Here is a 143658-nt window from a genome sequence, read left to right as displayed (position 1 = left end):
AATCTCATTTCACAGGTTTAAGGTCACCGCGAGTAAGTTAGTTTCCTGGTACAGGTGAATGGCACTCCAAACGCTCTCGGCCTCCAAATATCATATGATGTCGCTTACATATGGAATCTAAAAAAAGAGTAAAAATGAACTTATTTGCAAAACAGAAGTAGAGTCACAGATGTAGAAAACAAACGTATGGTCACCAAGGGGATAAGGCGGGGGCACGGGTAAATCGGGAGCTTGGTATAGTATATACACCACTATATATAAAATAGATAACTAATAAGGACCTGCTGTATAGCACAGGGAACTCTACTCAACACTCTGTAATGGCCTATACGGGAAAATAATCTAAAAAAGAGTGGTTATGTGTATATGTATAACTGGTTCACTTTGCTGTACAGCAGAAACGAACACAACATTGTAAATCAACTACACTCCAGTAAAGATTTTCTTAATTAAAATAAAGTTTAAAAATAAATAAAATCATAAAAAAAGAGAAAGAAAACAAAACGAAAACCTCTCAGCCTCACCTTAGCACGCAGTAAGAGCTTCGTCCGTCTCAAGCGCCCATGCAGGGCCTGGCTGGATCACTCGGTGGGCACAGCCAGGTAGGCCCACGCAGCACAGAGGTGGAGCTTCCACCGCTCACGAGAGCCAGTGGTGTGCCTCCGTCCCCATTCCCGTTCAGTGACATCACGTTGGCAGCTGGAAATCAGCTATGAAGCACCCACACCAAAAACACGAGCAAATGATACAAATCAGGGCTTTGCCCCACCCCAGAGAGCCCGTTGTTAAACATTTACCAGCACACCACTGTGTACCTCTACAGGGATTAGGACATGACACCCCACTTCTCTCCCACGGCCTCCTGCCCCTTCACAACCTGGGTTTTGATGACCCAAAGCCCAGTGGGAGGCGCAGAAATGCTCTACGGTTGCCAGCAAGCCAGGGTACCAAGTGCCCACCTGGGCTTAGAGCATCTCTGTGCAGCGGGGCAGGTGACGCTTTCTCTCCCCCTGGCATCTGCGTCTCCTGACCAGCTCCTGTTCCTGGTCAGGCAGCTGAGGCAGTGGGGTAAGGACCCACGCCCAGCTTTTCCTTTGCTGCCAGAATACAAAGAGCTCTTTGTGGGGAGAGGAAGGCCCCGCCTCTCAAGTACGTCTTCTGGTGGAGTCACTGCCCAGAAAGTCTCTCAAGCTGGGCTCTGAAGGCTGAGAAGGAAGCTGGACCGGGGGCACGTGACCCACCGTCCCAGTGGGGCCAGGATGTGGGCTTCCCCAGGATAGAGGGACATTCCATGCTAAAACCCACGATGGTCCCAGGCGGCCCTGGGAGGTGGGTCCCCCTCGGGGCATCTCTGAGCGCTATTCTCTGCGAGGCTCAGAACAGCCTTGGGTGGGGTCTGGAGAGGCAGATCTGCTGGAAGACAGATGTCTGTTTGGAAAGGCCTCCTCCTCCTCTCACAGTGGGCTGGAAAGAATAGGAACAGCAGAGGCGAAACCAGAAGTTCCCAGGAGAAATCCGATGCTTCCGTCCACAGGCATGAAGGAGGGGTCTGGAGTTCCCTCTTTGATCCAGTTAGGAACTCAATTACCTAACCTCTGGGACTTTGGGGGGCTCGAGCCCCCAGGCCCTGGGAGAGGCCTGTGGAAATGCAGGCCGGCCTCCTCCCTCCTGACTGCCAGGCCGGCGCAGGCTCATCGCTATTCCAGGCCTGCGAGGCCTCGCTCCACGTTTCCCGGTCACCAGACACATGCTCTTCCGGGTTCTCCTTTCCAGCTCGGCCGGCAGTTCCTGACTCACATCCAGATGGGGGGAAGCAGGCTGGGGTGTCAGCCTCGGGACACGAGAGGAGCAGGCCCACCCTGACCCCAACGGCCACCCCGGCCTGAGATTCCTTCCTCAGGGCACACAGGCCCTTTTTCGATGAGAGGTTGGGGTAGATGATCAACTTGCCACTTTCACAGAAGGAACGACCAGGATAGTGACGGGGGAACTGCCCTGCCTCCTCAGGCTTGAACTTGACCTAGGATGGAGCCGTTCTACACGACCGCCCTGTTTTCCTGCCTCTGCAGGGAGGTGGGGAGTCAGGCGGCCCCAGGGCTGCTGGTTTAATGGTGGTTCTGGGGGTCACTCCTCACTCTTGAGGGACTCTGCCCAGGCAGTGGGGACTCAGGAACAGGCTAACCTCAAACTCCCAATCCCTCCCTCCCCTACATCCCCTCCCCCTTGGCACACATCTGTTTTCCTACGTCCATGAGTCTGTTTCTGTTTTGTAAATAAGTTCATTTATATCATTTTATTTTAGATTCCACATATAAGTGATATCATATATTTTTCTTTCTCTTTCTGACTTACTTCACTTAGTACAATAATCTCTAGGTCCATCCATGTTGCTGCAAATGGCATTATTTCGTTCCTTTTTATGGCTGAGTAATATTCCATTGTATATATGTACCACATCTTTATCCATGCATCTGTCGATGGACATTTAGGTTGCTTCCATGTCTTGGCTATTGTGATAAAGGACACATTTAAATTACCTTTTCTAAATACCCAACCATGTGGTCCATGGCCATCAAAAGGAGGACTCTTTCCAATTGACTGAGTCTTGGTTCTTTCTGTGCTAGGAAAACACCCAGCTATTAGCTTGAACTGAATCAGTGAAAGAAGGCCGATTCCCGTCCTTAAAGTCTTATTTCTACTCTAGTGGTTTCCCACCATGTTAAGAAATGTACGATTCTAATTTCTTCATTCACAGAGGCCTCGAGAAGTTTAGATACTCAGCGGCAGACTGGTAGACCAGAGCTGGGCAAGGAACGGGATGTGAGCTACTCCCATGGACATCTGTTCTGCTTTACCTTATGTGACCCTGAAAGCGAGTGTGTGACCTAACTAACAGTATTCCCATTTCAGAACTGAGGCAAACGCAGAAAGGTTAAGAAACTATCTGAGAAAGGAACACTCAGGAAGGGATAGAGACGTGCCTTGAACGGGGTTTGTCTGATTTCTCTGGCCCAGATACTGAGGCTGTTAGAGGGAAATTCTCCTTCATCTTAATCACAGGAGGGCCACCATTCAATGGCAGAGAGAAGTATTTGAGATTGACTATCTATTCAAAGTGTGTGTGCGTGTGTGTGTGTGTGTGTGTGTGTGTGTGTGTAATTATTGCTCCCACGGTGAGATGAGGCCACTGGTTAGAATCAGTGCCTAAGCCAAAGAGACCTATTTTCCCTTCTCACTTCTTTGTGTCCTTTCTTTGTTTTCCTCCTATCTCTGATGGAAAGTTCTAGAGCCTCACTGTCCAAAACAGTAGCCATCAGCCACATGTGGGTACTGAGCCCTTGAGACATGGCTCATCGAGATGTAAAACACACACCAGATTTCAAGGACTTCGTATGAAAAAAGGAATACAAGCTTCCTCATTAATAATTTCTCTGTTGATGTTATTGAAGTGATCATAGTCTGGATATATTGGGGTTAAATAAATTGGATTAAAATTTATGTTACATGTTTCTTTTTATCTTTTTCGTGGGGCTACTAGAGAATTTTTAAGTTGTGTATGTGTTTGATTTCTATTGGAGAGCACTGGTGTCTGCAGCCCTGCATTTGTAAATCCTGGGATAAAAGATGGATGACTTGTTAAAACTCTCTTCAGCCGGAGAAAATGCTTTCATCCTATTAATACCCACACCGAAACAAAGTGAAGTTGGTTCGGGATAAGCACGGCTTGGGCCTCTGCCTCCCTGGCCCACTGGGATGTGCCCAGAGCACTGGCTGGGGCAGCTCACGTCTTGTCCAGCTGCACCCAGAGCTCTTGATGCTTTAGAATGTCTCTGCCTAAAACAGCACTGTCGTTTCTTCCTGAGCAAAGTGCTTCGTCATTCCTCTCTGGGAGGAAGGTAGGGGGTGAAACCATGACCCAGAAAAATGACCTGATCTCACCAAGGTTGTTACGGAAGGTCACGACCAAGCCAAGCAGAGCATGCGGTCTACTTCGGAGTTTACCACCCTGAGCAGCCTGGAGATGCTTTTCCGGTTGATGATCTTAACTGCAGGAGAGCAGGTTCAATGCCCAGGCTTATGGGGTAAGGGATTACGGTGTCTCAGGGCCCCCACCCCTCCCCTGCTCGTAGCATTCAGCAGTCTCCGGACTCAATGACTTTTTTTTCTCTTCTCGGAGATGGAAAGTGCTGTAGTATTCCCCTTTGATGATTTAAAAGTGTTATGTGCCTTTTCCTCTTTCCTTTTTACATCCAGCCCTCTCCTTTCTCTGGGCTGCTTTTACACCCGTTTCCATGGTAACCACCTCTATTGTATCCCTGACTGTGAAGAGAAATCTCACAGATGTTGGTAGGGATCCAACACCTTCCAGGAGCTATTTTGACTCCCTGTCTCCTTATCTCCCCGCACTAATTTTCTTGCCTTTCTTCTCCTGACAGCTGCCCCTTCCTCCACGTACCCACAAGCCCTTGGGGATTTCTCCCCTTCTCCATGTGAGCCTGGGGGTTAGCTGGGAGAAGGCTGGTGCTGGAAGAGGATGCAGAAATCTATAGGTCTTATTATAAATCTTAATTCTTCCCACGGCTTCGACACAACATGCTAAACATAAAAGCTCTGGGGGGGGGGGGGGGTGGGAATCAAAGGCACCGAGGCCTGAGAGCAGTGGGGTTAGGCTCTTCAGTCGCTGCTGGACAAGCATCCCTACCTGCAGGCCAGCAGAATACACAGAGGCCGCCTTGACCATCTTTAATACAAACCCCACCCTGCTCTCTCCCCAGTCCCCACTCCCCTCTACCCCAGCCTCATGAAACCTTATGACTGTATCTGTGCACTTGAATGTCTTCATTCTGTGCATTTCCCTCAGAGGGACCAGCCCCCTTTCCTTATTGGTTTGGAGGGCAGGGCAGACGTGTAAATACAACACACATACACACACACACATATCAGGGCTTTGAAGACCCCCCAACGACTGAATCACCCACCTCCCTCCCAGGGCCAGGCTCAGCTGGCCATCTGGGAAAGCAAGGAGAAGGGTCTCCCTCAGTGACCTCCCAAAATTGTTTGAAGATTCTTTACCCATCATTCTTCCTTGGAACTGGACATTACTCTTTTGATTACACAAGCCTGACAGCCTGATCATAATAAACATGTAACTGAAGAGAACCTATTCCTTTCCACCGGCATTATTTATTCACCTAAGGCAAAGGCTGAGCTATATTTAGCATCTGATGTCAGTGGGTTGTTTGGATTCTTGGAAATTGGCAGGAAGCCACCTCTCACATGATATATGAAATCACTGATAAATGCTTCTTTTCACCAAAAGAAAAACAGCTTAATAGATGCGGCCCTTTTCTGCTCTCCCCACCCCTCCCTCCGTCTCTCCTCCACCATCCTCCCGCCTGCCCGCCTTTGCCTCGTCTGGGATTTGTCTTTCTGTGGCACAGCTCAGCGGAGCCTGTGAAGTGGAAATGAGTTGCTCAATATCACAGATCAAAATGAGGCTGTTGGGATGCTCAGGACGGTTTTTTCCTCTCCTAGATCCTGGAAGGCTGCCAAAGCGCCAGTGAATCAGACACACACGCACAAAAAGGCAAATCTACACAGCCGTGGCTTTAGGGGGCCCAGTATTTATGGCGGAGTACTAGCTCTGGGTTGCCGTTTCACAGGCGAAGATGGGAAATAGATAGTGATTCAGGATTGCCATTAAGTGTGGAAACAGCGCCAGTACAGATTGTGTGTAATAAAGCAAATGCAGGCAGAAGCTGTAAGAAGCTGTAGATTTGCCACCCTAGATCAGCCTTGGGCCCCATCAAGTTCAAGCTCTTGATTTGTGTGCTGGTTAATACCTGGTACTGGGAACAGATCTTTCTGCTTTCCCTCTCTCTTTTCCACCAGGCACTGGATCTATCACACAAAGCTCGTGGAGGGGTTGGGCGGGGCTGTGCATGTGTAATGAAATTAATTCTCTCCCTCCTACGGAGATCAGTTTATATGGCCCAAAGCACAAGATTTAATTACCCTTATCTTAGCTCCTGTAAGAACCAACATCACTGTTGATCGTGGATTCACCCAGCCCCTTTCACCATCAGCTATAATATGTAACTCAAAACCCCCAGCCGAAGCCAGGTGGATAGTCTAGCTGGCCATCAGAAACAGGGAAGCAGCAGCTCCAAGGGTGGTTTATTTACATTTCTTTGTCCTGAGCTCCATCCATTGATCCCCTGTTCTGATGCTGGAAGGTACTATGAAGACAAGAGAAGGGCTTGTTTTCAGCCCTCTGACATCTTGGGTCCCTTCATCAAGTTCCCCTCCATCCTATGCTCTGTCAAGCAATCCTGGCTGGGTGAGACTGACCATGGGTGTGTGAGGGACTGGGAGAGTTTCAAAAACCCCACTGCCTGCAACTGGCCTTTCTCCCACACCCACGCATGCATGCAACACTCATCTTCATCCTGGGTGGGAGAGAAAAACAAGAAGGAAAGAGGAGGGTGTGTGAGCAAGTGAAATCTGTGCTCTTTGTGTCGCTGCCTTAACATCTTACAAGGCAGAGGAATCGATAGATGGAGGGATGAATAGACAGATAAACAGATGAGCAGATGAACGGATAGACCCACACGTCAGTTCACCAATCAGTAAGGAAGCCCTCAAAATGAACACCAGCTGTAGGTCGAAGTTGTTTTCCATTCAGTCCTCAAACTAGCATGCATTGGGGGCTCCAAAATAGGAACTGCAGGTGAGTGAAAGTCTGTGTTTTCATTGCAATTATTTTTTGATTCTTAAAATGAGGGATGTGGGACCTAGATGACCTATCACCTCCCTTCTAGATTCTGAAATGTTAAAGTTCTGTAATTTGTGATTCTGTGACTTTATGAGTCAGCCAGGGTGAATTAACTCTTTTCCAGAGAGGTAGCCGGCTTCCTCTCCCCCGAGGTGAGGTGAATGAGCTCTGTCCCAGACACAGATGCTCCAGGAACACTCCCTACAGGGACGACTGCCACTCCTCTGGGTCCTGAAGGAACTAGTAAAAACCCTTACTCAGGATGCACATTTGCTCTCCCTGAGAACACTGCTCACTTGGGCTCCTTCTATGGCCATGTCGTGTTTATAATGACCAAGATGATTTCCGTTTTATGCAAGGAACCATTCTTTTGGCCCAAGCTGCTTGAGAAGCTGGCTACAGTTTCTCTCAGCCCCAGATCTCACATAGAATAGCACCATGGCCTCTAGCAGAGTGACACACAAGAGCAGCAGTAACCCACTCACCCGTCTCTGTTCACAGGCCAGGGTTTTCCCAGCACTGCACTGCAGCCACGGTCTGTGTTGTCCAAGTACCTTGGATGGAGATTGGTAAGACCCGATGCAAGTCAAGACAAAGAGAGTCTGAGAAACTTTAAAGGTTTGGTTATACTCACAGTTCCTGGGGGAGAACGTAATGCACTATGCAGGGCCACATGGGGAAGCACCAGGTCCATCAAGAGGCAGAGGGAGCTGGGGGGGGACCTGTGGGCAAAAATTTTTATGTGGTTTCCATGGGGAAGGATGGAAGAGTCAGGGCAACCAAGCTGAGATTTAGCTGGCTGCGTGCAAGTGGGAACTCATGAAATTCGTGTTCACTGGGACTGTTAGAGTGTATAGTTTAAAGCCATCTGAGGACCCCTAATGTTTATGGGTATATTAGTCACTGTGCTCCAGAGAAACAGAACCAGTAGTGTGTGTGTGTGTGTGTGTGTGTGTGTGTGTGTGTGTGTGTGTGTGTGTGTGTGTACAGAGAGAGAGAAAGGAAGAGAGAGGGAGATTGATTTAAGGAATTGGTTCATGTGATTTTGGAGCTTGGCACGTCCAAAATCTGCAGGGTGGGCCAACAGGCTGGAGACCCATAGAAGAGTCAGTGCTGCCATTCAAGTCCACAGGCCATCTGCTGGCACAATTCCCTCTTCCTGGGGGGCCATCCATCTTTCGTTCTATTCTTTGACCGACTGATGAGACCCACCCATGTTAAGAGGGGTGATCTGCTTTACTCAAAGTCTAATTATTTAAATGTTAAGCTCATCCAAAAACACCCTCACAGAAACATCTAGAATAATGTGTGACTAAATATCTGGGCACTGTGGTCCAGCCAAGTTGACAGACAGAATTGGCCATCACAATGAGAGTCACAGTTTGCTCGGGGGTATCTAATAGACCCTTAGCTGGCTGTTAAAGCATCACTTTACAGAAATGTAAAGTATTTAAAGGTAATAGACAGTCATTGACTCCATAGAGGCAGGATCTCTGAGGCATCCTCACCTCCCCAAACCTTCACCCATGTAATGTCACAAGCACCTCGGGAAAGCACCTCATAGCTTACAAAACACATTCGCTCCCATCCCCTCCTTGATTCTCACAGTGGCCCACAAGGGTAGTGTTTCTGTCTCCGTATCAGAGACCAGAGAACGTGAGTGGAGAGATGAGGTGACCTGACCCACCCAGGTCGGACAACTCACAAGTGGAGAAAGCCAGGCTAGCTTGCAGCTTCTGGTTCCAGATGACAGGACCTGGCTTTCAGTAGCAACTTCTACATGCCAGACCCCACTCTGGATACTTCCCTGCAATAATTTGCTCAATGTTCGGCACAACTCAGTGGTAGAGCCATCACTCTTGGCCCAGGCAGGGAGGCTGAGGCCCGCTCACTACATCTCGTGGGGTGGGCCGGGGTCTGAAGCCAGGCTGGGGTCCGTGATCCTCATCACCCCCTCCCACCTCTCCCCCATCCAGGGCTAGTGCTACTCTATCCTCCTGGCTCCCCATCCAATGCAATGCTGCACACCCCACCTCCAGGCTATCCCTGGAGACTACTAATAATGATCTTGTCAGGCAGAGTAACTGAAAGCTATAAGACAAGGTTGCATAAAGATTTGGGAAGGGAAACACAGAGAAACCCCCAAAGTGGAACAAGCTATCAAAAGGATCACTTCACGAGCATCACTTCTCAAAACGTCATATCTAGGATTGGTCCTGGGTGCTCTAGCTCATCAGGAGGTGCCCTGGGGCCTTGCTTCTCTCTGCAGCTTTCATCTTGTCTCACAGCAGGACCCCCTTTGCTCTGTCCCCACATTACTTACTGGCTCCTGGTCCTGCCTTCCCCGTGACCTGCCACATGTGGGCAAACACATTCCTTGGATAAACCTTTACTGGTGCCAGGAACCGTGCTGAGGGCCAAGAGTTGAGGGACAAGGAGGAACATGGGTCCTGCCCTCAAGGCACTCACAGCCCAATGGAAGAGGCAGACCTGCCAACAGGCAGTACCAGCCCAATGGCAGTGCAGCCAGCCCAGCTGCCACATCAGACCAGGGCGAGGTGTCACCAGCTCTGTCCATGGGATGCCGACAGCTCTGTCCGGAGGGGAGGGTTGACCTGGAGCTGAACAGAAAAGTCCACTGATGGATGAACGAGAGAAGGGAAACCAGGCAGAGGGAACAGCATGTGCAAAGGCCCAGAGGCTGGAGAGGTTCAGTTCTGCTCAGCTGGCGTATATACCTTATGGTGCCACAGCCAGGAAGGCACAAAAGGTGGGTGGGAATGATTGTCAGAAGCCTAGTGTCCCACCAAGAACGAGCTGGGATTGTTCCCCTTGAAATAGCCTGCCTGGGCCTTGTGTAGTCCCACTGGTACTTCTGAAGCTTTCTGAGCCATGTGTGAAGGGCTCTGATATACTCTGGGTAGTTACTGAGGCCTGGGAAGGAGCCTCAGGGTGTGCAGAGAGGGTTAGATATTGGTTCCTGACCTCAAGGCGCATATAGGCTGGGTGAGGAGCAAGAAACATGAAACATTACAGGCCAAGGACAGGAAGAATAATTAAACGTCAGGCAGTGTGGCCTCCATCGTGAGTGTGGTGAGAGGTGATGAAGAAACGGGAGAGATGCTTTCACGGTTAGATTATAAATCAGGAAAAGCCATCGCTTCCTGCTGTCCACTGACCTCTCCAGGAGCCTCTGTCCTTTTGCTTAGAGGATTCTCCAAACACAGCCTCACCAGCTCTCATCAACACAGGGACATCTTTCCCTTTTGACCTGTACCTGTCAGCTTTCCCTTATCCAAGCTGAATTTTACATCCTCAGCTGGACCTCATCTGAGCCTCACTGTGTTTAGGTCTGGGTTTCAGATCCTCTTACTTTGCAGGTTTGCATAAAACCACCCCAACTCCCCCAGTGAATGCAGGCTGGAGCATAAAGATATTCTAATACATGCTTGAATAGTGGAGATTTCCACGTGAGGCTTCTGTTACAAGCGGCCTTATTTCTGCCAGAGCTGACCATCTATTATGGAGTCCTCTGAAGGCACTTGTTTGTGGCTGGTAGAGAGTTCCTTGGCCTGCTGCTCAGCTTCTCTAGGGCTGTGGGTTCAAAGCGAAGCAGTGACTTTGCGTGTATCTATTACAGAGACATTAACCACATGCATGGCCCACCTTCTCCCTTACACTGCACAGCCAGGGTGATTGAAACACGACGTTTTAAACCCAAAAGCAAATTACAGCAAGGAATCGGTGTGAAATTACTATCCTCTGCTCGGAGTTCCTTTTTAAAAGTCAGGCAGCAGAGCCCAGGATAAAAGTTGGCCTGTCAGACAAGCCCATTCAAGCTTGCAATTCCGCTGTCATTTGCCCGACGGGCTTGTGATAAAGAGCAGGGATGAAAAAATCTGCCAAAAATAGTGCCGCTGAGAAACCGACAACCAGGCAAGCTCAGGAGCCAGCCCTGCCCGGGCTCTGCCCTCCCACAGGACGGTGGCACCAAGGACTTGCTCTTACAGGGATGCCGTGTGACCTCCGATTGCAGCACCAAGGAGATGTGGAGGGGAAGGGTTGCAAAGAGCTCCCGCTGTGAATCCCCGAAGAATGGGAGGGGAGAACAAAGTTTACATTGAAAATCTCGACTTTCCAAACAGCATGTTGAGACAGACCCACAGCAGACAGGTTTGCTGCAGGCCTGAGACTTGCCTGGGGCAGCTGCAGCCTGGAGATTCATCTAGAAAGAATATAACGCTGAGCTTCCTTCTATTTGTACTTTTTCTGGGCCTCCAATTCCCAGAGTGGTACCCTAGGAGCCTGAAAGAAAGAGATGCTCCCTGTGTAGCTGGGAGCACGGGGCGGGATGGGGGGGGGGGGGACGCAGGCAAACTGGTCAGCTGGTAAATTCTGGAAAGCCCACGACTACGTGGTAGCAGGCGCTCTGGATCACTGGGAAGGCACAGACCCTGCTCAGCCTGGGATCTGTCGGGGAGGTAGCAGGCTGACTTCCGGGCTCTGTGCCCCTGTTCTCGGGGGTGAGACAGGAGGACACCTCACCTGCCAGGAGACTAACTTTAACGCCTTTGGAGGTAAGAGGTCATGCCCACATACAGAATAAGGTTTTGCTGTTTCAGCTAATGTTTATTGTGCCTCTGGGAGTGAGGTGCTTCCTTGGAACTCCCTAACTGCCCTGACAGGTAGGTCTCTTAGCTCTAGTTTACATGTGAGACCGTGAGACTAGCGTGGCCCAGTTCACACTGCTATGAAATGGCTGGTCCAGGAGTCAGATCCAAGTCTTTGGGACCCACGACCACTGGCTTTCATCAGAGACATCCACCCAGCCTGCTTCAGAGGTGGGAGCTCCCGCACAAATGGGGACGATCGCATGGTCCACCTTCATCTCCAAGACATAGCATCTCCTGACAGACACTTTGTCCCCATCTTCTCATCTTGATGTCCCATCACCCACTTGCCATGCAGAACCACCAACCAGATTTTAAAGGAGCTGCAAATATCTGACAACCAGAAAATTTGATTTGTGTTTGGTTTTTAAAGACCCCCAGAGGAAACAACCACAGGAGCTGTGAAGAGTCCAAAGTGGTCATCGTTTCCCAGGAAGGAGCCCTCTAGGAGCCACAGTTTCAGGACAATCTATTGTCTAATAGGCCCCAAAGAACAACAGTCATCATCACCATTATCAATGCCATCATACTCCGTACTAAATACCAGTGGTCCTGGAGGGACCTGGAGGGTGGTCCTGATCCCTGGCTCGTTAGAGAGTTCACGGATGCCCGGCTGTCCCCACTCCTGCTGTCTGTCCTGTGTGTCACTCGCAACTGCCTCTTGCAAGCAGAGCCTTCCCTGGGGAAGTTTTTCTTTGGCATCCTTAAACAGCTGTCACACTGTCCCAGTTGTTTTTCAAGAAGGAAGTCCCCAGGGTTTCGAGGCAGACTTGAACTTGACGCTGCTGTGTTGATTTGTTTCCTTGCATCCCCCTCTGGGAAACGGGTGCCAAACCCTGGGTGCCCATGGGTGGATCCTGGCAGCCTCTCAGCCTCTCAACAGCTCATCACCTGTTGTTTTCTACCCAGATTATGCGTTTGGACATGTAAGGATTTCAGCGGTTCCTGCAAAGGCAGACTTCTCTGGGGGAACCTGAGATCTCTTCTGCGCAGACCAGCTTTACACCCCACGGGTCAGTCTGTCAGCAAAGTGTTTAAAGGGGGGCACATAAGTAAGACATGAGGTAGGGTAGGTGAGGGAGGCCATCATTCAGCACTTGATCTTGAACTTTGTATTTGCCAAGGGCTTGTAAGTCATTTCCGTTAGCCATTACTCCTGAATGCCCTTAGGAGGTAGGTAGAAACCGGTGTCCTCTTTTTTATTATTATTAATTTTTATTGGAGTGTAGTTGCTTTACAATGTTGTGTGAGTTTCTGCTGTACGGCAAGGTGAATCAGCTATACATATACATATATCTCCTCTTTTTTGGATTTCCTTCCCATTTAGGTCTCCACAGAGCACTAAGTACAGTTCCCTGTGCTATACAGCAGGTTCTCATTAGTTATCTATTTTATACATAGTATCAATAGCGTATATATGTCAATCCCAATCTCCCAATTCATCCCACCCACCTTTTCCCCTTGGTGTCCATACGTTTGTTCTCTACATCTGTGTCTCTATTTCAGCTTTGCAAGTAAAGTTCATCTGTGTCATTTTTCCAGAGTCCACATATAAGCGTTATTATACGATACTTGTTTTTCTCTTTCTGACTTACTTCACTCTATATGACAGTCTCTAGGTCCACACCTTTTGAGAATAAGGACATGGGGAGAGAAGTATCCCCAGGGACACATCCATGGAGTGAGAAGGGTCAGAGGCCTTGGTGGGGAAGTGTTCCCCTTAGCCTCCATCCCTCGCCCCATGTGTATCCAATAAGCCATGGGGAACGAGGTGTCTGGAGCGTGGCTTTCATCCAGGAAGCATCCAACACGTTCACTTGCTGGGAGCCAGGTTGAGGTCTTGGTCACGGTCACGTGGCATATGAGGGGCAGCCTCAGAGGGGTAAGTGCCGTGCAGTGAATCACAGAAGGGTGAGCAACTCCTCCGCACGGAGAAAGCAGCCTCTCATTCCCCAGTCGCTCCTGAGCCAGCTTGGAAGCAGGATGTATTTTTAAACACAAGCCTTGTACAGAAAATGTTCCCTCGTGTGTCCCCATAGCCTACTAATGGGGCACCTGCTGGCAACCAATACCGCAGCCCGTGCTCAGGGCTGTGTTCTTAATTTTTGTTTCTATTCTTGTCCCCTGGCATACGATAAGGGTTGCTGTCCCCGGAGACCACAGGCGACTGACGAAAAAGGTTGCAGTCGCTTCTTGCCTGTTCTCAATGTCGAGACTCTCTTTGTTCAGGCATTGGGCCTGTGGGTCTCTATTTACCAAGTGGGTAACTTTTTTTTTTTTTATTCTTCAGGCAGATTCCGTGAAACTGCCCGATGCTTCCCAGAAGGCTGGAGTCCCCCTGTGTCACCCTGGGCTGAGAAGGGGCTGAAGTCAGAAAGCCAGCTGCCCCTCCATTGCCTGAGAAAGCAGCCTCTGTGCTCCTGCGCGATGCACAGCAAGATCAAGTGCCTCCTTTCCAAATGAAAATTAGCCATTTTGGGTCAACTTTGCTTCTTCTTATTGCTCTGATTAGGATTTCTTTCCTTAGCAAGAGAAAAGAAAGTCACCTTACGAGTTCTAATTAGAGTGACTCTTCTACTTATTCAGGATATCCTCCTGAACTGTCCTGGTGTGTCCCTGAGTATTATTATTGTTGCTGGCATTGTTGTTGTTTTAAAGGAGCCATTTCTAATCAGAGGCTGGAGTAGATGCCCTTTGTCTCTGGGCCCTGTGGTCCCGGCCCTCACCAGCGGACCCGTGCCTGCACTGCTGTGTTTATTTGAGTTATGTAATACAAACAGCTTCAAGGAGATGGGCTCCTCCACTTCTGTTTTCAGACTCTGACTTCACTTGCCCTCTGCAGAGCTTGGCGCTTGGGTGGCTTCCTCCAGCCTTTTCTGTTTTGCTGCTCGAGAACAAAACAGCCTGCCCTTGACCCTTCCCTAGGACCAGCCCCTTCCTCCCCAGACCCGACACTGAAATGGGCCGCCGCCGATGCTGACTGCGTCCTCAAAGGCTCAGCCTCAGCCAGGGGTGGAAGGGGGATCTAAACTGAGCAGAGATGAAGCGGTCGTGGGTGAGGCTTTCTCTGTAGCTTCTTCACTGAGGCCCGGTTCCCCCACATCAGCAGTTTCCCTAGAACATCTGAAACAGAATTCCACTTAGCGTGTGGATTCATACCCGACTTTTCAGGAACACAGCTGATGTGTAAAACACGTGTGACTGTAGTTACAAGGAAGGTTCAAAAGGTATTGCAGACATCAGCTCCGCAGTATTTTACTATTCGCATCCCTTTAATCAAATATGTGCAAAATGTTTCATTGCTCATTAGACCAGGCTCATGGTTTAGTCCCGCAAGTGACTCCACGCAGGGGAGAAACGCTGCAGTCTCCTCGCTGAGTTTGGCTTGGCCCAATGGCACGCAAGGCACAGCTGGATTACAATACATTTTTAGTAACAGGTTTCCTAAAACAACTCTCCAAGGGTTGAGTCACTGATTCCTTTATTTATACAGTTGTCTTCATGCTGATAACCAACATTTGCAGTTGTTAACTCTCAAATTTCTTACGGCAAGTTTCCACCTCCATCTATAAAATTTCATTTTGCAATATTCCGTCTTTCTCTCCAATCACCCCCTAACACTCACGCTTGCCATCTGTCTATCGGGGGTCGCCAGCCTTGGGATGAGAAGGTTGCCCTTTTCATCTTTTCAGAACTGTGAGTTTGGGAGGCAGGACTGAAAGGTGGAAGGCAGAGAGGTTGGGAGAGCGAATGCCCAGGGTGTGGATGTAGGGAGGAGGGGGCCCAATGGCCAGAAGGGCCTGGAGTAGAGCAAGAAGAGCCAGGCACACGTCCCTCCCCACTGGATTTACAGGAAGGAAAGAAAGAAAAGAAAAGAGAGGCGAGGAGAGGAGAGGAGGGAGGGAGGGGAAGGAAGGAAGGAAGGGAGAGAAGAGGAAGATAGAAAGCAAGAAAGCAAGAAAAAGAAAGGAAGGAAGGAAAGAAGGAAGAAAAGAGAAAGAAAGAAAAAGAAAGAAAGGAAGGAAGGAAAGAAGGAAGGAAGGAAGGAAGGAAGAGAAAGGAAGAAAGAAAGAAAGAAAGAAAGAAAGAAAGAAAGAAAGAAAGAAAGAAAGAAAGAAGGAAAAAGAAAGAAAGAAAGAGAGAGAGAGAGAAAGAAAGGAAGGAAGGAAAGAAGAAAGAAAGAGAAAGGGAAAGGAAAAGAAAGAAAGAGAAAGGGAAAGAAAGAAGGAGGGAAGGAAAAGAAGAGAAATTATAGCAATGGACGGGGCTGGGGGATAGAACCCGAGATTTCTGCATTACGAAATCCTTCCCGTTCTACCCATTGAAGCCCAGCCAGGGCCTCTGACAAAGCCACACAGCATCCTCTTGTCTCTTCAAGCCTTTCAGAATTTCTCTGCATTTTTCCAGCAGCGCGAGCAGCAGCTGCCAACACTGGCCCAGCCTCTCACTTGCCAACTCACAACCCTAGCCGCCCGTCTCCCTCTGCATTTCTCTCCTTCAAGGTCAGATCCCAGTGCACCTCGACTTTGCAGGGCTCTCCCGCGCGGTGAGAGCTGCAGCCTGCAGAGTCCCCGAGGCGGGGGTGAGGGTGAAGGGGTGGGGCTGTGGAGGAAATCTGCTGGGGCCTCCACTTTCTCACACATGTTTCAGCTGTGCAGGGGTGTGATGGTAAACAGCATCTGGGCCGTTGCCAGAGCCCGGCCTCTCCACCCCGAGTCCCGTTCCCATCACCCTAGGGGTTCCAGTAATAGGGCGTAAAGCAAACAAAGAAAAACAGTAATCTGGTGTTCCAATTGCATTTTGTGTTTTTAGAAAATGTTAATGATAGGTTATTTGATTACCCTGGGTTTGGCTCTGCCCGCTCTGTATGAAGCACATCTGGTATTTAGTAACAATATAAGTAGCAGGAGTGTTTTTGGCGCTTGAAAATAAGCTTATCCAATGTTGCCATGCAGTTTGGAAACGCATCAGAAAGGCCAGCCAAACTTGTGGAGATACAAGACTTTTTCTGTAGGCCGGGCAGCTGGCCAGGACAGCTAAAAAATGTGAGTTGGCCAAGAACTGCTGCCACGCAAACACTTCTGGAAATTTCTGTGCTTGGGCCTGCCAAATCCATTATGCACAACGTGAATTACAGGCGTTTCTCTCTCTCCAAGCAGTTGCTTTTTGAGCTTAATTCTCCTATGCACTTACGAAACGTATACACACAACCAAAATGAGAAAAACACCGCCACCCCACCCCCCAAATCCACTACCATTAAAAAAAAAAATTCTCTTTCCATTGGAGCTGCCAAGCTCACAACTTTTCCTGAATTAGGAGAAATAGCCTCAAACTTCGGTTTGAATTACATTCAATCTAACACGTGGGAGGCAACTAGGCTTCCTGGAAATTCGAGAAAGGAAGGATGTCTCATATCATGGAGACAGCCTAATATCTAGGTAGGAAAAACAGTGCAACAAGAGAACTTGGAAGGGGAAAAACATATACACCCTCCATGCGGCATGGCCAGTAATTGGGATTCGGGCCTTACTTGGGATTTGAATCAGACTGCGAAGCAAACCTGTGAGCCGAATATGTTTCTTCTATGTGGAGGTTGCGGCCCTGCCTGGAGGTGTCTGGGTCCGCCTTGCGGTCCTGCAGGCCTGTCAATCATCCGAGCAGGATTTGTGGGCGGAGGGTGGGCCCAGGAGGGCAGGCCGCGGCGGGCCGGGGGGAAAGCAAACAGGAGAGAAACAGCCAGCCCTGCAAGTCAGATCCTGGGTCTGCCAGGGCTTCCCTCCCTTCCAGGGCTTAAGAAGGTTTGCATCATTTCTATTCCGATTCCAAATTGAGACTTGCCTCTTTCTTGTGATTCAGAGGCACTAGATTACTCAGACTCTGCCCAGGATTGTTTTTAAGGGCCTGGAACTCCGCTCCTATTCTCCAGAAGCCCTGGGATGACATTATTCATAGGACACAGATAATAGCTACTATGAGATAATCATATTAGCACATAATGAGACAGAAAGTACAGCTAAATCCTGCCGGTTCCCACTGGGTCCCATGCTTTCTTGACACACAGCCGTTTTCATGAGAACTGTAAGGTCGCTGGAGGTCTTTTTTGTCTTAGATAATGGTGTTGATTTCAATAAGTCACTACATTAGTCGGTGCCTCGGTTTCCCTCTCTGTGTCTGCTGTGGCCATTCTCCCAGGGCAGGGGAAAGGTCGTGAGATTTGGTGTCAGTCTCCGCCTTGGATTCCTGTCCCTTTGTGACCTTCTTCAAGCGGCAAGCTCGGCAGTCTCGTGAGTCTCAGTCTAGCATCCTCGCTTGTAAAATGGGGCCAGTACAGTCTTCCCCCCAGCCCAGTGGCGAAGGGCCAGATGTGACAACAGTTACACAATTCCTTTGCAAACTGTAGAGCAATATACAAATGTGGGTTGTTAATAGTACCTTTCAAGTCCTAATTGTAGAAATCCGATCACTTAAATGACCGGGAACGTGATATAGAGAGTGTGCGCGGGGCGGGGGCGGGGGCCGGTTCCGAGCAGTCCCCACGCATGCGCAATGGAATCTGGGGCTTTGTAGGGTTGGGGAATGAGAAGTGGTGCTCGCTTTCTGCAGCTGATATAGGGCGACCTTTCTCAGTATAACTCTTCATTAAAGTGTGTCTCCTGCTTCCTCTCCCTCTCCTTCCCTCTCCCTCCCGTCCTCTCTCTTTTCTTTCTTTCAGAAATCAATTGGTAGCAATCACTCTTAATGTGCCTTTGGACTAGATTGACCTAAGATTGAAGGTGAGGTTGCCGGTACTAATTAGATTTCCTTTCCCATCGTGAACTGTATCCCAGAACCATAGTTCACACGAAGCAGTTAAACAGGTTTGGGCATTTGGAAGAAAAGAAAAAAAAAAAAAAAAAAAAAAAGCTGGGGTCCCAAGAAAGCACTCTTGGCCTCATTTCTATTTGGTTCACATTGTCTGTCCTGTTCTTGCTTAAATTTGAATTACAGGACACATTTTTCTCAGTTTCCTTTTCTCATGTTCCTGGATCTTTGTTGTAGAATTGTAGGAAACACAGAGTCAGGGGAGTCAGCCAGAAAGGATCTCTCCCTTCCCCGGGAAGGCCTGGGGCCCTGTCTCAGACACCACGTGTGCACGGCGCCTGCCTTCCCACGGCCTCCCACCTCCTCTCCCCCGTGAGGGTTGCTGTTTTCTTCGAGATGGCCAACACTGGGGGATTCTAAATTCTGATTAGCTCGAGGGCTTTTTCCTTTCTCCTCCCTGCTCCGAGGGAAGCCAGGCCCTGCCTGGTGCCTGTGCTCTGGAACTGCCCAGGAAAGATCCAGAGCTTGTGAATCAGAGTGAGTCCAGCCACAACGGAAGCATGGACAGAAAGGAGCACAGAAGGCCCCTGTTCGGCCACTGCAGAGGGAGAGGATGGAGGCTGGGGCAGGGGGAGGGGAGAGAGACCCGGCCACGCCAGCCACTGCCACCCCAGGCAAGGACAGTGACAATATGCTCGCGCAGCACAAGGGCAGCTTTGCCTGCCCAGCACTCCAGAGGCGGAGTACTGTCTCCCTGTTCAAACCAGCAGGCGCCAATGTTAGTGAGGTCACCAGGATGAGCAGGGAATTTTCTGGAATCAGGATAAGACTGAAGCATTGCCCCGACATTGTAACACCCATCCAGTCACTCCTGTCATTTGCCTTTTAGGTTCACCTCTGTGAATCACAGTCATAAATATTCATGGAGCATCCTTCCTCTCTCCGCACCTCAATGTGAACTATCTTCATTCTTGAGGAGGGAGCCCTATCACCTTTGAGGTGCCCTCCTGCTGTGAGGTAGGCGCATAACTATCCCTAATTTTCAACTGAGGGGACCAAAGCTTGGGTGGGTGAAGTGGCCTGGACAAGCTCACAAATTATAGTAAGCAGGGGTCTGTTTGGGGCATCCTGTAAAGTCACCGTGCGACCACCACCCGGGGCTTTGCACTGTTCACGTCTCACCCCTGTCCTGTTCATTAATATTATTTTTGCATTGGATGTCGAAATGAGCTGCCTACAGGGGTGCACACGGAAATGCATATTCTTGGTTCCTCTTACCTGTAAGCTGAGCTGCGTGCTGTGTTATGTCACTGGCCTTGTCCCTGCAGGTGTATGGTGACCCCTCAGAGCAGGCCTGAGACGCTCTCCACCTGGTCAGGCTTCCTCTCACTCCCCCATCTCATTCCACTCACTAGGCATCATCACCACCGCAAAAAGCCCACACTTCTACTAATCAAGTTAATGTTGGGTTGGCCAAAAGTTCATTAGGTGTTATGGAAAAACCCCAGACGGACTTTTGGCCAACCCAGTATTAGAAAGGATCACTAAAATTTAACTTTTCAGGTCAAATCCTTGGATAAATGTTGAACAGACAAATCATTCCATCTGACTTTTTAAAATTTTGTTTTACATTTTTTTTTTTAGTTGGAGTATAGTTGCTTTACAATATTGTGTTAGTTTATGCTGTACAGCAAAGTGAATTAGCTATATGTATATATATATCCCCTCTTTTTTGGATTTCCTTCTCATTTAGGTCACCACAGAGCATTGAGTAGAGTTCCCTGTGCTATACAGCAGGTTCTCATTAGTTGTCTATTTTATACATAGTATCAATAGTGTATATATGTCAATCCCAATCTCCCAACTTATCCCACCAACCCCCTTCCCCCTTAGTATCCATATGTTTGTTCTCTACGTCTGTGTCTCTATTTCTGTTTTGTAAGTAAGATCATCTATACCAATTGTTTCAGATTCCACTTATATGCGTTAATATATGATATTCATTTTTCTCTTTCTAACTTACTTCACTCTGTATGACAGTCTCTAGGTCCATCCATGTCTCTACAAATGACCCAATTTTGTTCCTTTTTATGGCTGAGTAATATTGCATTGTATATATGTGCCACATCTTCTTTATCCATTCCACTCTTGGTGGGCATTTAGGTTGCTTCCATGTCCTGGCTATTGTAAATAGCATGGCAATGAACATTGGGGTGCGTGTGTCTTTTTGAATTATGGTTTTCTCTGTTAAATTTATTTTTTTACTTGAAGTATAGTTGACTTAGTGTTGTGTTAATTTCTGCTGTAGAGCAAAGTGACTCAGTTATACACATATATACATTCTTTTTTATATTCTCTTCCTGTTCTATATTGAATATAGTTCCCTGCACTATAGAATAGGACCTTGTTGTTTATCTATTCTATATATGATAGTTTGCATCTACTAACTCCAGACTCCCGATCCACCCCTCCCCCATCCACCTCTGTCTTGGCAGCCACAGGTCTGTTCTCTATGCCATCTGACACTTTTAAAGTGAAGACTGTTTCCCAGAGTTGATGCCATGTTCACATATTCAATATTTGCTGAGTACCTACTATGTGCTTACTATATTCCTACTAATCCAGGCCCTGCTGTAGGCATTGCCCCTGCAGGCTTACAGGGTGAATAGGTACCTCTTGAAATCCTAGTGGTCCAGAGAAATCTTTTTCTGTGATTTGGCATGGAACCCAATTCTTTCTCTCCATGGTGACAGCTCAGGCTGTGAGAGAAATTTAAAATGCCTTCTTGGAATAGTTATCTGATGTTTCTAAATGTGATTGCTAATGGTACTAATGGGACCTTCCTATAAGCAGGTGGTTGAGCTGCTGTGTGTGTGTGTGACACAAGGACAGACAGAGGGAGAAGGTATAGCGGTCACTATTTTTCTAAATGGTGACTCGTTTTATTACAGTGGTATAATTATTAGCGTTACGTATCACCTCTACATCTTATTTATGTAATACTCCAAGGAGTTAAAAAAAATTTTTTTTTACAAATTTTAGGTTTTACAAATACTAAATTCTGATGAGCAGTATCCTCTTCCTAGATCATAAGTGTATTCATCTTTTATTGCTGTGTAACAAATTACCACAAATTTAGCAGCTTAAGGCCACATGCATTTATGATCTCACAGCTGCCAAAGTTAGCTGTGCCCTCCGCCCAGGGTCTCAGGAGCCTACCATCAGCGTGTCACCTGGACCTGGGGTCCCATCTAGGTTCAGGATCCTCAGCCAAGTTCACAGGGCAGAATTCACTTCCGTGAAGCTGTAGCTCTCCTGGTAGCTTACTTCTTCAAGGCCAGCCAGGGAGCAAGAGAATATGCTGCTTGGAGTCTCTGACCTCTAGACCTTCTTTTAAAGGGCTCGTCTGATTAGGTCAGACCCACCCACGATAATCTCTCTTTCGATTAACTTACAGCAACTGATTAGAGATCTTAATTACATCTGCAAAATCCCTTCACCTCTGCCCCACAACCTAATGAAATCACAGGAATGATATCCTATCACCTTTGCTGGAGCCTATTGGCTAGAAGCAAATTAAGGCCCTGCTCACCCTCAAGAGGGAGAGATTGATTATACAAGAGCAAGGGACCTTGGAGGTCATCTCACAATCTGCATTCAACAATAAGCTACTTGAGAATAGGGAGGTTGTCTTATATGTTTTCATCTGTCAGTACACTTAGCAAAGCAATAGGCACACAATGGAAAAGTAATTCATGGACACTGAACATTTAGTGATTGGCAATGTATTAATATTTTTAAGACACAAAGTTTCTTCCAGAGCACACTCTAAAAAAGGTCTTTCCCCCCCACCATAGGTCTTCATGTTTGGGATGGAGGGAAGCTTGAATAGTTCACAATCCAAAGAGTCTGTGGCTAAAAGGAAGGAAAAACGAGCTGGGAAAGCTAGGTTCCATTCCAGCTCCTCCTCTAAAAGCTGTGTGAGCTCTCCCCACCTGGAAAGTGGGGGAAATCGTACCTGCCTTCCCTGGCAGGGTTGCTGAATGGGCAAAATGACAATGGGCTGAGAGGGCTTTGAAAGAACAAACCGTGGGTACAAAGGTTTTATTGTCCTGACACAGAGTGTTAAGGAGCTGGTGATTAATAACACGCTGCTATCTCAGAAGGTAGACCTGTGATCACATAACCAAGAGTATGTTTTTTTCAGTGATAAGCAGAGAGGCACTCTGAAGAGATAGCCCAAGCGTCTCCCATGAACTGGGGGATGCCCTTTCTGGGCACACGTTAGAAAGAAGCCATTCTGAACTTCCTTCAAAGTTTTACCCTGAAGTTGAGCTCTAGATCAATATTCTCTTCTGGGGACTTCCCTGGCAGTCCAGTGGTTAAGACGCCACACTTCCAATGCAGGGGTCACGGGTTCGATTCCCTGGTGGTGGAACTAAGATCCCACGTGCCACACAGTGCAGCCAAAAAATAAATAAGAAATTTAAAAAGTAACCTCTTCTGCATGGATGGACCTAGAGATGATAATACTAAGTAAGTCAGACAGAGAACGACAAATATCCTATGATATCACTTATATGTGGAATCTAAAATACAACACAAAACAAAACAAAACGGATACAAATGAACTTATCTACAAAACAGAAACAAACTCACAGGCACAGAAAACAAACTTAAGGTTAGCAAAGGGAAAAGGTGGGGGGGAGAGGTAAATTAGGAGGTTGGGATTAACACTGACACACTACTATATATAAAAGAATCAATAAGGACCTACTATAGCACAGGGAACTCTACTCAATATTCTGTAATTATATGGGAAAAAGAATCTGAAAAATAAAGGATATATGTATATGTATAACTGAAACACTTTGCTGTACGCCTGAAACTAGCACATCATTGTAAATCAACTACACTCCAATATAAAATAAAAATTAAATTAAGAAAAAATTTCCTCTGCAGCAGCCACAGCCGACTTCCATCGTCCCCTGGTTCCCTGCGTGTCTGTACCAGGCACACTAATGAAGGAAGATAGATATTGGGGAGTCTGGGGCCAGCCCAAATGGTGCAGCTGCACAGAATCAACGCTGATACAGTCCAGGCTGGGGAGACAGCTTTGCAGAGCAAGGGCCCGCTGAGCAGGCTTCCCTCCTGCAAGGGAAGAGTCGGCTGCTAATGTGTTAAGATCCGATTAATGTAGGAAATAAACATGTAATAAATAATAACAGTGTAATAATCCTGGTTGTCATTGCAATGGTTCTGTTGAAAATATGAGATCTAGAGGATGGGTTTCTTAGGCTAATCTTGCCCTTATTTAAAAGAAACTGACAGATGTACTTTATAAAACTGAAGATAATTTTAAAAGAGTTGAAGAAAACCAACTCGTTTTCCCGGTTTAACCACTGCCTTGTCCTTTTGACTGAGAAAAGAAAGCACTTTGTTTTTGTTTTTTAAGAACTGGTATTTGGAGTCTACTTTCCTCGTCTCCCATCCCCCCGCCGAGTTTCCCCAAGTCAAGCGCTACAGACACACAAGATAACGCCTGGATTCTAAACTCTCCAGGGAGCTACATGACTTAACCTCCATCCAGGCTATGGTCATATACATGGAAAAGCAAACAAGCATTTTTAATGACCTGGAAGCCAGTTCAGTTTGATTTGCACACCTCAGAGCGTTCAGTTAATGGAAATGTCCCAACAGCTTTATGTCGGTGTAATGTTGCTGACACATCAGAAGGAATCTGAGAGAACCCAGGCTGTTACTTCTCCTGTGCTCTTGTATCAAGTTGAACACCCATTCTAGGACATGAAGCAATTAGAGTAAACCTCTTTACTTTCGAGTCACGCACTTCAGATATTTTTGTATCCGAGATGCTTAGTTCACAACTCCTACATGACACAAGGCCATATCTGAACATGACAAAGTGAGAAACAGGAAGCAAAATCTCTTGGAATAACTGACTGGTCTGGACTCTGGACTCACAATTTTCAAATGAGGAGATCTTGTCTTTTCAAGCCATGTTGACAAACTGATACTATATTTTTAGCCTGCCTTGAATGGAAAACATGAAAGATATGTGAACAATATATTTCCAAATATGTCACATATTTATAAAACATAGTAAATGCATGACAGATTGAGTAGGATATGTGGAAAAAATAACAGCTGTGGTACACCCGATTTCTTAGCAAATTCATACACAACAAATGACATTCGTATCCCATGTTTTGTAAAAATCTATTTTTTAAGCATTTTAGAAAAGGATGTAGGGAATGAAAACAAAAGTTTGCCAGGGGAAAATCACAAGACGGATGTGAATTTAAGTGACATGTCATATAAGGATCATGTGTAAAACTAGCTCTGAGGAGGTTATCCATTTCCGTCAGCATGCCATCTTTTGATGGAAATGAAATGAAGCATTACAAGTGATCTGCATTTTAAGGTGAGCTACAATGTCACATATGAAGGAAAGCAGTTTCAGAATATAAAATAATTTGTGAGCCACTGTTGTTAACATTTACTCGCATGGAGTAGAATTGATGTCAGAGAGCACAGTTTGTGGCACCAAAGACAAGACTGGGTTCTGGATTGAGACGAGTCTGACCAGGGACACTGGGGTTTGAATAAAGGGGCAAAGGGACCCATGGTATGTTCTAAGGCATGGAGTGAGCATGAGAAGCAGTGTTTTTAGGGGGGTAGTTTTAGCAGCTGTGAGTACAATGGTGGCAAAGCAACCTCTAAGGGTAATAGTATGAATTCTTTATATTGATAATATGGATACTTGTGATTTACAAATGAGTTTTCTCATTTTCAAATCCATAATCTTATCTGAGCTGTGTAACAAACTGCGAGGCATGCAGGAAAGGTTTTCCTCCACATTTTCCTCCCAAAGAAACCAAGAGTTTGTGACTTCAGGGTCACGGTTAGAAACAGGGGGAGCCGGTCCTAACAACAAGGATATTTGTTCATTTAGGATCATATATGGGAGAGCTGGAGTTACAGATATATATATTCTTTCCTCCCTCTTCTTCCTTTTGTTTTTTCCAGATTTTCTACAATGAACACATATTATTTTATAATGGTAAACTGAGATTAAATGTTAGCGTTTTTAATATGAATATTTAAATCTCCACTCTCATGCCTTCCAGTCTACTCTCTTTTCTCAGCTCCCCAACTTGAGGACTTTCCTGTGCCACCCATGACTGACCCCTCCCTGCAGGCAGGAAGAATTAGACTCAAAGAATGCACTTGCTCAATTCCTAGCCTGAGCTGCTCTAAGTCCATGTAGAACAGACTGGGCTGTGAGTCTGGAGAACTAAATTTGCATCCTATTTTCTACAATGCTAGGAAGTTCCCTCCTATCTGTGTGCCCTAGTTTCCTGCTCTGTATCCTTTCTGCCAGATAGGAAGTGTTTCAAGATTCTGAAGCAAACATTGCCTTATCAAAGAAAGGTGATACTAAAATTACATTCTCATGGGAGACTGTTGCAGTGTTGAAATACTGCAGTTAAGTCTTCTCCTCAGCCTTGGCCTCAATGAAGGCGACTCTGGGTAGCAGGAGGGTGGGGAGGGCAGAGTGGGCGGGCATGGGAAAGGATGGAGAGTGCGGTGTATCAGTTGCGTTGAAATTGACCTCATCAGCAGGCATCCCGAACTTCCTCTGGTCCTTCCCTTGTGAGCAGTGCTTTAAAGGGACATTCCTGACTAATGGACATGCCACAGAAACTCATGCAAGGGGACCGTCTGATCTAGTGTCACAGATAATAATAGACCGGGTCACTTCATTGACCTTGGGCAAGCAACTTAGCCTCTCAATTTCCCACTTTCTCTACCTGTAAATAAATGATCTCACTAGGAGGTGAAGGATAATTGAGATCCAATTTCTGAAGGATTTTTAACTCCTTAGAATGCATCAGTTTTAACCTTGGAGGAGCTTTTGGACCCTTTTGAGAATTTAACGAAAGGTGGGAGCCTTCCTCCCAGAAAAATATGTATATATGCATCAACTTTTCATATAAATTTATGTGGTTTATAAACTCCCCGAAGCTTAAACTTCCTTTAGGTTGGGAAAGCAAACTCCCCTACCTTAGAAGGAGTGTTTTAAACATGTGAAAGATGAATAATGTGTCATTTTTATCATGTCACTGCCACCCTTGTGAACTTTATTTATTCCTGCATCTAATGTGCTGTGTCTTCATCATTATTTGCAACTCAAATTATTATTAAAAATAACTCTATCTCCACTAGTGTTCATCCTTCCCTCTCACCCCCCCACCCTGGTTTTTTATTATTATTATTATTGACACACTGAAAGTCTTGGAACCAAGGATGTTTTTCCTGTTGGTCTTCTGGGTAAGACCACATCGGTTCCTTCCATCTAAGTATAACCTACAAAAGAAAGAAGAATATGCATAATTGAAGTGGGTTTTTAAAGTGGGTTCTTCTTTTTCACTCTTGGACAGTTAAAATTGCCATGGCTGCGAGAGAGAAAATGCAAAGTGGCCCCTTAGCTCATTATAGAGGACACTTGACATAAGCATTCAGTCCAAGACTGATTAAAATTTGCATAATTCCTCTTCTTATTTATTCTAAAATAATTGAAAAGCAGTGGTCTTGAAGATAGAAGTTTCTCAAAAGCAGTATTTTCCGCAGAGGTTTAAAAGAAATCAGCCCATTTACTCAAAAATGAAAAAAATCATTATTTTCACATTCCCACCTTAATGTCTTCTGTTTTCTTCCATCTTCATTTAGCTCAGCTGGGAATTAGGCCTATTCCTTAGTTATGCTTTAAAAAAAAAACAAAAAACCTAGTATTATGAAATAGTAGTATCTTTTGTTGACAACTGGCCTTATTCCACAGAAAGGCACCTGAGTGGGTTTAGGTGCGTCTCAGGTTTGTATTGGACCATCCTTTCTTTTCCTTCCCCGTTTTTGGCAAAATGTATAGGTTTTGAGCACACCAGAATCTGGAGTTCTCTCTCTGTGTGTGTATACATATGTTTTCCTTTACTATCTTCTGTAAAAGGAGCTTGCTATTGATTGCAGCTGACTGAGCCGCTTAAGCTGACATCCAAGCAACGCTAACCCAGATAGCGACTCGCATTACATCAGCCATCCGGCGAGGGAGCCTGGCCGCGGGCCAGCCTGTGAAAACGGAACGCGTTTGCGTCACGGTTCCCTTGGTAATGCTTCTTGGAGCCTTGTCAGCTGTCCCCTGAGGTTGTTTCCTTAATATGTCAACAGACATTCCTGAATCTTTCATGCTGAATAGCTCTTTTCCTTTTCCAAAAACACTTAGGTGACCAAGCAGCTGGTGTCTCCTGTGGCTGGGATCTTTCAAGATGTAATTTCTTTCATGAAATAGGTGTTTTGTTCCCTTCCAAACATTCGAGGGGATTGAAGGTTTCGACTTCTGCTTCTCCACGTTAGAGGACCTGTTTTTGAAGAAACAGGGCGGCCAGTCTAGTGCAGAGAGCTGCTTCTCTGCTTTTCTCATCCTTGGGAGAAGCTCTTATTCCCTCACCCGCGTATCCAGACCCTCCAATTATCCTGTTACCTCGTGGCACTTCATAGAGCAAAATGGCTGCTTGAAAGACCCGGCTGGAATTTGCCCCCATTTATGATTTGCTCTCTGATCTTGCTTTAGGAAAGTCAGCGAGACAGAAGAATGCGTGGGCAGTGACCTTGAGCATGCCCTGCTCACCGATAAGAAAGATTTGTCAACCGTCGCCCACGTGGTATCTATTTCCTCATTTTCCCCATATCTTTATTTGCGGGTAACTTGATCTCCACTTTCATCTTGGAATATTTTACTTTGAAGATTACCAAAGCCCAGTGGGTGAAGGGAGCCTCACGCTAACATCCCTTCCTCCTCTCTCTGCAAGAGTCAACAGAGCTCCTTAAGTTCAGTTATTTCCCGCTGCACGATAGCCCTCCGGATTGTTAGGCAGGGGCGATAGCGGTTAATCAAAGTCAACAGTTGGAACATTGTCAATTTGGAGAGAAGTCATTTGGTTGGTTGGGGTGGGGAGTGTTATTAAATTCACTTAATCATGAGTGACGATGATGGAGTATCTGGGGGAAAAGCCACTTCCGCCTGTGTGAGCATCGGTCCCCACTGTGGAGGGGCGCCTTTCATCACCAGCTCCTGGCGGTCGCAGGTCTTGTCCTTTGGAAACGCGCTACGAGCCCTGAGAGTTTTGTGGGCCCGGAATCAGCCTCTGGGCTGGGGCTGCTGGGACCGCTGCTTCCTCCCCTGGCAGCCGATGGAACAATCCCCCTTCTGTTCTGCAATCCTTGCGTCCTTGGTGCCTGGCCTCCTGGGAAGGCTGCCATCATCCTCACTGAAGAAGCTCCCCTCTGGTTCACCGGAGGAGAATGGAAATGGGCTGCCCAGAAGGGGAGAGATTTAGAATCACTGGGTCTTAGCATTGAAAGGAATTTGTAGAGACTTAGCGAAACCCAAGCTCCTCATTCATTTTAAGAATGAGACATCCAGAGAAGCTGAATGAGTTTGCTGGTGTGGCCAAGCTGGTGTCAGGCCTGGGAGAAGAACCAGTCTCTCTGTCCCGGCCAGTGCCCTTCTCAGTACAGCTGCCTGCAGTCCTCCAGGGGCAGGGCCCGGGGGACAGACCCTGGTCTTCTTTGCCGTGTTCAGTGCCCTGTCCAGTGGAGTGTGAAGCTTGAGGACCATTGAGGCTGTGGGCAGCATGGATGTGAGCAGTAAGGATGGAGTTCAACTCCAGGGAGGTCACCTGGGCACATCTCTCTTCTCCTTGCTTCACTGGGTACCCACAGGAGAGCTTTCCTGTTTGCACTCCCCCTGGACTAACTGGGACCTGCCAGACCGCACTTGTCCCCTGGCAGGACTAGCGAGGCAGCAAGAGAAACCCAGCGGTCACTGCAGGGCCAGAGGCAGAGAACCTGGATGGTGCTGAGACAGTCTTGAACTAGACTGTTGCTCCCTTTCCCTTGGGAGCCAAAGGGGAAAATAACAAGACACATACAAGGCAGTGGAAAGGGGCGTGTTAACCCACACCCAGGACTTGTACATCCAGAGTCAGTTTTCTCATCCTTCACGTCTTCCCTTTCCACATGTCCCTTGGAGATGAGATGGTGCTTAGCTAGCTGAGCTTGTTGACTACGATTCAGAACAAGGACTTTGGGGTCCCAGCTCCCCGAGTTTCAATCCAGGCTCTGCCACACAAGGGCATGTGATCTTGGGCAGGATTTTGTCACCTGTAAGCCTCAGTTTCTGCCTCTGGAAAATGGACACAATACCAGTTAGTTTAAGGAATGTCTTAAGCATTAAATAAGAAGTCTGCAGCGTGTTTGGCCAAGTGCTTGGCAGGAAACTGATCGATACACCTCAGTGGCTGTTGCTATCATCACTTAGAGAACTTCCAGAAAGAATTCACAAGGCATTTTATAAGCAGAAACCTTTTCGGCTAGCAGGTGGGAATGCCTTGGTCATCAGTGTCTGGGCTTGGTGAACAGAAGAGGCAGCTGCAGACAAGGAGACCAGCCGGTGGAAACAACACCGGTGACCTACACCTTAATGGGCTGTGTATTAGCATAAATCCCCTATGGAGGGTGGAGCCAGCCTGTCCTTTCCAGGGAGCCCCAAATTCTGCTTTCAATGGCCTACAGCCCTAGCTTGGGGCATCCGGCTCTACCAGGCACTCCAATCATGGACACGGCTGCAGGGAAAAAGAGAGAAAAGAAGGACCAGAGTCAGAAGGGAGCACGTTCTCATGGCTGGCTGCAGTCCAGAGAGGGCATGACTGCTCTCTGAGGAGAAGAGAACCTTGTGTTTTTCACTATCACCTTATTCGAGGTGAAAACACATTCTTAGGACTAAAGGACTTGTCTCAGGTTGAAGAGTGAGTAACTGTTGAGCGTTAGGCCTGGACTTGCCTCTCCTTCCTCAAACATTCCTCCTGCACACTTACGGGCACACACGCGTGCGCGCACACACACTCATGGACACACACACGTGCACACAGGGTGAGTGACCGATGGGCAGGATGTAGGCCAGGGGGACCCAGCTTTTGCCCTGACTCTGTTAAGTCTGTGCTCTGCTGCCTGCAGCTCCCGCGGGGCCTTTAGTGTCTGCAGAGGTGCCTGCGGAGGTGAGGTCTGAACCCACCACACCGAGGATCAGCTACACCGACCCCGTATCCAGAGCTTTCGGTTCCCCTAGAAGGGACTGAGGCTGAGACACTGGGCACAGGAAAAACTGTAATGTCCCTTTTTTGGTTCCCCAATGTCTCTCTGGCCATCATGACCACGGAGAAGGGGCTGATGGGAAAATCAGGCTTCTTCCCTCCAGCCCTGGCATGAGTCATTTGGCAAATAGCTTCATGTGGAAATTACAAACCTCTCAGGTCACCTATGGAAACCCTGGTCTTCGGAAACCACAGCGAGGTTTCTGTTTGTTTTTGTTTTGTTTTTGCTGTTCTCACTTCCGCAGCAGGAGGGATACGGGGGACTCACAAACCACACACGAGCTACACACATCCATTCCACGTGCAGATAGAGACGCTTCGTTCAGCCTGGGGGGCCCTTTTTCTGGATGTCCCTTTTTCTATCTGCCGTCACATCTTCTCTGTGGTGTTGCCTCGGGGGTCTCTGTTGTACTAACTTGGCCGGACCACTCCCAGGCTGAGCTGGGCTGCACCCCTGCATTTCCTGTGGGGCCAAGGGAAAGCCTTTACTTGGGGCAGGTTTTGAGGGGGATTTTCTTTGTGTCCCCTACAGATTTTAGGAGTTGCCTTCGGGGATGAATTCATTACAAGAAAAACCACAAAGCTTTTCACACCTATGGTATCTATGCTCTTTTCGTGGTTAGTCTATTGAAATTTTATTCTTGGAAACAAGAAAGTAGCTCACAATTTTTTAAATAGCCAGCTTCTAGCCTAGTGTACCTGCAAGTATGAATTCAGTCACTCAGGAAGTATTTTTCAGAAATGTATACTATCCAGGCGCTGCTGAGTTTACTGAGCATATAGCTTTGAACAACATAGATATTTCTTATCTTCAGGAAGCTTACATCCTAGTAATGACTCAAGAAACTTCATAGACAGGCTACAAACCAAAACTAGAAGTAAGGTCAATACATGAAGCCTCACTTGAACTTGATGGCCTACATTTATTCATATATTTTTAAATACTGTTATCAAGTCATTTATGTAGTGATCTGAGTTTGCGGATTGAGGCTGCATTCTCTCCAGCAACCTCAGGCTCATCTCCCAAGTTTACTGATTCTTGCTGTACACAGAGGTCCACCAGGCAGCCTGCAAACAGGGGCTGTGTCACAGCAAATCTAGGACACTGTGAATTCTCCTGTGGTGATTACAAGGGCTTGACTATAGGGCTGGAAAGGGACCACCCAACCTATGGAAAAAAATGCATTTTACTGAAGGTTTATCTTGGAAAAGGACTAATGAGTAGATATCATTTAAATGGTTGGGTTTTCTTTAGAGACGTAGAAACAACCATTTAAATAAACTGCTGATTTTGTACATCTGCCCTTTGCTGATTTGAATTGGCAGCTCGTCCAGTTATTCATGTATGGGATGCCAGGCACTGTGCTCTGTGGTGGAAACACAAAGTTTAATGAGACATGGCCCCTGCCCTCCTGGAGCTTACAATCTTGTAAGAAAAGCAGACAGGGAGACAATCAAGGAGCTGGGGTAGATGCTGTATTTGAGGTGAGGGTGGTGATGGGGTCCACCCAACAAGAGCAAGGCACTGGAAGGGTCTTCAAAAGAGGACACATGAACTGTGTCTTCAATACGAGTTAAAAGATACTTAAGCCTCTCATGAGATCCAACACCTTTTCTCCATCCTTTTTTTTGTGTGTGTGTGGGTTTTTTGGCCAGAGAGCAGGCGGGGTCTTAGTCCCCCTACCAGGGATTGAACCTGTGCTCCCTGCAGTAGAAGCGCAGAGTCTTAACCACTGGACTGTCAGGGAAGCCCCTCTTCATCCTTTTCTCTCTGACATTTGTCCATTGTGGCTGTAAGGAACTTGGCTGCATTATCCATCCACCAATAAACAACTCCATCAGCCCTTCGATGGAGTAAGCTGCTTAGTATTCTATTTTGTGCAATCAGAGATGAAATTCCAAATTCACTGGCACTGAAGATGAAACAGCTAATTATATACAGTAATTGCATTTAAAAATCCATGCCTTTGAATGACTGATGAAATCTTCTCTTTTAAATGCTCCTGAAACTCAGTACACCCAGCAACCAACTGCGGAGAAGGGGCAGTAAGTGTTTAGTCTTGTATTGTGGGCCCGGCGTCATGGTCTTTCACCCACGTGCTTTCCTTGAAATCAGCTTGTGCATTTAAAAGAATACTCTTGTAAGTATTTTGTAAGGAAGAAGTAAAATTATTTCTGTTTGCAGATGACATGGTATTATATACAGAGAACCTTAAAGACTCTGCCAAAAATTGTTAGAAATAATAAACGAATTCAGTAAAGTTGCAGGATACGAAATCAATATACAAATATCAGTTCCATTTCTCTACAATAACAACAATCTCTCAGAAAAAGAAATTAAGGAAACAAATCCGTTGACAATAACATCAAAAAAGATAAAATACATAGGAATACACTTAACCAAGGAAGTGAAAGATCTGTACACTGAAAACTATAACCTTGATGACAGAAATTGAGGAAGAAACAAATAAATGCATTGGAAGAACTGATATTGTTTAAATGTTCATGCTACCCAAGCAACCTACAGATTCCGTGCAATCCCTATCAAAATTCCAATGGCATTTTTCACAGAACTAGAACAAACCATCTTAAATTTTGTATGGAACCACAAAAGACCCTGAAAAGCCAAAGCAATCTTGAGAAAAAAAGAGCAGAGCTGGAGGCACCCCACTTCCTGATTTCAAACTATAGTTGACCCTTGAACAACGCACAAGGGTTAGGGGTGCCAGCTCCTCACACAGTCCCAAATCTGCATAGAAATTTACAGTCAGCCCTCCTCCTCAGTTCAACATCCTCGGATTCTACCAACTGGGGATCAGATTGTGTAGTACTGCAATATGTATCTATTTTTAAAATCTGTGTATAAGTGGACCCATGCAATTCACACCTGTGTTGTTCAAGGGTTACCTGTATATTACAAAGCTACAGTAATCAAAACAGTATTGTATTGGCATTAAAGACAGACCCATAGATCAATGGAACAGAATAGACAGCCCAGAAATAAACACATGCACATATGGTCAATTCATCTTTTTTTTTTTTTGTCTGTGTTGGGCCTTCATTGCTGACTGCAGGCTTTCTCTAGTTGTGGAGAGTGGGGGCTACTCTTTTGTTGTGGTGCATGGGCTCCTCACTGCCATGGCTTCTCTTGTTGCAGAGCACCGGCTCTAGATGCATGGACTTCAGTAGTTGTGGCACATGGGCTCAACTCTTTTGTTGTGGTGCACGGGCTTAGTTGCTCCACGGCATGTGGGATCTTCCTGGAGCAGGAATCGAACCCATGTCCCTGCATTGGCAGGCAGATTCTTAACCACTGTGCCACCTAGAAAGTCCTATGGTTAATTAATTTTTGAGAAAAGCGCCAAGAATATACAATAGGGGAAAAGATAGCCTGTTCAGTAAATGCTGCTATAAAACTAGATATCCTCATGCAAAAGAATGACATTGGACTCCTATCTTACACCATACACAAGCATCAACCCAAGATGGATTAAAGACCTAAATATAAGACTTGAAACCATAAAACTTCTAGAATAAAATATAGACAGAAAGCTGGTTAACATCAGTCTTAGGTATGATTTTTTTGATTTGACACCAAAAGTAAAGGCAACAAAAGCAAAAATGAACAAGTGGGATTATATCAAACTAAAAAGCTTCCGCACAGCAAAAGAAATCATCAACAAAATGAAAAGGCACCTGCGGGGTGGGGGAAAATATTTGCAAACCATATATCCAATAAAGAGTTAATATCCAAAATATACATGGAACTCACACAACTCAATAGCAAAAAACCGAATAACGGAATTTTAAAAACGGGAAAAGGACCCGATTAGACATTTTGCTATAGAAGATATTCACATGGCCAACAGGTACATGAAAAAATGCTCCAATCACTAATCATCAGGGAAATGCAAATCAAAACCTCAATGAAACATCACTTCACACCTGTTAAGATATCTATTATCAAAAAGACAGGTGATAACAGATGCTGGTGAGAATGTGGAGTAAAGGGAGCCCTCCTTCACTGTTGATGTGGTACAGCTGTCATTGAAAACAGTATGGAGATTTCTCAGGAAATTCTAAAAAAAAAAACTACCATCGGATCCAGCAATGGCACTTCTGAATATGTACCCAAAGGAAACAAAATCATTTCAAAGAGATAGCTGTACACCCATTTTCATTGCAGTGTTATTCACAATAGCCAAGTTATGTAAACAACCTAAGTGTCCTTCGATGGATGAATGGATCAAGAAAATGTGGTCTACACACACACCATGGAATCTTATTCAGCCTTAAAAGAGAAGGAAATCCTACAATTTGCTAAGTGAAATAAGCCAGACAGAGACAGATACCGCGTAAAATCACTTGTATGTGGCATCTAAAGGAAAAAGGAAAAAACAAAAACAAAACCAGAAACAAAATGCTGACTGCATAGAAACAGAGAGTGGAATGATGCTTGCCAGGACTCGGCGGGGAGGGAAATGGGGAGAGGATAGCAAAAAGGGCACAGCCTTTCAATTATAAGATGAATAAGGTCTGAGGATCTAACATATAGTATGGTGACTGTAGTTGATAATACTGTATTGTATAATAGAAACGTGCTAAGAGAGAACAATTTAAGTGCTATCACCAAAAAAAAAAAGAAAAGTAAATGTGTGAAGTGATGGGTGTATTAATTAACTCAATTGTGGAATCCTTTCAAATCATCCTGTGGTACACTTTATTTTTTTTATTTTTTACTGTTTTAAAATTTATTTTATTGAAGTATAGTTGATTTATGGTACACTTTAAATACATTACAATTTTATTTATCAGTATACCTCAATAAAGCTGAAAAACAATCCCACTTTTGTAACCTTCTGTCTCTGCCTCCCAGATGTCCATCTGATTGAATTCAATTAGAAAAAGATGTGTATGGGTGGGGTATGCATACGCATCTTTCAGGAAAGAAAATTAGTGAGGAAGAGGAAAGAAAAAACTAAAATATTAGAAATAGTAAGATAGGGACTTCGCTGGCAGTCTAGTGGTTAAGACTCCTCGCTTCCAATGCAGGAGTTGTGGGTTCGATCCCTGGTCAGGGAACTAAGATCCCACATGCCACGCAGCGTGGCCAAAAAGCCCAAAAGGAAATAGTAAGATAGTCTATATCTATAGTTAAGATGACATGTAATACGTAATGGGCATAGATTACAGTAAGATGACACGAATTGATAATAACTGTCTAATTATGTAATAACATGCTAGCCCATTTTTGTTAATATTTTAAGTGTCTTATGGAATAGTGGTTTAGAATTTACACAGCTATAATTTATAGTGTTTTCAGTCTTTTAAATATATATTTAAGATTCTGGGATGTTCTTATCCATAATTTTTGTCATTGGTTATTAAAATGGATTCAGTTATATATTAGAATATATTCATAGAATCCGTTCTTCTTATAAATACCTGGGGAGGGGAAGGAATGCAGGATGTCCCCAGGGCGGGTGCTTCTGCTGGGGACCTTGACTCAGGATGTGGCGGTGTGTTTGGAGGCCATTCAGTTTAGTTTTCTCCCAACTTGATGGCTAGTGGAGGCTTTTGGAATTGTTTCAGTTGGATGGAAAACGGAGGAAGTTATGTCAGATGAATCATTTCCCTGTGTGTTGCTTTACAGAATCACTTCCCCTGAATAATTAATAAAAGATTGACAGGAAGAATGTCCCTGGAATAACTAGCAAGCAGTTTCAGAAGGGGAACTTTTATTTTTCTCAGTCAAACTGAGCGCTTAGTTTTTGCCATTTCAGGATTTTTGACAGAGATGGAGGCAGCCTTAGAGCATCTGCAGAGCTGCTCCTAGTTAGAACAGCGAGTGTGGATTCTTGGAGCAGCACCCCATCATCTTACCATAAAGACCCCTGGAACTCAGCCATGACCTTGGGAAGAGCCCTGCCTGACTCTCAAGGCGCCTCTCCAGAATCGCCTGTTCCACACGCTGGTTTCAGCATTTTGTGGCTCTGACTTGCATCTTCAGAACGAGATAAAGTTTCCAGTTTCTAGGCAAGTAAGTCAGGCAGTGCAAAGTCAAGTGGCATAAGGATTTTTTTTGCTGTTTTTACTTAAGATGATACAAAAAGTTTGCAGGGACTAAACCAGGAATCCTAAGTCTCGTTTGGTCAAAAAACACTCAGGCGCTCACACTACATTGAATTGCCCAGAACCCTACAAACACATGCGGAGACAAGAAACACGTTTGCTTTCTGGGTCAAAATGCTGCTCTACTGCAGCCTCTCTGTTTCCTTATTTTTGCTTTTCCACTAATTTTGTCCCCTCTCACCATTATACTTCCATATCTGTTTTACTTGAGCAAAATAATGTTTGCTGAGTCAACTGTCATCTGACATCCTTTGCAACTTTATTAATAATCTTGATGGGGACCTCCCTGGTGGTCCAGTGGTTAAGACTCTGTGCTTCCACCACAGAGGGCACGGTTCAATCCCTGGTCAGGGAGTTAAGATCCTATATGCCCCGGGGCAAGGCAAAAAATAATAATGATAATCTTGATAATATTATTAATATGAAAAATATAACTCAGGACTAATTAAGTGGATGACCTTCCGCAAGTCATTTAAATGCTTTGAATTTCAGTTTCTGCAACTGAAAAAGGAGGGGATTGAGTTAGAATATTTCTAGTTCTTTCAGTGTCTACACACTAAGGGCCCAGGTGGGCTTGGGGCAGGACTGTTCACAGTTTGATGAGGTGGTAACCAAGGGCTCCCTGGGTATCTCTCCAGAGCCTCTGCCTCTCCAGCCCCTTGCCTCCTTCCTCTCCTCTCTGCCTGGAAACAATGTGTCTTGCCGCCTATGAGGAGGGAGGAGAACAGGATGGGGGATGCTTTGGGACACGTGGAGTGTCTCATTTTTCCCGGGCCACCAGGTGAGAGATGTGGGCTTTTCAGCTCTGGACCACCCCAGGTGATCTGGCCCCATGCCTGCTTCAGGCAGACTGCTTCTCCTAACCTGGGACACCTCCCCCCACCCCCCACGTGCAACAGCCTTGCAGTGTTCATCAACTTTTTTCAACGTTGTTGGAAAATTTGCTATTTTGAGTCCATGGATCTGTAGTTGAGTGTTTCCCAATTTACATGGTTAATTGCACGTACAGTTGATCGTTCTTTCTCATCTCTGTCGCGATTTTCTTTTTGCCTCTGGGAAATAAGGGGCCCAGCCTCCTCCTGCCAAGCCTCTGTGGGCTGGGGTCCTGGGGAGATGCTGCATGTTTGCCCTCTGAGAGGACAGCATATAGCTCCCAGGCAGGAGCCGAGATGACTATTTCAGATGAAACCTGAGTGCCTTAGCCAAACCCCGTCACCCCATAGCTGCTCACTTACAACACAGTGCTAATAGGGGACCCACCTTTCTAGGGGGTGTGGGTACCGTTGAACTGATTGTCTGTAGCGGGACATGAGTGCTAAGTATTATTACAGGAATAGGAGGAGAGCCTGAATTAGCGTTTTTAAGCCCTAGGGATACTTGAAAAGCAGAGACTCTCAGAGGTGCTGGTAATGGCTGCCTGAGAGCTGGGAAACTAGCTTCTGCACCATCCTCAAGCCACCAGCATTTAACTCATCACTGTGCAGAGTAATCTGATGACATCAGTTCTGAAAGGGGGCTGGGGATCTGGAAGGAGTACTAATTAAAAAAAAAAAGTCCTTTTCTATGTGTTCATTTAATCAACAAATTTATGAGTGTCAGGATGGGCTCCTAGCAGGGGGTCGGGCCCCCTGCGTCTCAGCAGACAGCCTGGGGGAAGGGAGGGACGATTGCGAGGGTGGGGGTTACTCCCGAGCTGACAGGCAGCAGCAGATAGATGGGCACACATGCCTGGGATTCTCAGAGCCCTGGCACAGGGTCTGGCACCCTGTAGAGCCCCCCCAGAATGTTTGTGGAATACATGGATGAGTGAATAAAGCAGTCAGAAAGTCCCAATGGGATGGTCGGGGGATAAATGCAGTTAAGTTAGAGGTGGCAAAGCCCGGGAGAAATCACCGTATACCGGGGTTGTGTGCACCTCAGTCGGACAGCACGGTGGTGGCAAAAGTCCCAGTACAGACTTGGGTTGTTCATGAATATCCAGGGGACAGAAGGACAGGGAGACAGAAGCCAGGCCCTGGGAAATGAACTCACCCAAGGAGCTCCTCTGAGCAGCGGTGCTGGACCGTCTGGGCACCTGGGCGCCGGCCAAGGGAACTGGTTCACTCTCTCATACACACAGCATGCCACACCCTGGAGCCCCTGGCTTCTCTCCTTAGGCAGCTTCTCTCCCAGCTTCCCCAGCAGTAGATTTTCTGACTCATCCTTCCATTTCTATCCTTGCTGTATGTGTTATAAATATTTTTTCATTTAATCCTTAGAGCCATGATTTTGGCGTTGGCCCAGGTTTTTAGATGAGGAACCTAGGCTCAGAGAGGTTAAGTAGCTAGCCTGAAGTCACACAGCCAGCAAAGGTGAGAGCTAGGAGATGGACCCAGATCTGTCTGACTTCACAGCCTGGATTTGTTCTTCTCACCAAGGCATTTCACAGACTCAGAGAATCTCCCAGTTGGGAGGGGTCTGGGAGGTGATGTAGGTAAATACCCTGAATAATGCAGGAATCCTTTTCCAGCATTCTCCATAAGTTGCTTATGCTCTTGCATAGGGAAATAGCAGAGACAAAAAGAAAGAGGGTTGGGAAGGAGGGAAGAAGGGAGAAATGAAAAAAAAGAGGGAGGGAGAGAGGAAACAAAAGTTCAGCTTCAATGAACATATGTAGAATTTTGCAGACAAGAAAATCTGGCAAGAAGCTATTTTAATTTCAGCATGCTTGAATATCTTGTATTTTAGGTTTAGTATTGTTCTTTTTTTTTAACTGAAGTATAATTGATTTACAATGTTGTGTTAGTGTCTGGTGAACAGCTAAGTGATTCAGTTATACATACATGTTCTTTTTCAGATTCTTTTTCATTATGGTTTATTACAGGATACTGAATATAGTTCCCTGTGCTATACAGTAGGACCTTGTTTTTTATGTATTTTATATATAGTATTATGCATCTGCTAGTCCCAAACTCCTATTTTATCCCTCTCCCACCCCTTCTCCCCTTTGGTAAACATAGTCTGTTTTCTACATCTGTAAGTCTGTTTTTGTTTCCTGTATAAATTCATTTGTATCATATTTTAGATTCCATATATAAGTGATATCACATACGGTGTTTGTTTTTCCCTGTCTTATTTCACTTAGCATGGTCCATGCTGCTGCAAATGGCATTATTTCATTCTTTCTTAAGGCCAAGTAATATTCCATTGTATATATGTACCACATCTTCTTTATCCATTCATCTGTCAGTGGACATTTAGGTTGCTTCCATGTCTTGGCTATTATAAATCGTGCTGCTATGAACATAGGGGAGTATGTACCTTTTCAAATTATTTTTTTCTCCAGATAGGCCTAAGAGTGGGATTGCTGGATTGTACTGTAATTCTATTTTTAGTTTTTTAAGGAACCTCCATACTGTTCACTATAGTGGTTGTACCAATTTACATTCCCACCAACAGTGCAGGAGGGTTCCCTTTTCTCCACAGCCTCTCCAGCATTTGTTATTTGTAGACTTTTTAATGATGGCCATTCTGACCGGTGTGAGGTGATACCTCACTGTAGTTTTGATTTGCACTTCTCTAATAATTAATGCTATTGAGCATCTTTTCATGTGTAGCATTGTCCTTATATGGGGTTACATTTGGGGATGGGCCCGATTGCCTTCTCAGGTTGAAAGTCTCCGAAGCCCTCTTTCCTCTACGATGTGCTCTTTTCTTTCCAGGCAAGACTTTGCCTCCTCTTGTTAAAGGTCCTAATTTGCTGTCCTCATAACAAAGCTCCTCCATCACATCTCCCAGCTTGACCCAAAGTCAGTATCAGCCCAGGGTGGGCATCCACCTGGCTTGCCCAGGCTTCCTAAGTGAGACTAAACCTGAGCGATGGTAGAAAACAGGCTGCAGGTGCCCCTAGCTGGCTTAGGAAAGGGTTGGTGGATCCAGGACTTCAGGAAGACAGAAACCCCAACAGCCTGGAGTTGAAACAGGGTGCAGAGGGGTGATTTGGTTACTTCCTGAGGTTATTTGGGGCTCTCAGACCTAGAGGAATAGCAACTCCGTCTAAATCTTCTGGTTTCTAGAAATCAGGGCTTTTGTCCTGTTCACCGTGAGCCTCTCTGGAGGTCCAGGCGGGTGGAGGGGAGCAGCCTGCAGGCAGCACTGCTGTCCCCCACAGAGTTGACAAGACGGTGGCAGTGGCTCCTAATGCCTGGAGGTGTCCTAAACAGTAGAGGGAATCTGAGCCCACTAAGGCCGGCCTCCTGCCCTCGTGTTGCTTAGAATCTAGACTCGGGTCCAATCAGAAGACAGTTTAGGGCTAAGGTATATGAAAATAAGTGTAAGGGTAACAGAGATGAAAAAAGGAAGAAACTTGTGTGGGTGCAGGTAGTTGGAGGGAGCTTCTGGAAAGGGGAGATGTACATGAGGACTTGAACCTGGAACGGATTTGGGTAGAGAGCGGGAAGGCGGGAAGGATGTCGGGAAGGATTGGGGAAGTGATGAGGGAGTGAGAGGAAGAAAGATGCAAGAGAATGCTCTTTACCTCTGCCCCAGCTCTCAAAGCAATTTTATATGTTGTCGCCTGCAATTTTCATCACAATTCATCCCTAACCAACATGTTTAGGGAGACAAACTCCCTGGGCACAGCTGGTTGGAGTGAGGATGAGGGTCATCTCACCTCAAGTGGGCCATTAAGTCCCTTCCATTGGACTTTGGGTTTGGAAACCAAGCGTGGCTCAGATGAGTTACTTTCTGGTGGCTGAAGCTGTAAGAGGTCAAGTTTAGAAGACTGGAAAAGTGGAGGCTGCTGGTCTGAAGGGAGGGAGAGAGAGAGAGAGGGAGGAAGAAGCAGGTGTGCATGGGTGGGGGGAGGGGCAGGGATGATGGATGGAGAAGAGCTGGTCAGTGGTCACACCTGAGACCGAGCTACCTTCGCATACTTGGGTTCTGCAAGACGTCCCATGATTCTTACACCAAAATCCCATTTTTACTTAGTCCTGTTGAGTTTCGTTCATTTCAATAAAAACTTTCCTAACTGAACACTCCTACACTGTTGGTGGGAACGGAAATTGGTGCAGCCACTATGTGAAACAATATGGAGTTTCCTCAAAAACCTAAAAATTGAACTACCGTATGATCCAGCAATCCTACTCCTGGGCAAATATCCGGAAAAAACTACAATTTGAAGAGATAAGCCCTTATGCCTCAAGTACTGAAGCCTGCATGCCAAGAGCCCGTGCTCCACAAGAGAGGCCACCACAACGAGAAGCCCACGCACCACAGTGAAGAGTAGCCCCCACTCACCACAACTAGAGAAAACCCGCACACAGCAACAAAGACCCAATGCAGCCAATAAACAAATAAGTAAATAAATAAATTTATATGAAAAGATGCATGCACCCCTATGTTCATAGTAGCATTATTTACAATAGCCAAGTCATGGAAGCAACCTAATTGTCCATCAACAGATGAATGGATAAACACAACGTAATTCATATGTACAACGGAAGACTACTCAGCCATAATAAAGAATGAAATCATGCCATTTGCAGCAATACGGATGGACCTAGAGATTATCATACTCAGTGAAGTCAGTCAGAGAAAGACAAATGTGATGTGATATCACTTACATGTGGAATCTAAAATACAGCACAAATGAACTCATCTATGAAAAGAAACAAATGCACAGACATAGAGAACAGACTTGTGGTTGCCAAGGGGGTGGGGGGCAGAGGGGGGAATGGACTGAGAGTTTGGGATTAGCAGATGCAAACTATTATATATAGGTTTGATAAACGACAAAGTCCTACTGTATAGCACAGGGAACTATATTCAATATCCTGTAATTAACCATAATGGAAAAGAATATAAAAAAGAATATATATATATATGTAAAAGTGAGTCACTGCTGTACAGCAGAAATTAATACAACACTGTAAATCAACTATACTTTAATAAAATAAATTTTTTAAAAACCTTTCCTAACTGACATACATATGTATCCCATTTAATTACCACAATAGCCCTGCAAGGTTAGTCTTATTATTCCCCTTACTTGGACCACTTAGGTCTTAGGAAAGGATGAGGCTCAGAGAGAAATCTGCCTCAAATCATCAGCTAGTAAGTCACTGAAACTTGACTCAAGTTCAGATCTGATTTCAAACGGCAGGGTCTTCAACAGCTCCCCCACAGCACCCCCCACATAGGTTTGCTGGGGCCGGCGTAACAAAGCCCCTCACCTGGGTGACTCACACAACAGGAACCCATTGTCTCTTGGCTCTGGAAATTCAAAGTCTGAGGTCAAGGTCAGACAGGGCCTGTAGAGAGTTCTTCCTGTCTCATGTAGCTTCTGGCGAATCCAGCAGTCGTCACCTTGTAGCTGTGGCACTTTATCTCTCTCTCTCCGTCACCACGTGGCCTTCAGCCCGTGGTGTCTGTCTTGGTGGGTGTTTCTTCTCCCCTTACAAGGACACCAGTCACATCGGATCAAGGACACACCTGCAACATCGTGACCTCATCTTACCTCCATCACATCTGCACGGACCTTATTTCCAAAGAAGGTCACATTCACAGGTACTGGGGGTCAGGATCTCAACATATCTTTTGGGGGGACACAACTCCATGAACTCCTCCAGAGAATGAATGTAACTGATGTGGGAACCAGGACCAGGAGATGTGGTGATGTACCCAGGCTGCCCAGCCCTCCAGCGGGGACGGAGCTCTCTCTCTTTCTCACGTTATGAATGAATTGAGTAAAGCTATCTTGTAGGCATAGGAGAAAGCACACAGATAATAATGTAATTTGGGAGGGATTGGTGAAAACCTGATATTTACATCTTTGACGCATTTGCTAAAATAGAGCATGAAGCAGTGAAAAGGTCAATGGGGGCCGGGGTGAGGGAAAAAGAGGAGCCGGCCATCCAATCCCTGCAGCCCATCTCTGCTGTTGTTCATTTATTCCATTATCAAACACGTTCACGTGTGCAGTCTGCACAATGAAGGGTCAGTCACCTGGTAAGTTTCCGATGAGTGGTCTCCATTGTAAGAGTGTGTTTGTGTGTCCAGGTGCCCGCTTGACATTTTTTAATCCTGTCTTCTGTCATATGACTTTGGATAGTCCTGAAAGATAACTTTGGTTTCCAGTCTTTCAAGAACCAAGAGTTTGGCCTGTTTCTTTTGAATCATTAGCTGTCATTTTTTCAGGTGAACATCCTTTGGGAAGAACCAGAATTAGCTAAGCAAGGGAAGGAAAAATATATAGGAAAAAGGTAACTAATTATACAAAATGTAATGTGATAATTCAGCTCACCTCTGGAAATTCCCAGCAAGCAATTATCTTCAAAATATACTTCCCAGGGACTTCCTTGGCTAGCAGTCCAGTGGTTAAGACTCCCAGCTCCAAAAGCAGGGGGCACGGGTTTGATCCCCGGACAGGGAACTAGGATCCTGCATGCTGCATGCTGTGGCCAAAAAAAAAAAAAAAAGCATATATATATATATATACACTTCGTATTCTAATCAAAAAGCCTTGGTTAAATCTCCATCACCTTCAAATTCTCCAATGTCACTTTAGTCTCAAGAAAACAGCAGGACAACCAGGAAATGGCAGAGGAAAGTCCATGGGAGCACAGACTGTTAAGTCAGCTGGATGTAGGAGACCTATATTTGTAGAGGACACAATCTAGGGACCCCCAGAAAGAGAAGGTGTGTGTTGCTGTAACTGTCTGGATTGAGCATGGATCTTCAGTAATGAGTCACTTAAAACATCTTCCCAGTTCCCCAGTTTTCTCTCCCTTTACATTTATAACACGTATGCCCTCCAGAGAATGAAGGTCACCCGCCCTCAGCCCAGGGCTGCATTGCCCCCTTGCGGACCCCAGACCCCCTTCCCGCTACACCCGGCCCGTTCAAAGCTCCCACCTTCCACTCTGACAGATGGTTACGCAAGAGCTAAGTTCAGTCACGGTTGGTACTTTAGCATGTTACACTTTCAGACGTGATGAAACAGTAATTAATGTAGATTATTTTCTCTTGGTATTTTGAAGGCATTAAGTATGTCGAGTCTGTGAGCACGTTTGGCATTCACCACACATTGAATGGGCATGTTAGCAGGGCATCAGCCTGCCCATCTGAGCTCTGATTCCTGGACCCATTTCTCCTCTCTCTCCTTAGTCCTAGGTTTGCCTCAGGACCCAGCAAGACCACCTCCTCTTCCCTCTGAACTTTCCTCAACCTGTCACAGCCTCTAAAAGAGGCCCCTCTGAAGTCCTCATGCTGCCTCCTGTTTGGCCCTCTTATTGCTCTCAATACTACAGGGGTGCTTGCCAGGGGACCCCACAGAGCTAGCGTGCCTCACCGGCTCCCCTGCACCAGGAGGTTTGTTCAGAGATGCCGACAACAGATACCAACCCCAATGATGTGTCGGGAAGGGTCGGCCCTTACCCCCCTTCACTGAATCAAGGTGCACCATCATTGACCACCCGTCCTGGCTGGTCCCTGTCCTCAGCTTACACACAGACACACCGCAAGCCCGCGCATATGGCCGCGAGAATGGAAAGAGTGATTTAAAACCCTGAAAGGGGACAAACATTTTAAAAAGCTGAGTTTTCAGCACTTCCCATAAGTAAGCTGCCCCTTGAACGTTCAAAATACGGATCTTCCTTGACTAACAATGGGGTCACGTCCCTATAAATCCATCAGAAATTGAAAATACTGTAAGTAGAGGATGTATTTACACACCTAACCCACCAAACATCATGGCTTAACCCAGCCCACCCTAGAGGTGCCTGGAACACTTACGTTAGCCTGGAGTTGCGCAAAATCATCTAACACGAGGCCTATTTCATGATCAAGTGTTGAATAGCTCATGCAGTTTACTGAATACTGCACTCAGAGTGAAAACCAGAATGGTCGTCTGGGGACAGAATGGTTGTAAGTGTGTCAGTGGTGAACCCGTGTGATGGCGGGGCTGACCCAGAGCTGTGGCTCGCTGCCTGGCCTCGCCAGAGACGGTGGAGGATTATGTAACAAAACAAACTGCTAGCCTGGGGAGAGATCGCAGTTCAAAACTGAAGGACGGTTTCTACTGAACGCATATCACTTTTGAACCATCACGAAGTCCAAAATTTAAGTCAAACCATCACAAGTAAAGAACTGTTTCCTCCACTCTTAGTCCTAGGACCGCATATGTATTTAGACATCCACCATTCAGGGAAAGGGGAAAAATAAGAAAACCGCAGCCCATTTTTTTAGAGATGTACCTCATTACAGTGCACAGATGTCATGCTTACACACGTGAACCTCTCTCTAAATATAAGATAATTTATATTAAAATAAGTTATCTTGCAATGCATGATATATATCTTACATAATATATCATGTTTTATTTCATTTATATATCTTATATGTAATTAAAATATACCTATAATATATAGAAGTATATTGTACGTGTTTTTATATATATTATGATATATTTAATATTTTAGAGAGTATTTTTCTCATTTATTCCTTTTCCTCGGCCTCATGGATATTCCGGCCACCACTGCCAGCCAGCAAGGGAAGAGAGCCATTTCTGTTTTCCATGGTAATTTGAACTTGAATTCTTGCAAGCTCTTTGAATGGTCTTTGAACCTGGTTTCTTCAGAATTCCTCTAAGTCCCTCAATTAAACTGGATAATTTCAAACTGGTGGCACAGAGGGTCTTAAGGATTTAAAACAAAACAGGACATTCCCTACTTGGCCATGACATTTGAAGGACATCTTCTTGACCTTCCCTCGCTGGCCTGGGGCAGGAGCAGGGTGAGCTAATACAGGCCCTGCCCAGAGACAGCCCATCTTTGGGGTCTGCACAGATGTCCTGGCCCAGTGGCCTGCCTTACACGGGTGCTTTCAGGAGTTGCTCGTTAGTGGATATAAAGTCCTACAGAAACCCAAATTGTTTCTGAAAATGGGAAACAATAAGACATTTCTCAAAAGGGCCTCAGTCCCTCTAGTATTTTCCAGGAATTCCAACTCAAGCAGCTTTACACAGTCATTATCAGTTAATTACCAAGATAAATCTCACCAGTAACTTCCATAACTTTGTTTGCAAATGAACATGCACACCTCCTAAATCATTCCCTCCTTTTCTTTCTCTCTCCCTGGGTGGAGTGGAGAGAAACTCCGCCGCAGCTGTGATTTGCAGAGGCTCCCGGTCTGCCGGTGTCACCCCAGGCCGGCCTGTACCTGGGACATGGCACTGCTGAGGCGATGGAATTGTACCTGGTTCCCGCTCAGACCCATAAATCCCTCCTGGCAGCACCGGGGCAGGCACATGGCAGAAACCTGGCTCCATCTGCTTGAAAGGTTCACAAACCACAGTGAACTTTTTAGTGATCTCAGGCCAAGTTTCCAGTATGTAATGAAAACTGAAACCCGGTTTTGGGTTTCCTTACCAAATTCACACAGAACTAGTCATGACGAGGGACGAACTGTGAGGTGGCGAGGACAAGCAGCGCAGAGGCACAGCTGGGACACACAGCATTCAGGCCTGTTTCTAGCTTGGCCACTGCGTGGCTGTGTGGCCTGTGGCCGGTCACCTACCCTCATTCCATGTAGGGAACTGTCTCCAGTATTGAGATGGGGCTTTTTACCTGAACGTATCTTTCTGGTGTGGGAAGGTGTTTTAAGAAAGCAACATTCCTCTGAATCTCTTTTCATTACACCACACACGCTTGAGAATATTATAGCCACCCCATCCCATGTATGTATGTATATATATATACACACAATAAATATATATTTAAATTTTTTAATAAAATGGAAACAAAATCTATTACACTTATTTAGGCCCTCTGTCTGCATTCTGAAGTCTTGCTCTTATTTCTTTCTAGGCTTCAGCTTTTGATTTCAGGCACATTTATCTTTGCAACTTATGGAGAATGCTGGAAAAGGGATTCCTGCACTATTTCAAGGGTTTATCTCAATGACCTTCCAGATACCTCCCAACTCAAGAGGTTCTGTGAGTGTATGAAATGCCTTGGTGAAGGAGAACAAACCCAGACTTTGAAGTCAGACAGACCTGGGTCCATCTCCTAGCTCTCACATATACTGGCTGTGTGACTTTTGGCAAGCTACTTGACCTCTCTGAGCCTAGGTTTCTCATCTGAAAACCTGGGCCAATTCCAACTACTAAATTGTTGTCTGGAAGATTAAATAATAAAGTACTTTTAATGTAACAGAGTGCCTGGCAAACAGTAGGTGCCAAGGTCTGCTTTTCTTATTCACACAAGCCTCTGATTGGGTCAAAAATGTAGGTCACATTTGAATATTGCTTTTGTCTTCTCTTCCAGGGCGCTACTTCAGAAAGAGAAAAAAAGAAGGAAATAAACAGTGACTCGCAGAGGCCCTTCTGAAAGCATCACCCATCTATTGAAATGTTCTTTCCATTCAAAAACTAAGTTATTAATTATTCATTGCCATTGGAACAGAAAATAAAACAGGCCTCACTGCTTATGACCCAGAACTTGACCACTGTTTGATTCCCATCATTTCTGGTATCTATGTAATGTATCCCAAATGTGAGATTTGCAGCATCGAGAGTCAAGCAAACTTTAGACTGAATGACTGTCCGTAATATTTAGTAAATGCCCTGGAATGACTGTTGACTTTCATTTCCACTCCAGGCAGTGCATTTCTGGGGGATTATTTCACTGCATGGGTGGCCCAAGTCCCTTGGCCTTCAGCCCTATGGCTCATTCCACGGCTCTGGGCAAGCAATAACCACCCAAAAATGCAAGTCTTTCTTCCGTGGCCCGGTGGCATGAGTAACACCATTAACTCTTCAGGGCTGAGGTTTGGGATGACGTCAAAATCTTCCACCCCACTGTGTCAGCTGTCAGAATACCAGAGTATCAACGACTTGGCACGATTTGCTTCCACGCCAGCAATGTGGTCGCCTGCCCTAATAAAAAATCCCTGGCATATTTTTTCCCAGCGATTCTATTTCAGCAGGATTGTGGGTTTCAAAATGGAAGCGAAGCACTCCCTACGTCTAGTTCCAGGGAGAACAAATGCGCAGGAAAGGCTCTGAAACTCTACAGCAAGGGGAAATGCTGCTGACGTGTCCCCGGGAGGGACAGGACAGGAAGAGCACAGCTGTGCCATGTGCTGTTTCACATGCTCCTCTATAGATGAGCTTTCTAAAGTGTAAAAACGTTGCAGGGCACTCCGTAGGAGGAGACACAGAAACACATTTCCTCTGGGCCGGGGGCCAGCGCTGGGGCGGCCCTGGGGCGGCGCACGTGCACTGTGGGTGCCGCTCGCCATCTGGTGGCCAGAGGCTGACACCGCGGGCACCATCCGGGCTTTTATCCCATTGATCGGCAGAATTTCATAGGACTATATTGTGGGCTTTTAATTTCTGTCGAGAGGTCATCATTGGGGATCCCAAAGGAAGACACTAAGAGCCAGCTGTTCTAAATTCCGTTCTTTATTCTACAACGGGATGCTCGAGGCCTCAGGTTCTCCTGAAGGTAACTGGTCCCTTGTTTAGGACGGCACCAGAAGCGTTCAGCTCTGGGCCATCCAGCCTTTCTGTTCTCTTTTCCACATCATGATGGCACAAGCCTGGGCACAAGAGTCTCCCTCTTGCCCCTGCCTGGGACACAGTTAGGTTCTCTTCTCCAGCCTTCAGAATCCTACACTTGCCAAGGCTCGCTTCATGGCATCTTTACATTCTCAGAATATCTGCCTCATTTTTTGCACACCCTAGTGTTTCCGCAGTGTGTTCCAAGAATGCTTTTGGCCATCTGTATGTCTTCTTTGGAGAAATGTCTATTTAGAGCCTTAAAAAACTAAAAATAGAGTTGCTATATGATCCGGCAATCCCACTCCTGGGCACATATCCAGCGAAAACCATAATTCAGAAAGTTACATGGACCCCAGTGTTAATTGCAGCACTATTTACAATAGCCAAGACATGGAAGCAACCTAAATGTCCATCAATAGATGAGTGGTTAAGAAGATGTGGTACATGTATACAGTAGAATACTACTAAGCCATAAAGAAGAATGAAATAATGCCATTTGTAGCAACATGGATGGACTAGAGATTTGTCATACTAAATGAATTCAGAGAGAGAAAGATATATATCATATGATATCACTTATATGTGGAATCTCATAAAAAATGATAGACATGAGGTCTTATTTATAAAACAAAACAAAAGAACTGTATCTTTAAAAAAAAAAAAGGCACTCCAAGTTTGAGAAACTCTGGGTTATACCAAATTAAAACAGGTATTATTATAGGACATCTCAAGAGCTTTGACATACTGACATTGTAGGGGATATTTAAGAAGGAACTAAGGTTCCTTATAGTTTCTAAACTTGACATTGAAATTTTTCCCCCATCTGCACCTTCAACTGCATCTTGAAGATAATGATTTTAGATAAAGCAAATTTAGTGAGAAATTGATCTATCCTACTCCTTTGACCCATGATCAGATAGCCGTATCCTAACAGTGAAAGACGTCTGTGGTAATCTCTTTCAGCTGCCATACAAAGTGTTGCACACTGGGTGGCTTAAACAGCAGACATTTTTTTTCTTGCAATTTCTCCTGAGGCTTCTCTCCTCGGCTTGTAGATGGCCATCTTCTTCCTGCACTTTCACATGGTCTTCCCTCTGTATGTGTCCATGTCCTAATATCCTTTTCTTATAGGGACACCAGCCATATTGGACTAGGGCCCACCCTAAAGACCTCATTTTAATTACCTCTTTAAAGACTCTGTCTCCAAATACAGTCCCATTCTAAGGCACTGGGGACGGGGCGGGGCGGGGAGGGGGGGTTAGGACTTCAACACATGAGAACACAATTCAACTCATAAGACCATCTTATTTTTGTATCTGTTAGGGAAAATTTGTGAGCACAGTCTTCTTTAGAGCGGAGTCAGTAAACTACAGCCAGGGGGCTGGATATGGCCTGTCACCTGGGTTTATAAATAAAGTTTTATTGGCACAAGACAACACTCATTCCTTCATGGATCACCTGTGGTGACTTTCTTGTTTAACAGTAGAGTTGAGTAGTCGTAACGAAAACCACATGGCTTGCAAAACCTAAGATATTTACTCTCTGGCCCTTTATAGAAAAAGTGTGCCACCTACTTGAGCCCACCCCTCAGGGTTATCTAATTCTGACTCTATGGGGACTCTGCACCTTTTGTTGCCTCTGAGCTATTTTACAGCTTATTAGGTTGTAGAAAATGGAGAGCAACACAAAATGATGCTGGCCCTGGACACGAGGAAGCCAGCTTGGTCTCCGTGTGCTCATTCCTTTCAACCTTCCTCATCGACAGATGTGCCTGTTCTTTGGATTCTCTTTTGAACTCGTTGTGACTTCTCAACAGTTCCCTCACTGATCATGACTTAAAATCTGTAACACGTGTTCATTCTATACTTGGAGAAGAGCCCTAATTTTCCCTTTTATAACATTTTCCTTTAATGTATCAATGTTACTATTCTTGGGTGTGATCATAGCATTGGGATTATAAAGAACAATGTTTTTGTATTTGAAAGATACACACTGAAGCATTTAGGGTGGAGTGTCATGCCTACACTTTACTTTCAAATGGTTTGGCGTGTGTGTGTGCGTGCGCACGTGTGTGTACATTCTCACACATGTCACACATATCTATCTATATATACACAAACATGAAGAGAGAAAGAAAGAGAAAGCATATGTAGTAAAATATAAACAACCAGTGAATCTAGGTGAAAGTCATATGATGTCCTTGAATGGTGTACCACTCATTCAACTTTTCCATAGGTTTGACAATTTTCAAAATGAAAAAAAAAAGTTGGAGGGATAAATTTATGTCATGTTCCCAGCTAAGCGTGTAGCCAGCCCATGTCCTATGCTTCTGGATGTTTCTCAGCATTTCAGAGAGTGGCCGATTACAGACACTTGTTAGCCATCTGGCTCTTGGCAGTTGATCCCACAAATAAGAAGAAGTAAATGGAACATTGATGTCTCTATTGTCATATGACTCCATTTTTTTAAAACTTTTTTTTTAATTTTTTTTTTTTTTTTTGGCTGCATTGGGTCTTTGTTGCTGCACACAGGCTTTCTCTAGTGTGGAGAGCAGGGGCTACTGTTCATTGTAGTGCACAGGTTTCTCGTGGTGGCTTGTCTTGTGGAGCACAAGCTCTAGGCACGTGGACTTCAGTAGTTGCGGTGCACGGGCTCAGTAGTTGTGGCTCACGGGCTCTAGAGCACAGGTTCAGTGCACAGGTTCGGTAGTTGTGGCACACAGGCTTTGTTGCTCTGCAGCATGTGGGGTCTTCCCGGACCACGGTTCGAACCCATGTGCCCTGCATTGGCAAGCAGATTCCTAACCACTGTGCCACCAGGGAAGCCCTCCATTTTTTTTTTTAAGAGTTCTTAATGATACCATGTGAACAGCACAAGGTAGAATTTTTATAACTAGATTTCTCATATTCCCAAAGAGTACTTTTAAAAGAAACGAATCTTTTAAAATGAACCCAGGATCGGAGGACCACCTAGAGTATGTTCATGTTCAAACTTGGGGTACTGCTTGGGGGGGGTGAGCATTGAGGTTTGTGTCTCTCAACTATTGTACAATTAATGCACCCCCTCCTCCCCCAGCTTGACATCACGATCTTAATATGGTTAGGGACCCCATGAATTGCAGTTGTCTGGTGCTTGAGTTGGGACTGTAAGATTTCGAGCTATTAGCATCCTTCAAGGTATGACGGCAGGGTAGCAAAACAACCTGAATGCTCAAACGCTGTGTCATTTAGTGTGAAGGTTTAGGATTGAAATTTTCTGCCTGAGGGAAGCAGAAAAAATGAGTTTTTACAGAATGCTACTGTTGCTAAATCTAAAAGGCACACTAAAAATAGCTAAAGGGACTGAGCTGCCCAGAGGCTTCTTGAGTTGCCCGGTGGGAGTTCCTGCTTCGAGAATCTGTCCTTCAAAGCTGCTGCTCCAAATAGCCCTGAGAGCTGGTGTGCGCTGGGCACTCTCCTAGGCTGCCTTTCATCCGGTCACAAGGAAGTGGGAGCCCGAGTGGACGGAGATGCTCCCTATTTGAAGGAAACCCTGGAGGAAGAGACTTTCTGCCTCTGACAGAGGCTGATGGTTCCTGAGAGAGAGGAGGTCGCCGTGTGGGCAGACACCAGGCCATTCTGAAACCAACCAAGAGCACGTGGGCTTTGGCCATGACTCATATAGACTCTAAGGAAAAATGCCTTTTTTCTGTCCCCATTGATAGGACATTCGTTAAGACCCTGACTTTTTTCTTACCTGGGCTAGTGCCATAGCCTCTGATCTGAGCCCTCTGTCTCCAGTTGTGCCCACTCCAATTCATTCTACTTATGGACTCCAAAATCATTTTTCTGTAGCCCGATTCAGTTCAGGTTGTTCTATTTTTAATTTCATTTGACTTTTAACAAATCAAACAGCCGATTAACCAAGCAGGGAAAAAAAAAAAAAAAAAACCCGAAATCCTTCAGTGGTTCACTACCTTTTATTGAATTAACCTAATACCCTTAACCAGCCCTGTCTTTCTAACTATATCAGCCACCTCTTCTTTATCTACTCCACCAAAATCTTCAGAGAGAGAGGATGCATTGTCCTGTCTACGTTGGGATGGTGGGGACAGTGTCATCTTCATTTTTCTAAACCCCTTTAGTGTTTAGTGTAGTGTCATGCTTGAAAAGGGGGTTTAAGAAATAGCTTTTGGGGTATACACTCAAAAGAATTGAAAGCAGGGACTCAAAAAACATGTTACAAATGAACCTATTTACAAAACAGAAATAGAGTCACAAATGAGGAAAACAAACTTATGGTTACCAAGGGGGAAAGGGGGGGGGAGGAGGGATAAATTGGGAGATTGGGATTGACATATACACACTACTATATATAAAATAGATAACTACTAAGGATCTACTGTATAGCACAGGGAACTCTACTCAATACTCTGTAATGACCTATATGGGAAAAGAATCTAAAAACGAGTGGATATATGTATATGTATAACTGATTCTCTCCGCTGTACACCTGAAACTACCACAACACTGTAAATCAACTATATGCCAATAAAATTAATTTAAAAAAAAGAAAGCAGGGACTCAAAGAGACATTTGTACACCCGTGTTCATCGCAGCACTATTCACAATAGCCAAGGGGTGGAAGCAACCCAAGTGTCCATCAATGGATGAATGGATACACAGGGTGTGTTATACCCATACAAAGGAATATTATTCAGCCTTAAGGAGGAAGGAAATTCTGACACATGTTGTAGTATGGATGAAGCTGGAGGACACTGTGCAAAGTGAAATAAGCCAATCAGAAAAGGACAAACATTGTATGATTGTCACATTCATGGAGACAGACATGGAATGCTCGTTCCCAGGGGTGGGGGAGGGGGAGTTATTGTTTAATGGGGGCAGTTTCGGTTCTGCAAGATGGTTGCACAACAGTGTGAACACACTTAATGCCACTGAACTGTACACTTAAAAGGGACGGAGATGGTGAGTTTTATGTGTGTTTTACTCCCATTTTAAAAAAGAAAGAAACAGGCCTGGGATGTTGAATTAAGGAGTTTGTGGATGATTTCTGCTGTACGTTTGCAGTCCTGCTCTTTCAACATAATGGTTAGACTTTTAAAACATGCAGATCACATCCTTCCGCATCCCCTTCTCCCCCTCAAAAAACCCTACAGTGGTTTCTCACCAAGAATCAAGTCTGAGTTTTTTTTAATTAATTAATTAATTTATTTATTTATTTATTTCTGTTTGGGCTGCCCCGTGCAGCATGTCGATGCCCCACCAGGGACTGAACCCACTCCCCCTGCAGTGGAAGCACGGAGTCTTAACCTTTACTGGACTGCAAGTCTGAAGTTCTTAACCTAGTCCTTTGGCCCACCTGGCCTGGCCTTGCCCAGCTGGCCGGCCTCATCTCTCCCCACCACCCCCCACTCTTCATTTTCCTTTCACATGCCCTGTTCCTGCTCCCTCCTGTCTCAGGGTTTCCCCTGGGGAACTGGTTAATTCCCATCATTCTTTAGGTATCAGCTGACATACTTTTTATCAAGGAAGTCAGTCCTGGCCCAGACCAGATTGGGGCCTGTGGCTGTAGGCTTTCAGCACGCTCTTTGCTTCTCTTGCATGGTACTTATCATAACAGTTATTAATTATTTATAAAGATTTTTGGACCGTAAGCTCCGAGGACAGGGCTACTCACTGCCCTTCATAAAGTACCAGCACATCGCAGGAATTCAAGTATCCGCTGATTGAATAAGCCGGCTTTCATGTTGTCCTTACTGATGTGGACTCTTTCTACTCAGTCTGCAAGGGTGTGACAAGTGCTAAGACCCCAGGCAATGTAAATTCATTTGCCTACAGCCACCCGTGGTCCCTAAAGTAAGCAATACCAGGCTTTGCCTTAGTCCCTACCAATGGGAACCTGTACTCACAGAGAACAGTGGTCACGTGCTAAATTCTTGGCCCCGCCCATTCACAGGGACATTAAGTTTCCATCACGTGAGGTCTAGATACAAAAAGAAGTCGCCCAAATATTGGATTTAATGCTAGTTTACCAATACCTAGATTTTCAAATTGAACACAAACAAAATCAAGGATTATTTCTTTATTTCCTCTGCAGGCAACTTTCGCTTTTGCAAAAGGAATTGTGCACCGGTGGGGGGGTGGTTCTTTCGGCAACAACTTAACTGTTGTCATTCTCCCCTGTTTCTTTGTCCTTTTTTAACACTTTGGCTCACACCTCTCCTCTCCCCAGCCCCCCACTCCAGCTGCCCCCAAAAGTCTTCTTCCTCTTGGACCTGGCCTCCTGCAGTTAGAATGTTCAGACTTTTTCTGTTCTCACCACCTGTTGCTGGATAGGAATGCAGTGGAATCCATGTGTGTGTGGTCTGTGTGTGTGTGTGTGTGTGTGTGTGTGTGTGTGTGTGTGTGTAGGAGACAGCAAGAAGAGGTCTTTTCCAAAGTCTGTTCATCTGCTCTCCCCACAGAAGACCTTAGAAAACAATTCAACCTTTCACACTGAAAAGGTTGGCCTCTTCCTAGCACATCTGCTGTATGTTCTTAGGCTGAGTGGCTGCGTACCTCCTTCTACCCCCTTCTTTTACCTTACCCTGGGGAGGTGCTGGCACAGGTGAAGGGGGAGGGAGATGAACCTGCCTTACAATGCTGGTTTGTATAAACTGTACAGTTTAGGGAGCATATAGTGGATGGACGCTGAATACATTCATCTTGATTGATGGATTACTTGATTGCAAAAAATTAAATAAAGAGCACCTATTTCCTACAGACTCAGAAACATTGAAATATTTATTAGCCAATGAGAACAACACTGAACTTAAAAAATAAAACTACCCATCATTAAAAAGATATGAGATCACCAACATAAAAGTAAACAACCTTTAAATAAACTCAAAACACTTAGCAAATATGTCTTTTTACTTTAACATTGCATTTAATAAACAATGTTTTTAGAAGTACTTACGTCTTTGGGAATGTGTATTAGTCAGGATTCTCCAGAGAAACAGAACCAATAAGATATGTATATAGATATATAGAGAAAAAGATTTATTTTAAGGAATTGGCTCACACAATTATGGAGGCTGACAAGTTCAAGTCTGGCAGGCTGGAGACCCCAGAGAGCCAATGGTGCAGATGAAGTCTGAAGGCCGTCTGTTGCAGTGTCTCCTCTTGCTTAGGGAGACTGGGTTTTGCTGGCTGTTGGGCTATTCAGCCATCAACTGATTGTATGTGGCCCACACTCCTTTGAGAGGGCAGTCTGCTTCACTCAAAGTTCGCCAGTATGCTATTAATCTCAACCAGAAACACCCTCTGAGTTGATGTGTAAAACTAATCATTGCAGCTTGTATGTACACATTTACAAAGAAAAACAACCCAGGAGAGAATATATTTAAGTGAGTAGGAAAAAGTAGTTGCCACCCTGTACAGGAACTAGAACCAAGTCTGAAAACTGCAGTGTAGAGGTGAGTGACACCAGTGGCACCTCCTCTGTGGGGTATAAACCACTCCTGCCTTAAGTAAGCAAGAAGAATATCAACCACACAATATCCCTGCACGAAACCTTGAAAACTGTCTTAAGAGCTCACCTTCAGAGCTTTGTCACAACCCCAAATGAGGAATCAACAATATCTACTTACTGCTCTCTGGCTCTAAACCCAGGTACAGATATTTAAGTCCATGTGCCAAACCCTCTTTAAGGTCTCCTACTTATCCTGCAGGGAAAGGAAATTCCCAGTGTTCTAGGAAAAGCTCCTTGAGTAGCTGCTATCATTGGTAAGAATTTGATTGGCCCAATAGGTCCAAGTCTGGCTAAAAGATGCAGGTAAAATATGATGGGAAGAGCTTTCTATAGAGTTCAATTGCTTATCAGTAGGATAGCAAAACAAAGACAGCCGGTAATGGATTTCACCACCTTCTTTATTGCAAACGCAGCCGTTCAAGGCCCCTCCAGCGCTCTTACGCTGGCGACAACTCCCTGGGCCACGGAGTCACAATTCATCATTTAACAGGAATCCTCGTGTGACAATATATTGCCATTGCTTCCCTGGGCCAGAAGCAGCAGAGTGAGATTCTGACAGCAACAGAAAGCCTGAGAATTCTGATTTTGCCTCATAAACAGACCACACGAGCAGGCTTTGTCCTGTACTCCCTGCTGCCAAAAATCTTGGGGATCTGACCCAGGACGGCAGAACCCAGGCCCACCAGATTGAAGCATCTAGTGGGTGATCCTACAATCACTGCATCGGAGAAACACACTCAACAGGGGAACTCTTTTATTTGCAGAAAAAACAAAAAAAGAAAGGAAAGATGGGAATAAGGGTGATTTGTTTTCCCTTTTTAAAAGCTCTTAGACTGTTTTTAAAATATATGCTGGTGGAAAATTTGGTGGCTTTCATGGCAGTTTCCTTGGGATCTCAAGCGAGACATGGGCCTGGTTCGCTCAGAATGGGCATGTCCCTCCTGGGGACTACAGTCATACCACTTTCCTTTTTATAGTTAGGCCGGTGAATCGCTCAGCACCCCATACCTCTCTTTCTGTGCATCTCCAAGTGAGCAAGGCCATCCGAGGGAAGATGAGACAGCATCCATCTCTAGTAGGGTGATTTGCTGAATGTTAAAAGGATGCTTCTCTCAGAACATTTTCCCCCTTCCTCCCCTAATTCCTGTGAATATCTACAACAGGTAAGGGGATGCAAGAGCAAGGCCAGCACTTCTCAACCCTCTGGTGGAGCTTTTACAAAAAATTCAGATACTTGTGTCCTGCATTTGGAGTTTCTGGTTTCACTGGTCTGGGGTGAGGCCCAGACATTCTGTGTGAACATGCAGCTCCCAAGGATGAAAGATTCCCTGTGATTCTACTGGGGACCAAGATGAGAACCACTGGGTTAGGCCAACACAAGCAAAGACCTTTTTTCCTAGAAAGACAGAGGTAACACGCAAGTATTCATCAGATGTTAGTGACAGCCCTAAGAAACTTTACCTTGATCTGTCACTTGACTTTGAGTTGAGGAAAAGGGAAAGGGGCAGTGGATGCCCAGAACCACTTGTGTGGCCTCCTCCTTTTGTGTTGGGCCAGCAAAACTCGTGGGGCTTGGCCCAGGGAGTGTGAGTCTCAAGGCAGGAATGATGGCAGCAATTGGTCCAAAGAAGCCTCCTCCGCTTGGAAAGAGGAAGATGCTCAAAACAAACTGAGCTACTAATTCTAAAATAATACACAACTGGATAGGAGTTCCTATCAGGGAGGAATACTCAGCTGCAAGTACAGAACACCCAACAAAAGAAGCCTAAGCAAACACGGGCCAATTTTTCTCCTAGGACAGTAAGTCCAGAAATGGATACTTTCTAACACTGGTTGAGCAGCTCCAAGGAAGCCAGGCTTCTTCCCACTCTCCTTCCCTGCTACCTTTAATGCAGCGTTTGTCCTCTAGTCCTTGTTGTCTCGTGGGCTGGAGATGGCTGCTGGAGGTCCAGTCACTGTGTTCAGGCAGGAAGGAGTAGAGGAGGGCTGAGGCAGTGATGGTCTCTCTCCTTTCATCAGAAAGCGAAAGCTTTCCCAGGCATATCCCAGCCGACTTCCGCTTAAGTCTCATCGTCCAGGACTGGGACACAGGGCCAGCCCCGTCCCCTAACTGTAAGGAAGGCTGGGTCCTGTGGGCATGAGACATCGCCCCAGTGGTTACCAAACCGCCATCCTGAAGGAAACCAGAGTTCTGTGAGCCAGGGAGAAGGGAGGATGGGTACCGGGTTAATAACTAATAGTGTCTGACACTGAGTCCCCGCGGGGACTTTGAGTTTTCTAGATGTCGCTCTTCACATACATCTATTACCGATACTGTGATGGCAGTTTTGTCCGTGGAGATTCTCTGAAGGGCTTTCACGGGAGACGTCACAAGGCAAGAATCTCAGGAGCCTGTCAAGCAGCTCGCTCCCATTCTTAGAGCCCCAGAAGTTCGCTGAAGACTCCAGCTGAAATCCTGCTCTGCGATTGCTATTTTCTTTCTGTAGCTGACTTTGCAACTATGACACTAAGTTGAAAGGATGGAAAAAGCACACTGAATTGACAATAGCACCATCTTCTGTCCAAAGAAATGTCAGCTTTTCAGCAGATCAGAGTTTTGGCTTATGCCAAAGCCCACTTATTCCAGAGCACATAGTCACGTAAGACACATACACTTAAAGAGCACTCTTTCAGTGGGTTTTGAGCCCTGGGTACCTATCTTTTTATTTTTAATTTATTTTATTGAGGTATAGTTGATTTACAATGTTAATTTCTGCCATACAGCAAAGTGATTCAGTTATACACACGTATATATACATTCTTTATCGTATTCTTATCCATTATGGTTTATTACAGGATATTGAACATAGTTCCCTGTGCTATAGAGTAGGATCTTGTTGTTTATCCATTCTCTATGTAGTAATTTGCATTTGTTAATCCCAAACTCACAATCCTTCCCTCCCCCCTCCCCCTTGGCAACCACAAGTCTGTTGTCTATGTCTGTGAGTCTGTTTCTGTTTTGTAGATAAGTTCATTTGTGTAGTATTTCAGATCCCGCATGTAAGTGATATAATATGGTATTTGTCTTTCTCTTTATGATGCACTTCACTCAGTATGATCATCTCTAGGTCCATTCATGTTGCTGCAAATGGCATTATTTCATTCTTTGTTATGGCTGAGTAATAGTCCATCGTATATATGTACCACATCTTCTTTATTCATTCCTCTGTTGCTTCCATGTCTTGGCTGCTACAAATAGTGCTGCAATAAACACTGAGGTGCATGTATCTTTTCAAATGATGGTTTTCTCCAGGTATATGCCCAGGAGTGGGATTGCTGGATCATAAGGCAATTCTATTTTTAGTATTTGGGGGAACCTTGATGCTGTGTGCCTGCCTTAAGTCACCATGTTCATCATTTCTTGTTTTCTGCGGGTATCTATCCATCCTGTCGTGGGGCTCTTGCCCACCACTTCCCTGGCAGCATCATGAAAAACCAAATGAAACACCTGCAGGGCCCTCAACAGTAGCAAACAGTGAGTTCCTGCAAACACTCCTACAGGAAGAAGACGTGTGAGAGGACCTTGATCTGGGTCCCTTTCCCTCACTTACACATCCTCTTCTCCAGTCACTCTTGCTCTTCTCTCCATTACCTCTTCTTAGAGGGAAGTGGTATCCATTTTAAGTTGGGAGAGTGAGAAGGGATTAAAATTCAGAGGTGCGTCCCAGCGATTACATTCACGGGTGCTCTATTTCAGATGGGAAAGGAATCAAGGACATCCATCTTCCGAGATCTCATGGAAAGATGTAAAATATATGGTGTAGACAACCAACACCCATACATGTGGGTTATTCATAGGTTGAAACTAGTGTTGTGAGGGCCCAAGTGAATATACGGTCAGTCAGCTATGAAAGCCAGAGGCGGAGGATGGAGCACATCCCAGGAAATGGGTCCTCAGAGCCCACTGCCCAACACTCACATCCACAAGGCAAAGCACAGGCAGAGTTCCTTCCTCAGAACCACACACATGTGTTGCCTGGGGAAACAGCACAGGGAAGGCTTGGGGACTAAGGGATGACAGAGAGAGTGTTGGATGAATACACGAATGTATGAGCTACAGTAAAGTAGCTGAACAGAAGGTAGGGCGACTCTAACACTTGTCCATACTGGCACCTGTTTTTGATGTTAAAATAACAACCAGTCTGGTATAGCCACTAGGGAGAACACTATCGAGGTTCCTTAAAAAACTAAAAATAGAGCTACCATATGATCCTGCAGTCCCACTCCTGGGCATATATGCAGAGAAAACCATCATTCAAAAAGATACATGCACCTCAGTGTTCTTTGCAGCACTATTTACAATAGCCAGGACATGGAAGCAACCTAAATGTCCATGAACAGATGAATGGATAGAGACAATGAGGTACATATATACAGTGGAATGTTACTCAACCATAAAAAAGAATGAAATACTGTTATTTGCAGCAACATGGATGGACCTGGAGATTATCGTACTAAGTGAAGTCAGACAGAGAAAGACAAATATCACAAGATATCACTTATATGTGGAATCTAAAAAAATGATACAAATGAACTTACACGCAAAATAGAAATTGACTCACAGATATAGAAAACAAGCTTATGGTTACCAAAGCAGAAAGCAGGAGAGGGATAAATTAGGAGATTGGGATTAACAGATACACACTACTGTATAAAACACAGATTAACAACAAGGACCTACTAAGGACTTACTGTACACCACAGGGAACTATACTTAATATTTTGTAATAACCTATAAGGGAAAAGAATCTGAAAAAGAATATATATATATGACTGAATCACTTTGCTGTACACCTGAAACTAATAAAACATTGTAAATTCAACTATACTTCAAAAACAATTGTCATAAACCCTAATTCATTTATGGATAAAACAGGAAACTTGCGAGGGTTAGGAGAAGCAAACTCTTCTAAACCCTATTCACATATCACTTCCCATGCAACTCCCCATCTTCATGAGGATGAGGAGGGGTAGCTGGCTGTTCTCACATGGGGTCTCCTCTGCCTATAAAAGCAGCATATTGTTGAATGTTGAACCAGGCGACAAGGACTTCAATTTTCAAATGCTCATGTTTCGAGAGTCATTATGTGCCTGGAAAGTTTCCAACTCATCAGTTTATAACACTCTCACTATAAAATACTGAATTCTTTATATATTAAAAAAAATTTTTTTTTTTAATTTTGGCTGCGTTGGGTCTTCATTGCTGCACACGGGCTTTCTCTAGTTGCAGTGAGCGGGGGCTACTCTTCGTTGTGGTGTGCAGGCTTCCCATTGTGGTGGCTTCTCTTGTGGAACATGGGCTCTAGGTGCACAGACTTCAGTAATTGCAGCATGTGGGCTCAGTAGCTGTGGTGCACGGGCTTAGTTGCTTCGCGGCATGTGGGATCTTCCCGGACCAGGGATCGAACCCGTGTCCCCTGTATTGGTAGGCAGATTCTTAACCACTGCCCCACCAGGGTATCCCAACATTGAATTCTTTTTCACCCAGTTTCAAGCACTTTTTAAACAGCTACCATACTTCTGGTACTATGTTTGGTTTGTAGGCTACAAAATGAATTAAAAACAAAATCCTAACTTGCAAGGAGCTCATAAGCTGTGGCAGAAACACACGTATTCATTCTTTCAACAGTCATTTACTGAGTGCCTATTGTGTGCCAGACCCTGAGAGTGCAGATTATGTAGGTGGTAAACCTGATAGTAATTGTAGACTTTTCTTTCTTGATGGTTTGGAGGTAATGTAGCAGAGTCCACAGCTCTGAGTCAGCAATGCTGCCTTTTTGTTGTGCGACACCAAGGCAAGTTACTTACCCTCTCCCATGCTCAGTTTCCTCATCTGTAAAATGAGAACAATAATAGCACTTCGTTTGTTTTGAGCATTCAATGCAGTAACGTAGATAATACAGATAAAGATATTACCATGTCTTCTTTATAAGTAATATAAGTAACTGTTAGCCATTATTATTACCACAATTGAAAGTCTGGGGAAGACAGAAGAAGAAGAAACATGATTAAGGGCATTGTGAGGGGCTTCTTAGAAATGCCTTGTAATTCCGGTCTTCCTTGAGGAGTAGGAGATTAGCATTTCTTGATCAAGATATAGCCAGAGGCGCAGGTACCAGGATTAGTGTGATGGAAGATCTAACTCCACAACCCCTGCCCAGCCCTCAAATTGCTCATGGAAGGGGAGGAGGCAGAGAAGTAAACTCACAGTTACAACGGTGTGACAAATGCTAAGATGTTTGGGGAACTTGGAAGGGGGTGACCTCACTTAGGTGGGGGGGGTGTTGGTGGTGGGAGCGAGGAATTAAGAAATGACTTTCTGGAGAGATGACATTCAAACTGTGTCTTGAAAGGAAAAGAAATAGTCAGGTGGAGTAGAGGCAAAGGCTTTCCAAAAGATGGAAGGGCTTTTGAAAAGACAAAGTTAGAGCAAGAAGCATGTTTTAGGGACTTCAAAACCCAGGTGTGTATGTGGCATGAGGACGATGGGGCTGGAGAAGTATGCAGGACCACCTCAAGAGGTATTTGGGATGTCATGCTAAGAAATTCAGCCATTGTGCTAGGAGCTATGGGTAGTCGTGGTTTAATTTTAGGAAGGTCATCCTGGTAGCAATATGACCTGTGTATTGGGGTAGAGAGTGAATCCAGGCACAAGGCTATTGCTGATATCTTAGTAAGAAATGAGGAGCGTCTACAACTAAGGTATTAGTGGGGACAGAGAGGTGGGGATTCTAAGAGATTTAGAGAGTTTCATGGTTAAATTCGAGGAGTGACTGTAAGTGGGAATCAAGGAAGAGAGTAGAAAGTCTATTTGAAACTAAGCAGAACCCTATGGGACCTTCCTGGAACAAACCACGCACCCCCATGTCCTCTACTTGCCTCTTGTCTGTAAAAAAAAAAAACTTTAGCCTCCTAGGCCTTCCCTGAGTTACAAAGAATAAATTTAATCAGAGAAGTGAGACAATGCAGAAGGAAAGGAAAACAGTCAAGCAAGACAAAATAATATTCGTTTAGCCATTAACCAAAGTCAAGGACCTTTAGTTCCTTCTCAAGGATTATAGATAATATTCTGAGCCACATCCTTTGAGCTGTTTTGCAGATGCTGGAACCCCCACCAGGTGGAAGAAGGGACCTGTAGGCTGCCCACAAGCACACAGACTCCAGACCACTAGTGACGAGAAGGCCGATGATGCTGACTCCTAATGACCTCACCACCAACCCATCAGAAAAATGTCCATGACCTGATCACACCCCCCAAAACCCCCCTCCTTCCCCGTCTTTATAAATCTTTCCTTGAAAGCCTTCAAGGAGTCGGGCCTTTTAAGCACTAGCTAACTGGACTCCTTACTTGGCCCTGCAATAAATGCTGCACTTTCCTTCACCACGACCCTGTGTCAGTAGGTTGGCTTTCCTGGACATTCAAGTGGACCTAAATTTGGTTTGATAACATATTGGCTCCCAGGTTTTCTGACTTGGGCAACTGGATGAGTGATGGCCATTCCCCTAAATAGGAAATAACTAGAAGAAGTGATGATGGGAGTAAGGGATGAGAGAATGAAGATAACGAGGTGACCTTTCTAACAGTGGAGACTGAGGATGAGGCCCTGAGAGTTACTCAATGGAGACATCTGGTAGGAAGTAGGTAGACAGATTTGGAGTTAGGAAAAGAGATCTGTGTTGGAGATCTAGATTTTTCTTTCTTCCTTTCCTTCTTCTTTCCTTCCTTCCTTTCTTTTTCTTTCTTTCTCTCTTTCTTTCTTTCTTTTTTCTTTTCTTTCTTTCTCTCTTTCTTTCCTTTTCTTTCTTTCTTTCTTTCTTTCTTTCTTTCTTTCTTTCTTTCTTTCACATCATTAGCATGTAAATGGTAGTTGAATCTACAGTTTTAATGAAGTTATTTAGGGAAAATTTATAGAGTGAGAAGAACAGGGATCTGGAGATGTAACTCTGGAAACATCCATATGAACAGGTCAGGAAGAGAAAGAGGAGTCTTCCCCAAATAGATGGAGAAGAAACAGCTGGGGAAATAGGAAAAAGAAAAAATAGAAAGACGGTATATGATGAAAACTAGAGGAACACAGTGTTTCAAGAAGGGGACTCCTCAACAGCCCTTTGGTGTTTCCAATCTTTGAAATTATAGCCATTCTGATGGGTGTGACTTGGTATCTCTTTGAGGGTTTAATTTGCATTTCTCTAAGGAATTATGATACTTAATATCTTTTCAGATGCTTACCTTTGCATTTTTTTCATTTACTGTCTGTTCAAGACTTCTGCCCATTTCTGTTTGAGGATATATGAAAAAAATATGTTGAAGGTTAAATGTTGAAGGCAATTGATATTTACTGACAACCTAAATTGGCTTACAATAGAACCCTTTATGCCTTCCATCAATGGAAAACTGAATGACTCTGAAATATGGGAAAAAAAATCTTGCATATATGGTGTCAGATAACTTTAAATAACTTTAATTATATATTTAAATTATATAAAACCAAAAACATAAAAATAACTTTAAATTACAGAAAATAACCTTAAATTTAAGTAACTTTAAATTACACTTTCTCCATTATATTTATTACACATCAAGCTCTTTGAAGGTGCGATTGTGACTTCTCCCTGAACTAAGGGAGAGATCTTTACAGTTGGAAAGCAAAGAAAACTCACGTCACTGATTCAGTTCGCCTAGGATTGAGCTAGAAACCAACCCAGTACCGTGTATGCTTAGGTGAGGTTTCTGTTTCTGTGTATAGCAGTAGATGCCGTTACGAATACAGAAAATACAGACACGTGGACTATTTGGGGGTATACATGCGGGAGTACAAGCATTGTATGGGAAGAGCTGGATGCTAGAGTCAGCTTGGGCATTTGCCTGCAAGCGCTGTTGCAGGCATCTCGTTTTCAGCCCTATCCCTAGCTCAGGCTGTAGTACTTTTCAGGGCCTCTACCTCGTTCCTGGGTTTTCGTTTTTTATTTTTTATGCAGATGTCGGGAACCCAGTTCAGACCCACTGTGTCAGTCAATGTGTGGGTGATGCCAGGCTGCACCTTTTTGAAAATGAGCTTCCAGATGATGGCGAGTACACCTTCCAGGTGTACCTCTGGCCCATTGTCACAGGCTGGCCTGAATGATTTTAGAGCCCTCGGGCAGGCCAATCTCCAAGTAGGAATCGATGGAGATGGTGTAGCTACATTAACGTTTAAAGAGAGCCACTTTTCTTCTTAAAAAAAATAACGGGCAGGGGCGAGAGGATCAGAACCCAAGCCAGTTCTGGTGAAACCGGCCCAAAGCTCGCCGAGCGGGACTAGGGGCGGGGCCGCAAGTCCCCTACCTGCGGGCGCGCGCCCGGGCCAGCCGCGCACGCGCACGCACTCGCGCACGCCGGCGCCTTCCTTTGGGCGCTCGGGGTCGGCGGCGCGCGGGGGCAAATGGAGTGGGTGCTGGCGGATGCGCTGCTCTCGCAGAGCCGGGACCCCCGGGTCCTGCTTGGGGCGCTGTGCCGCGGGGAGGCGTCCGCGGAGCGCGTGGAGACGCTGCGCTTTCTCCTGCAGCGGCTGGAGGACGAGGAGGCGCGCGGCGGCGGCGCGGGCGCGCTCCCAGAGGCGGTGCGCGAGGTCGCCGCCGGGTACCTGGTGCCGCTGCTGCGGGGCCTGGGCGGGCGCCCGGCGGGCGGCACGGACCCCGGCCCCCCGGGCCGCCAGCGCCAGCGCGTGCTGAGGGCGGCGGGCGCGGCCCTGCGCTCGTGCGCCCGCCTCGCCGGGGGCCCGCAGCTGGCGGCCGCGCTGGCCGAGGAGGCGCTGCGCGACCTGCTGGCCTCGGGGCCCGCCGAGGCGGCCGTGGAGGTGCTGGCGGCCGTGGGGCCTTGCTTGCGGCCCCGCGAGGACGGGCCGCTGCTGGAGCGGGTGGCGCGCACCGCCCTCGCCCTGGCGCTGGGCGGGGACGAGGCGGGGCCCGCCGGGGACGCGGCGGCGCTGGCGGCCGGGCGGCTGCTGCCGGCGCTGGGCCGTGGCGGCGGGGCGGCGCTGCGGGCCGTGTGGGGCGGGCTGGTCGCGCCCGGGGCGCCCGCGGGGCCGGGCCGCGTCGGGCCGCGGCTGCTGGTGCTGAGCGCCCTGGCCGAGAAGCTGCTGCCCGAGCCCGGCGCGGAGCGCGCCCCTGCGGCGCGCGAAGCGGGCCCGGACGCCCGGCGCTGCGGGCGCTTCTGGAGGACTGTGCAGGCGGGGCTGGCCCCGGCCGAGGACGCCCTGACGCGCAAGCGGGCGCGCTACCTGCTGCAGCGGGCGGTGGAGGTGTCGGCGGAGCTGGGGGCCGACTGCGCGTGCGCCCCCTTGGAAGGCCCCGGTACTGACCTCTTTGCGCCCCGCCCCGCCCCCCGCATCCCTATTTGACTTTCGGGGAGGGAGGCCCTCTGCTTCCGACAGCCAGCTCCTGGGGTCGTCTCGGAGATCCGTACAGAATTTGGCTATTCGCATGGTCCCCATAGAGCCTGAAAACCCTTGGGTACCTCATCTCCAGGCTGGTCTCTGAACTGACACAGATCCCTGCAGCGGACAACAGTCTGCATCTCCTACCCTTTTTCACCCAGAGCAGGCAGAGTACTGCATCCGTGGAATAATTTAGGAACGAGCCCAGGCAGGATTTTACAGACCAGATGTGCACTATATCATGGCAGGTCCGTTCTGATAGAAAAGGGTCAGCACCCATGAAATTGGAAGGAAAATTATTTACACATGCTGAGGAGGCATTGAATCTTGAGTGTTAGAATTTTGTCATGGAAACCATCACATTCTTTTGAAACTTCCTTGGTAATTCTCGTAGCAGGACTTAGCAATATTTGTTAAGCAAAAGTCGACCTTTTGAGGGTATTTTTGCAGTTGGTTTAATAGAATGAGGTTTTAGTGGGTTTTTTACTTTATTTTATTTTATATATGTATGTATACCTTTTTATATTTTGAGCCTGTGCTTCCTAGCACTTTATCACAGACCAAGAGTAGATGAAGTAGCAAGGCCTCCATTCAGTTTGGTCTGTTCTCATTGACTGGTTTGTTCACTGAGATATCTGAAAGTACACTTTAGTCATCTTAAATTCATTTTGAGCTATCAAACTGTTTCAGTAGATAGACAATTTATACTTTTCCAACCGCAGCTGCCTACTTATACTGGTAAGGGATTTTTGTTTGGCTGGAGTTGTGAGTAGATTAGATTTTTATATAAGTTTAAAACATCAGGTAGTAAATATTTTAACAGTCCGCAAGTCGGTGATCCAGTGAGAGTTGTCACTGGAAACGTTTTTTAAGTTACCAAAGTTAAATATTTATTTTAAAGTCAGTCATTCTGCAGTTATAAAGATAAGCAGTGGTCTTATGCTTGCTCCCCCTCCCTATTTCCTTCCTTTCAGAGAGCAGCCGCTTTTACCAATTTAGCTGATTATTTTGATATTTACCCCTATATGTTGAAATAATCTAGTAATATAAAATCCCTTGTCATACTTGTAATTTTGGTTGAATGCGAGTTCAACAAAATTATGACTTGAGAATACTGTTCACAGGTGATCTTTGTAGTCAACTACGATGATTTTTTTTCCTTCCTACAAGTTTTTCCTAGATTAATGTCATTTATGTTTGATTGTCTCCATACTTATTACTAATTCAGCCCCCAATTCTTAGTTAATTGTCTAAATCTTTCCTGTACAAAGTCAGATCATCTGACATAAATTTTCCTGAAGAAGTATCTCCTAGAGTCCTCTTACAGGCTCAGCCTGGTGCACAGCTGACGTTCTTAGATCTGCCTTCACTGTCATCTGGGGGATTCCCTTCACCTGCTCCTGTGTTGGAGCTCTTGTTTCCTGGAGTTCATATCTTCCTCTGTTTTGGTTTCCTCATTCGTTTTGGTGTAGTGTATTTTCAAATAGTTCCCTGAGATAAAGTTTTTAAAGACCTTGCGTATCTGATGATTTAATCAAAGGACCTTTATGTCTGATATGTTTTTATTTGTCATTTCCATCTGACACGTTTTTATAGTTTCCATCTCCTAAAGTCCCCATCTGTGCATGTTGTCTACCTTTCCCATTAGATCCATTAACATACTAATCTTAGTTATGTACAAGTTCTATACTTGGACCATCTCTGAGTTTGGTTTTGTTTTCTGTTTTCTCTCTTGGCACTGGGATAACTTTTTCGGGTAGAGACTGAAATAGTTATGCCTTAGAGATAGGCATTCCTCTCTGTTAGACTGTTGGGTTGAGCGACCGTAGTTGAGCTGGCTGTGGATTTTGTTGGTGGTGGATTGTTGCCTCCTAATGTTTAGTGTGAAGCCTGGTGTACCAAAAGGTTTTTCTCAAGCCCTCGTTGCCAGCTCCACAGATGGAGAGCTTCCTCCATGCCTTTGTCCTTCTCTCAAGGATGTTTGCTACTTGATGCAAAGCTTGAGATGGGGAAGGAGGGAGTAGGTGTGGACTCCCTTGGGGTTCTCAAAGTTTCTAAGTTGTCCAGCTAGCCCATACTTGGCCTTTAAAAATTCGTCACAATTTTATTTTTTTAACTGCTTTTTTAGTGACCAGCTCTTCCTCTTGTGCTTGGCCAGAGGTGGAACAATTTGTGTGTCCTGTCTATTCTTGCCGAGGTTTTCTGCCATTTGGAATTAAAGGGCAGTGCAACCTCAGCTCTCTGATGGATACCCCCCCCAAGGAAAAAAAAAAGTTTAGGGTTTTGTAGATAATCCATCCTCCTTCTTTTCTTTCTTGTTGTGGCAGTAATGTTTTCTTGTGGATTTCTTGGAAGCCAAGACCAAGCATGTCTAGACACTTATTTTGCCCTCACATTCAACTGATGGTTTGATTGACTTGGAAGATATTTCTGTTCAAAATTTTAAAGGCATCAGTCTGATGTCTTAGAAGCTTGAGCTCCCATTGTTACTATTGAGAAGTCTGAAACCACTGGGATCCTGTTTATTTATACATGATCTGTTTCTTCTCCATAGATGATTGTAGAGGCTGCCATTTCAGTTTTGGGGGCCTGTTTACATCCTGGTGCAGGGCAGTCGGTGGACCTATTCAATCTGGAAATTGTGTCCTTCGGTTTTGAAAACTGTTCTTGTATTACTTTGATTTCCTCCCTTCCTTTTTGCTCTCTATTCTCCTTTTGAATGTTGAACCTCCTGGACCAGCCTTCAGCACATCTTTTCTCTCCTATTTTCTATGGTTTTGTCTTCTCCGCTTCCTGGGTGATGTCCTGAACTTTATTTCCACTCCTTTCTTTGAGTTTCTTGTTTTTGCTATCAGATTTTTGTTCTCATGAGATCGTTTTTATTCTTGGAATGCCTCCTTTTTAATAGCATACTGTTTTTATATAGCTGCGCTATTTTCTCTTATTTCCCTTTAAAATATTAGTGAAAGTCCCCCCCCCCCCCCCCGCCCACATAGTTTTGTTTTCTCCAGATGTCCTTGTTTATTTGTTTTGGTCTTGATCTTTAGTGTAGAGGTTTCCCTAGATGTCTGGTGGTCCTTATATACCTCCTTATATGTAATAATGTGGAACCAAAAGTCATGTTTAAATCTCTGAGTACCTGAGTGATGCTGGTTGACTATGTACTTCACTGTAGGGTGATGTGGCCAAGGCATATCGGTGGGTAATCTCTGGTGAAAGTATTTTCAGGTCGTTCCTCTTGGGTGGCCACACTCCATGGAGAAGGTCCTCTGGGACCTGAGGGGCTAAGACGGTGATGGGGGCAGATAGAAGGGCGTCTCAGCATCCAGGATGCATACGTGGTCACTTCCCATTTTCACATGGCGCTCACCCTGACCTCAGCTGTGTCCAGTACCCCTCCATCTGGAGACCCACTATTTTACCCTCCCCAGAGAACAAATCCCAGTCTTTTTCCTGTTCAGAGTACAGGAAAGGGCATCTGGGGATCTGCTTCATAAGCACATTGAACAAATCCTCTTTAGTTTAGCCTTGATTTTTCACCTCTGCTTCCTGGACTAGTTTTTGCTGCCAATTCCTTAGGCTTGGGGGGATTTTGTAGTGTGAATCAAATTTTCTTTTCTTCCCTTGTGCCAACTTAGTGGTCACTTTTCCTGAGCCTGCTTATTTTCATCTGACGTTCAGATCCTAAATTCCATTGCTGCTGTCCGCTCCCCTGTTCTCCCCACTCTGGGGTTTTTGCCTTTGAAAAACCTTTTATTGTGATAGTGAGATTCTTAGGGAGAGAGAGTAGAGTACATGTGTTCAAATCTATCATTCTTACCCAGAATTCCAAAATAGTCATCTTAATTTTTTAAAAACAAAAACAAAACCTCCTTTTGAGATTCTTGTTAGCCCACGCCTCCTACCTAGGCTTTGATACAGGGGAACCCTCCATTGTTCAAGAAAACAAAATTTGGTAATAGTAGCATAATTTTAAGAACCACTATCATTCAGAAAGTTATGAAATGTTCTAATTTAGAAACTAAATCTAGGAACTAATTTTCTTTTTTAAACCATATCAGGCCCAAGTCTGTTTTGGTGGTCTGAGAAGAAAAAAGATGAGCTTCTAAAGTTTTGGGAAAACTATATTTTAATTATGGAAACTCTTGAAGGAAATCAGGTAAGTATTTTCATATTTTAACAAATCCTATGTAGATGCAGGGTTTGTTTTTCTTTTTTGGTTTTTTGTTTGTTTTTTGTTTTCCAAACATTCTGTAAAAGCAATACAGAAAGGCCAACTTGGATATAGCATAATGGAATTTGTTTTCTGGCATAGATGCAATTTAAGATTGAATGTAAACTCAGGAAATTAAAGAATACTTTCAGTTGACTTATGTTATCATTCAAAGAATTTAGTCATATTTGATCTTCTTTTCACATTTACTTCTAAAGTGTTTGTTAGTTTTTAGGTTCTCTATGTTATGAATAATATCCAAAGAAATACACGCTGAGGAAAATGTTACTTAAAGCCGGAGGTAAATTGTTATGAAGTAAATAATGGCCCTTTGATTTTGTAGGTTTCCTTCCTTGCTCCCTCCCTCCCGTGCTTCCTTTCTTCTGTCCTCTCTCTCTTACATCTTTGCATACTTGATCCGGAGAATAGAAACTTGAAAAATCATTTTCAGTTGACTTCGAATTCGCTTTTGTAGGATCATGGAATTTTTAAGTTGGGATGAATCTCTTTTAAGATCACCTACTCTAGTGCAGTGGCTCTCAAACTTGAGCATTCATTAGAATCACCCAGATGGCTTATTAAAATATGCGTTGCTAGGTCCCGTCCACAGAGTTTCTGATCCAGTAGGTCTGCAGTAGGGCCCGAGAATTCGAGTATTTTACATGTTCCCAGGAGACACATGTGTTGCCGTGCTGGGAACTACACTTGGAGAACCCCTGGTGTAGAGGTTCCCAGTCCATGAGTGCAGACCACTGCGGGGCCAGCCATGGTGGAGTCACTGGGAGGTATCAGTTCAAATGCATTGTTTGTGGACTGAAATAAACAATTACTCATATGTGCTAAATACGAGGCTGAGTCAAAAATTATCTGCACTTTGGTTGTAGGGTTTCATTTAATTAACTTTTAGAAAAGACAAATACATCATTTTTCAACATAATTTCCTTGCTTTTCAATACACTTTTTCAATCGGTCAACAAGCTTTCGTATTCCCTCATTAAAAAAATGTTTTAGGCTGACCTGTGAGCCATGAATGCACCTCTGTCTTCACTCCTTCATCAGGAGTGAATCTTTGTCCTCATAGGGTTGCTTTCAGGGCACCAAACGGAAAGTCCGTTGGAGAAAGATCAGGGCTATAGGGAGGATGCTTTAACACCTCAAAATGAAGTTTTTGGAGAATGTCGGCAGTGTGGGCAGAAGTGCGCGGACGTGCATTGTCATGCAAGATCACAGCACCCTTGGATAGCAGTCCTCTTTGCTTAATCCGAGGTTTAGGCTTCAGCTCTTCAGTAGGCATCGCTCTGTAACAAGCACTGTTGATTGTTGAACCTTTTTCCTGATTATGTTCCAGTACTGGCCATTGAGAATCCCAGAAAACTTTAAGCATCAATTTTCCAGCTGATGGTTGACTTTTGAACTTTTTCTTGGTCGGCGATTGAGGATGTTTCCATTCCATACTGTGCTGTTTACTCCCAGGCTCCTAGTGATGATCCATATCTCCTCACCAGTAATGATTCTCTTTAAGAAACGTTCACCTTCCTTAGAGTATCAGTCCAAATTTTGTTTGCAGATATCCAAATGCTTCTGTTTTGTGCTCTTCCATAAGTTCTTTTGGTACCCATCTCGCACAAACTTTTCAAAACCTAAGTCCATCGTGGATTACTTTGTTTTGAGGTGTTAAAGCATCCTCCCTGTAGTCCTGATCTTGCTCCATTGGACTTTCACCTGTTTGGTCTCCTGAAAGCAGCCTTACGAGGATGAAGATTCACTTCTTTTTTTTTTTTTAATTTTTTTAGAAGATTCACTTCTGAAGTGGTGTATTAGTGGCTCGTGGCTCATGGCTCAGCCTAAAACATTTTTTAATGAGGGAATATGAAAGCTTGTTGACAGAAAGACAAAGCATATTGAAAAGCAAGGAGATTATGTTGGAAAATGATGTATCTGTCTTTTCTAAAAGTTAATGAAAATAAATTCTACAGCCCAAGTGTGGATAATTTTTGACTCAGCCTCGTGTATGTAGATGAGAGGATAAGGAATAAGGGAAAAGCATTTCTAAACTCATATAAACTTTTATGGTTTTCCTTAATCAGTACCTCCTATTTAGAAATGTTGATTTGCCTTTAGTTTGTCGGGTATCTGCAGCAGAGTCTGAGTAGAATGAAGAGCATTGGACTCTGAACTGGCTCTGCTTCTAAATGTGTGGCCTCAAACATTTGAGTAACTACAGAAAGCGTTTCAGTATTTTTTTCCTCTTTGTAACATATTGGTATCAGCAGCCCTACTTGTTTCCCAGGATGGTTGAGGATTACATGATGTAATTTATGATACACTATAAATGTAATGTCACCGTAACTGTATTCTAGGTTATACTTTTTTAGCTTTGCCTCACTGTCTTACCTGAATTTATAGGACTTAAAAACTGGAGGAATCAGGCACCTTCTGCATATTTTTTACATGGGGGTGGTGGGCAGAGGTTGTGGGGGAGGAACAGAAGAGTGACTTATATAAATAGATGAAAATTCTTTTCAGTTTTTTTAAAAGTGAATTTTCATTTCCTATGGCTTTTTGCTTTTGTTTTCAGATACATGTTATAAAGCCAGTTTTACCAAAGCTAAACAGTCTATTTGAATATGCAGTATCAGAGGAAAATGGTAATACTTACTTTTATTGTGATTTTTTATAACACATTGTTTTTCCCCTTGATTTTATAACTAACTCTTGTTCATTTTAGAGAATGTTATATGAATATATGACCTCACTGCTACTAAGAGACAGCTGCTAACATTCTGGATACGTACCTTGTGGTTTGATCTCAAATGTTTTTTTCCTCCCTCAGCAGTATATCCAAATGTATTTACCTATGTCCTTAAATACTATGTCCTTAAATAGTCTTTGAGAATTTAATTTTAAATGGCTACAGAGTTTTCTGTAATTTAGAAGTATGGTAATTTTATAAACTTCTTATTATAGAGAATTTCAAACATTTATGGAAGGAGAAGAGTTTTTGTGATGAACCCCATCACCCAGCTTCAGCAGTGATCAACTCGTGGCCAGCCTTTATCTTCCGTCATATGTGGCCTCTCCTGCTGCCTCCCTAGGTTCCTAGACAGCATATCATTCCATCTGCAACTTTTTCCAGTGTACATCCTTACGAGATGAGGACTCTTTGGTAGTGTTTTAATGATGGTGTATTATTCATTTTTAATAAGAGCTCTTTGGTATTCTATATTTTAACTGCTTTCCACCCTTATTCTCTTAATATATCTATTTCATTGTTAAAGTTACTTTCTTGGGGTTTCAGCTATTGTTCTGTAGGTTGGACTTCTTAGGAAGGGAAGATTCCAAGGTACTATTTTAAATGTGGTTTTGAAGTCCTCAATCGGTACTGTATTATGTGAGCTTTTTAGGAGAAATAACAAGAAGCTGGAGCTTCCTAAAATTATTTTATGAAATTAAGTTTAGATCAGTGAGGCAGAGTGCACGCTAGCAGTGTTTCGTGTTCATGTGAATAGAATGCCGCATTACCGTGTTTACACCTGAGAGTTAACCTAGGTAAATGGGTTTAGTGCCTACGTTAGATAATTACAACTTTAATAGCTGGACCCTTTAGGAATTGAGCTTTATTTAGCTGAGTGCTGTGGTTGTTTTCTGATACACTGGGATTTTTCACAGACCATAAGAATCTATAGTCCCACCTGGGGCTAGAATTTAATTGAATCCTGTTGTGACTTCACTTATGCATTTACTATAAAAATGATTCTCTTATTACCATGTTTTGCCCACAGCTCTTGGCAAACCAAATCAAATAGCAGTGACAGGTTTTGAAAAATTACCACTGCCAAAGAATTGAACAAGCATCTTGGTGTAAATTATCAAAAAAAAATGGACTGACTTGTTTATAGAATGCCATGAGTTAAAAATCCTGAATTTTTTTTCTAATAGTGTTCAAGGGAATTTCAAAAGAGTTAAAGTATATCTAAGGTACATATTCCATTTTTTGTTTGTCACTCATTTGTATATTTACTTAATGTATTGGACACTAAGTGCTTACTTAGTGTCCCATACATGCTAAGTGCTGGGATAAAGTGGTGAGACAGATGTACTGTTTTTCACTTGATTTTTGTCTCTTTTCCAGGGAAAAAATAGCTTTGATTATAAGCTCTAGACAGGCAACAAACAAGAGGCAGAAATGGAGTATCTAGTGAGTGAGGCCATACCTTGGAGAGGGCCTGCCTGAGGAGTGACACAGAAGCTGAGGAGACAGCTCTGGGTGCAGTGACCCTGAGATGGGGACAGTTCAGTGGGGTGGAGGACCGGACCGGAAGCCAGAGCATAGTGGTGTGGGAAGGTGGGGTGAGGTTGAAGTCGTTGTCAGGGGCATTTCATGCATTTGGATTTTATTCTGAGTTTTGAGAAGCCACACAAGGGTTTTAAACAGAGGAGGGATGGTTTCAGATTTCTGTATGAAAAATGGATTGAAGCAAGGTGAGAGAAGAATTGGTTGAAATCACCCCAAACCTAAAGTTCCAACCTGTGTGCGTGGGGTCATATTTAATTTCTGTACACTAGCTACTATGACATTCGCTTGCAGTCTTTCTAAATGAAACTCTCTGAAAATGGAATACCAGATACTGAAGTTGTTTGGTTATTCAGTAATTAAACACCCTTGGATGTGATTAAAAACAAACTTTCTTTTGTGGTGTTGTAATGAAGTTAATGTGTGTGTGTGTTTATTTATGAATATATAGTCTGTGTGGGGCAACATACCTTGAGAATCAAAGTCAGCACTCGGTGTTTATTTCCACAGGGTGTTGGCTCTTTCACCCATCCTGGCATCTTTGTATTTATAAAAGAATGTTTGAAAGTGAAAATAAAATCCTGACCAAAGAAGGCGTGACCCACTTTTTGGAGCTGTATGAAACAAGGGTTCTTCCATTTTCACCAGAATTTTCTGAGGTAACGACAGCCTTTCTGTTACCTTGTTCCCTGTTTCAAGAGATGAGAGTGAGGCCTTTGTTGTATCCTGTGTGATCTTCAAACATATGAAATAGGGCTCAAAAATCACAAGTAACATTTTATAGATTTGCATACAATAAATCCTGTTTCTCTAAACTTAGTTATCATACTTGGAAAAGACTTACTGTTGTGTAGTTTGTTGACTGGCTGCCTGCATCATTACTGTGATGAAAAGTAGTCCTTTGGTATCAGTATTCTGAACAAAAGTCAGCAGCAGGAAAACTGGTATAAAAGTGTGTTAGTGATACTCTTTCCACAGTCTGAATCCCTGAATCCTCTATTTAATGATGCTACTCCCGCAGTTATGAGTCAGTGAATTGTTACCTACTGTACTGAGCAGAGGTTGCCTTTTGAGCTACATTATTAGAATCTGTACTTCCATTTATCAGAAATCACACAAAGCAAAGAGATTGTGAGAATTATAGCTGTGATGTAAAGTTTATATTATGGTGCCACAAGAGTCAGGCAATCACTGACCTAGGTATAGTAATTTACCTCTCATTTAGAAGTAACCTAAGTAAACTTTCCTAATTGTCCAACTACATGCATAGTGTTTTAATATGCATCATTTTTCTACATTCTCCCAGCCTTCCTGCACTTCCTGGAAGCTAGCTTTTGTCTAGTAATGTTTTTGAAGTTATACTTTCCCCCCTTTATCTTCCAGGCATAGTGGCTTGAATTTTCTCTTGAGTATCTGCTGTTTTCCCCTTACTCTACCTTTGTTTTCCACTGTGTGTCCCTTCTTTGGATTCCTTTCTTCATTCTTAGCACAACATGTACTCTCTTCTCAGTATTCCATATGTTTTTATCAGGTGGCAAAATTCGGTCATTTTGTCGTTCCGGTGGAATTAAGCTATCCTCCAAGACTATCATAAATCAACCTATAGCATAAGAGACCAGCTTTGCTCGTAGCAGCTCTTCTGTAGTCCTGTGTAGGATGTGCAGTTAGGGCAAGCTGACTTTTCAAAATTATGGTTACAACTTAACATCAAATACTTTTTTCCTTGTTTTTTAGTTTATTATTGGACCATTAATGGAAGCACTTTCAGAGAGCTCTCTGTACAGCAGGTAAGCAAACATTGTTATTTAGCAGCAGTGTAGTCATGTGTATCTGGTATATAAATTGAACGTGATTATGAAATATGACCAGATTGTGTAATGCATTTGGTACATAAATATATGTTGCCTCATAGACATTCAGCTTTTTCTAACCATGCCGTCCCTTCTGTGTGTTATCCTTCTTGCCTTTCTTCTAGTAGTCGTATCAAGTGTTTCTTTTCTTTCCTACTTTGAACCCAAGCGGTCTGGGGCTTTTGGGAAGGCTACCCTCGCCTAGCTACTTTCTTTCCCTTACTCCTGATTTCTGCCCTCTTGGAAATTGTGGTGGCTTTGGCTAACCAACACTTGACACTTTTTTTTTCTTTTTCATTTAACTTTTAATTTTGACTTTTAAGAGTTGTGAGAATAATACAAGGAATTCTCATTTACCTTTCCTCCACATTTCCTAAATGATATTGTTTAGCCACATTTGCTACATTGTCGTCTGTGTTCCTCTGTGTGTGTGTATGTGTGTACTTCTCTGTTTCTTAGCTCTCTCTGCTGAGCAGACTTACCATCTGTATTTCAGTGTCCGTTTGTCCATCCATCCATGCGTATTAAAAACTGTCAGTTCGCATCAGTACATCCATTTCTAGTCCACTGTCACAGGGTTCATTCTAACTTTCCCCTGTCCACATCTGACAGTGGAGGCCGTTCTGCATGACGTATTACTTATTTGACACCTTTACCCTTTGTCAAGGTTGATATTGGGAAGAGTTTGTCAGTGGTGTGCCTTATCCTCATGTTTTGAGCATTATCCATACTCCTGACTTATAAATTCAAAAATTTCCCCTGCTTTTGAAGTTATGTTGTCTTTCTAATTTTGATAACCAAGTTTGTTTATACTTGCAAGTCTTTCGTTTGGTATATCTCTAATAGAAAAAAACTCTCCTTAAGAACTTCTTTAAAATGTTTAAATTAGTCTGTGCTAAGTTATATTAATATTTAGTCCTGTTTAATAGCAAAAGAGCATAGCAATGCTAGATTTGCCAATTATTTTTAGTTTTCAAATAACTCATTACTCCTGAATAGTTTTCTGAAGCAATTAGACAGCTGGAGAGCAGTAAAACCAACTTGGTGCTTTCTGAGAGCTGACAAACACATTTATTATGAAATGCCTTCAGTTCCCTAGCACGCTAATGTATCCAATTAACAGATAATGTTCCTGGCAGAAGCATATAGCAAAAGAAAAAAAATGTGGCTTCAGTAGATGTTAAGAATTAAATGCTCTTTGCTCTTGCAAAAGTGATTTATTACTAACATATGTCTTTCCATGAATGTTATTTCTTTTATTTAATACTTAGAGATTTAAAATCATTGGATTATGTGTTGGAAATAATAAAATGTAATTTTAAATGCTCATTTTTAGACTTTTTTTTTAATGATACTATCTGGCAGGATTCATATATGTGTGTCAGAGAAAGTGTCATAAAAAGGAAGTCCATGCCTGCTTAGTATAGCGCGTTACTTACGTCCATTTTCCTAGAAGATCCCTGAATTTTTTGTAATCAGAAGGATCCTCAAGATTTTACTGAAGAATAAAATGCGGGTTCAGAAGAAGAAGATGGTTTTATTGTTTTATGGTTGAAAGACATTCGGGCCATGTTCCATTTAGTTTCAGTATATTTATTTGTAAATGGATTTTAAATATTTGGTTTTTTTCCCCCTTTGTCTGTAGGTCCCCAGGCCAGCTGATGGGAAGTGGTTCTCCTTTGGGATTGAAATTACAGAAGTTTTTAGTCACTTACATTTCTCTTCTTCCAGAAGAAATAAAAAGTACGTGTCAGTAAAGAGTTTCTTTTTAATTTATTAGCTTATTTAAATTTTTTAAAAACATTTTAGTATATTGGTTATAAGCACCAACCTATGACTGTTATAATCATTATTATTGGAAATAGTTCCTTTTTCCAGGGAATGCAGATTTTGTCAGAATTCTACACGTGTCCATTGAAATTGAGTACACACTGTTACCTTTGTATGTAACATAGTACCAGTATTGGTATCCATAGCATAGAAGCAGTTTTGAAATTTGTGCTGCGGTTTGCCATTCTTTCTAATTGTCTGTAGTTTCAAAATTAGCAAGATAGGTTGAAGAAAGAATCTGGGCTTAGAGAAAAGTTATAAACAGAATATCCATGGTGGCAAAGTTGTCCCTTTATAGATATTGACTTAGAAAGATAAGAAAGAAAAAAATACTTGCTTTTTGTAAGACCTTATATCCTAGAAATATCCCACTTCTTCAGATTGGAGATATACTTTTCTTTCTGATGAGCTATGTTGGTAAGCAAAGCGCAAAACCATTCCATGTTATTTTGCTTGCTGAGCAGCAGGACTTTACTTTCTGAATCTTCTTTTTTTTCTGTGCTTTGTGACTTAGAAAGTGATCCTGGCTATTAAATATATATATATTTTTTCTTTTGTATGTAATCCGCAAATAGGGTGAATGATGACCCATGGTAATATGTAGTCAAAAGTCAGGAAATAAAGGGAAAAGATGGTCATCTGTATATCACAACTTTATAGAAAATTGTTTTGATTACTTTTTTAAAAAGTTAAAGTGGAGAAGATGACTGTCAGAGCCATTCTTTAGTTTGCTAGAGTGTGGAAGTTTACAGTCTGGGGGTTAAGTTGCGGACCACGTTGGCACATCCCGCGTGCACAGCACAGTGTGAGGGAGATGACGGTGATCAGCGCCCCCTGTTTTCTGAGCGCCTGGTGTTTGTGGCCCTGCCAGGCACATAGCTGACCCTTGTCCGTGTGGTGAGTGAATGAGAAATAGAAGCTTTGCTGTTGCCATCTTCCCTGTATGGTGAGAGAGGTATTAGGCAGAAGGTGGGAACTTAATTAGTCCAGCGGGAGGGAGGGCAAGTAAAATGTTTACTTACAGCTTTTACTTTGTAGTTTTTTTCTGTCACTAATTTCCAGTAAATATCCTAAGCGTATCTAGTTTTGGGCTAAGTACTTTGGGTTATATAAAATATGTGTAATACCCTTTCAGGAGCATCCAAGGGTTTCTTAGAAGTCATTCTACAGTGATGATCTGAGGAAACAGACATTTTCATTAACTCCATGACTTGAAGGTCCTTAAGACATCACGCATTAGCACAGAAAGCAGGATAGAGCACCATCCCTTTGTATCTCAAAATAAAGTAATTATAGTGATTAGATCCAGGGTAGGTAAGAAATAGCCTGTGAGAAAGATCTAATATTGTTTGCAAATACCAGAGGCAAGTTACCATTGGTATTTCTTATCCTGTTTTTTTTTTTAACATCTCCAACAGAAGAATGGCTTCCAACAGTAAAAATTTATCTTTTACCTTAACTTAAATATATATATGTATATAGCTGCGTGGTTATCAGAATTTCTACAGTATAGTAGAATACTTATCTTACTAAAAAGGAAAGAAATTGAAATGACTGATTTTTTTTCCAACAGCTTTATTGAGATATAATTCACACACCATAAAAGTCACCCTTTTAAACTGCTTAGTTCAGTGGTTTTTAGCATATTCACAAAATTGTACAACCATCACCACTAATTCCAGAATATTTTCATCATCCCTGAAAGAAACTCCATGCCCATAAGTAATCAAGTCTCATTTTCCCTCTCCCCTGACTCCTGTCAGCCACTAATTTACTTCCCATCTCTATAGATTTGCCTTTTCTAAACATTTCATATAAATGGAATCATATAATATGTGGCCTTTTATTTTTATGTCTGGCTTCTTTTGCTTAGCACAGTGTTTTTAAGATTCACATATGTTGTAATGTGTCAGTATTTCATTCCTTTTTGTAGCTGAATAATATTCCACTGTAAAGATACTGCACATGCTGGTTCTCCATTCATCAGTTGGTAGATGTTTGGATTGTTTCCACTTTTAACTGTTATGAATAAGTGCTACGAATATTCATATGCAGTTTTTTATATGAACATAATCTTCCACTTCTCTTAATTATATACCTAGGAGTGGAATTACTGGGTCATGTGATAACTCTGTGTTTAACTTTCAGAGGAGTTGCCAAGCTGTTTTCCGCACGGGCTGCAACATTTTACATTCCCACCAGGAATGCCTGAGAGTTCAGCATCTCCACATCCTTAACGCTTGTCATTGCCTGTCCTTTTGATGATGGCTCTCCTAGCGGGTGTAAAGTTGTAGCTTATTGTGGGTTTTGATTTGTATTTCCCTACGTAATGTCATGATGTTGAGCATCTTCTCATGTGCTTGTTGGCAATAATGATGTCTTAAAACTTTTTCTTTTAGGTAGTTTCCTGTTAAAATTTATTCAGAAGATGACAAGCAGACATTGGTGTGCTATTCCTATTTTGTTTCTATCCAAGGCTTTGGCAAATATCCCAAGATGTAAAGCCCTGGGTGTAGAAGGGCTTCTTGCCCTCAGGTAATTCACTCTGTGTATGTTCACATAGGGTTATTTGTCATGACTTTCCGTTAGTAAATTCTCTTTTCCCTTCACCTTTAATCCATAGTGAGTGGTTTTAGTTAATACTGACATTGGGATTTTTCCCTCTTAATTTTATATAATAAAAAAAGTAAATTTAAAAAATCTATTATTCATATAGTGAACTTATTTTATGAATTACTGATTTAAATATATGCCATAATACATACTGTTGGATTTTGATCATTTTAAAAATAAGGCCAGAAAGTTGTTTTTGTAGGAAACTAGAGAAGAAATATCAAATATCAATATTGATTGCAAAGTATTTCAAAAAAAATGTAAAATTCTTTCTTTGAAATTATCTTGTTATTTTTAAAAGGAGATTTGTTTCATATTAAAATTGAGCGCTACTGTAGGCCTTAGTTATTTAATAGCTTTGAAATTCTTCTGGCGGTGACAGCATTAGAAAGTGTAGATGTATTAAATCAAGTTGTCAGTTATTACGAACCGTCAGGATTGTCTCTGGGAGCATGGTCGTGCATGTGTTTTTTCCGACATCAGGGACGTTCTTCAGTGCACCATAGTCACACACCAGACCCTGCTGAGAGGCGCGGCACAGTGCTGTCTCCTCCAGGCGGCCATGAATCTGGTGGACGTGGTGAGTTTATCCTTCTTCCTCCTGTTAACTTCAGTCTCTGAGTCTTTTTTAGTGAGCGAGTGCTCATAAAAGAGTTAACACAGCAGGCCTGTGATGCTGTTGTCAGAAAGCCCTGCTTATGAGGTTGGCCCTAGGCTGGTATCTGGGAACCTGGATTTTGGGAGGGTCCTCACCATCCTATCTACTGTGCCTGCAGTGCTCATACAGTGTGGTCTGTACTAAACATCTGCTCTCCTTCCCGGGGTCTGGAATTGTAGGTGCTGTGCAGTGGGTGTCTATGTGCCCAGCTCCCAGTAAAAACTCTGGGCACTGGTTCCCTAAGGAGCTCCCCTGGTAGGCATTTTACATGTTGGTGGGATAGTGGGGTGACCTTACCAGGGGAGGACTCTTGGAAGCTTTCACCTGGTTTCCTCTGTATTTTTTCTGCACATCTTCCAGGAAGCTGACATTCAAGAAATATCTTTATTCTGTGTTTTTCACAGAGCTCCAGTAACATGATTGCTGAGAACAGGGATCAGCAAACTTTCTTGTGAAGGGCTGGATTAGTATATATTTTAGGCTTTTTGAGTCATACGGTCTCTCTCATAACTACTCAAAAGCAGCTGTAGACTGCTTATAAATAAATGGGCATGGCTGTGTTCCAGTAAAGCTACTTACAAAACAGGCTGTGAGCGGTTTTGCTGACCCTGGCTTAGAGCAGGGTAACTGAAGATGTGCAACCCTAAGAGACTGAAAAGACCTGAGTGGTTTTCTTAAGGCACAGGGTCATTTTTGTGGCTTTGAAAAGTAAGATTCACTTTTGATTTAAGTAGTAAGTAATTTCTTATAGGATATTTCTGTGTTTGCTTTTACATTGTAACTATCTTAGCTCTAAGATAGCAGCCTCGATTTCAAGGAAACCAGATTTATAAAGTAATCTTTCATTTTCTGTAATGGTTGCTGATTTGTAATCAGTATCTTCATATTAAAAGTTGAATAATATTTTCTTTTTAAAAAATAGCTTTTGGTTTAACTAATAGTATTCTACTTTAAATAGTATGCTAGACTGCTTTTACAGTAATTTTGATTCAACTAAACATTTTTAAATGAGTCATTTTTAAAAACCACCTGCCCCCCTGCCCCCCAGGAGAAAGTGTCACTCTCTGATGTCTCAGCTTTTCTCATGTCAATGAGACAAGAGGAGTCCTTAGGACGAGGGACTTCATTGTGGACAGAGGTGAGACTGAAAATAATTTAACGATAAGGTCTTTGAAAACTTTGTGAAAAATTGTGTCTAATCGAATTCGTTACTAGCCTTTTATATAAAATATATTTGCTTTGCTATCTGTGACCAGAGGTTTTAAAAATTGTTTATTTGCTTTGAGTGGACCTAACCCATCATGCTGCTGGGATTTGTATGGAGAAGGGGAGGCAGGGAATGTTTGGAATAGAGATGGACAGACTTAGAAGAGAAGATAGTGTTAGTGGGCAGGTCCCGATCCCGGAGGAGATGTATGGGGAATAATGATGCTGTTAGACTCAACAACGGGAACACAGACCTCCTCCTTGTCTTCTGTCAGTTCACGGCACTTTCATCTACTCAGGCTCCCGAGCCTGACATATCGGTAATCTGTAATTCTTCCTGACTTCTTGCATCGAATTCATCTTGAAACCGTAAGTGTCTTGCCTTTTCTCCAGTCGCTGCGCTCGTGGAGACCCTCCCCTGCGATGACTCCTTTCTCACTGAGAACTCTCCGCTCACCCCACGTGCAGGGCCCAGAGATCCCGCTGTGGCCTGACGGGCTGCCCTTCTCCGCGGGTTCTTTAGTCGTCCGTGTCCTCCTCCTTTTTGTTTTAAACCGTGGGACTCAATTCATACTGCTTTTAACTCTTATCCAGAATCCTAATCTGTGTCCTCTATACGTTATGTATTTTCTGAGGACAGGAACCTTTTTTGTTTTAAATTTTGTATTTCTCCAGTTCCAGGAGATCACTGAGGCTAGAGATGTGATTATTTCCTTTAGAAAGCAATTGCAGCTAGGTATACCTGGAGAGAAACAAGAGATATCAGCTTGGATTATGTTAAAATAATTCAGGCATAAGATAATGAGGGCACAGAGTAGGGTAATGGCGGAGGGAATGAGGAGGGTCTAATTCGGGCCTTTGAAAATTTGAGTTTCATTTTATTTCTTGGTCTAATACATCTGATTATGTGGAATCTGAAAAATACAGAACGATGGAAAGCAAGTAAAAATCACCAGTAATGCTAACCATCAAATCCATATTTTTTGGTTTAACTCTTAGTTTTTATATATGTTCACTCTTGCTTTCTCAGTAAATATATGTATAGTTTATTTATTTATTTATTTGGTTGCAAGTCTTAGTTGCTGCAGGCGGGCTCCTTAGTTGTGGCATGCAAACTCTCAGTTGTGGCATGCGAACCCTTAGTTGCGGCATGCTTGTGGGAACTAGTTCCCTGACTAGGGATCAAACCTGGGCCCCCTGCATTGGGAGCGCGGAGTCTTACCCACTGTGCCACCAGGGAAGTCCCTATATGTATATTTTAAATGATATGTTAATACCTATGATATTTCTAAACAAATTAAGATTATATGGTTTTGAATTTTCTCATCTTCACATACATTTGAGTATTTTATAGCATGTTGCTAAATAATTCTCTAATATGTGACATTTAAAAATTCCATTGATTAAATATTTTAGAATTTACTTAATCAGTTCCTTTTGTTGGACTTTTGCTTCAAATCTTATTATTTCATCTAGAAATATGTACGACTAAAAGATTAAGATACTGCTAAGAAATAGGCCCTTATCACACCTAAAAATGTTATTCATTTCTTGATTTCGAATATTTGGTGTTTAAGTTTCTCCAAATGTTCAATAAATGTGTTTTTCCGTTTGTTTTTTGCGTTTTGTTTGTTCAGATGGTCAGTTTTGTTCAAGTGCCCAAATAAGGTCTATTCACTGGATTGATATGTGTAGTTTGTAAGTGGTGGTTAATCCTTCAGGAACTTATTTTGATATCAGGTGTGAGCTGTGAGGTTTAAATGAAAAATGGCAGGTAAACATGTTTCAGACTGTGCTTGGCCCCTGCTAAGTGTAAATGTCTACTGCTACTATTGTCTTTTCCCCTTGGTTTGGTCAGACAGCTGCTTGTTTTAAGTTTTCAGAAAAAAATGAACTGAACGTACAGACAGTTCCCATGTACCCTCCTCCTTCCCCACGGTGGCTGTTGTTATTAGCGTGTTGCATTAAGCATGGTACATGGTTACAACTGATGAGCCAGTATTGATACGTTATTATTAACTACCTTTCACCATTTACATTAGGGTTCACTCTTTGTGTTGTACATTCTTCTATGGGCTTTGACATGTATCCATCAGTATAGTACCACACAGGATAGTTTGCATGCTGGAAAAATCCCACGTTCACCCATTTGTCCCTCTCTTCTCTTGCTCCCCCGAACCCCCAGAGCGCCCGCTATTTCACTGCCTCCATAGCTATCTTTTCCAGAATGTCATGCGTTGGAATCACATTTTGAAGGCTTTTCAGATTAGCTTCTTTCACTAAGCAATATGCCTTTGAGGTTCTTCCATGTCTTTTCATGGCTTGGGGGCTCATTTCTGTTTAGCACTGAATAACATCCCATTGTCTGCATGCACCATTGTTTATCTGTTCACCAACCGAAGGACATCTTGGCTGCTTTTAAGTCCTGGCAATTATAAGTGAAGTTGCTAGAAACATTCACGTACAGGTTTGTGTATGGGCATAACTTTTCACCTCATTTGAGTCAGTACTGGGGAACACAGTTGTGGGATTGTAGGGTGAGAGTATGTTTGCTTTTTTAAGAAACTTCCCTTCATATCCGTGGTTCCATGTCTCAGCACTCACGCAACCATGGATCATGAAGTACCGTAGTATTTACTATTGAAAAAATCCGTGTGTAAGTGGACCTGCAGTGTAAACCGTGTTGTTCAAGGATCAGCTGTATTTTAAAATGCACATATGATGGAAAATAAACTTGCAAGGAGGGTAGGAACTTGCATTATAACTTATATTTCAAGTTCTAACGTTCTCTCAAAAGTAAATCCTTGTTTTAGTATACGAAGCTGGAATGAATTTTAATTTAAGGCTGTAATTTGTTTTGTATAATGTGTTATTTTTTGTAGAGATGTTCTTTAGAACAGCTTATCAAAATGAGCATTTTACATTAGGGGCTTTAAAAATTCTTGCCTGTTAATCAGAATGATTGGTCAAAAGAAACACAGAAGAAATGCCCCCTACAAGTGATTCAGACTGCCACGAGGGCGCGGCTCTCTCTCTGAGTCCACCCATGTGTCTATCCACACGTATTCTGCTCTTTTTTCCCTAATAAATACTTTACTCGTTTCACTTAAAAAAAAAATTCTTGCCTGTTAATGAAGTTTACAAATTCTTTAAGGAGATTAGAAAGCATGCACACACACACACAAATGTATGTGTATATACACCTATACCTAAAAACATTTTTTTCCTGTCTGAACTATCTGTAGAACTCAATCTTGACAATAAATGTTCCATTACTTTGTTGTGTTCAGTCACTTAAATTCAGTTTATTGTGGAAGAAAGAAAATTGGCTTAGGGAAATTAGAAACCCTTTGTTCAGTTAGGCTTTTAAAATAAGTAATAACTTTTCTTTTCTAGCTCTGTGATTGGTTGCGTGTTAATGAAACCTGCTTTAGGCGATCCTCAGCTTGTAGCTCCATTGGACTTCACAAGACGTCCTCTTTAAATGCTTATGTAAAGAACCTGGTCCAAGAGTATGTTACGTCACCTGCCTGGGAAGGTAAGTCTGAAATCATTTTTACAGACTGATGTAACCAACATTTTCAAAGAACTTTTTACTAGCTTTTCAGATCAAGATACAGGCTTAACCAAAATATATGCCGATTTATGGTTGTCAGACTTGTATTTCAGCCAAATAATGTGAATAAACAGAATGTAAAAAATACTGTTTCCTAACCTATACTTTATGTTTTCCAGTACTTGAGATTTTAAACTATTTTAAATGTTGTAAGAAACTAATACGTTGCTTGAGTAGGAATCGGACACAAATTTATTAATTTATTCTACAGTTACTGAATCTTTGTTAGCTAGATCTTGCAGATGTGTTTTTGAAGCCTCTGTAGTGGAGATATTTGTAGATAAATCTGTTCATCTTTTGCTTGTTTTCAAAGCATAACATTTAGTGTAAACCGATTATGAGAAGTAATTTTAGAGAAAAATTATGTTTGTTAGTTTCTTTTTTTTACCAGATACTTAGCAAAGACCAGTGTTTCATCTTCTTTGGGGAAATGTGTAAAAGCGCGTGAGGACTATTAGCAGATTCATTAATTAGAATTCTTTTTACATTTCTAACGCTTCCTCATCAATAAAGTCACTAGTGATAATTGAAGGTGAATTGCATCTTTGAATTTAACGTGTCTTAAATTTTCTAGCTTGGTCTCAGACCAAGTCATTTCCATCTCCTGATTTCTCTAATCTGACCATGGAATAGGTCATAAATGATCAGATAATTATCCTTCCAAAATACATGAGTTTATCTGTTTGTCCTTCTTAGAACATGTCTCTTTTGTGTTTTATTCTATTGCCTAGTAAATTTTCTGTACTGTTACTTGGAAGATTCTTTTGTTAGGCCCATAAAAGTAAATAAATTTTAGTCCCTGTAAGAGTAAACATAGGTTAAACTCTCTGAAATATTTATAGAACTTGTCTTATAATTCAGTGCATAACAGCATCAGGTCTGATTAAATAATTCAAAATTGAATAAAATAAGATTTTTAGAGTTTCTTCCTTAACATTTCTAGGACTTAAAATATACCATTTAATACAATGTGCTATGTTAAGTTTTTAAAAAACTGATCTCAAGTGCAAAGGAGATGTGTGTATATGTATGTGTGTATGTATGTAATATTTTTGTTTGACTCTTAATGCCCTTGGCTAAATGCCTTTATAAAATATTAGTTTAGTTATCAATTACTGGGCAGTTTTCAGAACAAGGTAATAAATTCCAAAGCAAACATTACTTAGCTTGAGTTTTTGAGTATAAAATACATATAACATTCAAATTTGTTTTTATATAAAGACTCATCAGCTCAAACATTTTTAATCAGATTCTACGCCTAAAGTAGCTTTTTTCTTTGGGTTTGACATGGTCAGTATAGATAGATTTTACACTGATTATTCAGCAACCGTATATCAAGTGTTTTCTAAGTGCCAGATGCTGGAGTTACAGAGACAAAATATGTGTCCCCTACCCTCAGAGAGAGCATAGTCTAGCAAGGAAGTTGATAAGCAGATAATCTTAGTGCAGTGCCTTGAAAGCCATAAGCACTGGGATGGGGAACTCGGGTCAGGGGTACCAATCCAGAACAGGGAGACCTATGGGGGTCGGGAGAGGTCACCAGATGAGGTGACATCCAATGAGTGAATAGAAATTAAGGTGGAAGGGGAGAAGGTGTATCCTGCAAGGCTTGAATGAACTTGTATCTGGGGGACTGAAAGTAGGTAGGCATCCATCTGTTTCTGTCTGTGTATAGCATGGAGCCCAGGTTGGAATGGTTAAGAGATAAGGATGAGTATGTGTTAGGTAGATATATAGGTACCATATCATATATATGATATATAACAAAACAAAGCAACAACAACTAAAACCACATAAAACCAGCATCATCAACAAGCAAAAATGTTAGATAGCTTTCAGAGAAGGCTTTCGGAAATAGAGAAAGTGAGATATAGTTTGGAAGCAGCAGTAAAAGCTTGTCAGAACTTGGAAATGTTAAGATCAACCAAAGAGTGAAATATATTTGGAGAAATTTATACTTAAATCAGAGTCCATCAGAAAAGATATTTTGAGTAGAGATTTTGTGATTAAATGATGTGCCTACTTAAGGTGTAACCAAGATACCTGAAGATATGTAATAATCCCAAAGTGGTATACTGCAGCTGTACAGCACGCTTTAGATACAGCTTTATTGAAGTATGATTGACATACATTAAATTGCACGTATTTAAACTATATAATGTAATGGGTTTGACCTCTGTGTATGCTCATGAACCATCAGCAGAACAAGATAATGAACAAGTCCATCACCCCTGAAGTGTTTTCACACCTCTTTGGAATCCCTGTCTCCCACTTCTACCTGTCCCTCTCCATCCCCAGACCAACCCTGATATGCTTTCTGACACTATAGATAAGTTTGCATTTTCTAGAATTACACGCAGTTTTTAGTATTCATGGTAGCAAGGTTTGAGTGGTAATTTAGGGGTAGATTAAGATGATTAAAGATAGCCAATGACCTTTTGTTTCTTTAAGACCATTGTTGCCTATACTTTTCTAGCCTCGGGGAGAGAAAGGAGAGAGTATATAAGGAATTCTCTGCCAGTGGTTCTCAGAGAATGATTTCCAGACCAGCAACATCAGCATCACCTGGAAACTTTTTAAAAATGCAAATTCTCGAACTCTGTCCCACGCATGCTGAATCAGAAACTCTGGGTGTGGGGCTCACCCTCTGTGTGTTAACAAGCCCTCCAGGGGATTTTAATACGTGCTGAGGTTTGCAACCCACTGTTCTATAGCCTGGATTTCCCTAGTGTGGTGGTAGAGGACTGAGGAAGCAACCTACAGCAAAAATTCCTGCCAGAGTGTCCTCTACAGGGTGGGTCAGGCACTCTGTTGTTATCAGCCTGTCCTGTGACTCTCCTTGAAATCAGAAATCATTAAAAATCCACTAAACGGGAACTTCCTAGGTGGCATGGTGGTTAAGAATTCACCTGCCAATGAAGGGGACATGGGTCCAACCCTGGTCCGGGAAGATCCCACATACTGTGGAGCAGCAAAGCCCGTGTGCCACAACTACTGAGCCTTGCTCTAGAGCCTGTGAGCCACAACTAGTGAGCCCATGTGCCACAATTACTGAAGCCTATGCTCTGCAACAAGAGAAGCCACGGATATGAGGAGCTTGCGCACCATAATGAAGAGTAGCCCCCGCTCACCGCAGCTAGAGAAAGCCCGTATGCAGCAATGAAGACCCAATGCAGCCAATTAATTAATTAATTAATTTTTAAAAAATCCACTAAACGTCTGATTTATAACCTTCCCTTTCAGTATCCAAAGTGAAAAATTGTGTAGGACTTCAAAAAAGTGCCATTGTGATTGGAAACATTTCATTCTCAAATAGCACCCTCACTCCACTCCTGCCTCCTATAAGGTCAAAGGTATCTGATTATATAATTGCTAGAAAATATAGGCAACTGAATAGTGTATTGGCATTTGGTTTCATTTTAGTCTTCATTAATGAGTGAGTTTTTATATGTAAATGTGTGATATAAAGCACTAATGTGAGTAAAAGATTTCAGAGAACAAGTTCCAATAATTCACCTTTATAAACATTTATAAATTTAACCTACTAAATTATTTTGGAAAGCACCGACATTTAGATTTTCTAAAAAATACAGATTTCTTATCACTAAATGGTATTTATAACATTTTAAAGAATAATATATAATAAACTTCATCATTTTGTTGCATTTTAAAATTTTATTTATTTATTTATTTTTGGCTGCGTTGGGTCTTTGTTGCTGCACATGGGCTTCCTTTAGTTGCTGCTAACGTGGGCTAGTCTTCTTTGCAGTGCTCGGGCTTCTCACTGCAGTGGCTTCTCTTGTGGAGCATGGGCTGTAGGCGCACGGGCTTCAGTAGTTGTGGCAGGAGGGCTCTAGAGCGCAGGCTCAGTAGTTGTGGCGCACAGGCTTAGTTGCTCCGCGGCATGTGGGATCTTCCCAGCCTAGGGCTTGAACCTGTGTCCCCTGCATTGGTAGGTGAATTCTTAACCACTGTGCCACCAGGGAAGTCCCTTTTGTTGCATTTTTAAACTAAGTTATCCTCCAGGCAAGTATGTTTTTAGCATTGTCTGTCTTTGTACTATTCTAACAAATTTGTATCAAAATAAATCACTCCAATATAAATTAGAGTATTTTAAAATATGTTTTAAGTATTTGAACCACTGGCCTGGAAAACTAGATTCTTTAACTAAATTTTTCTTGGGAGTTGAGGTGAAGAGTATAATCTTACAACAGAATGAAAAGGAAATCTATCCATGATTTGTTTTGCTTTAATTGGCTTACAGGGATAGGAAAATACTAACTATATCAGTTAACCAAGTTCTCTCTTCCAGAAATTCTTCTAGGATCTTTGCATATATTATTTACTTTTTATAATAAACCCAAAGAGGGTCATAGGTTTATTTAGTTTGATTCTGTAGAAGGTGACCTAAGCTTTCTGAGAGGACAGTCAGCGGTCCCAGGCTTCCACAGCTAACAAGCAGTACGACTGGGGTTCAGGCACGGGTCTGAGAAGCCAAAGCCTTTGTGTCTGTATCCATTCCATCCCCTTTCTGGTTCCATTTTAGGGAATTCTCACCTCTCAACTGAGATGCCAGAATTGCCTCTTAACCAGTCACCTTGCATCTACTCTTGCTTCCTCTAAAATCTCTTTTCCACTTTGTACCTAGAGAAATCTTTTTAAAATACAAACTTTGATCTTACAGATGTCTCCTCCCCTTCTTTGTACACATTCACTTTGATTTTTAGTGGCTTCCTCTTGCCTTTGGGATGAAGACCGAAACCTGTTACATGCCTACAAGGTCCCCGGTCTCTCCCACCTACTCCTGTAACTTCATCTTTGGTGCTCCTTCCCACTGTGTACACCAGTCCTTTCCTGGAGTACGGTGTGCCCGCTCCTGCTGGAGGGCCTTAACATTCTCTTCCTTCCACCTGGAAAGGTCTTGTCTCCCTTCCCTACCTCATTCTTTCCCAGCTTTTATACCCAGCCCAGCTGTCATTTCTTCAGGGTAACTTTGTCTTACTCCCCAGTATACACTCTACCTGCACCATTTAGAGGACTCACCACAATTACCATTTTTCATTTCTCTCTATGTTCTTTGATGAACTCTCTTCTCTCCTGCACTGTAAATTTCATGAGCACAGGAACCATTGTGTCTGCAGCACTGAGGCCAGTGCATGGTATGTGGTCCACGTGCAGATGTCTTTGTGTTCACTTGTAAATATGCAACAGTGAGCCCTGCTGTGGGGTGTTCCACTCTATTTCTTCTCAGCTGTATTTCTCTAATGCTGATAAAGCATAATCATTTAGCTGTTTTATTTTTAAAACATCATCTTGGAAGGATTTTGTTAATGCTTTGCAAACCTTAACTCTTGTTATTTAAGGAGGAAAAAACTGCCGCATGCCTGATTGGTTTGAAGCCAAACTTGTTGCTATGATGGTCTTGCTGGCCATAGATGTGGAGGGAATGAAGAGTCAATATAGGTAAGTGTTTCTAAACTTGAAAAGAAAACTTTCTTTAAAAAAGGCTCATCAGATTTATGGTACATACTCAGATTTTTCAGTGATTGATATGGAATTGATCACAGTGTATTAAAGGAAGGAACTAGAACATTGGCAGAATACTTTAAAAATGTTTAAAATTAACAATAAATTCATAGGGTTAGAGGTTTAAACTAGAAAAGGTCCAAAAAAAAAAAAAACTAATATACACAAACCACTGGTTTTGTATAAGAATATTAGAAGACTGGGTTGTAAGGTTCTAGCATAAGAGTAGGTAAAGACATTTACTGGATTTTACCCTTTTGTAAAATGTTTTATTTTTTAAAAGGTAATAAAGATAAAATAATCTCATTTATGTTTTGAGAAATGTGAGCAGATTGTCAGCAGGTTATAATTGTTGCAAAAAGCAGCTTCATTAGGTAGTGTGCATCATAATGCAATTGATTTGATCAACATCAAATCTCTTTTCTAGACAAAGTTTTAATATTAAAGTTGGTGATAAAAGTTTTTCACAGATCTTTAGTTCTTTATATATATATTTTTTGTTAACATGTCTCATTTCCTTGACTAGCATATGTTGTTTTGTTTTTGGTTTTTTGAAATGTGGAAGCAGGATCTCAGCATTTTAATTTGCCAATAAATTGGATATAGGATTTCATTCATGCTTGTGCCCAGAGTTGAGGACATATGTCGTTCCCTGTGCTTTCTTCTCCAGTGAGTCACTGCACTCACTGAAAAAGCATAAACGAAAAGTTCTGTCCTGATAGGTTCTAGCTGTTTGGATCATCCCTAAGAGTAATTCTGTCCCATGGAATCATTAGCTAACCAATTCCACAGACTGTAGATGGAAAACAGTTTCTTTATGCTTTTGAAATGCTTGATTTGGGCATGTCTTTTAATGTCTAGTGAAAAGCGGAGGACACAGAATGTGTTAAGGATATTCTTAGATCCTCTCCTGGATGCCCTTGTGAAGTGTGGTACAAATGCCTACATGCCCTTGCTGAAAACTGACAGATGCCTGCAGTTGCTGTTGAAGTTACTGCACACTTGCTTGTTGAGAGGTTCCGGTACCCAAGATGGTGAGGATCAATAGTTTCTGTTGGTGTTTTGCTGGGTGTATCGTTGGTACTCAGAATGAGAGGGAATTCCTGACCTTTTAACTCCATGTGTTCAGCAAACACTTGCTGAGTGTCTTCTGGTGGTGCTGGGATGCAGAGGCGAAGGAGCAAACTGCCCTCATGGAGCTGACATCTTAGTGTTTACATTTGTTGCTCACTGTTGATTTTAGAATATGATCTCATTTGCTTTTGCTTTGCCTTTTTTTTTTTTTTTAAATGGGCTCTCATTGATTTCCAAACTATTGAAAATGATCACTGTTTCATACACATTTTAAGCCAAGATCCATTTATAATTGCCACTGTGCTGGATGTTGCAGAAAGTAAACTAAAGCATGAGAAGAGTGTTAATTTTATAATTATTTGTTTTTAAATATGTTCATCCCTCAGCACCTCTAAGTAGAAAATAGTTCATGTAGGAAATATAGTGGTCGTAGATAGAAGCATTGAGCACTTTCTTCCTTCTTTAAACCAAGATTTATATAAAACAGTAGCTGAAAACCCATGGACATCAGATATGAGACTATTGATGGGTAAGCCTTGATCCCCAATCTTTCTGACCAGTTTCATTTAGAATTTTAGAAATTTTCTGTTTAGAAAAGAATATTCTAGGAAAGCATTGGCATTAGGTTAAACCTGAGGATAATATTGAAAGGTTAGATTTTAATATAGGCTTGTGAAATATTAAAGCTAGTTTCCAAGTTCTGGTATTTTTGATAATGATAGTGGAACCAAATGCTGTACACATGACAGTAATTTTTTATAAGACTTTTAACTCCATTAAGGGCATAAATTTGGGTTCATTTAACATGTCTTGACCGTTGAAAGTACTAGGCTCAGTGCCTTCAAGTGCAAGACTGGGTCACAGGTGCCTTTTGGAAAGTTGTTGTGATATTTGATACATAGAAGAACGTGTGATGGTTATATATAAATTATGGTGTAAAATAATTAAACACCCATGATTGCACCACCATTGTGTTTGTTGCTAAGAAAAATTTACCTGTGATTCCTCAATCCCTGCTCTTTGCCTCCTTATTTAGACTTTTATCTGTATCACTTCCATGCACTTAAAAAATGGTTTTACCACATAAATAGATATTCCCCAACATATATTGTCTCATTTTCCTGCTTTTGAGCTTCATAGGAATGTAACTTTATTGTGAGAAGTCTTCTGTAACTTCTATCACGTTTCTAAGGATCATCCATGTCCTTTCTGACACTTGCTCATTTTTGCCGTTGTGTGACCTCCCGTTGTGTGGTGACACCACAGTTACGTGTCCCCTATTGCTGGGCATCTGATTGCATTTCGTTTACTACTCTCAGGCACAGGGCTGCCTTGAACACTTGTCTACATGTCTCTTCTAGGCCCGTGTGTGTCTCTCCAGTGTATGCACCCCGGGGCCAGAATGACTGGTTCTTAGGGTGTATGCATATTCAGCTTTTCAGATAATGCAGAATTGTTTTACTAAGTAGTTGTGTACACATTTTATGTTCTCACCTGTGGGATGTAAGTTGCCATTGCTCCTCATGCATCTCTTATACTACAAGTAGGAGCCAAAGAAATCCATGTTTAATTTTGATAGTACTTGACTTCCAGATAACTGGTAAACCATGTTACATTTAATTAACTTCATGTTTTAATTGAAGTATAGTTGATTTACAGTGTTGTGTTAATTTCTGCTGTACAGCAAAGTGATTCAGTTATACATATATATATATATATACTTTTTTTAAAAATATTCTTTTCCATTATGGTTTATCATAGGATACTGAATATAGTTCTGTTTATCCATCCTATATATAATAGCTTACATCTACTAATTTAGATCTGTTTAATTAACTTTAAATTTAATTAAATAGATCTAAATCCTGAAAGGATTTCTTTGATGGGAGAAGAGGAAAATAGTTATTTCCATTTTATAAATGAGTAAATAATCTAGGAATTAACTGCCAAATACAAGGGTAAATGAACACATAATGATAAAGTCAGAAATAACTAGGTACAGTCAGCCCTCTGTATTTATGGATTCAACCAACCATGGACTGAAAATATTCAGGGGAAAAAAACTCCAGAAAGTTCCAAAAAGCAACATTTGAATTTGCTGTGCTTCAGCAGCTATTTACATCGTATTTACAACTATTTGTATAGTATATAAAAGGGTACTTGGCAAAGCCTGGGTCTGCTGTGGAATGTGTAACATTAGTGTAACATCAAAACAGACTTGTGGGAAATGCAAACACATTTTCACCTACTGTGAGCAGTAGTGGTTTATGTGGGAAAATCCATTTTACTTAAAACTCCCCCAAAGATGTCTTAAAATGTTCAAAATAAACTAAAGCCTAATTCATAACTTTGGTTAAATGGTCTCTGCTGCTTTTGTCAGCTTAAAGCTCTAAATAAATGATGTTCCAGTGGTTATTTTTTTTAATTCAAAATAACCGTACAATATTTATATTTGAGGAAGCATAGTTTTAGTTATATTATAACTCTCCCTTTGTCACATAGGATTATGTAGGCTGAAGTAACTGGCCTAAGCATACTTCTGTCCTAACTGTTTGCTGAATTTGTCACACTAGTGGGTATAATCCTCTTTGCTGAATGTCACTTTTTTCCTGAGTTGCTTTTGGTTTCTGGCCTTGATCTCTTGTGTCTCTTTGAGCTTTTCTTCCTAAGGTAGTTTTTATTTATTTTTTTAATTGTGGTAAATTATAGATAGCAAAATTTACACTTTAACCATTTTTAAGTGTATGCACAGTGTTTTGCAGCCATCACCACCATCTGTCCCCAGAACATTTTCATCTTCCCAAACTAAATCTCTGTATCTGCTAGACCGTTACTCCTCATCTCCCCCCTCCCTCCCCAGCCCCTGGCAACCACCATTCTACTCTCTGTCTCTGGGAATTTGACTATTCGAAGTGGAATCATACAATATTTATCCTCTTATGTCAGGCTTATTTCATTTAACATTGATGTCTTCCAAAGGCTCATCCATGTTTGTAGCCTGTATCAGAATGTCATTCCTTTTTAAGGCTGAATAATACTCTATTGTATATTGCCGTATTTTGTTTATCCATTCATCTGTTGATGGACATTTGAGTTGTTTCCATTTTTTGGCTATTCAAATAATGCTGCTGTGAACATTGATGTACAAATATCAGTTCAAGTCCTTGCTTTCAGTTCTTTGGGGTATTTACCCAGAAGTGGAATTGCTGGGTCATGTGGTAATTCTATGTTTAATTTTTTCAGGAACCACCTGTTCTCCATAGCAGCTGTACCATTTAACATTCCAGTTAGCAGTGCACACGGCTTCAGTTTCTCCACATCCTCACTAACGCTTATCTTTTGTTTTTGTCTCCCTGTCTTCCTTTCTTTCTTTTTCTTTCTTTCTTTCTCTCTTTCTTTTTTCTTTCTTTCTTTCTTTTTCTTTCTCTTTCTTTTCTTTCTGTCTTTCTTTCTTTCTTTCTTTCTTTCTTTTCTTTCTTTGCTTTCTTTCTTTCCTCCTTCCTTCCTTCCTTCCTTCCTTCCTTTCTTTCTTTCTTTCTTTCTCTTTCTTTTTTCTTTCTTTCTTTCTTTTTCTTTTTCTTGCTTTTCTTTCCTCCTTCCTTCCTTCCTTCCTTCCTTTCTTTCTTTCTTTCTTTCTTTCTTTCTTTATTTCTTTCTTTTCTTTTCTTTTTCTTTCTTTCTTTCTTTCTTTCTTTCTTTCTTTCTTTCTTTCTTTCTTTCTTTCTTTCTTTCTTTCTTTCTTTCTTTTATAATAGCTATCTTCATGGGTATGAAGTGATAGCTCATGGTGATTTTCACTGATACAGCTTTTTGACCAATTCAGGTACCACTTTTGGGATTCAGGTTACCACCATCAGTTACAAGACACAGGGTAGGAAACAAAACCCTAAACACCATCCTGAACCTTTGCACTCAGTTTGTATGTTGTTGTGATGGAGTGTTAAATTTAGGGATGTGGCAGTGACTTGGGGGTCCAGTGAAAGAGAGGTTCTTCTGTACCGTGGTAACTGATAGGAAACGCCATGGAAATAGTGATGACAACACTGGAAACATTAACAGCATCGACTTTTTCTTCATGTCACTTTGTTCTCTGTTCTTCAAGCCCTAAACCTGCCCTTATAATCTCATGTTAACTTTATTTTAATCAAATGGGTTACGTTCTGTGGAAAGTAAATACTTATGCTATTAATATAAGTTTGAGATTTGAGTTGAGAAAGTAAGGCAGAGGTTATATAAGAGAGGAATATTCTGTTCTTACCATATTCGTTGGCTGTAGCGCTTACTTTTTTTAGTACTTGAAAAGCTTTACTTTCCAACTCTTTGCTGGTGGCTTCTTGAGCTGGCAGGTGACTCATTTATGAGATACTTCAGAGGCCATGTAGGGTTGTCTCCTTTATAATAGGAAACATCAATGTTTAAAATTAATGCTGTAATTTTTAATGCAATATGTAATCTTTTTTTAAAAAAGGTATCTGAGAGTGATAGATACAGCATTTTGTGAGTTCCCTGTTCAAATCTTTTGCCTGTTTTTAAATTGAGTTGTTTGTTTTCATAATCTGATATGAAATGTATATAATTAACCAGAGTTTGTTATATATTCTGGATACAAGTCCTTTGTTGGATACATGATTTACAGATATTTTCCCCCACTCTGGAGCTTGTCTTTTCAGTCTCTTAATGGGGTCTTTTGTAGAACAGAGGTTTTCATTTTGATGAAGTCCAGTTTATTCATTTTTTTGTTTTGTTTTATGGATTGTGCACTAGGTATCATGTTTAAGAAGACTTTGTCTTAACTCCAGGTCACATGGGAGTTTATTTTTTTTTTTTCTCCTAAATGTTTTACGGTTTTTAAAGTGTTAGATCTAGGATGCATTTAGAGGTAACTTGTTAAGGTGTAAGGTGAGGTTGAAGTTTGGCTTTTGCCTGTGAATGTCCAGTTGCTCCAGGACCATTTGTTGATGAGACTCCTTTTCTCTGTTGAATTGGCTGTGGTGGAAACAACCCAAAATAGATGGATGCATGAGTAGATAAGCAATATGTGATACATCCATATATGACCGTAAGAAGGGATGAAGTACTGATACATGGGTGAACCTTGAAAATGCTAAGTGAAAGAAGCCAGTTGCAAAATACCACATACTACGTGATTCCGTCTACATGAAGTGTCCAGAATAGGCATATCTATAGAGACAGAAAGTAGATTAGTGATTGCGTAGGGCAGGGTGGGGATGAGGGTTATAGGGGTGATGGCTAAAGGGTATGGGCTCTCTCTTTGTGGTGATGAAAATGTCCTAAAACTGGCTGGTGGTGGTTGCACATATCTGTGACTGTACTAGACACCACTGAATTACATACTTTTAATGGGTGAATTGTAGGATGTGTGATTTATAGCTCAATAAAGTTGTTTAAAAATAATTAATTGACCATATTTATGTGGATCTGTTTTCTGGACTCTGTTCTATTGATCTGTATTTTTATCCCTTTGCCAATGCTGCACTGTTTTGGTTGCTGTAGATTTACAATAAGTCTTTAAATGTGTAGTGCGATTCTTTAAAATTTAATCTTTTTTGTCAAAAATATTTCTAGCTATTTTAGTTCCCTTGCCTTTCAGTATAAACTTTATAATCACCTTGTCTGTATTTACCAAAAAAAGAAAAAGAAAAATCCTGCTGAAATTGATTGGAATTCCATTAAACCTACAGATCAATTTTTTGAGAATTGCTTTCTTTGTTATATTGAGACTTCTAATTCATGAATATGGTATGTCTCTTGATTTATTTAGGCTGTCTTTTATTTCTTTCTTCAGAGTTTTTTAGCTTTCAGCATATAGAGCCTATGCAGGTTTTGTTAGATTTTTATCTTTTGGAGGAAGCTTATTGTAAATGATATATTTAAAAATTTTTTGGTTTTCAGTTGCACATTGCTGATATACAGAAATGTGATTGATTTTTGTGTGTTGACCCCATATCCTATAACCTTGCTAAAGCACTTATTAGTTGTAGCAGTTTTTTTCGTAGATCCTTGTGATTTTTTGGTGGGCAGTGATGTCATTCGTGAATGAGGACAGTTATATTTCTAGGGTCGTCCATAGTGTTCCCTTATCCTTTAGATGCTTGCAGGATCTGGGGTCTGAAGTAATTCATTTTTTAACTCCTGACAGTGGTAGTGATAGTCCTCTCTCTCTGTCTTTCCAAAATGGCTAGTGGTTTATCAATTTTATTGACCTTTTCAAAGAACCAGCTTTTGGTTTCATTGATTTTTCTCTGTTGATTTTTCTCTTTTCAATTTCATTGATTTCTAGGTTTTTATGTTTGCGTCTTTCTGCTTGCTTTTGGTTTATTTTGCCTTTTTATTGAAGTTAAGGTGGAAGCTTAGATTATTGATTTTAGATCTTTTTTAAAATGACATCTAATGCTGTGAATTTTCTTAAGTTTTGCTTTAACTGCATCCCACAAATTTTGGTATGTTGTATTTTCAGTTCAGAATGTTTTATAACTTTTTTTGAGACTTTTTCTTTTACCCATGAATTGTTTAGAAATGTAGTTAGAGATTTTCCTGTTGTGTTTCTGTTATTGCTTTTTAATTTAATTCTGTCTAGAGCGTACTTTGTACAATTTCAACTTTTAAAAAAATTGTTAAGGTTTGTTTTATGATCTAGGGTATGGTTTATTTTGGTGAATGTTCCATGTACACTTGAAAAGAATGGGTGTTCTGCTGTGGTTGGGTGGAGTGTTCTGTAAATGTCAATTGTATCCAAGAGTTTCATGGTGTTTTTCAGTTTTAGATTCTTGCTGATTTTAAGATTGTTGAACTCCAGCTATAATTGTGGATTTGTCTTTCTCCTTTTACTACTGTCAGTTTTGCTTCATGTATTTTGAAGGGCTGTTGTTAGGTGCATATACATTTAGGATTGGGCTTCTTGGGAGTTGACTCTTTTATCACTCTTTCATGTCCCTTTCTATCCTTGGTTATTTTCTTTACTCTGAGGTCTGATAGTAGTGTAACCACTCCTATTTTCTTTTATTTTTATTAATTTATTACTTATTTATTTATTGGCTGTGTTGGGTCTTCGTTGCTGCACAGGGGCTACTCATCATTGTGGTGTGCGGACTTCTCATTGCAGTGGCTTCTCTTTTTGCAGAGCATGGGCTCTAGGCACACGGGCTTCAGTAGTTGTGGCACGTGGGCTCAATAGTTGTGGCTCGCAGGCTCTACAGTGCAGGCTCTATAGTTGTGGTACAAGAACTTACTAGCTCTGTGGCATGTGGGATCTTCCCAGACCAGGGCTCAAACCCGTGTCCCCTGCATTGGCAGGAGGATTCTTAACTACTTTGCCACCAGGGAAGCCCTCCTATTTTCTTTTAATTAGAATTTGTGTGGTATTTTTTTTTTTCTGACTTTGTACTTTTATTTAGGGCATTATATTTAAAATGAATTTCTTATAGACAGTATATAATCATGATTTTTTTTTAACCCATTCTGACTGTGTCTTTTAATTGGTCTAGACTATTTGTACTTAATATAATTACTTATATATGTTTGGTTTTAAGGCATTTTGTTTTTTGTATTCTGTTTATTCCATCTGTTTTTTGTTTCTTCCTTCCCTTCTTCTGGCTTCTTTTGGGCAGTTTGAACATTATTTTGTCTTCCATTTTAATTATCTTTTGTTTTTTTGGTTTTTTTGTTTGTTTTTAACTAAATATTGAAAGCTTTTTGTGATTACTCTAGGGATTACGATGTACATGCTTTTTACAGTTGGCTTAGAATTAATACTTTACCACTTAAAATTAACGTAGAAATGTTACTACCTTAACCTACTCTACCCCATTTATTGTAGATGTCTTACATCTAAATTTGTTGAAAACCCTACCAGACAATGTTATGTTTTTTGCTCTCACCCATAAAACACACTTTAAAGACTCAAGAGAAGTGTCTGTTGTATTTACTAAGGTATTTACAGTTTCTTTTGCTCTTTCATCCCTGATGGTCCATGTTTTCCTGTGGCATTGTATACCTTTTGTTCGAAAAATATCTTTTAATATTTCTTTTGTAGCAAGTTTGTTGGCAATGAATTCTCATAGTTTTCCTTCATCTGAGAATGTGTTTTTTTTGCCTTCTGAATAATATTTTTGTTGGATATAAAATTCTGGTTTGATAGGTCTTTTCTCTCAGCAATTTAAAAGGGTTCCATTTGCTTCTGGCCTCCATGATTTTTCATTAGAACTCTGTAATCATTCACATCATTTTTCCCTGAGGTAATAAGTTGTTTCTCTGTGCTTTCAAGATTGTTTCTTTGTTTTCAGTTGTCAGCAGTCTGGCTACACTGTCCGATTGCATATTTTATTGATCTGTTTTCAAGTTCATGGATTCTTTTCTCTTGCATCTCCTTTCTATTAATTCCATACAGTGAGTTTTAAAATTTTCAGTTATTGTACTTTCAGTGATAAACTCTCTTATTTGGTTTTTGTATATATCTTCTATTTCTTTGCCGAGACTTTCTGCTTTTCCATTTGTTTCAAGAGTGTGTGTTGACTGATTGTTGAGCATTTTTTTAATAGCTGCTTTAAAGTCTGAGTCAGGTTATTCTAACATCACCATCATCTTGGTGTTATCGTTTGTAGATTCTTTTCCCATGTGAGCTAGGAAGAAGCTCACGCTTCATGTACCCAGTTATTTTGGATTGTACTCTAGATATTTTGAATATTATGCTGTAAGACCCTGGATCTTGTTTAGATCCTATGGACAGTATTGATATTTTTGTGTAGCAGACAGTCAGCCTGGCTTGGTTTAGGCCTCAATTCCTGATGCTCCAGCTTCTGTGAGTGCTGGTTCCACTGTCAGCTTTGTTGTCAAGTGCTTTGCAGTGCTGTCTTGACCTGTGCCCCATGTGGTGCCTCTGGCAGCCAGCTGGCACCTGCACAGCTGTGTGTTAGCTCAGTTCTGAAAGTCTCTGATGTGCTGAATAGTATCATATCAGGCCTAGCAGCTCAGGGGTAAGCCCAGCACTTCATAAACCACTTGCTGGGGCCCTTTTCCTGTGCACCTCCCTCTCTGGAATCCCCAAAGCACTCATCGTCGGGTTCTCCAAGATTCTCCTTTTTCATTCCTGGACCAGGAATTGGGGGCCCAGTCTGCTGCCCACCTTCCTGACCACCCCTCCATCTGGGTCCAGTCTGCAGGAGGACCAGAGCAAACACCTCTGTTCAGGGTTACTTCTTTCTGAGTCCATCTGCTGCTTTTTGCCTTTGAGTCTTCAAATGGCTATTTTGAATATTCCAGCCAGGTTTCGTAGCTGCATTCAGTGAGAGAGGGCAGTGCGTCTTTGTTCCATCTTATCCAGAACTAAAACTCCTAAATGATTTTTAAGATTAATTGTAGTTATCCCCGTGGTATCAATGACTGTTATATTATTAGAATCCACTTTTGGTACGTGATTCACGCATATGCTTAACATAGCTGAACTTTTCCTAGCATATCTGGTGTACTTTGTACCAAATAACTTATTTCTATCATTTTAGTTGCGCACTTTTTTCTTCCCCATACAGATGAGGTGTTTACTCTTCTTCAGAACTTCGTCATGTCTACTACAGAGAGCATTTCCGAATTTATTCTCAGAAGACTTACTATGAATGAACTAAGTAGTGTAAGTATTTATTGGAGTAACTTTTCAGACTGTTCATCAATATTTTGAGTGATTACTGACTGGCAGGCACTGTATTAAGTTGAAAAGAAAATTAATGTGATAGTTTCTCGAAAAGTGGTCTTTGGGAGCAGAAAAAAACTTAAGCTTTGGGGTCTCCTAATTCCATTTCAGTCTGTGTAACTGATCTTGGGAACGTTATGTAGCTTTTCTGAGCCTCAGTCTGGTCATCTGCGAAGTGGAGATAGTACATCTGCTTCCTAGGGCTTAGAGACTGTCAAATGGTGTAACATGTTTGAAGTATGTAGCCTCGTCAGTGCATGTTTGGTCACAGTATCCAGAGAGTCTGACTTGGCAGGTTTGGGATGGGGGCAGGTTATCAGGTCACGTATATTTTTTAAGCTCTCTGCATGATCGTGAAATGCAGTTAGAGTTGGGAATAATTGATCTGAGGTGAAGAAGGTGCTCTGTGAACATAGCTACCGTCTCTGTCTCTACTCTCCACATGATTTGTTCTTTCTAGGACATCTGAAAAAAATTAAAGTTTTCTCCCTTCAAGAATATTTTGAAAATACCGGTTTTATAGGAATGCCTTATTATTCTTAATTTGGGGATGTTGAAATCTCTAGGGACAAATGCTGAAGCAATTACAACCATTAGACTGTCAATAGAGTGAGAAAACATACTTATCTTAACAACTTTTGTGAGAATATCCAGTGAGGACATTTGTTTGATATCTGATAAGCAAGTGTGAAAATATAAAAAAACAAATTTTATATCAAAAGACTTGAGATATTATGATAGAAGGCAAGGAAAAAACCCTCTGGAGGAGGGGAGTGTTTATCTTAAGCATTTCTCTTCTTAAACAATTGTTAATAGTAGTTTTGCTACACCTACATTTCCAAGAAGGCATTTAATAAAGAAGTAACTTTTCTTATTTTGTTCCAATATCACTTTGTTGTTATCAGTATTACTTTCCCGTTGTATTATGGAAGTTTTCAGACATACACAAGAAGTATAATGAACCTCCATGTACCCATTATACAATGTAAATGTCATTTGTTTGGAATTTGAAGTTAAAAATAGCTTTAAAAAGGGAAAGGTTAATCTGATTTTATCTTTCAGATGCATAGATTTTAAAAAGTAAACTCTATATAATAATTTAAAATTATTTTGAAAAATCTCCTCTGATACATTAGGCATTAGAATTCCCAGTTAAGTGCGTGTGTTTGGTAGCTTATTAGAGTTTAGTAAAAATCTCTTTCCCCCACTTCCCTTCCCCTCAGCAGTGTGATGGTCAATTATTTAACAACTGGCTGTCCCGTGAATGTGCATTCTCTGCTGTGCAGCCTTGGAAGTCAGAGTTTTCTAGGTTGGCCTGGGCCCCTCCTTTTCTCATCCTCTCCTGTCTGGGTGGCCTCATCAGCATCCGCAGCTTCAGTTATGCCAGGGACCCCCACATCCATCTCCACCTCCGACTACCCTTCTGAGCTGAACCCCCATTCAGCCAATTGCTATTTGACAACTCGGGTTGAATTTCCCACACGTACAATATGTAAAACTGACCACCTGGGACTTCCCTGGTGGTGCAGTGGTTAAGAATCTGCCTGCCAATGCAAGGGACATGGGTTCAATCCCTGGTCCGGGAAGATCCCACATGCCGGGGAGCAACTAAGTCCTTGCAGTGTAACTACCGAGCCTGTGCTCTAGAGCCCGTGTGCCACAACTACTGGAGCCTGCACACCTAGAGCCTGTGCTCCGTGATGAAAGAAGTCACTGCACTGAGAAGCCCGCCCACCACAACGAAGAGTAGCCCCTGCTCACCACAACTACAGAAAGCCCGCATGCAGCAATGAAGATCTGACACAGCAAAAAAAAATAAAATAAAATAAAATAAAATAAAAAATTAAAACACAAAAACAAAAAACTGAACCTCTTATCATACCTACAGGAGGTTATCCGCCTTCCCCCACCCCAGGTTCCCTTCTCAGTGGATGTATGTGATCCAACCAGTTTCTTCAAGCCTAAAACTTAGGAATCCTCCCCTGCACCTTCATCCCTCACTCTCACCCGCTGCGTTCAGCCTGGCACCAAGTCCTGCAGTTGTTATCTTCTCTCTGCATCGTATCCTAGTGCTTGGCAAAGTGCCTGGCTCAGTAAAAACTGATAAACTGAATGAATTCCGTGCTGCTTTTGTGCCACGGAAGTCTGAGGGTAGAGTAACTGGCACAGTAATTATAACCAAAGCTACCACGCAGGGCCCGTCTCTTCAGCATGCTTTCTCTCACTTAATATTTTCAAAAACCCTGTGATGGAGAGATACTACCCTATCCATTTTACAGTTTAGGAACCTGAGGCTCAAAGAGGTTAGGTCACTTGCCATAGGTCACAGAGCTGGTGATGGTAGAGCTGGACCAAACCCAGCCTGCCTGTGTCTCTGCGTCAAGAAAGACCTGTGTTTAATTCTGTCCGCTGCTTACCAGCTCTGAGATGCTGGATGAGTTGTTTAACCTCTCTGAACTTAGTCATCATCTTAGGAAAGTGGGACAGTGACCTTCCTTGTAAGAAAGGAACACTAACAACTGCCTGAAGCAGAGGAAGAGGCAGTTGCTATACTTGTTATTGTGGTCATTTATAATGTGTTCGCCTGGGATCAAGAATCAGTACCACAGCGTTTCTGCCTTCCGGGCTCTCGTAATCAAGGTGGGGAGCCGGCTAAGTCATGTGTGCTCGTGCTGAATGCAGAGTTGCTGTCTAAGCACAGGGGAGGGCGTGCTTAGCTCTGCATGTGGAGTTGATGGAAGGCTGCTTGGAGGAGATGGCTTCTCCCCTCATCCATGTCATCATTCACAACTTTTAGATAAACTAATTTATTTCCTGCCTAAACTCTCGTAGCTTTGTGAAAATCACGAACCCTGCTTGTTAAGTGTTTTATTGTTTCTCTTAGGTTTCAGATCTGGATCGTTGCCATTTGTACCTGATGGTGTTGACTGAACTTATAGATCTCCACTTGAAGGTTGGGTGGAAAAGAGGCAACCCTATTTGGAGAGTTATTTCTCCTTTGAAAAATGCATCCATTCGGCATCTTCAAGAGATGGACCGTGGACAGGTAATCCTCTGCTTCAAGGCTTGCAGTTATGTTGAGTCAGGCATACACAGAATACGTATTGACTATTAGACAATGTTTGATACATAAAAAGCATCTGCTGAAGTTTGCTTTTGAAAATAATATCCTTTGTTCATAATATTTGATGAAGATTGGGACTCTTATCATAATATTAGGTATATAGCAAAGGTGTGGTGACTACAGTCTTAAAATCGTTTTGATGCAGATAGTGGATTTTCACTAGGTTTCTGCCCGGGTACCAGTAAGGGGCACTTGAAGGTGTCCAGCTTCACCAGTCTGGGGTCCAGAGCCTCCATACTTGGCTTCCTGCCTCGTTTTCCAGCCCAGTCGTTCCCAGCCTTTCCCCTTCCCCCCCACAGAGCCCCGTAGCTGCAGTCACACTAGACCACGACGGGGAGCTTCGCGGGTCGCAGGCACACACCGTATCCTGCCTCACCTGGGCTTTCATTGTGTCTTTCCTTCCACTGGGAATGCCTCCCCTCAGCATAAACTTGTCCGTATCCAGTGCATCCTTTTCGTCCCAGCTCAAAGTACATTTTCTCTTAAAGGCCTTCTCGGATCAGTGTCTCGTTCTTTTCTTCATTTATCTATTGCTCTTTACACCTCCGTTTCTGTGTTTATTTCCATCTTACTTGCTTTTGGAATAATTTATGTGTATATGTCTTCTCCACTAGATTTTAGTACCTAGAGGCATTTCTGAACCACCGTATAATAAAGCGTAGTGGTTATGAGCACAGGCTTTAGAGTTAGACTTCCTGGTTGTGAATCCTGGTTTTATCCTTACTAGCTGTGTGACCTTGGGAAACTTACTTAACCTCTCTGTGTCTCATTTACTGCACCTGCAAATGAGGCTTTTACAGGGTTGATGTGAGAATTAAACACAAGCTCATGCATGGGAAACCTTTACCAGAACAGTACCTGGCACATAGAAAGTCTCCAGTAAATGTTAGCTGTTTTCACTTAACTCGTGGTAAGGGATTGTAAAAGTCAAGCTGAATCATAGTCTGGTCCAGGCTGCTAATTAAAATAGTTACTTGTTTGCTTTAATAATCTAATTTTTAAAGTAGTTTGCAAGAAATGTCCTAAAAGAAAATTACAGGGAGGACTGATTAGCACTCCAGCATCCTGTCTACTGCATATTAGTGGATCAGTGTTATGAAGGGACACTGGGAGTTTTGAATGTAGACCAGAGTCATGAACCACACCACAGTGATTTTTATAAAGATTGGTTTGCTTTCTTTAGTAATTCACTGAATTACATTAAGGTTAATAGGACCATATTGGCTCGAAAGTAGCCCTAAATTTTATTTCCTGTATTGGCAGAGTTGCTAAGTAAAATTTATCCGTAGAGATACTTGATGTACTCTGGAGGTGGTGAGGGAAGGTATGGAAAAGTGGTCGAAGGTTCCTTTCTGTAGAGAGGTTACTGGTGAGGGGGCAGTATTTGGGAGACAGGTTTGCCCTGTCTAGGTTCTTAGCTGCACTCCTGCCTTCTTGGTTGAGATTACTGATTTTCTCTCTGTAAGAACAAAACCAGGTTGTCTAGTTTCCTCCTTTATCTCCTACCTGTAGAGTTCCAGAGTTCCAAGCGCTTTACACGAAATAACCCATTTATTTAATCTTCACAAGAATCGTGTGAAGTAAATTCTATGACTGTCCCCATTTTACAGATGAGTAAACCAAGATGTCGTGTGTCCACAGTCAGCTGGTGGTAAGTGCAGAGCCAGGGTTCAGACTTAGGCCATGAGGTTTGTGAGTCTAGCTCTTAACTGCTATGCTGTGTCACCTTGCCAAAGGCAGCGTGCAGCTGAGTTGTTTATATGTATGCCAGGCGTCTTTTTTTTTTTTGTCTACTTCAGCCAAACAGTTGAAATAAGACTCACCCATAGGAAACTTGTATCCAGATTGTCTTTTAGTCTGAATTGCTGACTTTTTATTGCCACTTTGTTTGTTTGCCACCAGTCTGTACAGAAATGGTACAACTGAGTGACATATATTGGATTTCCTTTTATTTCCTCTGATGTTCAGTAACAGGCACGAAGAGGGAAAGGAAGGCATGAGACTCCCATAAGTGGAGCGCAGGTCCTTACTGGTTAGGGTTTGCTTATGTTCAGTAAAAGTGTCCTGTTTCCTCCCCAGGAGCCCACACTGGGTGGACAGATTCAGAGAATCGTTAGTATGGCTGCCTTGGCCATGGTGTGCCAGGCCATTGACCAGAAGCCGGAGCTACAGCAGAACTCTCTGGATGTGGGACCCATGGAAAGATTCCTCTCCTCTCTCCAGCTCAATCAGACGCTGCAGAAGCCCCACGCAGAGGAGGGCAGCAGGTGTGTTCACCCCTTGGAGAGCAGCATGTACATGAAAGGCATCTTTTGCTAACCTTGAAAAATCCATCTGGGGGACTTCCCTGGCGGTCCAGAGCTTCCACTGCAGGGGGTGCAGGTTCAGTCCCTGGTCTGGGAAACTAAGACCCCACGTGCTGCAGGACGTGGCCAAAAATATGAATAAATAAAAGTCTATTTTTGTTTCAGTCATTGAGATAATTGCTGATTGCTCAACCTTACTTAATATGGAAGCTTCGAGATGAGGCTCCTTTCAGGATGATAACATTAGCACATTATTCATCCCTGTTACTGGAAACCCATTAACTTTTCTGCATTTAGTTTTTAGTGAATCATTTAAAGTGAGTGAAAATACCTACTTGCCGGGTAATTAGGAATTTGAGGTTTATGCAGTTTGTTTTTTGGTAGACAGGATATTTAATAATGACTGTTTAATTCCCCCCCACGTAAGGATAGTGTACTGCTACATGCAAAAGAAATTGAGACAGACTTAAGGAAGGATGGGGTAGTGACTTTATTTTTTGTCTCAGTTTTTTTGAAGAATCATCATCTTCCCAAGGATGGGGGAAAATAGTTGCACAGTATATTCATGACCAGTGGGTCTGCGTCTCTTTCTTGTTGAAAAAATACCACACCCTTATACCAGCCTCAGAGGGTGAAATTCTGGAACCCATTCTACCTGCTGTTCAAATGCCCATAAGAACTTTGCAGTCTGCACTAGAGGCCCTCACAATTCTTCCTTCTGATCAAGTTTTACCTGTGTTCCGTTGCATGAAAATTTTGGTTCCCAAGGTAAGATATAGCGAGACCTGAATTGAAGAATAACCGTAAGAACAGACCATCAGTTTCTGAAATTGTGATAATTACGTATTTCTTTCTTTTTTCGTTGTTTCCCTGCCAGCTTCTGACCTCCTCGGAATCACTCTGCATGGAGTCTTTTGACATGGCGTGGAAAATCACAGCTTCTTTAAGCGACACTCAGCTGATATTCTGGTCTAATTTAAAAGCTTTCGTTGAGTTTGTTTTTGATCCCAAAGTCCTTACCATTGCTGCAAAAATCAAGGGCCAGGCATATTTCAAAATAAAAGAGGTAACTTTTTAAAAAATTGGGATAAAAAATATGTAATGTAAGATTTAGCATCTTAACCATTTTTAAGTGTACTGTTCAGTAGTGTTAACTGTATGTACGTAATTGTGACAGATCCCCAGAGCTACTTTCTCATCTTGTGGAACTGAAGCTCTGTCACCGTTGAACATCTCCCCTGCCCCACCCCACCCCCTGCAGCCCCCGGCAAGCACCGTTCTACTTTCTGTTTCTATGAATCTGATTTTAGAAAAAAGAGGGAAATTTTTGTTTTCATTTTAATTTGTGTGACCTGTAGCAGAGGAAGAAGACAGTTATATATATAACTACATATAAGATTTGTTGTTATTTATTTATTCAGTCAGTAAATATTTTGAACCTTCTTCAGTGTCGTGAGTAAGAACAAGAAAATCTGTTAGGTATAGAGGAGTAGCTGCAGAACAGTGGCCCATGAACCACATCTGCCTTACAAACATACTTGGTTCATATAATCAAACTGAAAGTTTTTGAATTAGTTGCCAGCTTTCAAGAATTGAGAAATTTGCACGAAAATCTGTGTTTCCTCTTCCCTTGGGAAATTGGATGAGCCGGCAACACCAGGCATTGCTCTGTGACAGCAGTGGCCAGCCAGGCGGGCACACCCTTTCTCCGGCTCCACTCCAGGGCTTGCTTTCTCCCGCTCTGAGGGCAGACATCAGGTGCCATTTGTCAGTGCGTCTGCGCTGTTGCTTTTCTTGTTCAAAGACCTGTTTCTCTGAATAGAGCCTTATGAAAAGGTCTTCCGGGTTTCTGGAAGCATTTGTATTTACAGTCACTGGTACACAGTAGGGAACGTAAGGTGATGGCATTACGTCACGCCTCAGATTCACATACACCTATGCAAAGGGGAAGATGGAAAATAAATCCATTTATTAGCCTGCCATCTCTGTGCTGCCTCTGCGTCCTTTCCTGCCGCACGGTACACACTTAGAGAGTATGGCCTCATTTGCTTCGGTGGAAGGGAGGCCCCTGGCACATGCAAAGAAAGCTGAAGATGTCAAGGGTGAGGTGTTTTTTCTCCCTTTCATTCTATCACTCTGGGCAGTTGTTCCTCTGGGGAAGTTCTGGGTGAATATCAGTATCAGTAAAATGTTATTTATTTTTAGTATTAAGAAATGAAAATTAGCATTCTGTGATTGGTTATCACCTTGCAAACGATAAAGAATTATTAATTTTTTAGACTGTGTATGGTTATGTTGAAAATATCATTTGAAGCCATTCAAGTAATAATTTTCAGCAACACGAATTTTGTTTTTTGAAAAAACTTAATTGGTCAAAGGATAAAGTGTAAGTATTGTATTTCATTCCAGATTATGTACAGGATAATTGAAATGTCTGCTATAAAAACTGGAGTCTTCAATATACTGATAAGTTATTGCTGCAAATCTTGGATAGTTTCTGCTTCAAATGTGTCTTTATCTAGTGCTAAAAATTACAGTGAACTTGTCCTTGAGGCGTGTATATTTGGAACAGTGTTTCGGCGTGATCAAAGGTAAAGGATGCCATTATTTCAGCTTCTCATATTAAGTGTCTCTGGGTAGAATTGTATCTTTATTTTAAGGCTTTCAATTAGAAGAATATTAATTAACTTTTAATTTGGGACTTTAATTTTTTTCCTCTAAAACTTGTTCTTTGTCACATGTTTTTTTTATGGAAAGACTTATTCAGGATGTACAGACCTTCATAGAAAATCTTGGACGTGAGTGTGCAGCGAACGTTGTTATTGAAAAGTAAGTATGGTGGGTCCTCCATGTCTTCATATAAATGGAATATTCAAAATATAACATCATATGAGAGACATTCTGTATAAGATATTGCATGAGCTTCCAAAATTGTGTTAGAAACTATATTTTCTTGCTAATATATTTTCTTCAGATCTGTTGCTATTTACTAAAATTTGATAAGCTTAAAAAAAAACTTAGTGCAAAGTCCAGCATAAATAAGGAAGTAACTGCAGGGAACATACAATCCCTATCCCTCTTCTTTTTTTGGGTGGAGGGGTGATCATCAGCGCACACAGGGATTTTTTTTTTTTTTTTTTTGGCTAAAATTCACTATTTAACAAGTCACTGTGCTATTGGAATAGACCCTAAAGTTTTGATGTCTGGAATCAGCCTAGTCTTTATCTAACCGCTGAAATAATTTTTTTTGGAGCTTTTTTTAAAAGTTTTTATTTTCTCACATAATTTTCAAAAATTTGTGTGTTGAGGGAGTTGTTTATAAGGATAATAAATAGTGCTGTCATGATTCACTTTGATTTTAGAGTTTAGGACAACAAATGATAATTGTGTCTGGTTATCACAAAGTGTTTATTATTCTGAGTCATAGCTATGTTTTAAATCATCTGTCACTCGTCACTAAATATATACATTTTTCATTGTTAATTGTTTTAATTTTTTGTTTTCTTGGCTGGGTTATAGTATAACAATAAGTGAAATTCTTTAGCTGAGGGTTGCAGAATATTTTGATTTCTACTAGATAGATGTTAAATTAAAATGACATTCACATTTTAATAGTTTTAATGAACTTGTAAATACTTATTAACAATTTCATTGAATTTATTTTTCTACATTTGGATACAGAAAATGTGGGACGCTTAGCACACACAGTGAGTGCTTCCTGCGTCTGCCCTTCACTTAGAGACGTGTGTTTACACTGCACAGTTAGGATGGCGTCCAGGTGCTGATGTGTATTCTTGCCCTGAGCAGGAGGTGTCTCTGGTCCTCTTCCAGGACCAGGGTCATGAGCTCCGATCTGTGTTGTCCACGGATAAGATATTATTGACCCAGTGTCAGTAGTGTGTGCACTGTTTTTCCAGAAGTTTGGGTGAAATTGTGCTCATTCAGACTTTGTGTACAGGCTCTCCTGTTGATATATTCGTTTGTTATTTTCCACTGTCTATCCTGAACCAAAAAGCATTGTCATTAAATATGAAGTTACTTAATTTTAGAAAACTTTGGAAAGTTTTGATATTTTGAAACTGATACCTAATGTATTTTTTTTTGTTTTGGAAATGTACTAACATAATCTATCATTTTATGTTTTTTAGTACTAAAAGAGAGGACCATTACGTGAGAATTTGTGCCATCAAATTCCTGTGTTTATTAGATGGCTCAAATATATCTCATAAGTTGTTTATGGAAGATCTTGCAATCAAGCTATTAGATAAAGTAAATACACTTTATTTCACCTTAAAGTATCTTAACTTAGCAGCTTAAGCACTAGCAGTGATGTAACAAAAGTAAACCTGGCAGTTGGCTGAATTTAGACAGCACAGACCATTAAAGCAGGGGAGAGCACGGCAGATGCAGAAGGGCTCGGTGCTGCTGTTGCCGTGTGTCTGGTGATGGCATTGACTGTGGTGCCCCTGTCCTAGTGGTCTTTGTATCAAATTGCAGATCCCATATTCCAAACTTACACAATCAAGGGGCATTATATCCCCTTGCTAATATATTTTCTTCAGATCTGTCACTATTTACCAAAATATGATAAACTTAAAAAAATTTTTAGTGCAAAGTCCACCTCTGTGACCTCATGTTTCCCCCTTAACTGGGCACAAGGAAAGGAGTATATTTCCAAGTACATTTTATACTAAGCACAGTTGTATGATTCCTTTTCTAATTTTAAAAGCAGAGAAGTTTAGACTTCCATGGTGGTCCAGTGGTCAAGACTCCACGCTTTCAATGCAAGGGGCGTGGGTTCAGTCCCTGGTCGGGGAACTAAGATCCTGTATGCCGCACAGCATGGCCAAGATAAATAAATAAATAAATAAATAAATAAATAAATAAATAAAAATAATAAAATATTTTTTAAAAAAAGCAGATAAGTTAAGCAAAAGCAGCAAAATTCATTGCTTTGAAAGGAAACTTAGAAAAAGTATCATAAAAAAGTGTCTTTTTTATCCTTCTGCCTTTTGGAGTGTAACAGGCTCCTATGCCCAGTTTATACCTTTTAAGCTCAAAGTTGTCATTGCTTTTGTTTTCATTAATCACAAATTCAGTAGGTAATTTAATATTGATCCCACCCTCCCCCCAGGATGAATTGGTGTCCAAGTCAAGAACGCGATACTATGTGAATTCTCAACAGCACAGGGTGAAAAACCGAATATGGCAGACTCTGCTCGTACTCTTCCCCAGGTTCGATCAGGTATAACATTTATTAGGTTTGTACCTTTAAGCCTAATGTTTTCATATGAATAACTATATAGTAGAAACTGTCATGTGGTACTTTAAAACTGAGAGAGTCATCTGCTTAAAATTTATACTTTCGTCTTAAAATTGAAGTTATTCAGAAGTCTTTTTAAATAGAACACTAAGGCAATTAGGTGTTGTAGAAATAAATTGGAAACTGATTTACATGGCCCCATTTAATATATTTTTTTTCCCTCAGTATTTTATTCTAATATTTTAATGGTTTAAAGTCTCAGATGCCACCATAAAACTTTAAGCTGTTTTTTTAATAGTGACTATTTCTTAATTACAATTAATAACCATTTTCAAAGTTGATAAGAGACTAGATTTTCATTTTTCCCACCACAGAGAAGAAATCACTGTGTGACGCGAGAGAGCCAGTGCTGCTAAGGTGGTAGTCACACAGCGATATGTAAACGTATCACATCAACATGCTGTACGCCTGAACTCACACATTGTATGCCACTGATAGCTCAATAAAAGTAAATTTTTAAAAATTAATAACCACAACAGTTTAATTTGTCTGCTTTATTTTTCTCAGAATTTCTTGAATAGAATTATTGACAAGATTTTCCAGGCTGGCTTCATCAATAATCAGGCGTCCATAAAGTATTTTATAGAATGGATTATTATTCTAATTCTTCATAAATTCCCTCAATTTCTTCCAAAGTTCTGGGACTGTTTTTCTTACGTAAGTAAAGGAGATTTTTCATAATTTTTTAATAAAGAAAAAATTTTAGCTATGCTGGGAGATTGTTTCACTCTAATAGTTGTTTTTCTGGCTGCCAGTTGCCCTGCCCCTAATGTACTGACATCCTAAATTGTGTTTTGCAGGATTTGAATTAATTTATTGGAGACAGAAAGCCCTGGCATTTATCTTGAGTAGAGCATAATTTTTATCTGAGAGTTCTTCTATTCCAATAAAACAAAGACGGAAAAGGCTTCTGTTATTAAGAAGTAAGGGAAATAGGTCCCTTTTATATTTTTATTTATCAAGCAGTGTCTTTGATCTTAGAGATAAGAATGAAGAGGAATTGGGAACTTCCTGGCATTCCAGTGGTTAAGACTCCACGCTTCAAGTGCAGGGGCGCAGTTTTGATCCCTGGTTGGGGTACTAAGATGCCACATGCTGCAAGGTGCGGCCAAAAAGTTAAAAAAAAAAAAAGTAGAAGAAGAATGATGAGGAATTAAAAGCATTCCTTACCTTTTAAAGAATTTCTTAGTTGGGAAATTTCAAACTTATCCAAAGCAGAGAGAGTAGAAGGGAGCCGCTACCACCCAGCCAAAAACAGATGTCAGTTCACTGCCATTCTTCCTTTCTCTGTACCCTTGTCCACACCTCTGACTCCCCACCCCCGACATTCTTGTTTCTTGAAAATCGTTTTTGAGGAATCGATACTGAGATGAGTGATAGAGTTTGCAGTTGCAGGCTTCCTGATAAACAGCAAGTTGTTCCTAAACATCAGTTCTGAATACTTGCCTCGAACATTTCTGCTGGTTCCCAAGTTCACCCTTCCCTTTCTTAGGAAATGACCTTGCTTTCTACTCCGTGTGAAAAGTATCTCTTTCTGTGTCTTCCTTTCTACTTCAGGGGGAGAAACTGTTGTTTTCTTTTCCTCCTCTCTGTCTGTGTCCTTATGTGCATCTCCCTCTGGGACTTTTCCCTGAGTTCTTCACTCTTATTCTGTTGACTTTTCCTTCATCTGGCTGTTGTCCTGTTGTCTTCTTGTCTTTCCTATGAAACTCTGAGAGTGAGTTTCTTTGCCTTTCTCTCTTGTGCTTCTTACACTGCTGGGCTCTGCTGCATCTTGAGAAGTCACACACGGAGGGCTTCGTGCACAGCTACAGACAGCCTTCTCTTTTTCTTCATCTTTCTTACCACCACGCAGCCTTTCACGCCCACAGCGGCAGCGGACTGTGCACTGTGGATCCCTTCTCCAGCCCCTTGACCTTGTCTTTCCTCACTCCCCGTCTCTGCTGGTTCCCTGCATCCCAGCCCCCTCCCAGGCCCTCTTACATAATCACTTCAAACTTCGTCCTGCGTAACAGGAAGCGGATGAGCCTGTCTTTGCCGGAACCCCCCCCGCCCCCCGCCCTCCACTGTCCCAGGCTCCTCGCCCGAAGCCTGGGTGTTAGGGGAAGCATAGCGGCGGCATCCGCACAGTGACCCTGGAGAGTAGGTCGGAGTTTTACATTTTACTTCGTGAAAAAACTGAAGTCCAGAGAGATTAAGCAACTTGTCACACCACTAAGAAGTGACAAAGCTCTAGTCCAAATGTCTGTTTCATTTGGGAAGTCGCATTCTTCTTCACCATTCCAAGATTCCTCTTCTGGCTCTTCTCTCCATGTACATTGAATTAAGAAACATATGTTGACATTGTTTCCTTGTGTTGCTTCTCAGACCTGCTCCCTTATTAACTTTGATTTGTCTGCTCTCCAGTGGGTAAGCAGCACCTCAGAAGTTCTCACGAAAGGCACTTGGCTCCTGTGTGCTCCCGGCCTTCCTTCCTGGCCGTCCTGTCCGCAGTAACGCTGCCAGTTCCGTCCTGTTTTTCCACTTCGCTCAGTCTCTCACTTTCCATAAAGAGCTTTCAGAGCTGGTATATTCTCTTCAGATATTTTGCTGTGGACATCAGTCAGGGTTTTTCACTGTATGCAAGTAAAAGGTTTGCTGATTGAATCTAAGTGATGTAAACCAGACAGCAGAGGAGAGGGGGTTACGTAGCTTACACAGTGCCTGGAAAGCTGCGGAATCCGGCTCAGAAAACAGGCAGGAACAAGCTGGGGCTCAGTGGCTTCCAGCACTGCAGCCACAGGCGTGCCGTAGGGCAGGTCCCCCGGGGTCGTGGCTTCACCCCACTGGATGCCTGGTGCTGCAGCCTTGGCCAGCTGTCCGCCTGCTGCCTCTGCTGCCTGCACGGAGGTGGTTCTCTGTGGGTAACGAGTTCTCAACCCAGCATCCAGGGCGGGCATCTCTGGATCCAGGTCAGTTGCCCTCTCTAGCTGCAAGGAGGCTGGGAAAATGAGTATCTGGCATTTCCAGCTTCTCACAGGACCTGTAAGGTGGAAGAAGTTCCTGAACTTGGCAGGGGATTCAGAATCGATATCCAAAAAGGGGCAGTGTCCACTACATCTCTTTCCTCCTTTATTCGAAGCAGATGACCTTAGCTTTTATGTTTTAGAGAAGAGAGAAGCCATCACATAGGAATACCTTTCCCTTCTCAAGAACAGTCGTACAAATAAATATACCCCGCCCATATCCACCCGAGACTCCTTCCCTCCTGTATCATCAAGTAGCTGAGTCTGCTGTCGAGGTGATGCCTCTGCTCGTTCTTTGGCTCCGCGTCCTGTCTGCCTTGTCAGGAACCTTTAGCCCTCGTTCTCTCTCCTACACCCAGCCTCTCCTTCTCAGTCAAATGGTTTCTCATCCACTGTTACAAGTATTTACACTGAGCTGCTCACGCCTCTCTCCTATAATCACCCGTCTCCCTACCCTGTCAGAATCAGACCTCTTGAAAGAGGTGTCCGTGTTCCACGATGTCGGGGTTTTCTCGTGTTCTCCTCACCCACCGTCAGTCCAGTAGGCCTGCCTCCAGTGTGGTCACTTCTCAGAAGACCCTGTTTGCCAGGGTCCGTGGTCAGCCTCCTCCTGCGTCTCCCCGCCCATCCACGCTGCTCACGCCCTCCTTGTTGCTGGTTCAGGGACACACTTCCCTGGTTCCTCCTGCCCCTCTGTTCCCTCTTTTTTGTGTCCTTTCCAGGCTTTTCCTTCCCTCCCCAGCTGTTAAATGTTAGTGCTTTTCAAGGCTGGGCCTCCTTCTTTCCTTTATATCTCCTTGTTTTATAGTGAGTTTTATCTGGGTCACAGATTCACTTATTATCTGGTGTGAATGACCCACTAATTTATATTTCTGTTGCAGACATCTTCCCCTAAGTGCTCAATCAGGAGTGTCAACTGCAGCCACACCCACCTGGCCACGTTTGATGGGGTGCAGCCACGCCCGTTCGTAGACGTATAGTCCGTGGCTGTGTTTGAGCTAAAGGGAGAGTCAAGCATTTGCAACAGGCTGTATGGACCTCACAGCTGTATTTTTATTTACTGTTTGGTCATTTACAGAAAACTTTGCTGACCCCCACTGCAGACATCCTTCTTAAATGTTTATAAATCATCTAAAACTTGAATGTCTAACACCAAGTGCCTTATTTTTGCCCCAAACTTGACCTTTTTTCTGCTATTGTAAACAGTACCACTGTCTATACAGCTGCACAAACCGGAAAACTCAGCGCTTTTCCTGCCACGCGTCTGACTCAGGACCAGTTCCTGTCACTCTTACCTCCTGAGTGTTTCTCAGTCACCATCTCCCGTCTCTCCATTAGGCCTTGGTCCAGGTGCATCGTCCACCGCACTGCTCCCTCCCTGGACCACCTGCATCCCCTCTTCCCTCCCTTTCAGTCTACTCTCCACACCGAGGCCAGAGCTGGTTCTTCAAAAGGAAAATGTGATCAGGTCGTCCACCTGCTTAGAACGCTGCTCTCAGAACAAACACCGAAGTCTTGAGTGGCCTGCAGGTCTCGCGTGGTCTATGCCCTCCTCCCCGTCCAGTCCGTGTGCCCCACGTTCCCATCTCTGCACTCGAGTCGCACGGGTGGGCTCAGTTTTCTATTGCTGGAATATTCCAAAGGCCAGGGGTGTGAACAGTGCTTTACTACTTTTCGTGCTTCTGGGTTGACTGGATCGGGCTGGGCAGTTCTGCACGTGGTGTGTACTGGGCTGGGACTTGACAAGGACTTCTTCACCCGCGTGTTTGTCACCTTAGCTGCAGTCGTGGGGATAGCTGAGGTGCCGGGCACTGCCGACCCTGTGTGTATGGGAGGCTGGATTTCTCTCTCTCTGGTGCTCAGGGTTCTAAGAACGACCATTCCAGGAGGAGGTGGCTGGTGTGCTGGCTCTTACCAAGCCTGTGGTCCTCTCCTGCTTGCTGGTGGCTCACTGGCCAGAGCAGATGGCCTGACCACGCCCCCCAGTTGGGAGGGCCCGCCTTAGGGCCTGTTCACTGGGAAGCCCGCTTTATCCAGGACCCCCTTGTGGCTGAGCACCATTCTGACCTTTTCTGATCTTTCCTGCTCATCGCAAGGCCATTTGTGCTGTGTCCCTTGCCTGAAATGTTCTTTCTCTTCTTTGCCTGTGTAACTGCTTCTCTCCCTCCAGATGGAAGTTCACGTGTTGTTTGTATCATTTCTTTTTTTTTTATAAATTTATTTATTTATTTTATTTATTATTATTTATTGGCTGCATTGGGTCTTTGTTGCTGCACACGGGCTTTCTCTAGTTGCTGCAAGTGGGGGCTACTCTTCATTGTGGTAGGCAGGCTCCTCATTGTAGTGGCTTCTCTTGTTGTGGAGCATGGACCCTAGGCACATGAGCTTCAATAGTTGCGGCATATGGGCTCAGTAGTTGTGGCTCATGGGCTCTAGAGCACAGGCTCAATAGTTGTGGCGCACGGGCTTAATTGCTCCATGGCATGTGGAATCTTCCCAGGGCAGGGCTTGAACCTGTGTCCCCTGCATTGGCAGGTGGATTCTTTACCACTGCGCCACCTAGGAAGTCCTGTATCATTTCTTAAAGGGAGTTACCTTTAAGTACAGAAACCTTACAGTTTCTGAACTGTAGTGTCTGTAGTCTCTTTCCAGTCTACCTGGCATTCGTCAGGTTTTTTCTTATTAAGAAAACGTGTAATTCCAAGTCATTGTTACTGGGAAGGTTTCTGAATTCTGGTCTCATAATCAGCTTTCCATCGTGGCTTTTTAAGCATCTGCAAGGCCCCATTTAACCTTTGCCGCCTCTGCCACGCAGGGGCCTTTGCCTCTCACATGCCTGTGTCCTTGTTCACCTTGCTCATTTTCACCTGTCCCTGTCCTTCCTGCCCCCCACCCCTCTCCTCCCTCTCCAGCCAGGCCTTCCCTGTCTGCGGTGAGCTCACCCTCGACTCCACTGCTCCTCGTCTGAGCGGGCAGCGCCCGGGGTTGTCTGCTGAGTGTTGTGCTGGGGGCGTTTGGCTCTAGGACATTCCTGTCCTTTCTTTGCTTTTGCTCCTCTACCGTCCCCCCCCCCAGGCCCTGGCTACATCCGGGAGGAGCCAGCCTCATGTCCCAGGCCCCACAGCATCCAGCCGGGTGCCTTGAAGTGCACGGGCTCACAGCAGCCTTGAATGACTGTTTCATGTATCTCATTTATTTTCAGGGTGAAGAAAACCTTAAAACAAGCATTTGTACTTTTTTATCAGTTGTGTCACACTTGGACATCATTACTGAAAATATTCCGGAAAAGGTGAGTTTAAATTGTTTATAAGAAGAGTTCAGACTTGACTATCAAAATAGAATTTATACATTTGTACTAATTTTTTTCATGTAGAGTATTCCTTGTGTGTTTTGCAGTTTTTCCCCTTCCCATCCACTCCCCTCCTAATGGCTCACACACAGACACAGGTGCACGGTAAGCTGTTACCCACATCCACGCACACACTGAGATACGCCTGAGCACATTAAATCTCTACACAAACTAATGGGCAACTTTTTTTTTTTTTTTTTTAATTTTTTGGCTCTGTTGGGTCTTTGTTGCTGCACACGGGCTTTCTTCAGTTGCAGCAAGCGGGGGCTACTCTTCGTTGCCGTGTGCAGGCTTCTCGTGGTGGCTTCTCTTGTTCTGGAGCACAGGCTCTAGGCACGTGGGCTTCAGTAGTTGCAGCACGCGGGCTTTAGAGCGCAATCTCAGTAGTTGTGGCACACGGGCTTCATTTCTCTGAGGCATGTGGGATCTTCCTGGACCAGGGATCAAACCCCTGTCCCCTGCATTGGCAGGTGGATTCTTAACCACTGCAAAAATGGGCAACTGTTAATGATAGGATTCTTAATTTTATACAAGGATTTACACAAGATTATTTAAATAGGACTCCCCTTATTGCATGTAACTGTTCCTTGGCTGGCAGAGTTATTTAACAAATGCTTATACAAAGAAACTCATGGTCAGAGTATTAAAAGCCACTGTGTTATTGAAGGTGTATATAAGATGACTGTCATTATTCGGAGTGTGAAGGCCAGCTCTTCATCTTTCTCAGGTTTAAAGCGTTTTCCCTAGATAATTCTGGTTAATCACTATGGCAACGGCGAAGAATTCAGGAAAACAGGAAAACCCACAAGTAATGATTTAGAGCGAGAGTCTTAAATTATTGAATCTACATAGAATGTACTGATATGTTGTAAACTCTGGGAGAAAGTTAATACATTTGACCCTCGGTCAATACAGGAGTTAGGGGCACTGACTCCGTACAGTGGAAAGTCCACGTATAACTGCAGTAGCCGTAATACAGGGTTCCTCATCTGTATCTGCAGATTCAACCAGCCACAGAACATGCAGCACTGCAGTACGTATCTAGTGAAAAAAATCCACGTGTATGTGGACCTTCACAGTTCCAACCCCTGTCGTTCACTGGTCAACTGTCTGAAATAAATGTTGTTTGGTGTTGAAAGTGAGGTAAAAATATTGGGGGGAATAGGTTTCCTAGAATTTTTCAAAGTGTAGCCTTTAAGCACAGTAACAATCAATTTCGTTGTTAACCTGTTTCATCAATCTTAAGAACAGACCTATCTCCCTACCACACTTTAACCTCACAAACCATGATATCTTGAACTTGATGGTGTGTTACAGTGTCTGTCAGCCAGATGGCAGTGTGTTAGTTACAGTTCTGTGAAAACTTGTGTTAGCACCTTCTGGTATGAGTAAGAAAGCTCTAGCATCAGATAATACCAGATGTTATCTTTCTGTTTTAAACATGTGCAGGGAAGAGATTTGCTTACTGTCTGTTGAGAGAAGTACTTCGTTAAGGTTAACCTAGGTACTGGAGTCTAGTGGAAAACGTGTAGCAGCATTGTAAATAAAAACTAAAGAGCTGGGAGGATACCTTCCTTCTTGAGGAAACTGCCCCTGCCAGTGTATCTGAGCTGTCTGAGAATGACAGTGTGAAACCAGTGAGATAGGATTCACTTTGTAGCATTCTCATCACCTGTAGACCTTGTTTATGGTCATACAGTCAGGGGTAAAATGATCCAGATTTACATTTGAAGAATGTTTCTCCTTTTTTTTCAGAAACTAATTCTGAAGCAAGCCCTTATTATCGTGCTGCACTGGTGTTTCAATCACAATTTTAGCATTCGACTGTATGCCCTAGTTGCTCTTAAGAAAATCTGGAGCATGTGTAAGACATTGCACATTGAAGAACTTGATGCTTTGACTTCTGTTATTGAATCCAGTCTGAATCAAGTGGAAATCACGCATGGAGCAGGGTAAGCAGGCCTTGTCCCTGCCCCCCTCGGCCCAGCAGAGCACGCGGAGAGGACGTGGCGGTACCCCTCTCTTTAGCCCGTCACGCTGCCGCGCACAGAGCTCGCGTTAGGCGGCATTTAAGCAGCTCGCTGTTTGATGTGCAGTTTAATTACAGTTCTAAGTGCTGTCAGCTCCATCATTAGCCTTTTTTTTTTTTTTTGCTTTTTTATCCTTGATCTTTAATTTAGGCATATTTGAGATGTTTCTCTTCAGTGCAGCCAAATGTCATCATCCTCTGTTGTCAAAGAACTGCTGAGAGGCAGCGTGACCTGACTTCAAAGTCATGCTCGTAACTCCTCAGATGTCCGGGTTAAAGCTGGAAGCTCTTTCCTTTTTCTTAAATGAATTTTTTTTTAAGCTAAGTTATTTATTTTATTTATTGGCTGTGTTGGGTCTTCGTTGCTGTGCGCGGGCTTTCTCTAGTTGTGGAGAGTGGGGGCTACTCTTCATTGTTGTGCGTGGGCTTCTCAGTGCTGTGGCTTCTCTTGTTGCAGAGCACGGGCTCTAGGCACACAGGCTTCAGTAGTTGTGGCACATGGGCTCAGTAGTTGTGGCACATGGGCTCAATAGTTGTGGCTCACGGGCTCAGTAGTTATGGCTTGCAGGCTCTAGAGAGCAGGCTCAGTAGTTGTGGCACACGTGCTTAGTTGCTCCACAGCATGTGGGATCTTCCCAGACCAGGAATCAAACCTGTGTCCCCTGCATTGGCAGGTGGATTCTTAACCAGTGCACCACCAGGGAAGTCCCCTTTTTCTTTTCTAAGAGAACTTCTTTATTCCCAAACAAAGTCCTACTCAGATGCTCAATATCAAAGGCTGCTGTGGATGGAATAGGGCAGGGTGCAGGCCTTAGAGCAAAACCCAGGCAGATGGGAGCTCAGGACATCCAGGCAGTTGTCCTTTGAAGATACTCTTGAAAGCTCAGGGATAAAGATGACAGGTGTGTAAGGAGGTCTCCTATTCTCACCCCACTGATGCTGAGGCCCGGACTGCAGTGACCGGAGGGGCTGGGAGCTCAGGGTGAAGAAGGTGCGTTGGCCGGAGCCAGAGAATGAGCTTGCCAGGAAGCCGTCTTGAAATCGCTGCTTGGCTTTTGGGTTGTTCATCATGAATTTGAACTGAAACCTGCCAGTGGTGCCACACTTTGTAATTTCTATTCCTGCCTCTTTTACCTTCTAAAACTTGACAAATTGGGGGGTTTTGTTGTTTGTGTGTGTTCAAGTATTTAAAACCTGTTACTTGCATTTGGCTTATGAAAGCTGGTACAGTTTGGCGGCGTGTTGTGAATCTTCAGAGTAGAAACAGTGACTTATGGGGACTTCCCTGGCAGTCCCGAGGTTAGGACTCTGCGCTTCCTCTGCAGGGGCCTCGGGTTTGATCCCTGGTCAGGGAACTAAGATTCCACACGCCCCGTGGCACAGCCAAAAAAAAAAAAGTCATTTATGACCAGAGAGAGAGAGACGTAAGGATCCCAGCCTAGATTTCTTACACGGTTCCCTTTTAGAATTCTTTTTGCCCAAGCACGTGAGTAGTTCCCGTGGCAGCTGTCCATGTGCGATTTTCCCATCGCTGTCTGTTGAAAACCGTGTCTTTGATGGAGTGGAGACCTGAGTTTCATTCTTATTGAATCATTGTTTGTTGTAGGACAAACAGTGTGAAAGAGTTATTTGTCTTTGAGTTTCATTTCAAAAGGTCAAATTTAGGGTCAGCTTTTAAAGGATGTCGATCTTAGAAATAGGGGTGTATAAATCTTGGGATAAAATTCACAAGATTTTCCATTCATTCTAAATTCTGCAGTACCTCTTCAAGAGATCTAACTGGTCTTCCCCCTACCACTTGTCTGTACCTCATACGTATTTTTAACCCTTAGGAACGCAAAGAAGAATTGGCAACGCATCCAGGAGCATTTCTTTTTTGCAACATTTCACCCACTTAAGGATTACTGTCTGGAGGTGAGCAGAGAATATCATTTGCAAATTCTCTTCCGAATCTTTAGTCCCAGTGCCTCCTTTCTGCTGCGGTTGTTGAAGGTGTAATGAGGTTAACTGTCCCTACAGCACCACCTTCACATCGTGAAGTTCTCAGTGTAATTTTGTCACCTCGTGCAGATGGCTTGCTCGCGCTTCACTCTTCAGCAGTGAAAATTGGCTAGTCATTTTCACTTTCTGTTTCTCAGGCAGTGTCTGGCTTGTAAACACTGGAAGGGGGAATATTTAACTCTGAACAGAAATCTGTTCTGACATTAAAAGGAAGTGAGTGAGAACATTTGTGCAGGTGAGATTTGTTGTAATGAAGCCCATTGTTATGAAAGAACTCCTTTGTTTAGTGCATATTTTAGGTTCTGGATGAACAAAATTCTATAGCAAATGATGCACCACCACACTGATCATAATAGAGTGTGCTTATATAATTTTAAGAACCATAAACTTATTTATTACATTTAGCATGTGAATTAACTTAATATATAGATTATTAAAGTTTGTATATATGATACTACTTTCTCCCTTTTTTGAATATAATTATAATGTTCTTTGAATTTAAAACATGTGTTCTAGGACTTTTCCTCTAAGGAACTTGGAAGTATCAGTAACTTTAGCTGCTATCCATAAGCAGTCTTTTTGTTGTTGGGTTTTGTGTATGTGCGATTACTAATAAGCTGGGCTTTTAAAAAAAAAAAATACAGATCTACATATTGTGAGAGAGTCATCATAGAACATTATTGTGTACTTTCTGTTGCTTCATTGCAAAAATTATTTAGGATTTTTCAAATTTTAACCTGCTCTGTTCTGTGTCCTTTAGCGCCCAGAATGCTTTGTTTGACATCTTTCTGAAGGACTCTTAATAACTGTCTAGTGCTAAGTAAGCCTTTTCTATTCAGTCCTCCAGCAGGAGTAAGTCCCTTGTTTCCCCTTTTCCTTCATCCTGACTTTGACTGCCTTACCCTCATATATTTCATATATTTTATTCTCCATTAATTATACGAACCATAACTGTATGTGTCAATAAAATAATGGCTCACAAGAACTCTGTCTCTCTGTACGTTTGGAGCTATACTTAGTACCTACTTAATAAACACTTAGTTGCATCCATTATGCCAGTTTGAATTTGCACAAATATTGCTAACAGAGAGAAAACCATATTCATTCTAAAAACTTTTATGAAGACTTGCACGTTGTTATAAGTTTATTATTTCATTTCTAAATTGCCTCCTGTGCTTCTGCTTCTTACGTGACTTTTCACCTTTGAGGATTATCTGGACCTCTGTTTTCTTGTCGTAGGTAAGAAAAGGGAAGGAGGATTGTCATGTAATGGTTAAACAACTGCTATTTAATAGTGGTGTCATGTTAGCAAACGGAATCTAACAACACATAAAAAAGATCAGACACCACGACCAGCTTGGATTCATCCCAGGGTCACAAGGGTGGTTCATGATACACAAATCAATCAGTGTGATACACCACACCAACAAAAGAAAAGACAAAAACCACACGATCATCTCAATAGATGCAGAAAAAGCATTGATAAAATTCAACATCCATTCATGATAAAAAACTCTTACAGCGGTGTCACACAGTGCAGTTTACAGATCACTTTCATATGCTATTTTAACCTGATTTCACCCTCATTTTACCAGTGAGGAATTTGAAGCTGAGAAAGGCTAATGGCTTGAGTAATGTCACACAGCTAAGATACAGTTGAGGCAGATAATCTAGATTGTAAATTTGTATATTGGCAGTGAGAGTAAAGATTTGGCATCACAAGAGCTTGAACTTGATTGCTTACAGAGGTGTTTGGTTGTTGATAAATAGCATTTATGCACATGTTGTCCATCATTAATGCTGATTAATTCCAAAACACTTCTTGCTTGTTTTAAGAGCACGGTGTACATTACATACAGTCAGAAATACTGTAGTGGAAGATCTGCATCTCTCAAGGGTTTCCTAAGTTAATTCCTTAATTTCTTAGAGAAGATAAGAAATATAGATAGACACTTGGCTACAAGCTATAAATGAAAGTGTGTAACTTGATCAGATGTGATAGTTTGGGAGAATATGTCAGTAGGATTAAATAAGTTGTACTTTAAACATGTTATCATGTATTTCTTTGTTATTTTTAAGGCAAAAAATTTAGATTTTACAATTCTCCTTTCAGACCATATTTTACATCCTTCCACGCCTTTCCGGCCTTGTCGAGGACGAGTGGATTGCCATTGGTAAATTCACCAGGTTCACTGATATTCCTGTAGAGGCAGGATTTCAGTGGTACCTTTCTCCCACTCAGCTTTGTGAACTAAAACCAGGTGACTGGTCCCAGCAGGACATAGGTAAGAAGAATTCTTGTTTTATTTTTTGCCCCATTGCCTCGGTCAGGCTCACTGATATACGTTGTTTAGAGCAGGCGGTTGATAGTATCGCTTTTTTATTGATGTGAACTCTGCTCCTCCACTTAGAGAAAAGACAGAACGTGTGGTATCTCTATGACTAGTACTTTTAGTTGACCTTGGCTTTGCTCTTAAAAGCCAAAGAGAGCCTAATCTGCTTTACTGGATAAAGCAAAAGGCTTCAGTCTTCTTTGAAGTACTATTAATTAATATTCATGTCTCTTCTACTACATATTTCTGAAAAAAAAAAAGTAGATTTTATAAAGGGCCAAATTAAGAAATCTCTTTTCTTGATCCATTTGGAAATGAAGTAGAGCTCTGCCTTCCCTGCTTGGTCTGGTCTGGCTGAAGTCACTCATCTCTTACCCGTCTTCCCCCTACGGGCTCCAGCTCTCTTTTCACACCCCGCTTCCCTTCAGCTTTCTCTAGGACCCACCTTTCCCTCTTGCTCACCTCCTCCTCCCCTTCACAATCCAGCTGCCCCCCGAAACCAGGCATCGAGTCCCCCAGGCATTTTTAAAATCACAACTAGCCTTAAGAGATGTGTAGCAGTGATCTGACTCAGCATTTCTGTCACGCACATTTTATCCTCAGTCTGACTTCCCCAACCCAGGACCACCACTGAAATGTCTTTCAGAAAAGCAGAAATTGTCTATATCTACTTCTTTACAAAATCTAAACAGATGCTCTTTTCTTGCCATACCTGACCTTTTTGTGGGATTATTTGCTCGTTTCTTGCTACCTTGATCTTCCTCCTCATCTGACTTTTCTCACTCTCCTTGGAGCTCCCCTCCCTTGTCCCTCATGTTATACTTCTCTAAAATTTTAGTGTTGTCAAGAGTCCCCTGGACAAACTTGTTAAAAATGCAGATTCTTGGGTCCCACCCTTAGATTTTAACTCAGTATGTCTGGAGGAGAGTTCTAGGAAAGTGCATTTTTTTAATCAAATACCCTAGATGGTTCAGGAATGAATTTTAAGACTATCACCTTAAATGTATTTACTCAGTCAACAAAGAGTCACGATTGCCTCCTGCGGGCTGAACACAAGACAAAGGCCCTGCCCTCAAGGGTGCTTACATCCCTACAGGGGGACAACCCTAAACAAGCAGATAAGATGTCAGGTAGTAAAAAGTACTATGGAGAAAATAAAGCAGAGTAAGGAGATAGTGTGACAGAGAATTAAAAAGAGCTTTTGAAGGAGCTGACATTGAGCAGAGGCAGACATGAGTTGAGAGCAAGTCAGAGACAGTGTCCGGGAAGAGCTTCCCCAAAAGAGGGAGCAGCACATGTGGACTGGGGGTCAAAAAACAGTGACAAGAGCCATTTCAGGGTGGAGGGGCCAGCCTGACTGGGAGGAGGGGAGAGAGGCACAGGGCACCTGGACATCCGATCTGAGTTCTGCCTGAAGTGGAGCAGAGAAGTGGGGAGTTACTGGATGGGGAAAAGGATACAGAGGTCTTTCTGTTTGTTTCATTTGTTTTTGGTAGAGAGGGATATTGCAACACTGTTTCTATGCTGAGATGTAAATGCTAGGATCCCTTGAATGCTTTCATTGGCCTGGTTTTCTTCTCATTCTGTTTGCTCTCCCTGCACATTTTTATTAATTTCCACAACTGGAAACCACCTACGTAACCGCAACTTTCAGATCCTTATCTCTGGCCAGCCTCTTTCCTGAGCCTGCTGGACGCTTGCACGAGCTCTTCTCTAAGCACTTTAAACTCAGCATCCAAATCCACGGTACCTTTCTGCCCAGACGCGCCTCCTCTGTATTCCCTTTCTGTTAGTGGTGTCGCGCAGCAGACGTCATTCTTTTCCTGTTGTCTCTCTTGCCATATCCGTCCCTTTTCAGGTCTTGGCGAGTCTGCTTTTCCTTTTCAGCGCCTCTGGCACCACTTAATTGAGACTGTTTTTGTCTTTGCTGGACTCGTGCAAAAGCCTCTCAGCGGTTTTCCATCCCTAACTTATCTTCCACATCGCTTTTAAGAGGGCTCTTTTTCTGAAACACAAAACCAGTACTGTTACCCCCTTCTTAAAACCCTGTCCTGCCTCCTGTCTGTAGAATACATTTTTTATCATCATACACAATGGCCTGAGTCATTACGACCTGGCCTGAGTCACGTCCCTCCATCCACCGCACGCCGTGAGCGAGGCTGCGGCACCACTACTGCCCGAGTGCTGGTCCTTCCGTGTACTGTGCGTGCGCACGTGCCGTGTCCACAGTCTGCACCGCCCTTGCCACGCGGTCTCTTACTTTGCAGACTATTACTCCCCTTGAACACTTCTGGGACTCGCCCTTTGCCCTTCTCTCCACCCCCGACATTAGTAACTCCTGCCTGTGTGATCACACCCTCAGGATAGTACTGCGTCGTGGGTCTGTGCGTGTCTCTTATACCCCCAGTAACCTGAGTGCCCCCGTTTGCTCATTCAGGTTTGGAGTGGGACAGGGTCGAGAAAGAGCCTGGAAGGAGAGTCTCAGTCCTGAACTAGAGATCACAACGTGCGTTAGAGAGGTCAATAATATCTGTGTGCTCATGGGGTTAGCTAAGAGATGACTGCCCAAAGAAGAGCCCTCTATTTAGAAAAGGTCCCCCAAGTACTTATAAAATAATTTAAGATAAAGATTATTTATGTTGTTTTCCAAAACATAATATTTTTACAGAAAATTCCAATCTAATAATGGTCACTATTATTGAAAATGGCAGTTGTATCTGAAGCCAAGTAAAGTTCTTTAATCAATCTCATTTTAAACTGTCATTTTAAGCTCTTAAATATAGGTATACGTGCATGTAAATAAATAGAGAGACTTACATTTTCTTTTTCCTTCCCAGGTTCTAACTCGGGAGAAGCAGATAACCAGTCAGAATGGGCTGATGTTCAAAAGAAGATTATCCCGTGGAAAAACAACGTTCCCGACTTAGACCTGGAGCTGGTATTTCAGGATCGTGCAGCCAAACTTGGAAAGTCAATCAGCAGACTGATCGTAGTGGCCTCCCTCATTGATAAACCAACCAACCTAGGAGGTAAAATTACAGTTTTCCAAGGGGCTTGCTTAAAATCTTCTGATCCTGAAATTTTGTATTCCACGCAGTGCCATTTTTGACCTCTTTTCCACATTTCACCCTCTCTGGGAGCTTCAGAGGAATGCCCAGGACCTGGTGAACATGGCCTTAGACTGGCGGCAGTAACCCCAGCTTGTCCTGTGCAGGGCTGTGCCGGACCTGTGAGGTGTTCGGGGCCTCGGCGCTCGTGGTTGGCAACCTTCAGTGCATCAGAGACAAGCAGTTTCAGCACCTCAGCGTTTCAGCAGAACAGTGGCTTCCTTTAGTGGAGGTGGCGGAAAGTGGTTCATTATTAAAATTCTCATTTGCTAGACTCTTGTAGTACTCTGTCTTCACGTATCAATCCTTCTGCAGTAGTCCAGCCTTTTATAGTTTAAAAGTAATACTGAAGAGTAAAATACAGCCCACTCTGTTCTCCTGTGCTTATTACCTTTCACACTGTTGTATTTTTAAAGAAATCATCCATAATGTAGACTTCTTTTCCGTAAAATGTTTCCTGTTGTAACTCACTCTTGTTTCATCAATTTATGTGATGTTGGGGGTGTTCTTTTTTATAGTCTTTAATTCTGTCCTTTTCCTTTTAACAAATTTCAGTTTCATGTTTTTTTTTTTAATTGATTTTACTCCCAGGAGGGCTATAAATGAATGATTTAATATTCTGCTCTTTTTAAACTAATATTAAGGTAAGACCACCTCAGCTGATCGACTATCTGCAACAGAAAAAAGCAGAAGGTTACACCATCGTGGGTGTGGAACAGACTGTGAGAAGCTTAGACCTAACCCAGTACTGTTTTCCTGAGAAGTCTCTACTCTTGTTGGGGTAAGAACATTGTCTTGAGTCTTTGTCTAGAAAACGTTTCAGAAGATTTTCAGTTTTACTTGGACTCTTGATCCTGCACCTGTACCTGGCTTTTGACTTGCAAGGTTTATGGAAAGCCCCTCTATAGTTTTCGTTCTATTTCACCCATTTGGGGTGGCCAGGTGAACACAGAATTGACCCGTAAACCTTCTTGTTACACGCTTCTTTATTTTCCTGGTACCACAGACTTGTTTCATTTTGTTAACCTGTCTCTTCCAGTAACGTCCAGAATATCTGGGAAAAAAAATTGTTTATTATAAGAAAACTAACCTTTCTTCTCCCATTTTTCTTCATCAGAAATGAACGTGAAGGAATTCCAGCAAATCTGATCCAGCAGCTGGATGTGTGCGTGGAAATTCCTCAGCAGGGCATCATCCGCTCCCTCAACGTGCACGTGAGCGGAGCTCTGCTCGTCTGGGAATACACCAGGCAGCGGCTGCTGGAGCAGGGCCACGCCCCGTCCGGACGCTTGGGCCCTGTCTGAGACGAGTCACCAGTGCTACTGAAACATTGTTCTAAAACGTTTTGGACTAATGAGATAGATTCTGCAATCTACTGGGATAATTTGCGTTTCTTTATTTGCAATTTAATGCCAAAACTTTCTCATGTGCCTTAACTGTATTACTATTTGTTGTCCCCTTTAATAAACATTTTTAGCTACGTTGTATTGCTTCTTTAATAAAATATTTTAAGCAACTGTGGAAAGAAAACAATATTTTAAACAGGTAATTTTCTTTCCTAGACACTAGTATTGTCAGAAATGTGGATGACAGTAGGAGTAAGGCGGCCCTGATTATCTGTGAATACCGTACCCTTGTCCAGAGGAAGCACGGGGGTGGGGGTGGAAGCAAAGGTTCCACACGAGGAAGAGCCATTGGCCTCTTTCTGCTGCTTTGTACCTACTTATTTGCAGGGAGGAAACATGCTGGTGAGGTGCCGGGCCAGCTTCCCGATAAAGTTCATCGTTTATTTTTAAAGCATGAAGTAGGCCATAATCATTCTTATGAAGTTTTTAGGAAATTTTCATATGCCATCTTTGCTCAGGGTTCAAATAGTGATTACAAATAGTCTATTTTCTGATAGTTGTCAATGTGGACCCAAAGGAGGTGAGAATGGAACCCGCGAGAGTTGATTTACTGTTTCTGTTCTTCTGAGGTTTTTTGTTTGATATTATTATTTAATGGTAACTATCACCACCCAGCAATGCACTTCAATCATGTCTGGGTCCTTATTTAAGTTTCAGAGTTCGTTACCTGTATATATTTTTTTTCTTCTGTAGCTTTATTAAAATAGTATTTGTTTTGCAGAAGAGCTGCAAAGGTAGTACATCATTGCCATATGCCCTTTAGCCAGAGGCCTCTAATAGGATCTTACCTAACCACAGACATTTATCAAAACTAAGAATTAACACTGATAATGGTGCTGTTACTAAGCAGACTACCAATTCTGACCTACATCCAGATTCCCCACTGATAACCTTTCTCTGCTCCAGGAGCACTGGCTTTGGCATCCAAGATGCTGCTCCGTAGTCTCCTCCAACCTCTGACAGATTCTCAGTCTTTCCTTGTCTTTCATGACTTCTGAAGAGTACCGGTCAGGTATTTGTAAACGTCTCATAATTTGGGTTTGTCTGGTGTTTTCTCCTATCAGACTGAGGTCATGGGTTTTAAGGAAGGATCCTGCAGTGATTAAGGGCCCTTCTCATCACCTCTCAGCATCTTACTACCTCAACCTTTTGTTTAAGGCAGTGTTTGCCATATTCTCCTCTGTAAAGTTGCCATTTTGTACTTTCCACAGTCTGTGAGAAGCGAGTCACTAAGCCTAGCCTGCACTCAAGGGCAGGGAAAATGAGCTTCCCCTCTTGGAGGGAGGAGTATCAGAGGATTCAGAGGCAACTGTTAAAACTACCACAGTATTTAATAAACATTTTGGGAGAGATACTTGGAGGCTGCGCTAATAAGCTGTTTCTCTTGAACTTTATGCCCACTGATTTTATCATTCGTCATCCTTTATTATTCGATAAAGGACATTATTTGGAATTCCTCTAAGGAAGTCTTGTCCTTTAGTCATCTGTTTATGTCAGTGTGGATGGTTGGCTCTTGTGTCCTTTGCCATGCTCCCATTCTTTTTTTTTTTCTCAGCTCTTCCTTACATTCTTGTACTATACACACAGTGCTCCAGGCTCATCTTTACTTTTCTCTACACCAGTTCAGACATTTCACCAGGGACTCTTGGTTCCATTTATTGGCGAATACTATTAGACACCAAGCTCTGGGTGCTGGATGTGCTTGTCGCTCCTGGAGTGTCACTGCAGGCCCTCAGTGGACAGAGCTAGGGGACCTGGGTGTCCACCAGCCCGTGTGTGCCGAGTACTACGTCCACATATGTTCACATAAACAGGAATTCTTCCTGATCTCTCTGACACCAATGCAACACCACAAGGTTCATTCTAACATTCACCCCTTGCTTATTTTTAACTGCTTTTTCTAACACAAACCTTGTTCCCCTTATTGCAATTTCAGAATTGCTGCACGATACTCCTGATTTAGCGATTTGTGTAGTTCTTTTTGTCTTCAGTCCAGAGTTCATTCAGAACACCATTTTTCAAAGTTACGTGGGGCAGCCCCTTTCTCATCCACTCCTTTCAGTGAGTTTGTCATATAATAGACTCATTTATCAGTCTTCATTCCAAACTAGACTTCCTCCAAAATCCTGGTTGATTTTAATTTGCACACAAAAGGCCCTCTCTATGATGTACAGTTCTGTGGGTTTCAACAACTGCATATATGGGTCCGCTGCCACAGTGCATAGAAAACAGTTCCAGCACCTAGAAATTCCTCTGTGCAACCCTTCCCCCACCAGCAGTGAATACCAGCTTCTGTTGCTCTGCATCTTTGTCAGCACTTGGTACTATCAACTTTTTAAATTTAAGCCATTCTCCTAGGTGTGTAGTGATAGGTCATCATGGTTTTAATTTACAAATAATATGGAGCATCTTTTCACATTATTTATAACACTGTGAATACATGTGTGAAAATATCTATTCACATAATTTGCCTATTTTTTTAAACTTGGGCAATTTTTTAAATGAGTTTGTTATTCTGGATACAAGTTCTTTATGAGGTATGTGATTTGCAAATATTTTCTCCCAGTTTGTAATTTATCTTTTCATTCCCTTAATAGTATCTTTCACAGAGCAGAAATTTTTAATATTGATAAAGTCCAACTGAGCCTTTTCTTTTCCTCTCATGGATTGTGCTTTTGAGGTCATCATCTAAAAATTCATTTCCAAACCCAAAATCACGCAGAATTTCTCCATGTTTTCTTCTAGAAGTTTTATATTTTGCATTTAAGCCTATGATCCATTTCGAGGTTTTTTTGTTTGTTTTGTTTTGTTCGTTTGTTTTTAATAAGGTGCAGTTTATGTCAGGGTTCATTTTGTTGTGCATGGACATTCAATTTTTCCAGCACAGTTTGCTGAAAAGATTATTCATTACTGAACCACCTTTACATCTTGTCCAAACTCAGTTGATTCTGTGTGGGACTATGTTCTACTGAACTATGTGTCTATCCTCTGCCAATACTGTACAACCTTAATCACTGTAGCTTTACAATAAGCATTAAAATCATAATGTGAATCTTTCAGTTTTGTTCTTTTCAGGATTGTTTTGGCTATCTTAGGTCCTTTGCTTTTCCATACAAATTTTAGAATCAGCTTGTCAATATCTACCAAAAATCCTGTTGAGATTTTGACTGGGATTGCTTTGAACCCACAGAACAAACTGGGAAGAATTTAACAGTATCTTAACAACACAGTCTTGTAATCCATGAACACAGTATCTGTCTCCAATTAAGGTGATCTCTGATTTCAAGTGTTTTGTAGTTATCAGGTTATAGGTCCTGCACATACTGTTAGATTTATATCTAAGTATTCCTTTTATTTTTAATTTCTTTAGTGCTATTGTAAGTGGTTTTTACATTTATTTTAAATTCCAGTTGTTCATTGCTGGTATACACAAACATGATTTTATTTTGTATATTGACCTTGTTTCCTGCCACCTTTCTAAGATTCACTTATTAATTCTAGGTGCTTTTTTTGGTCAATTCTTTGGGAACTTTCTATATTAGCTGTAGGGTTTTTTATAGATGGTTTTTATTATTTTTATAGATGGTCTTTATTATATTTTATTCCTCATTTTTTTTATGCCTCTATTAAAAAAGTGCTAACTCCCAGGATGATGGCAAATCTATTTTTTTCAGTATATATCTGTATCTCTATCTATAATAGTATTTGCCTACTACCCATCCTCCAACAACAAAAAGGTACACATGTTTTTATAATAAGCTTTAATTTTTTTCTTAAAATATATATTTTTTACTAAATTAATCATATTTCATACCATTTTATTTCAATTCTTCATCCTTTGAATAATGGCATCTTGTTAATTGGTCATTTAAATTAAGAGCTGTACATATGGAACAAGCATTGGTGTTTACCATCATTCAAACTACTCTCATCCCACAGGCAGAGCATCTTTGAATGTCCACAAAAAATAATTTCAACCTTTCTGACATGTTCAGGAACAGCCTAGGACTTTGCAGTTGCTTTTGAAGGCTGGAACTCTCCTGCTTCAAATTTTTCTTTGAATTTTAAGTAGTCTCTTCTTTTATCAAAATATTTTATCTGTTGAGAAGAAAGTGTTTGAAATAAGGGCAAGCTATGCAGCTTAAACAAAAGCACAGATTTAAAAGTAACTAATTATTCAATATAAACTGTACAAGTGGCCTAAGTAATTTATATTTTAGAACCATTATGAATCAGTGCATCTTATGTATGAGTCTCTACAGAGTGTAGATCAGTGAGAACCGTTTTTGGGGTGACGGACCCTGTTGAGAATTTGAGTACCCTGCGCACCTTCTCAAGAACTGTGTTTAGACATGTGAAACGTGCCATGCGAGTTCAGTCCATAGGATTCTCAAGTCATAAAATTTCATGACTTAAAGACATTGTACACTGAGTGATGAACTCAGTGGCAGAGGAAGGATAAAGATGCAAATGCAGCGAACAGACGTAAGGACACAGGGAGGGGGGGAAGGAGAAGCTGGGACAAAGTGAGAGAGTAGCATTGACATATATACACTACCGAATGTAAAACAGATAGCCAGTGGAAAGCAACTGCATAACACAGGGAGATCAACTCAATGACTAGTGACGACCTAGAGAGGTGGGATAGGGAGGGTGGGAGGGAAGCTCAAGAGGGAGGAGATATGGGGATATATGTGTAAATACTGCTGATTCACTTTGTTGTACACTGGAAACTGGCACAACAGTGCAAAGCTATTATACTTCAATAAAGATCAAACGAAAAAAAAATAAAGACGTATAAGTTTTTCCTATCAACTGTTTTTCCTATCAACTGTGAGTTCGATGTTTTGTAACTCACTAGGCATGATATTTTTATTAAGTTTATCTTATCCAGAAACATACATTTAGGGAGATAGACACATAGCTAAAAATTACATTTATGAGCTATGAAGAAGTAAACTGATGGTAAAACTTGAATAAATTAAATATTTCCTTTTATTATTTCTGTTTACATCCTCCTCTTGCCATAGGGAATTTGGAGGATCCTAAAGCCCCATATCCTGAAACAGAAAAATCACAGAAGTAGAAAATCAAGGCCAACTACCAGATCCTCACAGCGTCTGAATCTGAGCTGTTTTGCAGACAAGACAAAGGCAAGACACCACACACATTTTCATTGTCAGAACAGAAAAGCTTTCCATAGGATTTAATTCTTAAATATTTCAGTGGTGCTTGAATAAGTAAAAATTAGCTTAGACTGAGAATGTAAAAATCTGCCCTGCCCTGTCTCAAGCTGGGATAAGAGACTCGGATAAAGCCAGCTACAAAGGGAACATTCCTCTGGAGGACACACTGCAGCCAAAGACTGTCCTAAGAGACCCCTTTGAGTGACTACTGCTTCCTTATTCACCAGCAAATTTTGTTCTCTAAGATCAAACTATCAGAAATTTGCCCTTTGAAGTTCTTTTGGTAAGAATGAACACAGCCCACTTTTGCCTGGGGGATCTGATAGGCACCTTGACACAAAGAAGCAGTCTTGATCTCCAGCTCAGGCACAGGACTTCAAATAAGGGACTTCTGAGCACGACGATATTCAGCATTGATCTTTGTGGAAAATAGGACCCGGATCCACTTCTCAGTCCAGAGCTGATGAACTGCTTTGCTCTGAGCCTATCGAAGCACTGCTTCATTTCAGTTTCCCCTAAACCCCACCCTTCCCCCAGCTCTCCAATAACTCCTTTCCCTCGGTTGGTGAGATGCCCACAGCAACTCTGGTGCGTGGGCTCCCTAGTTACAGCAGGCTAATAAATCCCACGGTCAGACTCTGCACCCCTGGTGGCCTTAGGCTGACGAAGCTGGGAAGGCTGTTGTATGTAAAGGACACCAGATGAAGAAGTGAACAGTGTTCTTAACATTTTTGTGGCAAATCAACAGATCTTCACATCTCCTGTCACATCCCCAGCTGCCTAAGGACAATGCTATTTATTGGTCCTACTTATATTTCAGTCCCAACTTGTCCAGAACTCAGCTCCTCTCCAGACATGTTTCTCCTCCTCTGTCACCTACTTCAATGACTGTATCACTATCCATCCAAGTGCTCCAATCTCCTTCCACCTCTTGATCGCAGCAGTACAGGCTCTCATCACTTCTCACTTGGAGTGCTGTAATAGCTCTAACTGGTTTCTCTACCCTCAGTCCACCTGTCAAACCACTGCCAAGTATAATCTTTTCGAAATCCCAATTTGATCGTGTCACTGCTTGTTTAAAGATTTTTCAAGGTATCCCTACTGCCTTCAAGGTCAACATCCAAACTCCTCAGTAAGACAAACAAGGTCACTGCCCATCTGTCTATCCTCTAGGTTTACCCGTAGTTCCTGAAATGCTAGCCATCCAGGGCTACCCCACTTCCCGAGTGTGCTGATTTCTCGTGCAGCCTGCTTCTGTGCTTTTGCATATACCATACTCTCTGCTTGAAAAGCTCTTCTCCAACCTGATTCACTTAACAATTCAGGACCCTCAACGTGTGGCACCTCTGAGAGACTAATGTCCGAAAGGCTAATAAATCAACAAGCATTTCTTGAGAAGCACTGTGTACATGTAATGCTAGTGTCCTCCAAGCCCTTAGATGAGATGCAGGATAGTAGCATGAATGCCGACACACTGGAATTTCTGAGACATGTCAAAGGTTCACAGGGAAAAGACAGCATCTGAAAATGATATTGGGATCAGATATCTTGGATGTCTGGTTGCTCTATTTGTGGAAGACTGTGTTGGATGATGCTCTAATGACAGACCTGATCCCTGCTCCTTCCTAAGTTAACCGACCAATAGGAGACTCTAAATAGGACCATTACACAAGGCTGACTGATGAGGTTAAGCAAAGGGGCAGAGAAGAGAAATTTGTTTTTGTGACAGCATATTAGTCTTATGGCGTGTTTATTATGTAACAAATTTGTATTTTTACTGTTTTATGTCAGAAGTATTCATTGTAAATCTCAATTGGGTGGTTTCATTTTTATCTTCATTCTTTGGCTGTGATTTCGGCTACGTAAAAGAATACAAACTTTGGAATTACAAAGACCTATGTTCAAATCCCCTCCCCACTACCTTACTGATGAGCTGATCTTGAACAAATTGTTTTACCTTTCTGAGCCTTCGTTCCTATTGCGTAAAAGAGATACAGTGGTACCTCATAAGACTGAATGAAAATTAAAGCTAATGCAAACATGATGTCTCACACAGAATGCACTCAGAGGATACTCCCATCACCTCCCCCTGTCTCTCTCCCCACCTCCTCACACACATCTCTGGAAATATCTTTTGTTTTTATTCTACAGCTACTGGGTACCACTTCAACAAGTCTTGAGTAGAGAGCACAGATGAAAAGGGAGCAAAGGCCTGAGGGCGCAGGCTGGGAAATGGAGCTAAGTTATGGACTAAGAATAGTCTGCAGAAGACAACGCTTTTCCACGGGAGCGTGGCTGTCACTGTCCAATGCAGCAGAAATTACTCTGAACGTTTTGCTCTATTGCTCCCTTCTTTGTTGGAGTCATCTACCACTTCGCAGTTGCTGTCATTTTCTCTAACAACACTCATGTCATAACTCTTGGGTGGTTCAGTATCCATGTGGTTGATCCTTCCAGTATCCTGGCCCCTCAGCTCCTTGACCTCTTTCTTCAATGATCCTGTCCTCCAACCTACCTTACTCCCAGGATCACAGCCTGGACCTTGTCCTAACCAACAAATACAGCCCTGCCATCACCCCAATCCCAGCATCCCATTCTCCAGCCACCCCTCTTCACTTTCCCACTAGGACCCTGACGCCAACAACCCGTTTACACCACCACCTGTTCACGGACCATCACCCTCACTTGTCTCCTTACCCCCGAACCCAGAGCTCTCCAATGGCTTCCCACGTCACTCAGAGGAAAAGTCACATCCCTGGCTCCCCATCACCTGGGACCCTAACTTCCCTTCTCTCCTTGCTGTTCTTTAAACACACTGGACGTGTCCCCACCGCAGGGCCATTGTATGTTACCCTGCTCCCTCCTGAGAACAGTATTTCAATAATTCCCACAGTGAAAGCTGCCGCCCTAGTCTCTGGGACTGTGTTGATGTCAGTATCTTTCACAGAGGTTGGGAGCAGGGGAGGAGAGGCCTGCTGGTTACAAGACGAGGAGGAATTCATTCTTGTATATGCAGAGATCAAGGCTGGTCCTTGTGAACATCCAACTAGAAAGCTCAAAAGGTGCTCCTGGAGTTGAAGAAAGGGCCAGGAAGGCCATGCAGATTTGGGCATCAACACATACGTGGTACCTCAAGCCATGGCCGCAGGTAAGACTGGCTTGGGAAAGTGAGTGGCATAGAAAAGGAATTCTACAGAGCACAGCATTTAACAGACACAGGAAAGCATCCCAAAAGGCAATGGCTGCAAGAGACGAAGAGCAAAACGAGGGGAGTGAATTGTGAAGGGACCCAAGGAGGTGGCGCTTTCGTATTTAAATAAACTTGCAGTATGACTAAGTTTCTCGAATAACATAAGACTTGTGCATGAGACTAGTTCATGGGTTCTTATCTTGCATGACAGGAACAGAAAGAAGGATGTGGATCAGGGAAGAGCACAGGGGCTGCACTCAGATTACTAAACCCAAATCCAGGCTCTGCACTTAAACGTGATGTCATGTCTATGTGCCTGTGTCCTCATATGTAATAGTGGGTAACAGAGTTGTTTTGAGGAATAAATTATACAGAGGACACACCTGAAGTGCTACAGCACGTACTAACAAATGTCAGCTGTGACTCGGACGCAGTGACGTGGAGAGAGGGCTGGCCTTCATGCCAGCGCACTCAGCCTATCCTGTATACGAGTGGAAGAGACATACAATAAAGCACCTGGTTAGCAGTAAAAACCCTTTATGCTGCTGAGAAGAGAAGCTGCCCTGAAATCAGGGAGACAGGAGGGACTGTTAGCTGCCAGGTTGGAGAAAAAGCAGTGGGTTTTGGTGGGGAGAGAGAGGATAACAAAAATAGGACCGAAGTGTAACTTCTCAAAGGGGCTAAGACAGTGATTCCCAACCATGGTTATCCACCAGAACCACCTGTCGAGCCAAAGGCTTTTAAAAGCTTCCAGAAATGTGGAGATCTGAGGTGAGGGCTGGGGCATAGCTTTTTTTTTTTTTTTTTTTTAAACTTCCACACGATTCTAACATGCAACCTGGAGTGGAAAATCATGGCTAGGCTGTCAAAAGACAGGTCTCATAAGTGAAGAGGTTCTCCTGGGAAAGTGTAGAGGCGGGGTGGGTGTGGAACTTGCCAACAGTTACCTCAAAGGGCTTCATCACTCCCACCCCAGGGCCTGAAGTCTGTCCCAGCTCAAGTCCCTGTTCCTAAGTGACCAAAGGGCCAGAGATCAGCGAGTGAGAAGAGGACAGTATAGGCAGCAGCAGTATCCAGGTCTTAAAGGAATCAGGTTTGATATTGACCCAAACTCCCCCATTTTCCGCCTACTTCTTAAACCAGGGGTTAACTCTCTGGGCATCTATCTAATGGGAAAACCAGAGGTATATAACTTTTTTTACCTAAATCGTTACCTAATCCAATCATAAAGCCCCTCATTTATCAGTTTTAAGTTTATATGTCAACTGAGACACCTGATCTTCATAGTAATCCCATGAGACAGGTTGCATCACACTACTTTTACAGAGAAAGAGTTCACCTAAAGCAATTATCTCTTCATGGCATCCATCCCCACCCTGCATCACACCCTTCTTGCCATCTTCAAGCCTCAGGTTCCTCATCTAAAAATGTGAGGTGTGAGAGGGTGACAGTCTCATAAATCCACTTCATCTCTAAAAGGATCTGTTCTCAAACTACTTGCTACAGTCTGGAGCAGCATGAGGGTGAAAAAACACAGACAAATCAAAGCTCAAACCTCACATCAGCCAGCTGGGCCTGACTTAGAACTACGGTTCTGCCCCTTACTGACCAATACTGAGCCAGCACCCAGCACTTACACAGGATCACTTACTGAGCCCAGTGACGTCAGCTCCCTTTTCCAACCCCTCCTGTTGAAGGACAGGCAATACAGAGGATGAGCACCGTGTCTTCGAGGCAACTGGAGCAGCTGGTAGCAGAAATCACCATACAATCATCTGGTTCTTCTACTTCTACGCTCCTTTGTATTTTGGGTATATGACCCCATGATTTGGAGTTGGCAACTGGGAATGCTTTATTTCTGAGAGCAGCTCTAGGCCAAAGGATTTGCCAACTCTTGCGCAAGATGAAATACTATTCCTTCAGAAGATCCTGAAGAAATCCACCGATTTAGAAGGTTGGAATTTTTTGGTTAGTGTGCATATGTTTTGTTTTTCAATGATCTTTAAAGTGTCAGGTGACATTTTCCAACGGTGTGACGGATATGTACCTAAAACACGCCTGGGTTACGAGACAAGATTTTCTCTGCTGTTCACAGAAACTGCTAACACGCCTCAAACAGTGTTTCATTTCATAGCCCACCACTCACTGTAAGCTCTACGTATTTTGACAGCGAACAGAAACACGTCCAACTGTGACTTACCCACTGTTGGGGACAACTTGATTCAAATGAACTTCTTAACTTCTTGCACTTAGAAGCGTCCTCTGTGTTCTCATCTAGACACTTCCAGTACTCATCCCGGGCTCCCCAGCAAGCCTGCCTTTCTTTCATAGATGGGGCTGCCATTCCTAGCAGGCTCCAGCTGTCAACCAAGACATGGGATGTTAAAAGGAACTTGTAATTCGAGAGAAGGCAAGCCAAAGAAAAACATCCTGTCGTTCCCTCCAACCCCCCTCTTTTTAAAGTTATGCCTCCGGATTTCAATGATGCGACTGAAACTCATCAGTTCTACACGAACGGCATCGTCAGCGCGCTCGCCTGTGAAGCGTATCCCTCACACCATGGAATCTGCTGCACCGCCGGGGTGGCGGCTTGGTCTCAGAAAGCACGGCTCTCACACCGTCTATCCCTTAAGACAGTTCACTTATCCTCTCGAGCCTGTGTCCCCATCGGTAAAACGGCGGTAGCAATGCCCATCTTACAAGGTGGCTGCTCGAACCGAAGTGCTGTACAAATATATGCACGAGGGCAAAGGCACCAGGCGGGACAGGGAGCGCTACTCCGTCTTGCAGAAGAGGAGCCGGAGGCTGTCGGAGCGTCAGCGACCTCCTGGGTCCCTACGCTCCCGGGCGCGCCCCGCCCGGCCCCGCCAGCAAGCCCACCTCTCCGCCAGCCCAGAGCCAGGTACCCCTCGGCGCCAACGGGAGGAGAGAGTCACGCGGCCCAACAACCGAGAGAGAAGGGCGCGGTGCCGAGGACTGGCGCCGCACTGTCGCCTCGCCCGCTCGGGCTCAAGCGGCGTAGGTCCCACCACCTCAAGGAGACTATTCCCGCGGCGAACTCGCTGGCCTTGGACTGACCCTTACGGGCCGCCGTTCGCTGTTCCGGGAGGGCGGGACTTCCGGTTCCGTTCTCTTACCTGTCGGAGGGACTTCCGGGCCTGCTCCAGCGAGGGAGGCGGAACCGGCGGCCGCGGAGGTGGAGCGGGAGTGGGATCCGGCCACTCCCCAGGGCGGCCTCGGCTTTATTAACATCTCGGTCCCTCTGTCCCCGCAGTTTTTCATAATTTTAACGAACTGTGCTGCTTTCATGAATCTGAATTTCTATGTATATCTCGCCAAGCGTCGTCTTGCGGGCCCTGACGGAAGCGAAGGCTTTGTGTGGACGTTTGCACGTGAGATGAGAGCGGGACGAAGCGTTAAAGAGCCGTGAAGGCTTAAGTCCTTGCTTCTTCAATTAAAGGAAAAAAAAGAAAAAGGAGCGGTCCCAGAAAGAGGCGAGTGACGCCCCAGGACACATGGCAAATAAGGGGCAAAGCTGAGAACCCAGGGCACCAAGCTCCCAGTTTCCTGATTTAGATTTGATCCTGTTACGTTTACCAACAT

General features: G+C 42.8%; 2 protein-coding genes and 2 long non-coding RNA genes across 13 annotated transcripts in view; 2 read left to right on the top strand and 2 right to left on the bottom strand.

The window, feature by feature from the left end:
* The window catches only part of LOC130853698 (uncharacterized), a 17958-nt gene extending 780 nt beyond the window's left edge, over window positions 1-17178 (bottom strand). For both annotated transcript variants that reach the window (XR_009053850.1, XR_009053851.1), the window contains exons 1-5: window positions 17007-17178; window positions 7410-7497; window positions 7261-7329; window positions 525-710; window positions 1-117 (exon numbers count right to left, since the gene is read on the bottom strand). The exon at window positions 1-117 is cut by the window's left edge. This is a non-coding gene — a long non-coding RNA (uncharacterized LOC130853698). The remainder of the gene's footprint in view (window positions 118-524; window positions 711-7260; window positions 7330-7409; window positions 7498-17006) is intronic.
* A 318-nt stretch (window positions 17179-17496) lies between these two features.
* LOC130853699 (uncharacterized) lies at window positions 17497-48000 on the top strand. 2 transcript variants are annotated; one of them, XR_009053852.1, is made up of 4 exons: window positions 17497-17730; window positions 18159-18219; window positions 19137-19264; window positions 47910-48000. It is a non-coding gene; the product is annotated as an uncharacterized LOC130853699 (long non-coding RNA). The 2 variants fall into 2 exon arrangements; XR_009053853.1 differs by lacking the exon at window positions 47910-48000 and adding an exon at window positions 23210-23333.
* An 18069-nt stretch (window positions 48001-66069) lies between these two features.
* TARBP1 (TAR (HIV-1) RNA binding protein 1) lies at window positions 66070-131794 on the top strand. Of its 5 annotated transcripts, XM_057735963.1 has the most exons (30): window positions 66075-67030; window positions 71175-71272; window positions 73905-73974; window positions 76131-76279; window positions 77355-77407; window positions 79116-79213; window positions 81700-81835; window positions 82397-82493; window positions 83620-83709; window positions 87174-87315; window positions 92757-92856; window positions 93781-93953; window positions 103539-103636; window positions 106581-106742; window positions 108900-109087; window positions 109633-109894; window positions 110004-110192; window positions 111536-111717; window positions 111884-111955; window positions 113275-113395; window positions 114261-114371; window positions 114957-115106; window positions 120657-120743; window positions 122559-122755; window positions 124665-124746; window positions 126947-127118; window positions 130004-130195; window positions 130381-130505; window positions 130918-131054; window positions 131391-131794. In XM_057735963.1, the coding sequence occupies exons 1-30, from the start codon at window positions 66121-66123 to the stop codon at window positions 131575-131577; spliced, it is 4830 nt and encodes a 1609-aa protein (XP_057591946.1). In that variant the 5' UTR covers window positions 66075-66120; the 3' UTR covers window positions 131578-131794. The 5 variants fall into 5 exon arrangements, 3 of the variants coding, with proteins under 3 accessions (XP_057591948.1, XP_057591946.1, XP_057591947.1); XM_057735965.1 differs by lacking the exon at window positions 131391-131794 and having other exon boundaries at window positions 66074-67030; window positions 130313-130505; XM_057735964.1 differs by lacking the exon at window positions 114957-115106.
* LOC130853696 (cytochrome c oxidase assembly factor 6 homolog) lies at window positions 120915-143164 on the bottom strand. 4 transcript variants are annotated; one of them, XM_057735968.1, is made up of 3 exons: window positions 143088-143164; window positions 142256-142415; window positions 135426-135777 (listed from the first exon to the last, which is right to left on the bottom strand). In XM_057735968.1, exons 2-3 carry the CDS (start codon window positions 142397-142399, stop codon window positions 135682-135684), a joined length of 240 nt encoding a protein of 79 aa, XP_057591951.1. In that variant the 5' UTR covers window positions 142400-142415; window positions 143088-143164; the 3' UTR covers window positions 135426-135681. The 4 variants fall into 4 exon arrangements, 3 of the variants coding, with proteins under 3 accessions (XP_057591951.1, XP_057591949.1, XP_057591950.1); XM_057735966.1 differs by having other exon boundaries at window positions 142936-143152; XM_057735967.1 differs by having other exon boundaries at window positions 142962-143152.
* Between the last annotated feature and the right edge of the window lie 494 nt (window positions 143165-143658).

Source organism: Hippopotamus amphibius, chromosome 5 (genome assembly GCF_030028045.1).
Source record: "Hippopotamus amphibius kiboko isolate mHipAmp2 chromosome 5, mHipAmp2.hap2, whole genome shotgun sequence".
NCBI classification, from domain to species: domain Eukaryota; kingdom Metazoa; phylum Chordata; class Mammalia; order Artiodactyla; family Hippopotamidae; genus Hippopotamus; species Hippopotamus amphibius.
Note: the sequence above shows the minus strand (reverse complement) of the source record. Positions and strands in the feature narration are given on the sequence as shown.

Bases quoted from the DNA above. Each gene is read 5' to 3' on its own strand.
- TARBP1 (XM_057735963.1), top strand. From the start codon at position 66,121: ATGGAGTGGGTGCTGGCGGATGCGCTGCTCTCGCAGAGCCGGGACCCC. The intron at 76,280-77,354 runs GTAACGACAGCC...CTTGTTTTTTAG, and splicing joins TTTCACCAGAATTTTCTGAG to TTTATTATTGGACCATTAAT. The intron at 93,954-103,538 runs GTGAGGATCAAT...TTCCCCATACAG, and splicing joins AGGTTCCGGTACCCAAGATG to ATGAGGTGTTTACTCTTCTT.
- LOC130853696 (XM_057735968.1), bottom strand. From the start codon at position 142,399: ATGGCAGCCCCATCTATGAAAGAAAGGCAGGCTTGCTGGGGAGCCCGG. The intron at 135,778-142,255 runs GTAAGTCACAGT...TCTTCTCAACAG, and splicing joins CAAGTTGTCCCCAACAGTGG to ATAAAATATTTTGATAAAAG.